Source organism: Patella vulgata, chromosome 7, assembly GCF_932274485.2.
Source record: "Patella vulgata chromosome 7, xgPatVulg1.2, whole genome shotgun sequence".
Lineage (NCBI taxonomy): Eukaryota > Metazoa > Mollusca > Gastropoda > Patellidae > Patella > Patella vulgata.
The window spans coordinates 63,925,729-64,040,816 of NC_065885.2; the positions used below are offsets into that span (position 1 = coordinate 63,925,729).

The window sequence follows — 115,088 nt, forward strand, 5'->3', positions numbered from 1 at the left end:
TACAGATGCAAGGAAATGACGGATAATTTTCTTGCCCCCCCAAACCCCCCTCTCAGCGACGTGCCCCGTCTATGCGGTCAGTGCCCTCATTTTGCGGTGCCCCCCCCCCCTTTTCAAAATTCCTAGATCCGCCCCTGCTTCATGTTTTCAGTGTTGGCAGCTTTGGGTGATATTGAGTTAGAGATTTAGCTACTTTAACTAGACTTTTTGTGTGGATGAGTTAACATGCATTTGCCTATCATTCACTGATTCAGTATTGTACAGTAAATGCCATGTTGCTTAGCCAGCGCCCAGTGTAAAGATGAAAAACATCCTTAGCATTGACCAGAAAATAATGTCAATATTTTACCATATGTTTTAAAGGGACAACAACACTCTTGCTGGCTTGAAAGCTCCAGAAAATAAATAATATCTCTATCTAAGTACTAGATGTTTATAAAGTGTCCTACCTGTTGTGTAAATTATCCATTACATCCTATTTTACTTGTCCAGAGGGTTCGAAAATGTTTTTAAATCGAAGTTTCATTTGAAAGGTTTACGTTAGACGTTTCAAACCATTATGTTGAATTTTTCATAATTTTTAAATAAGGTGTGTTAAGATGAAATTTGTATCATCAATTAATTGAAATATAGTACAATTTGTTGACCAGAATAAAGATTGGGACATATTATTCAGTTACAACAAGAGTGGTATTGAGCCTTTAAGCTTAATTTTACATTTTATAAAGTTAGTGCTGCATTGACAATCAAGTTAAATATCAATTACCCAAGCTAAATTGTATTGTTATAAACAAAAAAGCCGAAGGTTGTCCAAGCATTGACGACAATTTAGCTAAGCTAAAGTTTACTTTTCATAAAGGTAGTCACCCATTGACAATCACCTTACCCGTTCTGCAGTTTTTAAAACTGACAGAATATAAAGCTACTTGTGATGCTTTGTGAATAATGTCCGATCAAACGGGTCTTTCTAGTGTTATGCAAGAAAATTCTTTCGATTTTCCGCCATATTTGTTTACAATAACAGTCCCGCGCCCGCGATCTTCTGTCGCGCAGCGAATATTTCTTAGTCAGTGTATGGCGATTAATGATGAATAAATTGTTAAAATGTTATATAAATATTTATATTGTTATAATTAACAGTTTATATGAAAATAGACTATATCAATTATGCTTTTAAAAGGCGCCTTATTTTGGTCCATTTTTTGGGAAGACGGCAGTTGATTGACATTGACAGCTTGGCTCGGGCTCGGATAGACCACAGATAGGCCAAGCCAATGAAATGTTGTGAAAAAAAATACTGATAATAATTTACGGATATTAATTGTCGTGTGCCTCTTTAATCGCAATTTAGGAAGGATACGTTTTTAATATTTGTTAAAATAGACGCTGAATTGGAGCAAATTATGCGAATATTGTGTTTTGCAACATTTGGACCACTGCATGTCTGCTGAAAATCTCAAGAATGGTGTTGCATGCGAGCACCCGGATGTAGTGCCGTATCACTTGGGTTAGCACAAAAATGGAGGAAATCATGAGATAGAAAATATTTTATAGGGAACGTTGTATATCAGTTTCCCATTCGAAAATGGCTTCGGTCGGAGCGGGTAAGTGCAAAAGAAACTAATATGGAACTGTGGTCACCATTATTGTAGAACCAGGATTGGTTGGAATGCCAGAATTTGGTCTTGAATGAAAAGGAATGATGCAGAACCGAGATATCGGTTCTCGTCAAAACATGGCAGTCTCCAATACGGAATGAATTACGGAATGTCCATATACAATAATGGTTCCAATACAATCGGATTCAATTTCCACCTTTTGTTTTCTGATTTAATTTATTTACCATATGGTTTCATAGATATATTCTATGGCAAGAATGAGATAAAATATTTTTAATTTAGAGGGTTTTTGATAGGAGTAGTTTAGAGTAATCAATTTGATAAATTAATATATTTGCCTGTAGTACATGTATGTGATTGTAATGCATGATCATCCGTATTTTGGCATGTTATAAAAAAAAAGGCATTTTGCCAGAAATGTACCACTCCTGTGGGAACTAAAATAGTAGAAATATGCCAGACTAAAAAAATTGCTTTTGGATTTATGAATGAGCAAGAATGGTTTTTTGAGGCCAGTGAGTGAGTAGGCTAATGTTTTCAAATAACACAAACGGCTAGAGACTCTGTAATAATAGTAAATCTAATGATAATAATACAGTGTAATAATACAATGATAATAAGTTTATTTAAAACAATGTAATATACATTAATAATTATTATATTAGCCTTAGACCTATAATAATTCTGAATTAAAATATGCAACATTTTGTATTTAATCGCAATGTTATTTATACATGAACACATGTACTTGGGCCTACAGTGTCGGGGCTATTGGTAATTTTTCACAGTTAATTAAACAAAAAGTCCAATTTTGCCAAATTTGTTTTGCAAATTTAAAAATTGATTAGCAGTTTTTCAGTTTCAACATACAACAACTAAATAACAAGATAATACTGTAATTCATAACAAATGATTAGATTTCATTCTTAGATTTTTTTAGCACTGCTACAGGTAGCTGTGACAGTTTGTGAATGTGATGTAGACTTTTGGTTAGGTCTTACGTCTGAAGCCAATTCTTGGCAGTGTCTTCCAAAGCCCCACTCATTTTAATTGTCTTTTCTTCGTCAGAAAATAATTTCGTCTGCTTTTTATCGTGTGTTACTATTTTTGTTCAATCGGACACACGCGGAAATTAACGAATAAACTCGATTAACTAGACACATGCGATATAAACAATAATATTTTACGTGAATCCTTACTTTGATTTCTCATTTTACAATACGTTTACATGTATTTATTTTTTTATATGTTATTTACAATACGTGGGTATTACACTGGATTTATTTTTTTTCAAATTGAATACTGATATAATGTCTCGCAACATGAGTGGTACTACTTGATTCCCTATATCCAGTTTAATAGTCCCTATACATAGAGTTATGTCCCTGTATTATATAGTATAAATAGTGTAATGAATTGTGTCTGGGTAGTTCGAAAAGAAAATGTCACATGGAGAATTCAGTTTTGTTTATAAAATTTGATTTGACATTTTATACAAGTTGGAAGTGTTGAGAAAGCCTTCAATTCTTCAAAATGTGGATAAATCTTTGTGTCAATATCTAAAATGACAGGCATATTAATGCTTCACAGTTACAGCGAATCAAAAATGTTAGATTTTAATTTTTGATTAGCAACGGGCAAAATATGTATTGCAAATTGCGCTGCGATACTGGTTGTCGGCAGCCATGTACAGTTTAATAATTTCAAAATATGCAACAACTTCGATATTCACAACTTTGTTTATATATAGGCCCACTCTTCAAATAAAGTAGGGGATATTGAAATGCAAATACCTATGCAGGTTGCGATATGATAAATAGTCATGGACATTTGACATGCTTTGAGAGTATGTTCACAGATGAAGAACTTATCGCCCCGACAGAACCACTGAGCTGCACATGCGACACGCAATAGCGCCATACACGCGAGAGTGTGGGAGGGGTTAAAAATTGTCAAATTTGACACTTTAAGGAAGGGTTGATGAAAATTGCCGGGTACTCGTTTATCTATCCATGTTTGCTTTCCTATCGGTTCTTGCATAAGATTTACTGTTTAGCGTATCTTTACTTTAGTGTGTTACGTTTAATTTGATCAGGAGACGCGTTCCTCGACGTCAACGTCAATCGACAACACTGTAAGAATTGACCGTGGCACTGCAAGAAGAGTGGGTCAGATTGCCCCAAATCGTGATTGGACGGTTGATTATGAGCATGCCACGACGAATTGCTGAATGTCTGAGGATTGGTGGAGCAATTACTCATCATTAAGACAAAATCAAAAACGTCCATTTTCACTTTTAACAGTGTATCTCTTTGCAAGTGAAATGGGGCCGTCAGATAAGCCGCCCATATGAACTGTTTATGTTCATGTGTAGGCAATTGGCCTGTTATTAACATACACTGGTTACCTCTAATAAAAACAGCAGTGCAATTCCGCAGTTTTGTATTGTTTCTGAATATCCCCTACTTTTTTTTGAAGAGTATATATTGATGCCTACTGTACAGTACATGTACATGTATAATAATTCCAAATTAAAATATGCAACAGTTTTGATAATCACTACATTGTTTATAAATAAAGCTGCATGTACATGTAATTACATGTAAGATACAGTATAAAGTACAATTAATTGTGGGATGTGGCCATAATATAATATTTCATCCAATTTTTATGTATTTTTCATCCAATTTTTTTAATGTATTTTCATGCATAATGTATAATTTACATGCATAATGTATAATTTACATGCGACCTGAAAATGTGTTTTATGTAATAAATACCTATCAACATGTATCTAAGGCCATAAACTGTAACGGCCCAAATTCTCTTTGGTCAAAACAACCATAATTTGATCCAAATGTACATAAATTGGTCAAAACGGTCAAAACTTTGGTATCCTCAAAAATGTCTTGTTAATACATGTATTGTACCAGCAAAGCTTTATTATGATTTAGTAACACACTTACACATGTATTGTGACACAATTTATTAAATTTACTAATTTACATGATGATTAGCAAATATTAATTGTCCTACTTCTACGTGTAACATGTGTTTTTTATTTTTTTATTATGATATATACATGTATATTAGTTTGTTTTTGAATCCTTATTAATGACAAAGTATGTACTGAACATGTACATGACAAAAATCTTTTGTTTAAAATCATGTGGTTATTTGAATGTAAGCCGTTGAAAGCCTAGCTGATTGAGATTATTGTCAAAGCTGATTGGGGCCACATTTGTGTCACATTGGCATCACATTTTTGGCTCATTGGGACCACCTTTGATTGGGATCAAGTGATAAATAAAAAAAAACCCATGAGATTTTAGACATTTATTTACGTAATTAAGAATTGGAATTCATCTAGACTGTATCGACTATCTGTATTTTCATCTACACCAAGTTCAGATTCAATAGGTCAAACAAATACATGTGTACATTGTACTTTTCAAGAAAATATCTGACAATGTGATTCTGTGTCAGTTTTTAAATCTAAAGTGAGAACATTTTCTAGCGCCTTGTGCATTCGGCCATTCCGTAGTTGATTGAATAATTACGCGATAAAAATTTCATTATTATTATTATTATGTACAGTTGCCTACATGTATGGATCCAAAGTTCAAACCAATATAAAGTTTACTGTACATATTATTATCAAAATGATTGTAAGCGATATAAAGGTATTTCACACAGTGAGCCACAGTGGCCCAGTCTAAAAGACGATGTCTTGCAAACCAGTAGGTCTTGGGTTCCATCCAGGTGTTGGCCTAGAAACTCTTGATTTTCTGGTGTTGTTTCCACTTGACAGTGGTATAAGGCCTGACTAAGTGTCTAATTGTTTGTATGGTTGATTTGAAATAAGAATAAGAGGCCAGGGCCAAATTACCCTCCCCCTCCCCCCATCTCTCTCTCTCTCTCTCTCTCTCACAAAATGTACCTTGTTTAGAATATTTTCTTGGCCAAAAACTGAAATTTACTTCAATTTCACTGTGATTATTCTTACATGTGCATCTACATGTATTGACAACCAAGGGTTGTTGGGGGGGCGGGCTGCTAAGTGGTCTAAAGCATGTGCTTTAGATCATAAGGTCTGTTATTGAGTCTAGTGTCATGATTTCGATTCGCAGCTTGAACTTGACAATGACTTGACCACTAATAGGTATTGGGTTGTTTTGTCTCGTATTTGATTGTTGATTGAATTACATACACTACTGTAGTCATTAATTAATAAGTAAGATCACACCACACCACACCATGACCAATTACAATTTCTTTTCTTTTCTTCAGGAACATCTACATGTACATGTACAGTGTATTAAAAATTCTACTTCCAGTTTCATCAGGAAAAAAACTTAATTTAGAAACAAAAAATACTTACATGTACAGTTGCTCTTCTCAATAGTTTTGACGGATTAGTGTAGAAAAATGCATTTAGTCACTTGCACGTACTGATGTAGGGATCTTTAGCAATGGAAACCGGAGATAACCCACGAGATTGGGCGGGCAATGAAATACATTTACACTTTATTTCATTTCTGTGTGGGGGTTGGGTAGTCAAATGGTTAACATGTGCGCGTTGCATCATATGGTCTGTCTTTGAGTCAAGTGGCGTGATTTCGATTCTCCGGTTGTACGTGACAAGGAGTTGGGTCGCCTTCCGACCTCGTGGCTTTTCTCTGTGTCCTCCAGTTTCCACCCACTGCTAAAGACCTCTACATGCCAGCGAATTATTGAAATAGAATTGAACTGTACATGTACGTTAAACCTCATTCATCTTTCTCTCTCTGTATGGGTGGTTTGGGATAGAGGTTATTATTTTATAACTACATGCAAATACAAGCAAATATCATTGAATACATCCGTTGAATACAGCCATTGAATAACCTATGGTTGTATTCAGTGGCTTGTATACGTACTACTTTTGTCCATAATGACGTCACTTTCAGAATTACATCAAACTGTAATGACGTCAACACTAGCAAAAGCAACCACAATTTTTGTGAACAAAGAAAAAAGGGTGGAACCTATGACGAATTTTAATGTTATTGGTGATTTTGTTTTTGATAATCTGGATAGTACAGTGTATTTTTTAATGGTTCAAGAGAGTGTATCCCTGCCCAAGTATTCCACGAGCGATTTTGTATATTGAGAAATCCAAATATTGTTTTTTTGCATATTTTCAGGTACGAGTCATGATCGTCCCACCGATCAAAGCCCAACCCGGCCTGCATCAGAAACACAAAAAGACCCGGGACCAGCACAACAACCCTCGTCACAAACCGAGGGAGGAGAACCAACTGAGGAGGGAGCACCAGGTTCAGATAAACCACAGATTAGTAATGCGTGGAGTACAGCTCTAGTAGCTGCAGCAGCCGGTGCAAATATGACGCGAAAACGGGCACAAGTTCGTAAACAACAAAACCTTAATGTTCGGCCTGCTAGGGCCTTGTTCTTTTTGACTCTTAAAAACCCTTTGAGGAAATTGTGTATCAAAGTGGTGGAATGGAGATATCCTTTTTGAAATTGAAAAATTTGTGTGTAACCACCGATTGATTTCCCCTTGTTACATGTACATGTTGTTGAGGGGAGGGGGGGTGGGGGTAGGTTGGGGTAGGTCTCTTTTAATTTGACTATTCATAATAATGACTAAGTTTGTTATTTTCTTTCAAGAAAGAATATGCATACTCTCAATTTCTATTATTTTTAAAAACTTTCATAAGATGATAATGTGTACATTGACTTTGAGTTATTTAACTGGTGGTGCCATGGTCCTATGCTGCTTTGGCTCCGGGGTGTTGGTAGGCCGAATGGTTAGCACGTTCCTGCTGTATCATATGGTTTCGATTCTTCGGTTGTATGTGACAAGGAGTAGGGTCGCCTGTCCAATCTCAGTTTTCTCTGGGTCCTCCGGTTTCCTCCCACTGCTAAAAGCCCTCTACGCTCAAGCAAATTATTGAAATAAAAAATTGAACCATGTGTTAGTCCCGAAATGTCCTAGTTTGTCGAGTGGACATTAAATCCCATTTCCCTCTCTCTCTGCTTTGGTTCCCCTCTACACGCAAGTGATAATTACACCTGAATTTTGATAATTGAAAATATTCGTGAGACAGGTGGATTCCCCAGTAACCCAACCTGCTGTATTCAACAAAACACATGTACCAAGATTTTATTTTTCCTTAATAAGAATTACAGCATTTGAATATCTGATCCTGATTACAATTTTTGCCAACTGCGTGGCCCTTGCTACATATACTCCATATCCTAAATCTGATACCAACGAAGTAAACATGGCTTTGGTAAGTAAAACACATGTTTGATCCGACTCCCTTTTAAATTTCCATCACTTCTACACCGAAAAACTAGCGGTTAGTCGTCCGTACTGTTTCCACATGGAAATTCCTACTTTCTGTTAGGGTTAGGGTCAGGTATTTAAGATTAAAACCTATAACACGAAAATTGTGTTCACTTCAAATATGAATGCTGAGTTTGCTTATTTATTAAAACGGACTTAAGACTTCATAATAGGATGACTCAGTACGGCCCTGTGTTCGATCTTGGCTTTTCGCAAGAAAATTTCTTCAGATTTTCTGGTTTGGTTTCCCCTGGTGTTTAGTCGTACACATAATAGAATGCTTGACAGTTGGAATTTGAAATAAGTGGAGACCGTAAAATTGTTCGGATAAAATTGCCCTCATAGCACACTGTATGGTGTATGCTACATTGTACATGGGTACATGTACTCTTCGTTAGCCCAGTCGGTGTAGGATTAAACCCGAAATTTCACGTTTAATGTCCTACTGTTCTACTCTTGTATCAAACTGCCAAGGGATCTTATAAGTGTATGGCAATGTTTACATGGAACCTAAGTTTTTTGTCCCATCCGAACAACTAGACAGCTGCCCTTGTCAGGCCCTCTGTCCTGCACTACTGACAAGGGTAAACCACGTCGGAAAATCCTGATGAACTTTCTTGGCCAATGCAGTGATCGAACACACGACCTCCAGGCAAACTGATTGTATAAAAAATTTTTTACCAGTCTACCTATTTATGTAAAATACATGTGCTGTATTTGAAAACAGTTTATAAATGATTAATGTATTTTCTTCTTTATTTTTTTAGGAAAATGTAGAATATGTATTTTTAGTTATTTTCAAATTTGAGGCATTAAATGATTAATGTATCTTTTTTTTTTCTTTTATTTAGGAAAACGTAGAATTTTTATTTTTAGTTATATTCACACTTGAAGCATTTCTAAAGGTGATAGCCTATGGTTTTGTAATGCATTCTGGAGCGTATTTGAGGAATGGATGGAATATATTAGATTTTATTATAGTTGTTATAGGGTAAGTGGGATTTTTCAAATAAATTATTTCAGATTAATGGAAATCACGTATGGAATATTAAATTCAATAATTATGGCGATGAATATAGCAATAATTTTACTTGTATTTTTGTTATTTTTCATCTTGAAGAGTTTAATTAATTTTTTTTTTTTTTTTTTCAGTGTAATAAGTATAATTCTAACTGCTGTACATAGCAAGGGTTTTGACGTAAAAGCTCTGAGGGCGTTTAGGGTGTTAAGACCGTTACGATTAGTTTCAAGAGCTCCTAGTAAGTATAATTCATTTATTTCAATAAAATTGGGGGGTTGGATGGCCGAATGGTTAGCACGAGCGCGCTGTATCGTACGGTCTGTCATTTTGTCAACTGGTGGGGTTTTGATTCCCTGGTTGTACGTGACAAAGAGTAGGGTCGCCTGTCCAACCTCGTGGGTTTTCTCCGGGTCCTCCGGTTTCCTCCCACTGCTAAAGACCCCTACGCGCAAGCGTATGATTGAAATGAAATTGAACCATGTGTTAGTCACGAAATGACCTAGTTTGTGTGGAGTGGAGTTAAACCCCATTTCTCTCTCTCTCTCTTTCAATAAAATTAGATATAGCTATAAATCATGGGTAGCCGTACCTGATTTCTCTTACGAAGCTACTACACTGTAACCTGGGTATCAATTAATCTTGTGTATCCAGCACTAACTTCTTTCACATTCGTTTAGTATCAAATCTTTGTTTAATAAATTGTAAAAATCATTTAAAATCACCCCAAATCATCTAATTTGTACTTGTGTCCAGTTTAAAGCTGACTGATTAATTTTCTGACTACTATTAAAAAAATTAATCATTATGCATCAGTAATCAATTGGGTTGTTTATTGTTTAACATTGATTGAGAAATTAAACGCTTGTAAATTGGACACTTATTACCAAAATTAATTGATCAGCTTTAAACGGGACACAAGTACAAATTGGATGAATTATGGTGATTTTAAATGATTTTTACGATTTTTAAACAAGGATTTGATATTGAATGACTGTGAAAGAAATTAGTGCTAAATACATAAGAATAAATGATACCCAGGTTATAGTGTAGTTTCGTTTGTATTTGAAAATAAATAATACATGTTTTGCAGAGTTCATTCTGATCTGTGTAGTTGGATTAAGATTGGGCTTTAGCTTTTCTATTTTTCATTCGGGATATTTCTATCTTAAACATACACTATGCAAGAGCGATATCTGCTTATTGCAGGTCTTTCTTTAGGCCTGAAATGTTATATAAACTATTAATAAGACATTTATTAACAAAACAAGACCATAATCAACTCTCGATGGCATCGGATACTCGAGCTTTTAACTAGATTAAAACGATTCACCACTTAAAAATTTAATTTAAAGATGGGAAAGCGAGGCTAAGTCTCGATTATACCACTGCCCTTGTTACCACTGTGCACACATCTTGTCAAAACTACAAACAATGATAACTTGGCTGAGAATGAAGTAATTTGAATGAAATTTTCAATATTTTCTTTTTTTATCATCTATTTTTGAATTATTATAGCAAGAATGACCAACTCTTTATAAAACTCTTAAATAATGTATCTTTAAGAAAAATAAATTGCTAAGAAAATCAAACAAGCTTTAGGAAGTTACATGATCTGAGTTACTTCATACCACCCTCACAATCAGCGTGCCTACCATGCTACGACGTACTTGTTTCTGGTAGATATATAATTATCAACGCAAATTCCAGAAATATAATTTAATTTAAAATTTTGTCTGTTTTTCTTTCAGGTTTACAAGTTGTGTTGAACTCGATTCTTCGAGCAATGGTGCCTTTGTTACACATAGCTCTATTAGTCATTTTTGTCATTATCATATACGCTATCATAGGATTGGAGTTATTCTCAGGAAAAATGCATGAGACCTGTTTTGATATAAAAACCAGTAAGTAGATTTACATCTTTGTTTACAAATGTGAGAAGTAGGGAATTAATGGATCAGTAACATTACATTGGATTATTATGTTACATGCACATACAATATTAACTTTATGCTATTAACATGCCACACACTATTCTAGCTGGTAACATGCCACACACTATTCTAGCTGGTAACATGCCACACACCATTCTAGCTGGTAACATCCCACACACTATTCCAGCTGGTAACATGCCATGCCACACACTATTCTAGCTGGAAACATGCCATGCCACACACTATTCTAGCTAGTAACATCCCACACACTATTCTAGCTGGTTACATCCCACACATTATTCTAGCTGGTAACATGCCATGCCACACTATTCTAGCTGGTAACATGCCATGCCACACATTATTCTAGCTAGTAACATCCCACACACTATTCTAGCTGGTAACATGCCATGCTACACATTATTTTAGCTGTTAACATCCCACACACTATTCTAGCTGTTAACATCCCACACACTATTCTAGCTGGTAACATGCCACACACTATTCTAGCTGGTAACATGCCATGCCACACACTATTCTAGCTAGTAACATCCCACACACTATTCTAGCTAGTAACATCCCACACACTATTTTAGCTGGTAACATGCCACACACTATTCTAGCTGGTAACATTCCACACACTTTTCTAGCTGGTACATGCCACACACTATTCTAGCTGGTAACATCCCACACACTATTCTAGCTGGTAACATGCCACACACTATTCTAGCTAGTAACACCCCAGACACTATTCTAGCTGGTAACATGCCACACACTATTCTAGCTGGTAACATGCCATGCCACACACTATTCTAGCTAGTAACATCCCACACACTATTCTAGCTAGTAACATGCCACACACTATTCTAGCTGGTAACATGCCACACACTATTTAAGCTGGTAACATCCCACACAAAATTCTAGCTGGTAACATCCCACACACTATTCTAGCTGGTAACATCCCACACACTATTCTAGCTGGTAACATCCCACACACTATTCTAGCTGGTAACATCCCACACATTATTCTAGCTGGTAACATGCCATGCCACACACTATTCTAGCTGGTAACATGCCACACACTATTCTAGCTTGTAACATGCCATGCCACCCACTATTCTAGCTAGTAACATTCCACACACTATTCTAGCTGGTAACATTCCACACACTATTCCAGCTGGTAACATCTCTGAATCACACTATTCTAGCAGTTAACATCCCACACACTATTCTAGCTGGTAACATCACTGAATCACACCATTCTAGCTGGTAACATCACTGAATCACAGCATTCTAGCTGTTAACATCACTGAATAACCATTCTAACTGGTAACAATGCTGACTGACACCATTCTAGCTGGTAACATCGCTGACTGACACCATTCTAGCTGGTAACATTGCTGACTGACACCATTCTAGCTGGTAACATTGCTGATTGACACCATTCTAGCTGGTAGCATTGCTAACTGACACCATTCTAGCTGGTAACATTGCTAACTGACACCATTCTAGCTGGTAACATTGCTGATTGACACCTTTCTAGCTGGTAGCATTGCTAACTGACACCATTCTAGCTGGTAGGATTGCTAACTGACACCATTCTAGCTTGTAGTGTTGCTGACTGACACTATTCTAGCTGGTAGCATTGCTGACTGACACCATTCTAGCTTGTAGCATTGCTGACTGACATCATTCTAGCTTGTAATGTTGCTGAATCACACCATTCTAGATGGTAACATCACTGAATCACATCATTCACAGTTCACTAAAATCTATTTGTAACATGGATAGGAAATCTTCCTTTGTTCTTTTTGTTGAATAAGCAGATTATTTTTCCTCTTGTAGATTGGGTGGAGCTTAACCGTGCAATAACTAGACATGTTCAATGTTATTGCACACTTTTGCTGGTTTACACTAGTTTTAGTAGAAATCATTTAGAGAAGTTGGGGGGGGGGGGGTTCTGTGCAATAACAATATGCATGTTGAGCAGTTGTCAATGTTACAAGTCATTTATAGCAGGCTTCATTCGTTAACAGGTTTATTAATTATAGGGAGAAATGTCAACTCTTTATCTAATCTCCCATAATTCCCCTTTAATGGGGGATCACGTGGCTAAGTGGGTAAGACGCTAGCTCGCTAGCCTGGAGGTCGGGTGTTCGATCCCTGCATTGGCCGAGAAAGTTCATCCAGATTTTCTGGCGTGGTTCTCCCTTGTCAGTGATGCAGGATGGAGGGGCTGACAAGGAAAGCTGTCTAGTCGTTCGGATGGGACGAAAAACCGAGGTCCCGTGTACACATTGGCGTGCACGTAAAAGATCCCTTGGCAGTTGGAATTCGATATAAGAGTAGGCCGTAGTGCCGCTGTCCGGGCAAAATTTCCCTCATAGCACACTGTATGGCGTATGCCCGTCTTCATTAGCCCAGGTTAGGAGCAGAACAGTAGGACGTTAAACTCCATTTCATTTCATTTCATTTCATTTCGATTTGCAGCGCCAGTGGCAATGATGTCAAAAGCAATAAATGAATGATTTAAAATGGCAAAAAAATATAACAAATTTTTAATAACATTTACATGTTTTGGATAATTATTGTTGTTCTTCTTCTGTTTAACATGCGATGGTGATATCGTAGACAAGTTATTTTATTTTATTATGCTCAATGCACGCACAGAGGTCTTTCAGGTGGCAGGAAACAGGCATATCCTGAGTTAACCCACTAGGTTGAGAGGGTGCGCCTATTTCCAAGTCACATACACTCACACCAGGGATCAAAACCATGATCTTAATCCAGAGGTGATTGACCAGCTAGTGCTGGAAGCACGATAATCTAGATCGTTATGTCACCCCAACAGCCATACTATTTATTGGCTGAGATTTATACTAGGGTATGTCGACTGGATGTTTAACCCCATTTCTTTCTGTCTCTCTGTTGATAAATTCATCCCGCCCACTACAACACATACTTATGAAAGAATAATTATTCTATCCAGTTACTAATAATTCTGGTTTCCGCCCACTGCTAAAGACCCCTATGCACAATTGAACCATATGTCCCAAAAAGACCTACATGTATTTTGTGTGTCTCTCAATCTATCTCTCCCTCCCCGACACAGTTACTAAATGCGTCTATATACTCTATCCAGTTCCTCCCACTGCTAAAGACACCAATGTGCAAGCGAATTATTGAAGTAAAATTGAACCATATGTTAGTCCCGAAATATCCTAGTCTACCCCTCCCCCCCCCCCCCCCAATTACTAAATGCTTCTAGAGGATTAAAACATTTATCCTCATTTCTGCACATTTGTGATATTTTGAATGTCATACATGTTGTTGTTAGATACATATACATTGTACTCTCCCATAGTGCCACCAGTCTCATTAAAATACAGATAAAATCCAAATTTTATTAATTTGATTGGATAATATTAGATTGATTTTAGTGCTTGGCCAATCAAAATTGAAGTATGTACTAAAATTTGGATTTTATCTTTAGTTAAGATTTCAAGAAACAGGGCCCTGATCTATAAGGCCAGGGTTAAAAATATTTCAGTTTGCCCAAACCCGACTCATGATGATTAGGTATGGGTAGGTAGGTAGGCAAATTCTTTTTTTTTTTTTGGGAGGACCAGACTTTGAGAACTAAGTGCAAAAACAAAAAAATATTTAAACTCTAACTTTTTTATTAGGCCTAACGAGAACAGTTGAAACAGTCACAACCATTTTGTCCGTTGTCTTCGTGTCTATTTCATCAACATTGACATCATCAAAGACGTCCCTCCATCCATGTCTTACTGTTGTTAAATCGCTGCAACTTGTTCGAAACGATTGGTTACTTTATTTTCGGTGTGTGTAATTGTCTGCCATGACACATACTGTTCCTTAACAACAACTATCGCGATAAATAACGAGATTTTACAAAATCACGTGTCGAGTTTGGTGTTACTATGTATAGACATGACAGTGGCTGTTCAATCTCCCGACCGATTATTTCGCGTTTGGGTGTCATTGTCAAGCTTAAAAATAATGCTGTTAAAAAAAAAAAAAAATCTTCAAAAACGGCAATAAAAGAATTTGACTCGGCAGCTTTTTTTGGGGTCGGTCGTGTTTGGGCAAACAGACAATCTTTTAATTTTGGCCTAATTCTTTCTGTTTTTTTTATACTTTCGATGGTCTACACTACATATCTCTTTATTTCTTCTCAGCTTCATTTTTTCTTTTTAATTATAATTGTAAAATAGGGACAGAATCATTAAGTTCCACCTGCTCCCCCCCCCCGACCCCAGAGTGAATTTATTCCCTGGAGGTATACTGAGAACCCTTGCACTAGACTGTTTAAAACAATGTTTCAAATATCTAGAGCAAGTCCTGATCCCATCACTAATAATATAAACTATATATATCACTGTGTATGTCGTGGCATTTATTTGAAAGGTCAGGAATTTCCATTCAATTCAGTATTATTGGTTTAAAGTGTACATGTATTTTAAAGAAATCTTTTTCAACTTGTAAATATAAGGTTTAACAATGTCCAATTGACACAAACTAGACAATTTTGATTCAGTAATTTGCTTGTATGTAGGAGGGATCTTTGGCAGTCGAAGGAAAAATGAAATGAAATGGGGTTAAACGTCCTACTGTTTTGTTCCAAACTGGGCTAATGAAGACAGGCATACAGTGTGCTATGAGGGAAATTTTGCCAAGACAGCGGCACAACGGCCTTCTCTTATATCAAATTCCAACTGTCAAGGGATCTTTTACGTGCATGCCAATGTGTACACGGGACCTCGGTTTCTCGTCTCACCCGAATGTCTAGACAGCTGTCCTTGTCAGACCCTCCGTCCTGCAACACTGATAAGGGGGACCCACGCTGGAAAATCTGGGTGAACTTTCTCGGCCAATGCAGGGATTGAACACCCGACCTCCAGGCTAGCGAGCCAGCGTCTTACCCACTTAGCCACCATGCCCCCCCCCCCCCGGCCTGTCGAAGGAAATAGGAGAAAACTCATGAGGTTGGACAGGTGACCCTACTCGCATCAAATTCCAAACCTTCTTATGAATGAAAAAGTAGTCCTTTTTTGGAAAAATAGTTGACAACGCTCCCTTTTAAAATCAGTGGTTTAAAAATGCGCACATAAGTCATGTCATTGAGTCATGTGATTATGGTTACCATGACAACAGCCTTATAAATGAGAGGAGTAGGGTTGCCTGCTCGATTAATGAACCATATATGGAAGCGAATGATTAAAAAAAAAAAGAGATCTATACTAGTATTAGTGACTGTCGTTTGTTTGTTTGTCTGTTCAGGGTTGGCGGCTACGCTGGATTTGTCCCGAGGCTGAAATTTAGTGTATAGCAGGAACTCAGACCTGGGAGTAACATAGGCCTGGTGGCGTTGGACTACCGCCTTTGATTTGACAGATTTTACGTATTTTTGAAACAGGTTTCGAAGTGTTTTGGTTCTGTTATGCAAGATCTTTTTCGACATTCCAAAGTAAAGGTTTGGTGCTAATACAATCTGATTAGAATACAGATCTATATTTCGTTTCGTTTTTTTTATACTTTCGATGGCCTACACTACATGAAGATCTGACAAGTTATAGCGATAGGTCACGTCAGGGGTCAAAAGACCGACTTATGACCCTATGACGTCAGACATTTGATTAACCAATCAGCATTGATGTTACTAGTGGATTACCCACAGTTCCGTGAAAAACACGCCTAAAGCTTGCCGTAACAGACCGTTTCATTGGCTTATCCTTGACACCATTCAGAACACGAGTTAAATAACAACTCTTCCAGATCCAAGTGTAGTAAAGACAAGTAAAACGAAATTTTGAACTATAAAAACGAAACGAAATAGGATCTGTGTTTTAACCAAATTGGTGCTAATACCACCTAAAGATAAATTTTAAATGTTCCTATTATTAATTAGAACAGGTTTCGCTTTAAATTTTATATTTACCGCTGACATTTATTGCTTTAAATCTTCCTAGTGCAAAAACAGAAAATTTCACCTTAAGGGTCACAAAGAACAAAGGTGAATTCAGCAAGTTTACATTTTTATTGAAAGGGTTGATTACTTTCGATCAGTTTCAGCATGTTTTTGTCCCCCGCCTTTCGAAGAAAGCAGGGGACTATTAAAATGGGTTCGTCCGTCTGTCTGTCCGTCTGTCTGTCCGTCACACTTTTTGGGACACAATAACTCTCTTCCTAATTGAGCTAGAATGTTCAAACTTGGTGTATGTGTTTATTAGGTCAATGCCTTGATGGAGTTCGAAGATGAGCATTTTCCGCTTAGGGTAAGCAGAGATAAGCAATTTGATTGGTTGATGCTTTGGGACACGATAACTCTCTTCCTAATTGGGCTAGAATGTTCAAACTTGGTGTATGTGTTGATTAGGTCAATGCCTTGATGGAGTTTGTAGATGAGCATTTTCCGCTTAGGGTAAGCAGAGATAAGCAATTTGATTGGTTGATGCTTTGGGACACGATAACTTTTAATTGAGCTAGAATGTTCAAACTTGGTGTATGTGTTTATTAGGTCAATGCCTTGATGGAGTTTGAAGATGAGCATTTTCCGCTTAGGGTAAGCAGAGATAAGCAATTTGATTGGTTGATACTTTGGGGCACGATAACTCTCTTCCTAATTGAGCTAGAATGTTCAAACTTGGTGTATGTGTTGATTAGGTCAATGCCTTGATGGAGTTCGAAGATGAGCATTTTCCGCTTAGGGTAAGCAGAGATAAGCAATTTGATTGGTTGATGCTTTGGGACACGATAACTTTAGTTCTAATTAAGTGAGATTGATGAAACTTGGTGTATAGATTTATTATATGAATACCTTAACTAAGTTCGATAATGAACATTTTTTGCTGAGGGTAAGCAGAGTGATAAGCAATTTGATTGGTAGAAACTTTGGAACACAATAACTCTCCTTCTAATTGAGGTAGAATGTTCAAACTTGGCATAGGTGTCTATTAGGTGAATGTTTAAACTTGATGTATATGTAGATGTTCATTAGGTGAATGTCTTGACTGAGTTCAATAATTAACATTTCGAGCTGAAGCTAAGCAGAGCTAATCGATTTCATTTGTCGATGGTTTGGGACAAGATAATCTTGATTCTATCTGATAGAGAGTGATGAAACTTAGTGAAAAAAATAAATGTGCGATTAATTAATATGTGTCATCTATTTATTTTGCAATTTCGGCGGGGGACATCAGCCTCACTGTTGGCTTGTTATGATACAATAGTGCCGGCACATTAACTTTCAGTGCAAATGACCTCATTTGACCTTTGACCCTGAATATCTCAAAAACGTCCCAATGGCCCACTCGGCATCCTAGCAAAATTTTTCTCTAGAAAAGTTAGGATAGTTTTGTGTCCATTTGATGGACACTCCCGTGCATTGAGCCTCCAGTCTACTCTGTGTCATCCACTTGTATATTCCTTAGTTCTGAAATGACCTAGTTTGTGTCCTGTGGACATCATTCTTGCCCTCTCTCTATCATCCTCTCTCTCTCTCTCTCTCTCTCTCTCCATGCAGAGGTTGACAATAAATGAAATAATTGTCATCCCCTCTCTCTCTTGTCAGTGGTGCAGAACGGAGGGCCTGACAAGGAGAGCTGTCTAGTCCTTCAGATAAAACAAAAAAACGAGGTCCCATGTATATATTGGAATGCACGTAAAAGATCCCCTGGCAGTTGGAATTTGATATAAGAGTAGTCGATAGTGCCGCTGCCCGGGCAAAATTTCCCTCATAGCACACTGTATGGCGTATGCCCCTCTTCATTAGCCCAGTATAGGAGCAGAACAGTAGGACGTTAAACTCCATTTCAATTCATTTCTCTCCATGCAGATGTTGACAATAAGAACACAAGTGAAATAATTCTGTCATCCTCTCTCTCTCTCTCTCTCTTTCTCTCTCTCTCTCCATGCAGAGTTTGACAATAAGAACATAAGTGAAATAAATCTACATGTAATGGGGTAATTTGATGATGATGATTGTATAGTAAATAATAGAGATGGTAGTTTGCCAGCAAGTCTCTTAGTAAATTGATATACTGCCTGTTTAATGTGTGATTTATGCTGTAAATATCTCCTACATGTATAAAATAGGTAATTTGTGTAATAACAAATACACACTCTGTGTTTAGAAGTTGTCACATATCTGTATAAATCAACATTGAATAAATTCATAGGCAAAAAAATAATAGTGACGGGTTGAAAAATAAATCGACATTATGTATGTACTCGTAATAAATTGAATAGAATTTGAAGGTTACGATAATGTCAGCTGTTATTGACATCACATGTCACATTCAGGATGATATTTGAAAACTAGAGTGTAGATTACGTGTAGGATTGTTATTTGAATGAAATGAAATATAGTTTTAAAGTTCTATTTTATTGGATGGCCGAATGGTTAGCGCGTGCACATTGTATCATAAAGTCTGTCATTGAGTCAACTGGCGTGGTTGTACGTGACAAGGAGTAAGGTCGCCTGTCCATACTCGTGGAATTCCTCCAGTTTACTTCCACTGCCAAAGCGTATTATTGCATAAAAAGTTAGAATGATTAGTTCATGTGGGTTATATTTTGGAATCAGTGATTGTTCGTAATACACCATTTTATTAGGCCAATATTTCATACGCCCAACACATTGTATATACAGTGGACTCTGTCACATCCGATCTCTGATCACTCCGGATTGCTGTGACATCCGGTATGATTTTCATGTCCCGATTTATTTCCTTATTACTTCAGCCAAAAAATCGCTGGTAAATCCGAATTCTGTATTTTCAGGATTCCGAAATCAATCAGCAGTCCCGTCACATAATTTCCATTGAATCGACACCGTATAATCCGTACTTCAAACGGTGGGAGGAAATCAGATAAAACCCACGAGGTTGGATATTCAGCAATAAATAATCCCTACTAATGTTCTACAAAAAAAAAGTTGACATGGTCAATCACAACTATCTATCTATGTGGAACCATAGATTATACAGTTCTATGATGGAACGGTAAATCACGTTTTTACGCTTGATACACAAATTCCCTTAAAATTGATAACTTTCTGCTAATCAAAAAAATATTTGATTTGCACTTACCTCGTTTTTGTTTAGCAAACTGCGATGCGATACCGCTTATCATGTTCCCTGGGTCTGAGGGGCCATAATTACATCTACGTTCAGTTTCCGGCATTCTAAGTGCTTAAAAGTTAGTAACAAAGCTTGATGTACATGCAAACAGGGCTGAATTTACCAACGGGCGTAATATATAATAGACAATTGGCCTAGGACCCTCGGTTATCTGGAGACCCACTGGAACTAATTTGCTGCGCAGCGGCTGTGGGTCAGCGTATCACTGGGTATTTCATTATATAATATTAATATATTCAAAACTATAAGATAATATTCAAAACTATAAGATAATATTCAAAACTATAAGATTCAAAACTATAATATGATATTCAAAACTATAAGATAATATTCAAAACAATAAGATAATATTCAAAACTATAAGATAATATTCAAAACTATAAGATAATATTCAAAACTATAAGATAATATTCAAAACTATAAGATAAGATTCAAAACTATAACATGATATTCAAAACTATAACATGATATTCAAAACTATAAGATAATATTCAAAACTATAAGATAATATTCAAAACTATAAGATAATATCCAAAACTATAAGATAATATTCAAAACTATAAGGTAATATTCAAAACTATAAGATAATATTCAAAACTATAAGATATTATTCAAAACTATAAGATAATATTCAAAACTATAAGGTAATATTCAAAACTATTAAGATAATATTCAAAACTATAAGGGCCCCTGTACAATAAGTATAAGGCTCGAAGTATGGGGCCCCTGTATAGGCCTACTGATGGGTTTGGCCTATGGTCCACAAGTAGATGAGTCTGGCCCTTGCATGTAAATGCCAAGAAGAAAAACTGTGGTGCCATATATTTCATACAGATTAAAGGAGCTAAATCGCTAACATTTGGGACCTAGAAATTGACAAAAGTGGGTCGCAACGCATATAATACTGTAATATGAATGTATATAAACTGATTTACATTCAATGGTTTCCGTTTTTACTCCAATTTCAAATCAGTTATCTCGGCGAAATAAGCCAGCAGTCTCAATCGAGTGCAAATTTCTAGCGTCTGGTTATTCCATTCTACATACGCTGTTCGATTTGGTGTAATGTGTCTAGCCTCGTCCCTCGAGTCTCTTTTTACAACTGGGGCTGAAGCGCATTATGGTACACGATTCGTGTACCAATGGTAAAATGGTTATTTTGTCTTAAATATTGGATATCAAAAGCCCATCTTATTCCGGTAAGATCACAACATCAATGTTGATTTAATTTGACAAATAAATCGTGTTTTCAATGTTGAAGATTTTGGATTGTATTGAGTTAGAGACTTAGCTCCTTTAGCAATTATATTGTATTCAATTTTTACGTAATTAAAATATCGAGACAAAACAAAATGTTAACATCGTTTAGGTACCAATGAATCCATTTCACATCATTCGTCACTTACATGCAAGTCAATATTTGTTTTATAAGGTAAATAAATTGATGTATTTTCTGGCCGCGCATAATGAAAACAGTATGTGATAAAGATAATTATTGTTACATAGATTTACTAGTTTAGCTAGATGATCCTACAGGTACTTGTGATTTATATATTTTTTTTTTTGTATTAATATCAGTTACATTATTTATATCAGTCTGTGAGCTCAACATACAAGAGTTTACATGTATGTGATGTTTAGAGTTTTGTTTATCTCACACAGCAACAGCTGAGAATTGAAATTAATCTCACATATTAGAATTCAGCCACTGCATATAGTAAAGACAGACGAAGATGAGAGAGAGAGAGAGGAAGAGAGAGAGAGAGAGAGAGAGAGAGAGAGAGAGTTTAAGGTCTACATGACACAAACTGGGACAAACTGGGACATTTCGAGACTAACATGTGTTTTAATTTTATTTCAATAATTCGCTTGCCCGTAGGGGTCTTTAGCAGTTTGAGGAAACTGGAGGACCCGGAGAAAACCTATGAGGTTGGACAGGCGACCCTACTCCTTGTCACGTACAACCGGGGATTCGAAACCATGCCAGTTGACTCAATGACGGGCCTTATGATACAGCGCGCACTTGCTAACCATTCGGCCATCCACCCCCCCTGTTTCTCGATACAACTTGGGTATGTGATGTTTTAGTGGGAGTTTCTGTGAAAGTAAACGGTTGTAAACCCAACACTCATTATCTAATGGTGGTTTCCCTTTGTCAGTGATGCAGGACGGAGGGCCTGACAAGGACAGCTGTCTAGTCGTTCGGATGGGACGAAAAACCGAGGTCCTGTGTACTAATTGGTGTGCACGTAAAAGATCCCTTGGCAGTTGGAATTCGATAAGAATAGGCCGTAGCCGGGCAAAATTCCCCTCATAGCACACTGTGTGGCGTATGCCCATCTTCATTAGCCCAGTTTAGGAGCAAAACAGTAGGACATTAAACCCCATTTCATTTCATTTCATTATCTAATGTAAACACACCATTTTACAATAGAATTTGTCAACAATGGTTTGAAACTAAACATTAACATTAAATAAAAAACTCCTGCTAAAACTGCACAACTAACCCGAATGGTTTATAATGCATGCACGTTGGATCACAAGGTCGTCATTGAGTCAAGTGGCATGGTTTCTTTTCCCCACTTGTATGTGACAAGGAGTAGGGTCATCTGTCCAACCTCGTGGGATTTCTCCGGATCTTACAGTTTTCTCCTACTGCTAAAGACCGCTACATGTACGCACAAATGACTCATTGAAAAGAAATTGAACCATATGTTAGTCCTGAAATTGCCGAGTTTGTGTAGAGTGGACGTTCAACTCCATTTCTCTCTATATATATATATACATGTATATGTTATTGGAAAGGTTCATTTATTATGGCAAATTGAACGTGTACATGTAATATTCAATTTCTTTCTTTTCTTAACAAAACTGGGAACAGACCCTGGTTGTTTCACAAAGCATTCTCAGACTTGTGAACTTGGGTGGCCAGATGTTACAAATACCAAACTTCCTAATTTATTAATTATATTTATATCTGCGGTATAGCTTATAGATGAATACAATGATATACCTACTTACTATATGTATGTTAATTACACACAGTATCAATTGATTTTATAATCAGGGTATTTACATTGAAATACAGTTTTATTCAAAATTTTACCTCATTTTCTACTTTGAAATGAAATGGGGTTTAACGTCCTACTATTCTGCTCCTATGCTGGGCTAATGAAGACGGGCATACGCCATACAGTGTGCCTAAAGAAAGACCTACAATAGACAGATTTAACTCTTGCATAATGTATGTTTAACATAAGCCCATAATCAACTTTTTAGACCATCAGATGGCAGAGATTTAACAGGATTAGAATGCCTGCTAGATTTAAATTTTTTACATTAAAATGGATACGCGAGACTCAGTACCATTGCTACGATAATAAACAATATACAGAATAGAGTAATTTGAATGAAATTTTCAATATATTCATTTTTCGTTATCAATATACAAACTATTATACATGTACATGTAGCAAGAACGGCCAGCTCTTTATCTAAATCTTACATAATGCATAGTAGATATATGGTACTATTCTGTTTAACATTGTTTTTAATGTTAAGGGGTGGTTGGATGGCCGAATGGTTAGCATGTGCACGCTGTATTATACGGTCTGTCATTGAGTCAATTGGTGTGGTTTCGATTCCCCAGTTGTACGTGACAAGGAGTAGGGTTGCCTTTCCAGCCCCGTGGGTTTCTCTGGGTCCTCCGGTTTCCTCCCACTGCTAAAGACCCTTACGCGCAAGCGAAGTACTGAAATAAAATTGAACCATGTGTTAGTCCCAAAATGACCTAGTTTATGTCGAGTGGAAGTTAAACCCCATGTCTCTCTCTCTCTCTCTCCCTTTAATGTTAAGCTAATGAAATATAAGAGCACACATACAGTGTCAGACCAAACTATCACAATACATGTATGCCTGGCGAAGTAGAAGAATCAAATCTCTCTTAGTTCATTGTATCCATTATATGAATTGATTGTTCGCTAGCTTTCTAGTCATGTTAATCATGTGTACATAGCACATGAATGATACATGCAGAACAAATACTCTTCCCATCACGCTACCAGTGATTTGTATTCACAAAAATGTGACTCGACAAGCATATTAACAGAAAATGAAATAAGAGCTTAACATCTTGGTTGGGGTGGCACATGCATGAATATTAGCAATTGATAAAGATGTATACTGTATATATTTAAATATTAAACTAGGTTATAATAATCAATATGTTGCTGTTAATATGTGAATGTTCTCGTATTGTGTGTAGTTAGTATAGAATATGTCAGGGTTCCCGCGGTCCTTGAAAATCCTTGAATATCCTTAAATTTAAAATTTCATTTTCAAGGTCTTGAATATCCTTGAATTTCGCGGAAATAGGAAAATATCCTTGAATTTCAGTTGAGATCCTTAATTTTGTTTCAAATGTCTTCAATTCCTTTTAAATATGAGATTATAAAGATAGTTGGTAATGTTTTGGTTATTTTAAAGATGAAAAATTGTAACTTTAGGCTAAAAAATGTCCTTGAAAATCCTTGAATTTGACGTATATTTATCCTTGAATATCCTTGAAAAAATGTTTGAGGAAGCTGTGGGAACCCTGTATGTGTACCAGTAGATTTTACTACAGTGTAGTATTGCTATTCAATACATATATACTATCATGGCCTCTTTTATATAGAGAGAGAAATGGGGTTTAACGTCAACTAGACACAAACTAGGCCATTTCGGGACTAACATATAGTTCAATTTTTATACGCCCACATTTTCATGTGGACGTATATTGTCTTCGCCCCTATCTGTCCGTCCGTCCACAATTGTTTGTAAACACTCTACAGGTTACAATTTTTATCCGATTTCAATGAAACTTGAAATATAGGTTTATCACCCTAAGATCTTCGTTCCTTTCGATATTTGCGCATATCAGATTGTAACTTCCTGAATTATGGCCCTTGACTTTACGAAAAATCATGTTTTTAGAGGTCACATTTATTATCCGATTTAAAATATATCACTGTTGAACAGTGTTAGACCGTTATGATGGTTGCGTTCGAATTTCGTGTAAATAGCACAAAATCGCCGCCCCTTTATCATAAAGATCTTGGTTCCTTTTGATAATTAGACATCCGAGTATGGTCACCTTTCAACCTCGTAGGTTTTCTCCGGGTCATCCGGTTTCCTCCCAGTGCTAAGGAGCCCTATGGGCAAGCGAATTATTGAAATAAAATTGAACCATATGCTACATGTAGTCTCGAAATGACCTAGTTTGTGTCGAGCGTTGGTTAAACCCCATTTCATCTTTCTCTCTCTTTATTTCATTCCTCCTATAACAATACTGATAATAAGTCTACAGATAAAAACCTTCGATCATGACTAAATGTTCCCTTTTACATATATTTTATACTTATTATATTGAAAATCTATACAAATGGAACAAAATACAAGTATTTCATGCAGACTCAGATACGAATCCGACTCGCTTTGGAAAAGATAACTTATCTCTGTCTTTATCTATGTAATTATTGAAGTAAGATTGAAGAGGAAAAAAAAGGAAATGAAATTGTGTTATTGATTGTAAAAGTAATTTGTGTGTATAGGTTTATTGAATTAAAGCTGTAACATTGTAACATACACGTAGTTTTAATGTAAAGCGACGAACGAGTATTCACATCTCAATAGAACTAATGATCATACTAATATCTTCACCTATAGTTATTAGATATTTTGAGAGAGACTGGAGTGAGATGTAGAATATTTATGATGAGGAGCAAAGTCAATTGAAAATGATCTGAAGCAATGGATAATTGATAGAAACTGGTATGGAGAGATTGGGTCAAGTCTTCTGTTGTAGCTCAGACACCGTATTATAAGTTCTGTCATTAATCAACATTAATAAGAGATGACTTGGACTCGGAGAACTTGTTACCATTATAATATCCTATGTCAGATGACCTAAGATGACAGGGTTGTCATTCAATATGTGTTTTGCTTGGATCTTGTGCATTAATTATTAACTCGGGTCTGAAGCCAGTTGTCAGTATACTGTGCAAGTACTTTTAGTCTGAAAGCTATCCAATAGCCCGTGCTATTGAAACCTGCCATCATGTACCAATAAGAAGGGTATTACTTATTCTTCACCAAATAGCAATGGAGGAAAGCTGACATATTACTGGCCAAATGCCAGACAGTCTAAATAAGATAGCTCTAAGATGTCCAGCCTAATTCCTTCCTTTAATTATTAGGTAGCACTTGTCAGTTTTGTATTCCCCTATGGTTCTCTACCTATTGTCCTGTCACTTTATAATTTATGACAAATGCTGACTAGAAGAATATCTCTCTTTCTGAAGTTTTCTCTGTCCCTCCCTCTAGATTGCTGCTGTATATTATATAGAAAATTAAAGGATGTAAATGTAGTATTTTCTCTAAATTTATGGGTTTTCTCCACTTCCTCCTGTTTCCGTTTTCTCCCACTGATAAAGACCTCTATGTGCAAGCGAATTATTAAAATAAAATTTTTAGTCACACGAAATGACCTGGTTTGTGTTGAGATGTTAATAATTGAAACCTACTGTGAAGAATATCTCTCACTCCCTGTAGATTACAACTGTAATGATTTTGTAGCATGATTAATTGCTAAAGTATGTCAGTCCTTGAAATTAGGATTTTTCTACTACAGCACTGCAATGAATTTGCGGTGTCAATTAATCTGGTTCTAATTGTGTTTTGTGGTACAGAGTTTTGTTGGAGTATTTTGGCAACTTATCAAACTTTGATTATTTATGATATGTGTACGCATGGTCTAATAGGCTACAACGACACATATTTTTTTTTATTTTGTTGTAGCAGTCTGTGTTTACATTCGCTTTTACCACAGTTTTGTCGTTTTTCGTGGATAATTTCAAGCACTGACTTGATGAACGGTTGATAGCGATTTCTAGCGATTAGCCTCTTATCAGCCAATTACCGATGGTGAATACGATAATTAGAAATCACTACAATAAATACGGCGACAAAATTGTCATATATATTCTGGAAAAAGTAACTTGGTAATCTGAAGTAAACAAAGAGAGAGAGAAATGGGGTTTAACGTCCACTCGACACAATCTAGGTCATTTCAGGACTAACATACGGTTAATAAATTTTCAATAATACGCTTGCGCGTAGGGGTCTTTAGCAGTTGGAGGAAACCGAAGGACCCGGAGAAAACCCATGAGGTTGGACAGGCGACCCTACTCCTTGTCACGTACAACCCGGGATTCGAAACCACACACCGGTTGACTCAACGACAGGCCTTATGATACAGCGGTATAGCATCACAAAAAGGGATTCAAATCGCGGTAAAAGCGGTAGAATTATTTTATTCATTAGCCAAAAATTGCTTTCAAACTTGTGAAGTGCGATTCATTATATTTTGGATGAAAATACTTCATTTGGGTAAAAGTATCACAACTAATTTTATTCATAAATCGGTAAATTGTAGAAAACAATACTGCCGGTAAAAAACCCCATCTTGTTTTGTTTTTCCAGACTTAAACTTTAGTTAATTATTTTGTCTATTCTTCGACGCGATCAAAAGTCAGTTTTGCTTGCAATTTTCCAGGCGGACATGTATAATGCGTTCAATATAGAAAAACTGTCTGGTAAATGCAAGGTAAATCACTGCCGGTTGCTATGACAAAATAGTCCCGCAAGTCCAAATTATCCAGTATGCAATTAAGCGCAGTTACCAAAGTTTTGTCCGTCTGGTTAATTAAGACTACTGTGAGTGTGTGCTAAGATAAAATGGCGTCGTCTGCTAGATCGAAAAGACAAACAAATGGAATAAAATTAGCCACGGTACATTCGTGGATACAAAAATATGATAATGATCATACATGGTTAAACTATGAACTTGAAATGGCCGGTATTGTAAATAAAGTTTCCTGCAAACTTTGTGCTAAGTATGAACATAAAATAAACTGCTTGAGAAAGTAGGGCAATTCATTGAACCACAGAATTGGCACTCAAGGTTAGACAATTTACGCCAACACATGTAAATGAATAATAAAACAAGACTAAAGATTATAATATTGTTTATTTATCAGAATTGCAAATTTTTGTGATGTACGGTTTACTGCTCCTTAAATCTGAGTAAATGCTATTCAAATTAGCCAAAATCATGAAAATGTGAATCTGTCACAAAGATTTGTTACTCATTGGTTTTAGACTAAATTGAACCCTGGCGTGCATGTGTTAACCATTCGACCATCCAACCCCTGAAGTAAACAAGATCGTCTAAGTACCAATCTGGGCTTAGTGAATAAGAGAAATGAAATGAAATGAGGTTTAACTTTCTACTTTTTCTGCTCCAAACGGTCTAGCGGGGGTTGGATGGCTGAGTGGTTAGCGTGCGCGCGCTGTATCATAAAGTCTGTCATTGAGTCGACTGGCGTGGTTTCGAATCCCCGGTTGTACGTTGCAAGGAGTAGGGTCGCCTGTCCAACCTCGTGGGTTTTCTCCGGGACCTCCGGTTTCCTCCCACTGCTAAAGACCCCTACGCGCAAGCGAATTATGTAAATAAAATTAAACCATATGTTAGTCCCGAAATGACCTAGTTTGTGTCGAGTGGACGTTAAACCCCATTTCTCTCTCTCTCTCCAAACGGTCTAATGAAGACAAATTCTTTAAGTGGCATTTAGCGATCAGGGAACAAATTAACAGAACACAGTTTTTATGGGATACAATCACTAGTTTATTCTAAAAGCACGACGTTTCGACAAGTATCCTCTTATCGTTATCAAGCACATTTTGTGCTTGATAACGATAAGAGGATGTGCTTGATAACGATAAGAGGATACTTGTCGAAACGTCGTGCTTTTAGAATAAACTAGTGATTGTATCCCATAAAAACTGTGTTCTGTTAATGAAGACAAGCATATGCCACGAGGGAACTTTTGGCCTGGACAGCAATTGAATTCCAACCTCACGTTTGTTTTGAACCATCCGAACGACTGAACGATGTTCCTTGTCGAGACAGGCTAATGAAGATGGCCATATGCCATGCAGTGTGCAATGCAATTTTGCCCAGGCAGCACCTGTATTCCATCTTTTACATCCACACCAAAGTGTACATGTACATGGTACTTCTATTTTTTCACATCACTCGAACGACAAAATGTTATTCCTTTCGAGTTCTCCATCCTTCAACACTAAAATGTGGAAAATCAAGTAAGTGTATTAGGGAAACAATTGCTTATTAGAACAGTTGAAACAAGGGAGCCACGACGGCCAAGTGGGTAAGTCGCTGGCTCGATAACCTTGAGGAAGCGTGTTCCGCCCCTGCATTGGCTGAGAAAGTTCATTGGGATTTTCCAACATGGTTTTCCCTTGTCAGTGGTGCAGGATGGAGGGCCTGACAATGACGACTGTCTAGTTGTTTGGATGGCACGAAAAACCGAGGTCACGTGTACACATTTGGAATTCAATATAAGAGTAGGCCATAGTGCCGCTGTCCGTGCAAAATTTCCCTCATAGCACACTGTATGGCGTATGCCCGTCTTCATTAGCCCAGTCAGAGCAGAACAGCAGGACGTTAAACTTCATTTCATTTCATTTCATTTCATATAACAATAACAAAGAAATAACATGTTTTTGTGGTAGATAATTATTTATTCATGAGCTTTTGTAGATCATATATAATCATATTAATATATGAACATGTAGATTACTCTCTGACTAATTAGGTTAGAGGTATGGTTAAATAGATTTATATAGCCCACTCATTCCTGGTTCACTAACCCAGGTCTTGGGTTCGATGGTGGTTCAGTGAGCTAGGTGCTGGCTCACTGACCAGGGGGTCTTGGGTTCGATGGTGGTTCACTGAGCTAGGTGTTGGCTCACTAACCCGGGGGTCTTGGGTGCGATGGTGGCTCAGTGCATAAGGTGCTGGCTCACTAACCCGGGGGTCTTGGGTTCGATGGTGGCTCAGTGCATAAGGTGCTGGCTCACTGACCAGAAGGTCTTGGGTTCGATGGTGGTTCAGTGAGCTAGGTGCTGGCTCACTAACCCGGGGGTCTTGGGTTCGATGTTGGTTCTGTGAATAAGGTGCTGGCTCACTAACCAGGGGGTCTTGGGTTCGATGGTGGCTCAGTGCATAAGGTGCTGGCTCACTAACCAGGGGGTCTTGGGTTCGATGGTGGCTCAGTGCATAAGGTGCTGGCTCACTAACCCGGGGGTCTTGGGTACGATGGTGGCTCAGTGCAGAAGGTGCTGGCTCACTAACCCGTTGGTCTTGGGTTCAATGGTGGCTCAGTGAGCTAGGTTCTGGCTCACTAACCCTTTGGTCTTGGGTTCAATGGTGGCTCAGTGAATAAGGTGCTGGCTCACTAACCAGGGGGTCTTGGGTTCGATGGTGGCTCAGTGCATAAGGTGCTGGCTCACTAACCAGGGGGTCTTGGGTTCGATGGTGGCTCAGTGCATAAGGTGCTGGCTCACTAACCCGGGGGTCTTGGGTACGATGGTGGCTCAGTGCAGAAGGTGCTGGCTCACTAACCCGTTGGTCTTGGGTTCAATGGTGGCTCAGTGAGCTAGGTTCTGGCTCACTAACCCTTTGGTCTTGGGTTCAATGGTGGCTCAGTGACCTAGGTGCGTGCTCACTAACCCGGGGGTCTTGGGTTCGATGGTGGTTCAATGAGCTAGGTGCATGCTCACTGACCCAGGAGTTTTGGGTTCGATGGTGGCTCAGTGAGCTAGGTGCTGGCTCACTGACCAGGAGGTCTCGGGTTCGCTCCCGATGTTGGCAGAGAAAGTTCCTGTGGATTTTCTGACACGTTTATCAAACTTATCAGAGGGCCTGACAAGAAATAGTGTTTAGTTTTTCATATCGAACTTAAAGCCGAGGTTCTGTGAACACATTGGCGTGCACGTAAATGAACCCTTGACAGTTATAATTCGATATAAGAGTAGGCTGCAGTGCCGCTGTCCAGGCAAAATTTCCCTCATAGCACACTGTTTGGCGTATGCCCATCTTCATTAGCCCAGTCGGTTCAGAACAGTAGGACAATAAACCCTATTTCATTTCATTTCCATATCAAATGTTAACAGTTTCTTTTATCAACAAGGGTGTTTGGATGGCTGAATGGTTAGCACGTTTGCGTTATATCATAAGGTCTGTCATTGAGTCAACTGGCATGGTTTCGATTCCCAGGTTGTACATGGCAAGGAGTAGGGTCACTTGTCCAACCTCCTTGGGTTTCTTTCCACCGCTAAAGACCCCTATGTGCAAGCGAATTGTTGAAATAAAATTGAACTGTATGTTAGTCCCAAAATGACCTAGTTTGTGTCGAGTGGAGGTTAAACCCCATCTCTCTCTCTCTCTCTATCTCTCTCTCTCTCTCTCTCTCTCTCTATTTTGTCAACATGTTCAGTTTTATCTAGCTTACATTTAGCTAGAGTAGATATTTTTAAAATTTATTATATAATAAAAGAGGCATATGATTAAAACTTTAAATAGAAAGAAAGAGTGAAATGGGATTTTACATCCACTCAACATAAACTAAGTCATTTTGTGAATAACGTTGTACATGTACGTAAAGGTCTTTAGCAATGGAAAGAAACGGGAAGGTCCAGAGAAATCAAGTAGATTACAAACATTTAGGGGCCAGTGGCTGGACAGGTCGGTAGATCAGTGTAGCTGCTGGATCAAACAATGATGCCGGGGAAGAGAGTAGACATTAGTAGATAATTAAAATCCCTGCTCAACAGCAGTACAAAAACAGACTAGAGGTTTAAATGTGAGGTGCTTTATTCATCTTCATAATTTTTTGCTTTAAACCAGATTTTTATACGCCCACATTGAAATGTGGTCATATCTTATCGTTTCTCCCGTCGGTCCGCTAAACTTAATATCTGATTGACTTTAAATTTATGCACAGTGTTTATGGTCGTGAGACGAAGAAGCCCAGTGATAATTACTGCCAGAGTTATGGCCCTTGATCACATTGAAAAATCTTGTGGTCGCTCTAGAGGCTAAAGTTATCATCCGATTGACTTTAGATTGAGACGAACAAGTATATTGACTTTAGATTGAGACGAACAAGTATATTGATTTTCAATGAATTTTGATAACTTGAACAACTAAATCGATGATATTAAATGTTTCGTATACTAAACGTTAGCATAGGGCAGAACTAAAAGCCAAACAACTTCTAATGATTTTCGGATAATTACTTAATGAGTTGTTACTCTTAATCAGATTTTAGTGTATTATAAATGTTTCATTACCGATATTAGAAAAATTATGCGAAATCTCTTGTTGCCTGCTCGGACGACTTGCTGCTGTGGGCGTATGTTTCGTTGCCTGGCAACCTATCTTTAAACATGTATATATTTTTTCTGCTCGTACCATTGGGTGAAAATTGACGTGTGATATTTATGTCTGCGCATTAATACATGTAAATAACGACTTTTTTCTAATTGGGGCACAATATTTATCTTAACATAACATTTTATGTACATGATTGATCGTGTGTGTAGCCATTTATTATATTCATATGGATTTAATAATCTGGTTGACTTTCTAAGTAGGGGATTTTTGGTGATAAAAATAAAATACACTGAGATCTATTTTACTGTTTATTTCACGGAATATACATGTAACCTTTTTAATACAAAAGTTCCCCCGGCTGTGCGGGACAAAGAGTAGGGTCACCTGTCCAACCTCGTGGGTTTTCTCCGGCTCCTTTGGTTTCCTCCCACTGCTAAAAACACCTATGCGCAAGTGAATTATTGAATTAAGATTGAACCATATGTTAGTCCTGAAATGACCCAGTTTATATCAAGTGGATGTTAAACCCCATTTCTGTCTCTGGCAGAACAGTAGGACGTTAAACCCCATTTCATTTCATTTCTGTCTCTCTCTTTAATACAAAAATCCATAAATATAGAATAATTACATGTATATTAGGCTGACCTTAAAAATATCTTTGTTTCACCAAACCCGACCCACAATCGAGGAGAAGGGTCGGTAGGTCGGGTTTTTTTCAGATTTTTTTTTTTAAGAGCTAATTTGACAGCTTGATAATTTTCCGGGTGCAAACATTCGTCTTCTTTTATTGGCAAACAAATCAATGACATCGGGATTTTTCTTGATGCACGACAAACTCACGTTTGAAACTCCCTCAACACATTTTTAACGAGTGTGCGGGTTGTGCTTTCATTTTTCTCGAAAACGGATATTGAAGATATCGTCGTCATGTTTAAAACGATGCCCCACAGACATAGAGGCAGAATCATTTCGTGGGAATGGACGTGCTTTCGTCTGCAACCATTTTGTTGAGAAGCGACACCTAGATAAGATTTTATTGCATCGAAACATCCTTTTAGGACAGCATACAATATAAACGTGTACATAAAAATTATAACGATATGACAATTATTACACAAGACACACAATATTGCATCGGAACCTCCCTTGAGGACAACATACAATATACAAAATACTTTTATATCAAATTCCAACTGTCAAGGGATCTTTTACGGCCAATGCAGGGATCGATAGTTTCTACTGTATTGTTTATTATTTACAAATGCTCACTACAGCTGAGAAAATACTGACTGATTATAAATATAATTTTTTTTAATAGAAAATAACAAAACAACATATATTATATCCTTTGTAAATGTAGCACCACAGGCCTTTCTTCAGACGTGGAGAGCAGGTGATCCTAACCGGTCGCCACATCCTACGTACGACCCATGCATCTTTTCCTACTACATGTCTTAGTAGCCTTGTGTTCGTCTAGAATTTGTCTCTAGCTGTCTTTGCTTCTGCTTCACGTTATGTATTTACTTCTTACTGTTTTCTTAAGAATAACAGGAATAACACTGCAACAGTTCGTTTTTACATTTTATATATCATATAGCTGCTTACATATATTACAATGCATAATAGAATAAAGTCATCCTCTCAAACCTCGGGGGGTTGGATGGCTGAATGGTTAGTGTGCGCGCGCTTTTATCATAAAGTCTGTCATTGAGTCGACTGGCGTGGTTTCGAATCCCCGGTTGTATGTGGCAAGGAGTAGGGTCGCCTGTCCAACCTCGGGGGTTTTCTCCGGGGCCTCCGGTTTCCTCCCACTGCTAAAGACCCCTACGCGCAAGCGAATTATGTAAATAAAATTAAACCATATGTTAGTCCCGAAATGACCTAGTTTGTGTTGAGTGGACGTTAAACCCCATTTCTCTCTCTCTCTCTCTCAAACCTCATCCAGCCAGACTAGCTGCTGATAGAAACTGCTACATGTACATCTTTTCCCTTCCAGAATCTGTCTGTTGTCTGACAAGCGCCCACCAATATGATAGTTTGGTAGCTTTGGGCTTTGGACGTTCAATTATCTAATTGGTCAAATATGATGTAAATAATTACAGAGATTGGTCAAACTAAACCAAATGACGCAATTTCCAGTCACATGTTTTTTGACACAATCTATCCTTGAACTTAGACCCTCTTTCCTGTTATTGTCACACTGTTTCATAAACAATTAATTTGCGTTTTAAATAAACTCATACCATAGCTAATATGCAGACAATAGAGAATAATTTGTAAAGATACAAATATTGTTTAAACATATTATATCTCTTTTTTGTCTATAAATTTAAAAACAATGTCTCAACGACGATATTACTACATAACTGAAGCATTATCTTCCAGAATCAAAGCATTCTACTATACTAAAAATATGAAAATACTAGACACACTCTTTTTAAAATCTACACAAAAGCCAGCTGTTAAAACATACTAGAATATGCATATTAATTTTACTCTGCATACATAACAGTATATTTGTTAATTTATTGATTTGTTAAATTTTTAGATCAGAATTTTATTAAAGTTTGAGTACCTTTCATTGTGTATGGTCTTGAACTCTTCATTTAACTTTTTTTATTCTGGCATGTTGAGGCTTTAAAATTATCCTTGATATTTATGGTTTTGTGTTTTTCAGAAACTATAGCATTTGAAGATCCACATCCGTGTGGAAGAGGGTTTAAGTGTTCGGATTATTTAGAAGGTACAGATTGTAATGAATTCTGGGAAGGGCCAAATTTTGGCATTACAAACTTTGATAATTTTGGCCTAGCTATGTTGACAGTGTTTCAGTGTATCACAATGGAAGGATGGACCGATGTCTTATATGATGTAAGTATGTCTACACCTACACATATACATGTGTCCTAAGAGTAAGTTTGTGTACACGTCTACATGTGTGCTAAGAGTAAGTGTGTCTACACCTCTACATGTGTGTTAAGAGTAAGTGTGTCTACACCTCTACATGTGTGCTAAGAGTAAGTATGTCTACACCTCTAAATGTGTGCTAAGAGTAAGTTTGTCAACACCTCTACATGTGTGCTAAGAGTACGTTTGTCTTCACCTCTACATGTGTGCTAAGAGTAAGTGTGTCTACACCTCTCCATGTGTGCTAAGAGTACATGTAATGTGTGCTAAGAGTAAGTATGTCCACATCTATACATGTGTGCTAAGTATGTCCACACCTCTACATGTGCTAAGAATAAGTATGTCCACCCCTGTACATGTGTACTAAGAATACATGTAAGTACAATGTATGTCTACACTTGTGCTAAGAGTAAATACGTCTACATATACATGTGTACTAAGCACTAGTGTTGGGTAATGCGAGTCCTGTCACATCAATTTAGTTACACAGATCTACTTGTCACAAGTCTATAAAATCTGGTGCCTTGACACTTGAGTTGTCACAAGTCTATAAAATCTGGTGCCTTGACAGATGAGTTGTGATATATGTCATATACTATACATGTAGCCTAGAACAGTTTTACATATCCTACAAACAATTTTTATTGCGTCACTTTTTAAAAACAATTTCACTTTTTAAAAACTCTTTTTAGTTCAGAAACTATTTAAAATTTTCGAAAGCCAGATCACAGAGTGGCAGTTAGTTATTAATTGGATGGCACCCTCTGTGATGCATTCTAGGTCATTTCAAGACTAACACATGATTCAAATTTATTTCAATAATTCGCTTGCGTGTAGGGGTCCTTAGCAGGGGAAGGAAACCGACAAAACCCACAAGGCTGAACAGACGACCCTTATCCTTGTCACATACAAGCTGGCATTCGAAACTACTCTACTTGACTCAATGACAGACCATATGGGGCACGAGTCAAATTATTATGCCGCTAAACCCCCAGTAGCTGTTGAGAGGAACATAATCTAACACATTCCCTGCTGCATTCCCCATGTGGCCTTTAATATTTGCAAATTTATATTAAAAAAAACAAATTCACTGAATCTCCCTAGACCACTCTCAACATTGTCCATTAAGTAATGTAATGTTAATTGTTTTATTTTCAGGTAAATGATGCAGTTGGTAATGAATGGCCATGGATTTATTTTATCAGTCTTATTATTATTGGTTCTTTTTTTGTACTTAATCTTGTTCTTGGTGTGTTGAGTGGGTACGTACAATTATTAGAGATACATTATGGGAGATTCGATAACAAGTTGGCAGTTCTAACTATAATAGTTAAAAACTAGATAATTTCAAGGCAATTTGCTGAAAATTTCATTCAAATTGATCCACTATGATGAACCGAGAACTAAGCGATTGAAAAATCCGCCTAGCCTTGATCATCATTACTAAAGTCAGTACAATAAACAGCATAGTCTCGATTAGCCATTTAATCGTTAAATCGTGAAGGAAAGTTATGCAGCAATCCACTAAAGATCGCAGGCTAGCGATGCCATCTAGAGTTGATTATGGTCTGGATAGGTTAATTAATGTCTAATTAATAATTAAGATAACATTTCAGACCTAAAGAAAGACCTGCAATAGACAGATTTAGCTCTTGCATAATGTATGTTTAATGACATCAATCACGTTCTAAACTTTATTTTATAGAGCGGGAGACAGTAAATATGACATTGGCTAGCTAACCTTGAGGGATTTTACGGGGTGGTTCCTCCTTGTCAGTGATGTAGGATGGGGGTCCTGCCAAGGGACAAATGTATAGTCGTTCAGATGGGACGCAAAACTGAGGTCCTTTATGTTTAAACAATCGCAGTATTGGCTCTTAGCATCGTTGACCAGACTGAAGGAGTGAGAGAGAGAAATAAGGTTTAACGTCCACTCGACACAAACTAGGTCATTTCGGGACCAACATATGATTCAATTCTATTTTCATAATTCACTTGCGCATAGGAGTCTTTAGCAGTGGGAGGAAACCGGACGACCCGAAGAAAACCCACGAGGTTGGACAGGCGACCCTACTCCTTGTCACGTACAACTGGGGATTCGAAACCCCACCAGTTGGCTCAATGACAGATTTTATAGCACAGCGCGCACATGCTAACCATTTAGCCATCCACCCCCACCCCCACCAGAACTTGGATATATATGTACATGTAACTATCTTCAAATAAAAAGTCTTGGCATTAATTTTTATGTCATCCGTATGTAAATATAAATATAATCCATTCTTATTGTTGTCACTGTGTTTTATAGAGAATTTTCGAAAGAAAGGGAAAAAGCAAAAGCTAGAGGAGACTTCCAAAAATTACGGGAAAAACAACAGTTAGAGGAGGATTTACGTGGTTATTTAGATTGGATCACACAAGCTGGTAAGACTTATTTATTTTATAGGGGGGTTATTTCAAAATTCACACAAGCTGGTATGGTTAATTTATTTAAATGTTTGGAACAGTGATCAAAAGAAGACTGCAAGCTAATTGAGGCCATGACCAGTCCCAACAGTTCGTTACTTCTGTCCATCTGAATTACAGCCATATATATTTATGTATCACAGTTTATGTCCGCTGTTTTAGAATAAATTGATTTATGAGAGAAAGAGAGAAATGGGGGTTTAACGTCCACTCGACACAAACTGGGTCATTTTGGGACTAACATATGGTTCTATTTTATTTAAATAATTTGCTTGCACGTAGAGGTCTTTAGCAGTGGGGTGAAACCGGAGGACAGGAAAAAACCCACGAGGTTGGACAGACGACCCTACTCCTTGTCATGTACAACCGGGGAATTGAAACCATGCCAGATGACTCAATGACGGACCTTATGATGCAACGCGCACACGCTTACCATTCGGCCATCCAAGCCCCCCTAAATTAAATTACAAAGAAATGAACCAGTAAAATATAGTCGTTGGGCAATGTTGATTTTTTAAGTTAATGCTTGTGTTGACCATGCTGTCGTTGTTGATAATTTCTGGTCTAAAATTTTTGAACTTGGTCAGAATTACATTAGCCTCTTGCATGACCTTGCTTTATATAATTTTGGAACAAAATGTGATTTTTCAGGTAAATGATCTTTGGCGCTTTCATCTAAGTTGAGAAATGTACTACTGATTTGTAATTGTAAGAAAGTTTATTTTAACTAATTTTTTTGTTTAAATTCTAGATGATATTGATCCTGAATGTGATGCAGAAGGTGAAGAAATAGCCACACCTAGGCATAGTAAGTTTATTTTTTTTCACACATTTATATACAGAGTCGGCACCTTTAAATACCGAATCAGCAGTTTTATAAGTCGATGAATGTTAATCTTGCTTGAGAGATACACTCTAATCTTGCAATTCTGAATGTAACAACATCATGCCAAAAATCACGTTTCATCTACATTAATGCCTCGCCAGCACTTCCAGTTAAATCAGTGGTGTGCGTTTATTGCGTCTGAGTATGTAACTAGACTTTACATAGGCAGATAACAATGGAAGTTCAATACACCAACCCTTTCGGAGAGGTATTAGTATTTTGGTGATCTTTGAGGGTTGTTAAAAAAAAATCTTTTTGATGTTACCTGATTTGACCATGTTCGGTTTAAATCTAGTTTATATATATACTCTTCAAAAAAAGTAGGGGATATTCAGAAACAATACAAAACTGCAGAATTGCACTGCTGTTTTTATTAGAGGTCAGTGTATGTTAATAACGGGCCAATTGCCTACACATGAACATAAACAGTTCGTATGGGCGGCTTATCTAACGGCCCCATTTCACTCGCAAAGAGATATACCGTCAAAAGTGAAAATGGACGTTTTTGTTTTTTGTCTTAAATGTTTAATTGCTCCACCAATCCTCAGACATTCAGCAATTCGTAGTGGCATGCTCCTAATCAACCGTCCAATCACGATTTGGGGCAATCTGACCCACTCCTCTTGCAGTGCCACGGACAATTTTTGCATTGTTGTCGGTTGACATTGATGTCGATGAACACGTCTCCCGATCAAATTAAACGTAACACACTAAAGTAAAGATACGCTAAACAGTAAATCTTATGCAAGAACCGATAGGAAAGCAAACATGGATAGGATAAACCAGCAAGCGGCAGTTTTCATCAACCCTTCCTTGAAGTGTCAAATTTGACAATGAACCCCTCCCACGTGTATGGCGCTATTGCATGTCGCATGTGCAGCTCAGTGGTTCTGTTGGGGCGATAAGTTCTTCATCTGTGAACATACTCTCAAAGCATATCAAGTGTCCATGACTATTTATCATATGACAACCTGCATAAGTATTTGCATTTAAATATGCCCTACTTTTTTTGAAGTGTATATGATGAAACTTCTGATTTCACTTTGTCTCACACAAGTGTGTCACTATTCTGTGTAACCCCTTGAGTTACCTAGCATATGTATTTGTGGTGTGTGCCAGTAGCTTGGTGCTGTAAGGTGCCACAGTCTGACTGGCCTAGATACAAATCGTAATGCCATTTAAATATTTCTATTCTACAACAAGTAATGCAGTGTTTTGATATGTGACGCATCAGTGTGCGTAACCTTTTGCGGCAACTGACGGCCCAAAAACCGCTTGCAGCATGACGCCAGGTTGTATTCTATGGTTGCGTCATCCAACATACATTTTGCGTTGGTGTTGGGCTGCGTCACTGTGGCGTCACCACACAGGATCACCCTACTCCCTACCTATCCCAGGGTAAAGCAGGCCTGTGTGAGACAGGCTTTAGAATACACTTGTTGACCTTAATTGCCTTTAAAAGAACAGACACGCCCTCTTCCCACCACTTATCTGTTCTTGGTATTTAAAAAAAAAAACTGGATCTATTTATAGTTTGTTTTCTTTTCTGCTCATTTTTTCTTTTTCTGAACTTATTTTCCATTAGTTTAATTTTTTTTTTTTTTTTTTTTTAAACTAAGTTTAGCCTTTTCCCGTCTGTAATTCTATGTTAAGTAAATCAATAGTGTTAAAAGGTATTTTGGGTTTTCGTCCGGGAGATATCGGCCTCTCTGTTGGCTTGTTTTCTCTTTTTTTTACTTGGGGGTTGGATGGCTGAATGGTTAGAACATGCGTACTGTATCATAAGGTCTGTCATTGAGTCAACTGGCATGGTTTCGAATCCCCGGTTGTACGTGACAAGGAGTAGGGTCGCCTGTCCAACCTTGTGGGTTTTCTCTGGGTCCTCCTGTTTCCTCCTACTGCTAAAGACCCCTACACGCAAGCGAATTATTAAATTAAAATTAAAAACCATATGTTAGTCCCGAAGTGACCGAGTGGATGTTAAAATCTCTCTCTCTCTCTTTGCTTACTAAGACTAGCCTTTTACCCTCGGTAATTCTTTGTCAAGAAAATCAATAACGTTGTTGGTTGGGAGGCCAATGTAGAGATTTATAAAAAAGATATGATTAATTAAATATTGTTTTTTTTTTACAGGTAAATCTATGGAAGCTGAATTATCAGACAAGTCAGAAGAATTAAGCAGCACTGACTTAACTCCATCTTGGTTTCAACAAAAAAAGTAAGGAAGATTTGAGATATTTTAAGGAAAAAGATCATTAAATTTTAATTGATGATAAAAAGATAAACTTTGAAAGTGTAGTCTTCACGTGTTATTAAAAGATTTGTGACAGTTTCCATTGGGTGTGCAAAATCAAAGTTACCTTTAAAGTTGCTTGATACTTTTGAAAAAAAATAAATGTTCGATTAATTAATATTTATCATCTATTTATTTTGGGCTTTCGGCGGGGGACATCAGCCTCACTGTTGGCTTGTTGTCACTGTAACCTGGGTATCATTTAATCTTGTGTATCTACCACTCATTTCTTTCACATTCGTTTAATATCAAATCTTTGTTTAAAAATTAGTAAAAATTATTTAAAATCCCCCCAAATCATTTAATTTGGTTTTTTGCATTCAATATCAGATCTTCGTTTGAAAATTTGGTAGTTCTCAATAAGAACTTTGAAATAACCCTTGTAAACGAGGTGAACTTCTTAGTGAACATTTTCATTGTAATCTGGGTATCGTTTAATCTTGCATATTTAGCCGTAATTTCTTTCACATTCGTTCAATATCAGATTTTCGTTTAAAAATTTGTGAAGAACATATAAAATCAACTAATTTGTACTTGTGTCCAGTTTAAAGCTGGCCGTTCAATTTTGATAGCAAGTTTTTAATTTACAAGCGCTTAATGTCCTGACCACTATTCAACAAACATCCCAATTAAGTATAATACATAAATACTGAATGGGTTCGTTTATATTGTAATTATTCTATTATTATGGATGTCTGAAAAATTGTATTAACCTCTACAAGTAACTTTGTTGGTGTATAAGGTGAACTTAGATTTTATCGACCAAATCAAATGGATTTAATGATATTTAATTAAAATTATCCAATATCTTTTTTTTTGGACATAATTAACCCAAAAGACAACAATTTTTATACGCCCACATTCAATTGATTTCAGCGATTTCCGATAATTACTGCCAGAGTTATGGCTCTTGATCACTTTGAAAATCTTGAGACAAACAAGTATATTGATTTTCAATGAATTTTGATAACTTGAACAACTAAATCCATGATATTAAATGTTTCGTATACTAAACGTTAGCATGGGGCAGAACTTTATAAAAACCAAACAAATTCTAATGGTTTTCTGATAGTTACTTAATGAGTTGTTACTCTTAATCAGATTTTAATGTATTATAAATGTTGCATTACCGAAAAAAGTAAAAAAATGTGACAACTCTTTTTGACTGCCCAGACGGTTTAGCTGCTGTGGGCATATGTTTCGTTGCCTGGCAACCTATCTTTGGTTTGATATGTAGTCTATTTAAATCATTTCAGTTTCTCAAAATGATATTAGATCTCAAAACTGTTTTGTTGTATTTCAGGTTTATTTTAGAAAAATGGAACCGAAGATGCAGACGATTTAGTCGTAAAATAGTGAAATCACAAGCTTTTTATTGGATAGTTATTGTATTAGTATTTTTAAATACTTGTGTGTTAACATCAGAACATTATAGACAGCCTGAATGGCTCGATAGTTTTCAAAGTGAGTTTTCCTTTCAAGGAGTATGGGGGGGGTTGGATGGCCGAATGGTTAGCATGTGCGCGCTGTATCGTTAGGTCTGTCATTGAGGCAGCTGGTGTGGTTTCGATTCCCCGGTTGTACGTGACAAGGAGTAGGGTCGCCTGTTCAACCTTGTGGTTTTCTCTGGTTTTCTCCCACTGCTAAAGACCCCTACGCACAACCGAATTATTGCGATAAAATTGAACCATGTGTTAGTCCCGAAATGACCTAGTTTGTGTCAAGTGGATGTTAAACCCCATTTCTCTCTCTCTTTCATAAATATTTTCTAAAACGTTCTTTGATACGATATCATGAACAAAGAAGTCATGTGACTACACGGGAGATGTGGTGGATCAGTAGTGAGTTAGGTGTTGGCTCGTTAACCCAGAGTTCTCGGCACGCTATCCTGGAGATCCCTGTGTTGGCCGAGAAAGCACCAGAGTCACAGTGGCTAAGTGCGTAACACACTGGCTTGCTTTCTGGAGGTCGCGGGTTCGATCCCGGTGTTGGCCAATAAAGTTCATTGGGATTTTCTGGTGTGGTTTCCCCATGTCAGTGGTGCAATGTATGGCGTATGCCTGTCTTCATTAGCCCAGTCGGAGTAGAACAGTAGTACGTTAAAACCCATTTTGTTTCATTTCCGAGATAGTACCTCAGGATTTTCTTGTGTGGTATGCACGTAAAAGAACCCTTGACAGTTGGAATTTTAATTAATAATGAATTTTATTTTTTTTTATTTTCAGGTATCGCCAATTTGTTTTTTGTTGTGTTATTTACATTTGAAATGCTGTTAAAAATGTACAGTTTAGGCTTCCAGGGTTATTTTGTGTCTTTGTTTAACCGTTTTGACAGTTTTGTTGTGTTATGTAGTATATTAGAGGTGGTTCTAATCTATACAGAAGTTATGCCACCATTAGGTGTCAGTGTGTTGCGATGTGCCAGATTATTACGTGTCTTTAAAGCAACCAGGTAATTGATTTAATCCTCTCGTTAAACTCTTCTGATACCTTGACCAACATAGGTGAGTCTTTAGTGAGCCATAGTTGCTCATTGGTCCCATGTTTGATCCTTACACTGGACTGTCCAACCTCGTGGGGTTTCTCCGGGTCCTCCAGTTTCCTCCCACTGCTAAAGACCCCTATGTGAAAGTGTATTATTAAAATAAAATTGAACTATATGTTAGTCCCCAAATGACCTAGTGTGTGTAGAGTGGAGGTCAAACCCCATCTCTCTCTCTCTCTCTCTCTCTCTCCCCCCTGCGAGGGTCAGGAAAGTTCCCCAGGATTTTTAAATTTTTCCGCGTAATTTTCTTCGTCAGAGGGGCCGGCAAAGTCCTCCAGCAAAAAGTTTTCGCCCACCCTACCCCCCTGTGAAAAAATTGTCGACCATAAAAACAATAGATATACATTATCCGTCAATTTTACAGCACCCCCTGAGAACACTTCCTGCCCCCCCTCGTTGCTCTGAGCTAGTTACATCCCTGTCTACGTGACAAGGAGTAGGGTCGTCTGTCCAACCTGTGGTTTCCCTCTGGTTCCTCCGGTTTCGTCCAACAGCTAAAAATAGAATTGAACAATATGATAGTGTCGAAATGCTCCAGTTCCTGTCAAATGGATGTTAGACTCTCCTTCTCATGTCATTCTTTGTTCTTTATTAAATTGACCACAGTGGTTGTTGAACATGGACTCTGATGATATCATGATTCGTCTTTGATCCAGGCCATTTGTTCGATCTTAATATAAGCACTAGGGTTGTTTAGCTAATGTCGTGTTTTTCTCTGGATGCCCTCCCACATTGATGTTGAAGCATCTCTTCCCCCCCCCCTCTCTCTCTCTCTCTCTCTCTCTCTCCCTGGTAACCTACACTATATAAATTTTTTTGCTTATTTCAGATACTGGTCTTCTCTAAGAAATCTTGTAGCCTCTTTGTTAAACAGTATGCGTTCTATTGCCAGTTTATTGTTACTACTCTTCCTCTTTATTGTGATATTTGCCTTATTGGGGATGCAGCTGTTTGGTGGACGATTTAACTTTGACCATTCTAAGATGAAACCTCGCAGTAATTTTGATACTTTCTTCCAGTCTCTACTCACCGTCTTTCAGGTAAGTCTCTTGCAGTGTGGTTTAAGTACACTATGTGAATTGCATACATGTACAGGCCTCATGTAGTTATTAAAAGTTTGGGGGGGGGGGAATGGTCAAATGGTTGGCGCGGTTTCAATTCCCTGGTTGTATGTGACAAGGAGTAGGGTCGCCTGTCCAACATCGTGGGTTTTCTCCGAATCCTTCAGTTTCCTCCCACTGTTAAAGACCCCTACGCGCAAGTGAATTATTGAAATAAAATTGAACTATATGTTAGTCACGAAATGACCTAGTTTGTGTCAAGTGGATGTTAAACCCCATTTCTATCTCTTTCTCTCCCCTCATAAAGTGAATGAACAGTTATCCTAATTCTTAAAGGGTCGACAAATGTCAATTTTGACTCAAATTATCGATTTTTTATATTTGCATATTTGTGATGTTCATTCATTTTTATTTCACTTGTAATTAAAGAAAATACATATAAAGTGGTTTATGATAGAAAAAATGCACTTTTGAACACTCTTGCAATTCAAATTTTGCTGTTTTACCTCTTTATGTCTTAATTTCTCAAAAAGTAAAATATCAACAGTCGACAACCTTACAAAAAATCGTTCTTGAAAAGTTTACAACAGATATGTCTGAAACTTACACACATACTTAAGTAATGTTATTTCCATGCAAATAAGGATTTTCAGTACTCTAAATGAATTTTTAGTGTAGTAAATTGGCATTTGAAATCTCTCATTGAAAACAACATTTTTCATAATTTTTGTTTTGTTGACATAGAATGACATGTAAGGACACAATAACAACACTATATTGATAATTGCACAGAGAAATGTCCTAGGAACATTTTAAAAAAAAGTTCCAGGCTTCTACCTTTGATACTTTCAGAGAACGATTTTTTTTAAGCAGTAAAAATGATTTTTTTTGTTTCCATGGTAACCAGTAAAGCAGATTCCCCCAAAACTGCCGATTAGCCTTTTTTGTCGATGTGAACAATTCCTGAAAATTTCAAGTTGATAGCATTATTAGAAGCCAGTTATTTTAAAATTCATATTTGTCGAGCAGTGCCTCCCCTTAAAGTGCTGAATTGTTGAGTCATATATGATGCGTCAACTAAATTGTTTTGCGGAATACATGCATGACATTGGGTGCCCCTATTAATACTTAACTGATATAACAAAAATGACATCACCATTTTCATCACTGTCAATGAAATCCAAGACAAAAGTTGTCATTGAATTTTAGTTAAATTCTCTGTCTTCATCCTTGAATAATGCTCCCAACTGAACCTTGATCATGGATGTAAATGTTACTCCAGGATCTTTGTGGTCAAAGGGGAGATAATCAATTACAGTGTATGTTTCTCAAAGTTTGTTTTAAGTTGCAAACAATGTAAGTTTAATATAGTTGTGTACATACACTCTGTGAACTGGACCCGGACAAGATCTTTGTGGTCAAAGGGGAGATAATCAATTACAGTGTATGTTTCTCAAAGTTTGTTTTAAGTTGCAAACAATGTAAGTTTAATAGAGTTGTGTACATATCCTCTGTCAACTGGACCCAGACAAGAAGTGGAGCATGATGTATTACAACACTCGGCAAACCTCAGCAGACTCCAATACCCTACATCTATCCTCGACTGTATGACAAATTCCGCCATTGGAAGAGTTTTTTTATCATACAAAGCTTTCAATGTCTGAAGCTGTTTTTTTTAAAGTTTATCCGATTTTCTTTAAACAAAGTACAGATTTGCAATGAAAACCCTATGCACTCTTCGAACAACCCAATTTTGAGAACTTCTTTCTAAAAGCTGCAAGTTTTCCTGTTAAGTAAACTGGTAGTCGCATCGCAATTGTATAGGTGTAGGTACATATCACTCATCGTCGTACAGCTGAGGCTAAGTGTAGGGTACCAGAGTTTGCCAAGGTTTGCCAAGTGGTACTACAAGTATCATTATTTATTCATTTTTTATTTGTAGATATTGACTGGTGAAGATTGGAATGTTGTTATGTATGATGGTATACGAGCATATGGTGGTGTTGAAGGAATTGGATGTGTTGTTTGTCTTTATTTTGTTGTTCTTTTTATTTGCGGTAACTGTATCCTTTTAAAAAAACACAGAGCATTTGATCAAAACATTCAAAATGCCTGATATTTTTCTGAAACTTTGTACACACATCAACCTTTTATACTAGTCATGTCACAGATTTGATCATTTGTTTCCATGGAAACAAACACTGTAATCCAGGTATCATTTAATCTTGTGTATCTAGCATTAATTTCTTTCACATTCTTTTAATATCAAATCTTTGTTTAAAAATTTGTAAAAATCTTTTGTAATCACCAAAAAATCATCTACATGTAATTTGTATGTGTCTAGTTTAAAGCTGACTATTTAATTTTTGATAATGAGTGTCTAATTTACGAGCATTTAATTTAATGGTTAGCGCGTTTGGCTGTATCATAAGGCCCGTCATTGAGTTAAATGGCATGGTTCCGAATTCCCATTTGTACATGACAAGGAGTAGGGTTGCCTGTCCAACCTTGTGGGTTTTCTCCAGGTTCTCCAGTTTCCTCCCACTGCTAAAGACCCCTACGTGCAAGCGAATCTGTGTGCAAGCAAATTATTGTAATAAAATTAAACCATATGTTAGTCCCGAAATGACCTAGTCTGTGTCGAGTGGACGTTAAACCCCATCTCTTTCTCTCTCCCAGGTTATATTGAAATTAAACTTAATTTTTGCTATACAAGAGTATGTTAATAATTAAGACTGCTTGATTAGATAACCTACAATCAAATTTGATATGTGCCAGCTTGTAGTAGTTGACATAATTTGATATGTACCTACTTGTAGTAGTTGACATAATTTGATATGTGCCTGCTTGTAGTAGTTGCCATAATTTGATATGTGCGTGGTTGCAGTAGTTTACATAATTTTCTTTGACGGTACAATCAGATATTCTGTTGAACGTCTTCTTGGCTATTGCTGTTGATAATTTAGCCGATGCCCAGAGTTTAACAGAAATAGAAGAACAAAAGAATGAGGAGAAGGAACGCACTCGATCCATCAGAAGATCTAAGAGTAAGAGTCCTGTTAAAGATTCTCAGGTAAGCAAAAATAATGAAAAATTAAACAATAAAGGCAACCCATCCCTGTTGACTATGTGGTTTGCTAGTTGTGAGTGAGAGATTAACAGTCAGAGTTCTGTGAATACACAGGTCATGTGATGAGAGAAGCATGATAACTAGTGAGTGCACTGGAGAGGGAGTTTTATTGAAATAAAATTAAACCATATGTTAGGCCTGAAATGACCTAGTTTGTGTCCGGTGGGGGGTTAAACCATCTCTCTCTCTCTCTCTCCCTCCCTCCCCCCTCTCTCTCTCTTTCTCCCCTCCTCTCTCTCTCTCTCTCTCTCTCTCTATCTCTCTTTCATAGTAGATGAAATAGTGGATGGTTAATGATTTACTAAGTTCGGACTTGCATATCAAATTCCTCTTGTGCTTTGTGTAATAAATTAATATGATGGTAATAAAAGTAAACTTTTTGCATATTGTCCGTAACTTAAAACCAATAAATAAACTATTTACGTATTGTCCGTATATATTTTACTAGGATGCTGAAGTAGATGAAGGGGTAGATGTAAATGGTAATGAGAATAACGAAGCTGAAAGTGGCGAAGAAAAAGTAGAAACATTGAGCCGTCATCCTAGTAACAGAAGTAGAAGGTAAGAAAATTAAACGAAATAGGATCTGTGTTTTAATCAGATTGAAAAATAACTAGTACCATTAAATTTATTGTAAAAAAAAATGACCGTTTACTATGAAGTTATCTTAAACATACATTATGTAACAGGTAAATCTGTCCACTGCAGGTCTTTCTTTAGGCCTGAAATGTTATCTAAATTATTAATTAGACATTTATTAACTTGTCCAGACCATAATCAACTCTAGATGGCATTGCTAGCTTGCAATATTTACTGGATTAGAATCCGACCTGCTGTTCAACAGTCGTAATGATTAACCATAAATATTGATAATGGAGACTTTGTTTATTATCGTAACATTGACAATCTAGGCTACAACGTTATTAAAATGAGTATTTCTCGACTCAGAGTGTAATAATTTAACCAAGCATTTCAGCATATTACTGTTAAATTATCTGTTATAACGAAAACTGTCAGCTCTTTATTTAATTTCCATAATGCCGCTTCAAAAAAGACAACAAGATATTATCCATGAAAATGAGTCAGCTGCAAAATAATCCCGCAGCAACTAAATAATGTTAAATAGGTACACAGCTATGTTTATGGTGATTGAGAAATTTTCTTCACTGGATCCAAAAAGTAGTTCCTTTTTAATTGACCAATCATATTCATGTAAAGCGATATTGCTCAGTAGATTATGAAAGTTATCACACAAGCGATATCTACTGTAGAATGTATTATTGGGTGATAAATCTTGATATCATACATCATTACACAACAAAACCCCACAAAACACCTGCTGAAACGTGTACATGTCATACTCAGGAATCTATTTCTGTACAAGATCCTCAAGATCACATGATATTGTACATTATTAAATAGCAAAACCCCACAAAACCTGCCAAAACGTGTACATGTCATACTCATCGCTCTGTACAAGATCCTTAAGATCACATGATCTGTAAGCTAACCGAACTACAGAAGTTATATCTGACAAAAAATGTATAGACAAATTCTCAATGATTAAAATACATATTTATTTTTTTTTTTTTAAATGCACTCAGTTGAACATACATTATGCAAGAGCTAAATCTGCCTATTGCAGGTCTTTCATTAGGCCTGAAATGTTATCTAAATTAGTAATTATACATTAATTAACTTATCCAGACCATAATCAACTATCGATGGCATTGCTAGCCTGCGATGTTTATTGGATTAGGTTCCGATTTGCTGTACGACTTCCATTCATAATTAAATAAAAAAATGGATAATCAAGACTATGTTTTTTATCGTACCGACTTTAGTAATGATGATCGAAGCTAGCCGCAATATTCAATCGCTAAAATCTCGGTTCATAGTGGATCAATTTGACTGAAATTTTCAGCAAATTGCCTTTACATTATCTAGTTTTTAACTATTATAGTGATAATTGCCAGCTCTTTAACTAATCTGTGATAATGTATCTTTAATAATGCTATGTAATAATTAATATTGAAATTTGTGTTACAGAAGTCGTAGAGAAAGTACCACTGTCGATCATCACGTACGCATTAATCTCTGTGCTGAGGATGCCGATACTGGTGAATATCGTCACAATCAGCAAGTTCCAATTCAAGGTATGATAACTTTGATCATCTGTTTAGTGTATTTCACGCATTAAAGATGCATTATGTAAGACCTACATGTGGCTATTGCTGGTCTTTTTTCTAGCTTCATATGTTACATAGATTATTATTTCGACATTTATTCACATGACAAGTTCATCAGATGGTCGAAATATTAAACATACCTTATGCAAGAACTAAATCTGTCTGTTGCAGGTCTTTATTTGGGCCTGTTCTGCTAATGAAGGTGGGAATATGCCATACAGTTTGCTATGAGGAGAATTTTGCCCGGGCAGTGACACTATGGCCTAGTCTTATATCGAATTCCAACTGCCAAGGGATCTTTTATGTGCACGCATGACCTCAGTTTTTCATCCCATCTGGACGACTAGACAGCTGTCCTTGTCAGGGCCTCCGTCATGCACCACTGACAACCTTGTCGGGGAAACCATGTCAGAAAATCCCGATGAACTTTCTCGGCCAATGCAGGGATCAAACACCCAACCTCCAGACTAGCAAGTCAGCGTCTTACCCACTTAGCCACTGTGTCTCCGAATCATGGATAGAGTTATTGCCCTGGATTTGGGACTAGGTTTTCCAATTAATTTTAATGTACTGGTAAGCTTAGCTTCCGAATTTCAAAAGTATAGAAGAATTCCATAATAAATTAAGACTCTATGCCTTAATTTTTAGAAGATACCGATGATGAAGAGAAAGGGGAAGAAACAGAAGATGAAGAAAGGACAACAGATGATGAAATGGACGAGGAAGAAGAAGATGCACAAACAACTTCAACACAGATGAGACCACGAAGAATGTCTGAGATTCATATTTCGGATAAAGCTAGACCAATACCAAAGGCCAGCTCTTTATTCCTATTTTCTCACACAAACAAGTGAGTTGTGAAGCAGGATTTATAAACTAGAGAGAGAGAGAGAAATGGGGTTTAACGTCCACTCGACACAAACTAGGTCATTTCGGGACTAACACATGGTTCAATTTTATTTCAATAATTCGCTTGCGCGTAGGGGTCTTTAGCAGTGGGAGGAAACCGGAGGACCCGGAGAAAACCCACGAGGTTGGACAGGCGACCCTACTCCTTGTCACGTACAACCAGGGATTGAAAACCACGCCAGTCGACTCAATGACAGACTTTATGATACAGCACGCACGTGCTAACCATTCGGCCATCCAACCCCCCATTTATAAACAAATATCTACCACAGAATCAGGCAGAAAGCATTTACAATTATCAGAGATATTTCAAAATTGATCAAAATATTTTCTTAACGATAAAATATTTTGTGAAGTCAAATATTTTAAACACAGTTTTCCAAGAAATTATAAAGAGAAAAGATTATTTATTGCTAACTAGAAATTTGGTTGCTACCTTGTCAGAATTCAACGATACTAACTGAATACTTTTTGTAATAAGCAAATTATTGTGTTGACGAGATGTTCAAGCTCATTTGATTTTTTTTTTAGCTTTAAAATTGTAAAGTAATGTTTGTTTTGTGAAAGCAAAGCTTGAAATTTTGAAGTTTTACCTTTTTAAAATGTTGATTACTGGTATGTCTTTTAGTTTTAATGATGTTTATTTTTAGATTCCGAGTCCTATGTCACAGGATATGCAATCATTCTTACTTCCGTAATGTGGTTCTGGTGTGTATTTTAATCAGTAGTGCTATGTTGGCTGCAGAAGATCCATTACGGTCGGAATCACCTAGAAATAACGTAAGTTATAAGATTTTAATTCTCTCAATAATACTTGGTGAAATGAAATGAAAATGAAATGAAATGGGGTTTAACGTCCTACTGTTCTCCTCCGACTGGGCTAATGAAGACGGGCATACACCATACAGTGTACTATGAGGGAAATTTTGCCCGGGCAGCGGCACTATCGCCTACTCTTATATCGAATTCCAACTGCCAAGCGATCTTTTACGTGCATTCCAATGTATACACGGGACCTCGGTTTTTCGTTTCATCCGAAGAACTAGACAGCTGTCCTTGTCAGGCCCTCCGTCCTGCATCACTGACAAGGGGGAACCATGCCGGAAAATACTTGGTGGTTGGGTAGCTGTTTATGTATTGCTTGGCCAATTTCACCTATTTACGGTTTGTTGCCTGGCAACCTATTCTATTTTATTAGGGAGCCACAGTGGCTAAGTGGGAAAAATGCTGGCTTTCTAGCCAGGAGGACGGGTGTTCGATCCCTGCATTGGCCGAGAAAGTCCCCTTGTCAGTGGTGCAGGACGAAGGGGTCCTTAGCAGTGGGAGGAAACTGGGGAAAAACCCACCAGGTTGGACAGGCGACCTTACTCCTAGTCACATACAACCGGGGAATCGAAACAATGCCAGTTGACTCAATGACAGACCTTGTGTTACAACGCACGCGTGCTAACTATTCAGCCATCCAACCCCCCTTCTCTGTATGAAATGAAATGAAATGGGGTTTAACGTCCTACTGTTCTGCTCCTAACCTGGGCTAATGAAGACAGGCATACGCCATACAGTGTGCTATGAGGGAAATTTTGCCCGGACAGCGGCGCTACGGCCTACTTTTATATCGAATTCCACCTGCCAAGGGATCTTTTACATGCATGCCAGTCTGTACACAGGACCTCGTTTTTTTGTCCCATCCGAACAACTAGACAGCTGTCCTTGTCAGGCCCTCCATCATGCATCACTGACAAGGGGAAACCACGCCAGAACATCTGGATGAACTTTCTAATCTGTAAATATATTAATGTATTGGTTTTTCAACTTCTATTTAAATATGGTTCTTTGTTTATTTTTCAGATTTTAAACCATTTTGACTATTTTTTCACCAGCGTGTTTACTATTGAAATTATTATTAAAGTAAGTAGATAAGAAAATGTAAATGAACCAAGGTTTAGGGGGGAGGGGGTCGGAAGAGAGAGAGGTAACGGAACTTCTGTATAGAATTCAGTTGGACTGAGAATAGTCTGTCTGTTCGTTAAAATGAAACTTTTTAGAAGAACACTCAAGTACTTTTTTGTTTATAATAAGCAAAATTTTTAATTTGTGTGGCCTAATAAATATTTGCTGACAATGAAAGAGTGTGCCAGTGGGGCAAAAATAAAGGAGATTTCTTATAAAAAAAAAAAATTGTAGGTATTTTGAGATCACATTGCTTTTGGAATTAATAGAAGAGTTGGCATAAACATTGGTGTTCTCTCCCTTGGCGTTACATACTTATCCACAGAAAAGAACACTGTGGTCGTTACGTTAAACTTTTGTGAAGCATTGGGACAATGGGAGGATGAGCCCTATCGATTTTCCCTGTTCTCCATCCATCTCTTAGAAATAGTGAGCGTATCTTGCATGGCAAACGCCTGTTTCTTATTTTCTAAACCAGCAATAATGACTGACATAGAAGATTAACAGGTTGATGTATTTTCTTGTTACAGATTATAACATATGGTTTGGTTCTACATAAAGAATCATTCTGTCGCAGTTCATTCAATATTCTGGATTTAATTGTTGTAGCAGTTTCCTTGATATCGTTCCCACTTGAGTAAGTATCTTTACCTTTACAGTCTTGGTGGGGGGGGAGGGGCAATTGCTGACAAGGACAATAATCATTAGCCATATTGTTTTCTTTTTTTTATTTGTTAGGTTCTTTTTGTTACTATAATAAATTAAAAATAACTAATAATTGCTTAACTAATTCTTATCAATTCATTCACGCCAGCAATTGCCCTAGATCCAATGAATTCGCAGGTAGACATACATAGCTGATAGTCGCTCCTTTTTCTGTAGATGAGGAACCTCCAAAGATTTCAAAAACGTTTGTAATATACAAAGTTCCAGAATTACTTAAACCCATTTCTCTAGGCTATCCATTGCGGGGGGTTGGATAGCCGAATGGTTAGCATGTGCGCGTTGTATCATAAGGCCCGTCATTGAGTCACCTGGTGTGGTTTTGAATCCCCGGTTGTACGTGACAAGGAGTAGGGTTGCCTGTCCAACCTCGTGTGGTTTTTCTCTGGGTCGTCCAGTTTCCTCCCACGGCTAAAGACCCCTACTTGCAAGCAAATTAAACCATATGTTAGTCCCGAAATGACCTAGTTTGTGTCGAGTGGACATTAAACCCCATTTCTCTCTCTCTCGCTAACCATTGCTGTGATTAGTAATGCTCATGGAGTTTAAACTGCAATGCAATTTCTTTTGGTAAACTCTATTTTTATTGTTCTACTATATATGTATGATTTGATATTAGAGGTGATGACAGGAGGTAAGATCTATGTCCATGTATGTCAGGACATTATGATTTGTCTATTGTCATGACATGTGTTTACATGTGTCTTAGTCCTGAGATGTCAACAGCCATGACATTATAATGTGTCTATTGTCATGACATGTGTTTACATATGTCTTAGTCCTGAGATGTTAACAGCCATGACATTATGATTTGTCTATTGTCATGACATGTGTTTACATGTGTCTTAGTCCTGAGAACTTAACAGTCATGACATTATAATGTGTCTATGGCCATGGCATGTGTCTTAAATTGTTATGACATATCTTGGAATTGTTATGTCCAAATCAGTGACCAGTGTGTTATGATAGGTACTATATATATGTCATGTGTCCCTTTAAGTCATGAGATTAAGATGTGTCATGGTAGTATTTGTATACTTGGGGCAGACTATCAATCTGAATAAAATACAGATCTATATTTCACTTCGCGTCCGGGGTCGCACAAGCGACTTTTGACCCTATGACGTCAGACCTTGATTAATCAATCAGCATTGGTGTTGCTAGTGGTTTACCCACAGTTCCGTGCATCGCACGCCAAGAACTCTCCATAACAGATCGTTTCATTGGCTAATCCCTCACTTCAATCAGAACGCCAGTAATTTAACAACTAATCCAGATCCTAGTGTAATGAAGAAAAGTAAAAACAAAATTTTGAACTATAAAAAACGAAACGAAATAGGATCTGTGTTTTAACCAGATTGGAAAGACTATCTGAATCAGTTGAATGTTATATCTATATATCTTAATATAATATATATATACATATTTATACTACACATGATGTTCACACACTAGATATTCTTAGTATTCACAATCACACAGAGGCGTTGGATGGCCGAATGGTTAGCATGTGCGCGCTGTATCATAAGGTCTGTCATTAAGTCAACTGGTGTGATTTCGAATAGAGTCAACTGGTTTCCTCCCACTGCTAAAGACCCCTACACGCAAGCGAATTATTGAAATAAAATTGAACCATGTGTTAGTCCCAAAATGACCTAGTTTGTGTTGTGGAGTTAAACCTCCCCCCCCCCTCTCTCTCTCTCTCTCTCTCTCATTGACAACCCTCAAATTGTCAAAAATTTTAAAAATTGCTTTTGAATATTCCGCTTTTGCCATGCGTTCATACTTTCCTATTGTGCCATATGGCCTAGAAGCTGACTCCCATTCTTTAAAGTAGTTAAAATTGTTACATTATTGATTGTTCCAGAATTTAATTCTGTCAATCCCAAATAGTGACAAGCGAGTGAAAAATTGGATTTCGGACAACAATGCATGCAGCGACTGAGGCAGAAAATATCCCAACCAACCAACCAGGACAGCTGAAACATATTTGTTGTGTTTAATTACATTGTACATCATGAATCTACTCGGTGTGAAACAACAGAACTGAGACCTGACTGACTTCTGCGTCACCTGATTAAGAGAGCTACTGCAATGTTTACTCTTTAAAAAATCCTTTAATCTTGGGGTTTTTTCGGTCGTTTTCTGAGCAAAATATGTTATACATGTGAGCACCCTTGCCATCCTTCCCGGGTCGTCTTATCAGCATTATAGGCCCCTTGGCAAAGCAGTACACTGGGATCCCTACCTAAACAACCACTCACACGATTAAAAATGTAAATCGTCGATAAAATTAAACATATATTTATTATATTGGTGCTTGAAACAAAATCAGTGGTTATAAAAATTAAAACCTTAAAAACATGAGAAGATTAATCAACACAAATATTTGAACAATATAACAACATAGATTATCATTGGGCCCCTATGCTCATTGGGCGCCCGGGCAATTGCCCAGCTTGCCCATGCTTTGAGATGGCCCTGGATTATTCATATATTATACTATATATATATTCAGTGACAATCAAATCAAAGTTTTATAGCTCAGAGAATATCTGATCAAAGAAATCACACGTTTTATGTACAATATATTAAAGATACATTATGTAAGATTTAGATATGAAGAGCTGGCCATTCTTGCTAATATGGTTCCAAAATAGATTATGTAAAGTGAATACACTGAAAATGCCATTCAATTTACTTTATTTTGAGCCAAGGTTTCACTGTTTGTAGTATTGACAAGATGTGCTCATTGATTGTTTATTATTAATCAAAATCACGATACTGGTGTATTCAAGTCTAGCCTCGCTTGCCCTTATTTGAATTAAATAATTAAATAGCCTAAGTGTTTTAATCTAGTTAAATTCTCGAATATCTCTGATGGCATCAAGAATTGATTATGGTCTTGTCATGTTTATAAATGTCCAATTGATAGTTTATATAACATTTAAGGCCTAAAGAAAGACCTGCAATAGGCAGATTTAGCTCTTATATAATGTATGTCTAAACACTGCATACAGTATACACACATGCACAATAAATTAAAACTATTTGTATACACAGCAACTGAAGACATGGTATTTGAACTCACTTCATGTCCTTGTTTCTTTTGTTCCAATCAAATTGGGAGGCGGGGGTGGTGGATGGCCGAATGAATAGTGCATGCGTGCATTTTATCACAAGGTCTGTCATTGAGTCCACTGGCGTAGTTTTGAATCCCTGATTGTACATGACAAGGAATAGGGTCGCCTGTCCAGCCTCTTGGGTTTTCTCTGTGTCCTCTGGTTTCCTCCCACTACTGATAAAAGACCACTATGCACAAGCCATTTAATCAATTATTAAAATAAAATTGAACCATATGTCAGTCTTGAAATGACCCAGTTTGTGTTGAGTGGACGTTAAACCCCATTTCTCTCTCTCCCTCTCACCTAAAAAAATGAAAATTGAAATCATTATTTTTATACACTGACTTACCATGCATTTCACTATGATAAAATATATTTGTGTACACAGCAACTGGACACATATTGAAATGTTATTTTAACAAATAATTTTCATTGTTGAACAAATAAGAACTGTATATCATATTTTACCACAATTTTGAATAAAAATATTGATTACTCCCCTGCTTTTACTGCCTAGTTCTGTCTTGTCTTGACATAAACAATTTATCTTTTCAAATTTTCCATGACAATTACACAATTAAAATGTTGAATTATGTGGTGAAGAGTTTCTGTTTATGCCACAGGGTAAAAAAAAAAGCACTTCATATTAAGCAAATCTTCAGTGTACTTTAAACTGATCGGAAATCAATGTTCTTGGGTCTTTTGTTCATATCCAGATGAAATTATGATTTTTATATTTTGTTAAAATATTTTCAGCCATGAAGCTATATCAGTTGTAAAAATTCTCCGTGTGTTGAGAGTACTGCGTCCTTTACGTGCCATAAACAGAGCTAAAGGTCTAAAGGTAGGATTTTTTAATAATACTGTTTTAAAGGAGCTAAACCTCCTCCCTGTATATAGAAAATAGCAACCGCTTTACAGGTTGTTATTCGAAATAGAAAAACCTTAGAGCCGAGCTCGCAGGTTATATTTCGAATAGAATAGAAGTCACGGTGGGCAAGACGCTCACTAGCCTGGCGTTCGATCTCTGCATTGGTCGAGAAAGTTCATCCAGATTTTCCGGTGTGGTTTACCCTTGTCAGTGATGCAGGACGGAAGGCACATCTGTCTAGTTGTTTGGATGGAACGAAAAACCGAGGATCCGTGTAAACATTGGCCTGCACATAAAAGATCCCTTGACAATTTGAATTCGATATAACAGTAGGCCATAGTGCCGTCGTCCGAGCAAAATTTCCCTCACAGCACACTCTATGGTGTTTGGCCGTCTTCGTGAGCCCAGTTGGAAGCAGAACAGCAGGACGTTAAACGTCATTTCATATCCTTTCATCTCTAGAGCATGTGATATTGAAGGTTAATATTATCTCAATTACAAAAGGTAGATACTGGCAATAGTCAGCTTTAAACATCTATAGTTGCTATGGAGATATAGTATTGTATCATCACTGTAACCCGGGTATCATTTAATCTTGTATATCTAGCACTAATTTCTTTCACATTTGTTTAATATCAAATCTTTGTTTAAAGATTCGTAAAAATCAGTTTAAAGCTAACAACTGATTAATTTTGATAATCAGTGTCCAATTTACAAGTATTTAATTTCCCGCCCACTTTAAGGACTTAGTCATTATACATCAATAATCAATTGTTTATTTTTTAACAGTGATCGAGAAATTAAACACTTGTAAATCAACAATTGTAAATGAGTCAGCTTTAAACTGGACACAAGTACAAATTAGTTGATTTGGGTGTTTTTAAATGATTTTTACGAATTTTTATACAAAGATTTGAAATTAAACGAATGTGAAAGAAATGATATTTTTATATATTTTAATCTGGTATACATTGGAGTGTTTATAATAGGTTTATATATTTTAACCTGGTATACAGTGGAGTGTTTATGATATGGTTATATATTTAAGTGGAGTGTTTATAATATGTTTATATATTTTAATCTGGTTTATAGTGGAGTGTTTATAATATGTTTATATATTTTAACCTGGTTTATAATATGTTTATATATTTTTATTATTACAGCATGTAGTACAGTGTGTTATTGTAGCTGTACAAACTATCTATAATATTATGCTGGTCACATTCCTTCTCAAATTTATGTTTGCTGTAATAGGAGTTCAACTATTTAAGGTAAATTTGTTGTTTTTTATTGACCGTATTTCATGTAGCTGACAAGAACTTTTGATTACCTAATTCTCAGCTGTTAATCCCTACTAAAAATGTCTGACAAGCAAAAATTTTGAAACCGCATTGATCCCTGATGTAACTTTTTATTGTCATCACCGCTGTTTGTCGTTTGTCCACACTTATATTCACATTAAGAGTTTGTTATTTCACCAATTTTCTTCAGATTTTCAGGAATAGTTAGTATTTGGGTCAAAATGTTGAATATAGATTTTCAGAGTTTGTTGATAAATATACATATTTACGATAGTCCTACTTACTTTTTACGGGGTTCAGTTCTTCGTAGATTTTCATTAAAATTTTCCGCTATAATTAGTGTTGTGATATATATAGAGCTACTGATCAAAGTTTTGAGGAATAGTTAGTAACAGTAGAAAGATGGTCTCTGTTTAATTGGCCAACCTCATGGCTTTACTTGGGGTCCTCTGATTTCCTCCCACTGCTAAAGACCCCTACGCGCAAGCAAATTATTGAAATAAAATGGAACCATATGTTAGTCCCGAAATGACATAGTTTGTGTCGATTGAATGTTAAGCTCCATTTATGATGTTAAGGTTTGTGTTGTGATTTATGATTCATTGTAAGGAATAAGTTTTTCCAAAACATGCTAAATATTTTTTGTTTTGTTTTTTTAGGGAAAATTTTACAAATGTACAGATACATCTAAATTGTCTGAAGCAGAATGTCGGTAAGTAATGTTTTTGGAACTTGGTTGAATTCCAATTTCATAACAGTGAATAAGTCATGAGATACAAACACAACCAGGGGTTGGATGGCCGAATAGTTAGCGCTTGCGCACTGTATCATAAGGTCTGCCATTGAGTCAGTTGGCGTGGTTTCAAATCCCCGGTTGTACGAGACAAGGAGTAGGGTCATCTGTCTAACCTAGTGGGTTTTCTCTGTGTTCTCCGGTTCCCTCCCACTGCTAAAGACCCCTACGCACAAGTGAAATATTGAAATAAAATTAAACCATATGTTAGTTCCGAAATGACCTAGTTTGTGTCGAGTGGACGTTAAACCCCATTTCTCTGTCTCACAAACACAACCAAACAAATTTTGACAACTTGTAACCCGTATTAAATATTTTAAGAATGAGATGAATACTGAATATTGCAGTTGTCAAGATAAACACAAGAGTTCTATGGATAAACAATTATTGTATTTTTAATCTGAGCTACGTTTCAAAAATGATTCTATTGTCGCTTTCAAGCACAATACAGTAATTGTTTATCCCTAGAACCCTTGTGTTTACCTTAAAGATACATTATGGGAGATTAGATAAAGGACTGGCAGTTCTCACTATAATAGTTAAAAACTAGATAGTGTAAAGGGAATTAGCTAAAAATTTCAGTCAAATTGGTCCACTCTGAACCGAGAATTTAGCGATTGAATTTTCGACCTAGCCTCGATCATCATTACTAAATTCGATATGATAAAAATCATTTAATCATGAATGAAAGTTGAGCAGCAAATCGGATCGTAATCCAGTAAATATCATAGGCTAGCAATGACATTGGGAGTTGATTATGTCTAATTAATAATTTAGATAACATTTCAGGCCTAAAGAAAGACTTGCAATAGGCAGATTTAGCTCTTGCATAATGTATGTTTAATGTGTTCAATTACTAAATGCCATTCAAACAGTAGTTTTTTTAGATGTTTTTATTTTGCATTTTCCAGGCATGCACTTTAGATCATAAGATCAGTCATTGAGTCAATTGCAGTGGTTTCAATCCCACACTTGTATATGACAAGGAGTAAAGTCGCCTGTCACTCTCCTGGGTTTTCTAGGTCCTCCTGCTCTCCTGGGTTTTCTAGGTCCTCCCGGGTTTTCTAGGTCCTCCTGGGTTTTCTAGGTCCTCCTGCTCTCCTGGGTTTTCTAGGTCCTCCCGGGTTTTCTAGGTCCTCCTGGGTTTTCTAAGTCCTCCTGCTCTCCTGGGTTTTCTAGGTCCTCCTGGGTTTTCTAGGTCCTCCTCCTCTCCTGGGTTTTCTAGGTCCTCCTGCTCTCCTGGGTTTTCTAGGTCCTCCTCCTCTCCTGGGTTTTCTAGGTCCTCCTCCTCTCCTGGGTTTTCTAGGTCCTCCTCCTCTCCTGGGTTTTCTAGGTCCTCCTGATTTCTCAAGTGCTAAAGATCACTACACGCAAACGAATTTTTGAAATAGAATTCTACCATGTTAGTCTTGCAATTATCCAGTTTGTGTTAAGTGGCCATTGAACCCCATCTCTCTCTCAAAGGGCCAATAGTAATTTAACATTTTATATTTTTCAGGGGCCAATATATAGATTTTAAGGAAGGAGATTTTGATCAACCCATTGTATTAGATAGACAATGGGAAGAGAGTGCCTTTAATTTTGATGATGTCAAACAAGCCATGCTCACTTTATTTACAGTAGCAACATTTGAAGGCTGGCCTTCGTAAGTCACTGTCTTTCTTGGCAACACAACATCTTTATTTCTATCAAAAGTTTCTTTTTTTTATTGTCGTTGCTCACATCTGTCTGTCCGTCCGAACACTCAACTAATTACATGGAATTTCAGCAACTTTCATAAACTACTTCCAGAGTATGGCTCTTGTTTCACTTGTAGAACTTTGTAAACGCTGTAATAACAAAAGGTTAAAGTTTTGTAACAATCCAGGATACCAATGCGATATGATTGGAATCGAACACCGCAGACCTGTTTAACCCGTTAAGCGTGACGTTTTTAAAACGTTAACTACCCCCTATTGTGTAATTAATTTGACAAAGTGACAAAGAACTATGTACTATGTTCTAAGAATAGGTTGGGGAAAATACCTCCAAGGCGTTATATTACGCCCTACACACAGTGAGTGGCAGTTGTCCAGGACGTTATATAACGACCTACGCACGGGTTAACCCTTTAGAACCTGTTATATGTAAATGTTGAGTAAGGTATAAAAAAAGACTGCATTCACTGTTGAATCATTAGGATTGTATTCCATTTGGACTTACCAATGCCCCATTATCCTACCAACAACTTGTGCAAGATGTTTGTCGCCTACGTCTGCATATTCCTTTCTGTTGGGGGCTTGACTTACCCATTGTCTGTTCTAGTTGATAATCTGTGATACAGACGATTATTTGACTCCCACAATTTCACGCCGAGACTTGTCGAAATGATGTTTCAAAGTCTGTATAGCACTGGACTTCTTCTGTGTGACATCCACAATCAATTGAACGAGAGACAAAAGGGTGTAGATATATATCAAGTGAATGGATCCAGGGTCCAGTTTTAAGCGTTCACTGTTCTGCACAGTCCCGTGTCTGGAATAATACATGCTTAATTCAAAATAAAAAAACCAAGTCTTGACTTGGCTGTGTTGACTTTACTGTATATTTACTGATTTTGTTTTACTTTTTATTTCAGATTATTATATAAATCTATAGATTCTAATGAGGAGGGGATGGGACCTATCCACAACTTTCGGCCTTTTGTGGCCATATTCTACTTTGTCTTTATTATCGTTATTGCTTTCTTTATGGTGAATATCTTTGTTGGTTTTGTTATCGTCACCTTCCAGAATGAAGGAGAACAGGAATATAAAAATTGTGAACTGGATAAAAATCAGGTAAGACACTGTTTGAATTAAAATTTACAGTGTGACAGTGTGGAAACAAGACAGAACAGGAGGCGTGAGAGAATCCGTATTAGTAGTCACTGGGGTTTAATGTCGATTTCCACAATAATGATTTTGCTGACAAGACGCAATCCCTCACCTCTTAGATAATTTCTGGAAAAATGAACACATAAATTCCTTATGAGAAGGGGGGGGGGTGGATGGTCTAGTGATTTAACACGTGAAATCTCAAGGACTGTCAAATGATTGGCGTGCACGTAAAAGATCCCTTGACAGTTGAAATTCGATATAAGAGTAGGTTGTAGTGCCGCTGTCTGGAAAAAATTTCCCTCATAGCACACTGTATGGCGTATGCCCGTCTTCATTATTCCAGTTGGAGCAGAACAGTAGGACGTTAAACCCCATTTCATTTCATTTCAGTTCTGTGAATGAAACTAACTCGACATGTCTTTCATGCTTGTTTGACAGAAAGTGACAGTTTCCACAAATTGACTCATGTCATTCTTCCAACAATTTAGATTAGCGACTTAGGGTCAATCCTTTATTTGTATATTGTTTCTCATTTTCATCAGGGGGGTTGGATGGCTGAATGGTTAGCGTGCGTGCGCTGTATCATAAAGTCTGTCATTGAGTCGACTGGCGTGGTTTTGAATCCCCGGTTGTACGTGACAAGGAGTAGGGTCGCCTGTCCAACCTCGTGGGTTTTCTCCGGGTCCTCCGGTTTCCTCCCACTGCTAAAGACCCCTATACGCAAGCGAATTATTGAAATAAAATTAAAACCATATGTTAGTCCCGAAATGACCTAGTTTGTGTCAAGTGGACGTTAAACCCCATTTCTCTCTCTCTCTCATTTTTATCAAGGCTTTATTTTATATTTCAGAGAAAGTGTATTGAGTTTGCTTTGAAAGCCAAACCTATGCGTCGTTACATACCTAAAGCTAGATTACAGTATAAAATTTGGTGGTTTGTGACGTCACAGGCTTTTGAGTATGGTATTTTTCTATTAATTATGATAAATACAGTAACCTTAGCCATGAAGGTAAGTCGACAAACATTTAACCTGTCTGGGCAGACAAATGTTCGTTTCTGCCATATTTTATGAAATTCACTTTTTTTTGCTACTTCCGAATCAGAATTTTCTTGAACATCTTTTTTATCGCATTTCTTAGCAAACTGGACAAATGGAAACAAGTTGGAAAACTGCCATGAAATTCTTCCAAGGAGAACTTGTTTGACAAATTTGTATAATACTTGCAAGATAATGAGTGGGCGACGACCGATGTCTGGATAATGCACTTGTAGATAAGAATAAATCTGGGGGTCGAACATTTGACCCAGTTATGCTTTGATTTTTGTGGATTGACTTTTCTATAAATTAACTAAAGTTATATTTTCTAGAATATTTGGTTGTAATTACAGTATTATGGTCAAAGTGGCACATACTCCAAGGCTCTTGACTACCTCAATATGATCTTTACTGGTGTCTTCACAGTCGAGTTCCTGCTCAAACTTGCAGCCTTTAGGTTTAAGGTAAGTCTAGTGTTACTTCTCTCAGAGCACCACAAGATAACCATAGCGACACAATATTCAAGTCTAGTGTTACACAACCATCTATTGACTACCATTTCATTTCCTGAAAATGGGGAGTGAAAAAATGATGATGTTCAAGTTTTTGAAATTCTCAGGACCCGTCTTCATTAGCCCAGTCGAAGTAGGACATTACTTGCCATCTCATTTCATTTGAAGTTCTCGGGGGATCACGTGGCTAAGTGGGTAAGACGCTGGATCGCAAGCCTGGAGGTCGGGTGTTCGATCCCTGCATTGGCTGAGAAAGTTCATCCCGATTTTCTGGCGTGATTTTCCCTTGTCAGTGATGCAGGATGGAGGGCCTGACAAGGACAGCTGTCTAGTCGTTCGGATGGGATGAAAAACTGAGGTCCCGTGTACACATTGGCGTGCACGTAAAAGATCCCTCGGCAGTTGGAATTCGATATAAGAGTAGGCCGTAGCGCCGCTGCCCGGGCAAAATTTCCCTTATAGCACACTGTATGGCGTATGCCCGTCTTCATTAGCCCAGGTTAGGAGCATAACAGTAGGACGTTAAACCCCATTTCATTTCATTTTGAAGTTCTCGTGTTATTGAGAGGAAAGGGCCATCGAGGGTGATTAAAAAAATTTTTTCTCCCTTTATATGATCCTAAGGGCTTCATATTTTGTAGGGGAAGTTGGGGGGTGGGGGGGTTACTGCGTGCACTTAGATCATTATATCTGCCTTTAAGTCATTTGATTCCCGGCTTGTACGTGACAAGGAGCAAGGTCTCCTGTCAAATCTTGTTTATTTTCTCTGTGTCCTCTGATTTCCTGCAACGGATAAAAAACCCTACACGCTAGTGATTATTGATTCAAAATTTATGGATATGTTGATTGGAGGATAAAGCCCATCTCTTTCTCTCATGTGCTTCATAATCCGAGTAATTAGCACATTTAATGGTAATTTTGATAATCCGGTAAAAAACAAAAACAAGCATTCTGAATATTCATAAATGGTCCAGTAAGTAGCCTTTTGTGAAAATTAGCCACTTGGTGAATGGAGATGTTGTCGGCATTGTAAGTCTTCCAGGTAGATATTAAAATGATAATTCGATCAAACATTTAATGGTTTCACTGACCAGTTGTTAGTTAAATTAAATGTTCATTGAATATAATCCACTGATAGAATACCGAACACAACCGGTATATATTTTTAGATTTAGTTTTAAATAGCGTGCACCGTTACAATTATTCATTTTATACACATGCTGACAGAGGTTTAATTTTGAATAGAATCGCGTTTTTCGCTTGTTGCTCCTCTAGAGGTCACAATTTTTATCCAGTTTAAAAAAAAGTTTAAATTTATCACCGTTGCACCATAATGACAGTTGAGTTCGAATTTCACATTTGAGTTCAAGGTCACATTTTTTTATCTGTTTTCAATGAAACTTAAAATATATGTTTATATCCCAAAGATCTGGGTTTCTTTTGATACTTGCCCGTATCGAATCGTAACTTCCTGGATTATGGCCCGCTTGTTCTCTATCCATCTTTTGCAAAATGTGGGCGTATCTTGCCTGGCAACTGCTGGTTCAGATATTTCCTTGAAGATTGGAATAACGACTTAATTATCATATGGTTTGACACTATCTGATTGGCTGAAAACATTCAAAATTCAGACAGTCATGTTGGGTAATATTAGTCAAGTTTAATCAAGCGTTTTGGGAAGTTGAATGCTCTTATGGCAGACTCTGTAGGAGTTGTTCTTTTTCTGTCAGGCAACAATCAAGACAAGTGCTTGTTGACTGTTATGTCCATGGATACTGAAATATAAAAATGTTCATGAAAGTTTTGACTTATTATGCATTAGATCCGTGGTTCCCTGGTTGTATGTGACAAGGAGTAGGGTCACCTGTCCAACCTCATGGGTTTTCTGTGGGTCCTCCGATTTCATCCCACTGCTAAAGACCAGTACGCACAAGCAAATTATTGAAATAAAATTGAACCATATGTTAGTCTCGAAGTGACCTGGTTTGTGTCGAGTGGGCTTTAAACCCCATTTCTCTCTCTCGGTTCTTAACCTTTTCAAAGGAGCCGAAACCCACTGACCACTCACGGAACCCATCAAGTTTGAATTACTTTTTATTAACCTTACATACAGGAAAGGAAATATAACCTTGCATCAAAATTCAGTACAATATTAATTTGAATGTACTGCCTTTTTGACAGACTATTAGAAATTTATATCCATTTCGTCCTGGCAACACAATTGTATTGAATTAATGCGCGTGGCCCGATTTTGCAATATATTTATTAAAATGAAAACAACAAAATTTTCATTTGTTTCAGAATGGCTCACAGGGTTCGATCAAAATTATTTATTAGATAATATTAATTAACTATTGTATTTCTTTCTTTCAGAATTATTTTGGTGATGCGTGGAATGTATTTGATTTTATTATTGTACTGGGCAGTTTTATAGATATTATCTATACAGAATACAACGTAAGTATAAATTTCTCTCTCCCGAAAACATTATATAACCTTTTTTATCTTGCTTTATCTCCATGCTTCTGCTCCGTGCTTTGTGATTGGAGATTCAGTTTTTATTATTAAACTAATTATCATTGACTATATCAATATATACTAACTACTAAACTGTTTTATATTTAAAACAATATGGGTCTTAATCTCGAAAATTAAAATAATCTTGAAATTAAATCACAAGAATGGTTTTGTTTTGGATTTTGAAAAATTGGTTCATGGTAAAGATCGAGAAATGATTTAGTTTGGGTTTTGAAAAATTTGTAGTTGAAATTAAACTTGTGATTTTTTACTGTACACATACTATAATAGATTAAGATCGATTTGGACAGGCCCTTAGTTCACAAAGCATTCTCAGGCTTAAGTTAAGAATTTATTCAAAATTGTTCTTATTGTAACTAAAATATAACCCTTTATAAAACATTTGTTGTTTTAATGTATCAAATACATGAATAAGAAACTGGGTGCAAAGTTTTGTGTTTCTCGATCAACGATATTTCTCATCCACAGTAAGTGAAAGTTGAGTAAATTCTTTAGTCTGAGGGGATCCACGGTGGTTAGTTGGTTAAGACGCTGGCTCGCTAGCCTGGAGGTCGGGTGTTCGATCCCTGCATTGGCCGAGAAAGTTCATCTGGATTTTCCGACGTGGTTTCCCCTTGTCAGTGGTGCAGAACGGAGGGCCTGACAAGGACAGCTGTCTAGTCCTTCGGATGAGACGAAAAACCCAGGTCCCGTGTATACATTGGAATTCACGTAAAAGATCCCTTGGCAGTTGGAATTCGATATAAGAGTAGGCGATTGTGCCGCTGCCCGGGCAAAATTTCCCTCATAGCACACTGTATGGCGTATGCCCGTCTTCATTAGCCCAGTATAGGAGCAGAACAGTAGGACGTTAAACCCCATTTCATTTCATTTCATTTCTTTAGTCTGAGAATGCTTTGTGAACTCGGAAACAAAAGTACAGATTTCTAAGATATATATTATTTATTTAAATCAAAAAGTTCTTGGAAATTTCAAGACTAAGGCCTCTTATTGTTGATTTGTCAGCATTATTTCATTATAAAAATCAAATTATGCTAATATGTGTGCGTTGTTATTACATTGATGTCATTTTGCCATAGTGAAAGATAATACAATATCTATCGGTTTAAAAATCACTAACATTTTATCTACCCAAATAATCTCTCTCTCTCTCTCTCTCTGTTTGTTTTTCTATCTTAACACATACATACCAATCAAATTAGCTGTACCCAAAAAAAAAATTCCCAAATTGTTTACAAATTTATAATCATTGTGCATTTGAAACAGTGTTATTAATTAATCTCCCCTTATTAAACTTGACTTGAATAATCGTTATTATTGCCCCCCCCCCTCCCTTAAGTAAAATGGACTTCATACAAATAGCTATGGTATACTTATTGCTTATATTGTATATAAGATTAGAATGAATTATGAATGTTATATTATGATTGATTTGTAATATACAGGAATTCTCTGATGATCCTCATAAGGTAACTAGTATAGAAATTGTCTATATTATATATTATACTGTATACATGTTTCATTGTCCAATATCCTTCCGAAGATACAAGTAAATTATCTGTGGTTTCTAATAGGAAATACAACCATTTCCTTCCACAACTTTGGCCAGCTTTCTAGAAGAATTAGCCAGGGGGGGTGGGTAACAAAGTTTTTGAACTACTTGTCATTGAATCAATATGGCGTGAAAGTTTGTAAAGCTGTGTGAAATTAATAAACATAATGCCATTCATATATGAAGATTTTATGGTACAACTTGATAACAACAAATCAGTCAATCACAGGGAGGCCAGGATATCATAGTTCTGCTGTTTGAAGCAGAATTTGGGTATTACTCATCTTGTTGGCAGCGGCAACAGTCTTTTCAATAAAACCCAAAGTCTCTGCCAATCCTTGTATGATCAACATGAAACCTTGTTTACCTGTTCTTTGGACAATTGCGCCTCTATCGATGGACTTTTATCTTTGATAACGTCAGAGTTCCAAGATGGTACGATTCCTGGTCCATATAGAGCCATCAGACTTGTTTACAGATCTGATAGAATTTGAAAATTTTATCTTAAACCTTAAAAAATATTACAAACTGTTTATTTGTTCATATTCGGCAATTTGTTATTAATTTCACTGAAGCTGTTTGTGAATATATCGTAAAGTTGAAGGCTGTGAACACAGTAAATACCAAATACGCTATAAAGACGTAATTTTTGTGAAGTTCTCATGGAGAAAGTGAAGCTCATTGTTTGTAGTTAGTTGATATTTGGTTTCTGATTTTACTTTATATTTAGATGTATAACAATTATTGCTATGTGATTAAGTTCTGTACAGCCAAACGTTATGTATGTTTTTTCTATCTAGATTTCAAATTTTAATAGATAGTTGTGTCCAAAGAAGCTTGACTTTAAGGAATTTGATGGAAGACCCTTATATACTATTAATTTCGCCGATTAAAATTATTAGGCCCGGGACATGTCACTGGGAGAGGAGGGCGGGGGGCTGAATTAAAAGAAATCGTAGGGTTGAGTGCGGTGAGGAATGTAGGTGTGTCTTCCCTCAGAAAAATAGATTCTGGGTGAGTAACATCTCTCAGTCATCCCATGGAACCAATTGTCCCCAACCTCCCGATCCATTACTGTAAGTTATATACAAAATGGTTACACAAAAGAAATCTTGATGCTCCAAAATGATTTGTTTGTCGGGTCTATGTATGCCATTGATTGACTAATACAGTGGAAAGAAATAGTTTCTTTTTTAATCTTGCACTTATAGCACTGTTTGTGTAGTACCGGAGTTGGAGGGGGGGGGGGGGAGGGGGGTGTTGGTTGAATGGTTATGTTAGATCATAAACTCTTGTTATTGAATAAAGTGGCATGATTTCGATGCTCCGCTTGTACGTGACAATGAGTCAGATTGCCTGTCAAACCTCCTTGGTTTACTCAGATTTCCTCCCACTGCTAAAGACCCCTACGCTCAAGCGAATTAATGAAATAAAATTGAACCTTATGTTAGTCCCAAAATGACCAAGTTTGTGTCAAGTGGATGTTAAACCCTATTCCCCTTTCTTTCTTTCTCTCTATGAAATACAACTTTAGTCATAATGGGTTTCTGTTTAATAATGTTTGAAGGTTGTTTTTTTTTAATCCCCGGTTGTACGTGACAAGGAGTAGAGTCGCCTGTCCAACCTCGTGGGTTTTCTCCGGGTCCTCCGGTTTCCCCCCACTGCTAAGGACCCCTATGCGCAAGCGAATTATTGAAATAAAATTAAACCATATGTTAGTCCCGAAATGACCTAGTTTGTGTCGAGTGGACGTTAAACCCCATTTCTCTCTCTCTCTCTTTGAAGGTTGTTTTGTTTTTCTAAGCTAGTCAGTATACATTTTATTTCTAGAAAGCTTATTGTGGTGTATTTTTCTCAAAAATACATTTTTTATTCAATGTGAACATAAGAATATCCTGTAGTTCCGAAAGACTCCATTAAAATTATGCTTTGAAGATTGGTATTGGAAGATTTAAAGTCACTCGACTGAATTGAACTGAATATAATTAAAAACACTAGTTCTGTTTTTCAATCACCACATCATTAAGCATGAACGTGTACAAGGCACCTATTTTAGTTTGCATGTAAAACAAACATATAATTGTTATTAATATTAATACATATCATATAGAAATCATTTTAATCATATCAAGAACTAAGATTGTAAATATTTTGTCTATTTCATATCTGTCTTTGTATTTATTTTTTCCTGTAATGAATTAATAAGTATTTGATAATGGATGATGGTTGCCTTTAATTTAGCTAGAGAATTTTAACATACCTACATGTAGTATACTCCACTAATTATAATTAATTAAACACATCATTATTTATACAGAATAACACTCTTATTACTCTCAACTTTGCACGTAAATTAACATGAATGATATATGAATTGCATCGATTTAGTTTATTTTCATATATAATTTTTTTTTCCTTCAATGCTGTTCCTTTTCAAAAGCGTGCCGAGGTTTGTTACCATTTCATAACATATTTTGGTCTGCATGAAACCTAAATTGTTACTCCTCCGCATGAACTACATGTGCATGATCATATGAGTTTTTTGTCATTTTTACGTACCATGTATGTTTAGTTATAACATGTCTTGTTTGCATTAAGTTCTCTTATTTCATGTCAATTCAGTTGCTAATGAATTTAATAAAAACAATATCATGTAGTAGATTTCATTTATAGATAGATTCTGAATATTAAAAAGAGTTGAAGAAAAATAAAATAGTATTAGTACCCTAGTTACTGATATTTATTGTGTTGCTAGGAGACAGCTAAACAATAGAATTTTGTCCATGTAGATTTAGAAATACCAGAATAGAGAAATCTGTAGATAAATTTAGAGTTCGTAGATTAAGAAAAAATTATATAGGTCATACCAAAGGTACGTCCATGATATTAAGACCAGTTTGTAGTTAGAATTAGTGATGAAAAATTTGTGAAATAAAACTAGAAAGTTAGAAACCGTAATCCTTGCTTCAATAATCCCCGCTTAACGGCTTTCTATTCTCGCTTATTGTTCCGCACTAGACTAGAATAGATAAACATACGAAAGATAATAGTTTAGAAACCCTTTCTAATATTGATATTATTGCAGTATGATGACAAAATTTATTACATTTTTACAGATAAAATGTCACGTTTAGATTCTAATTTCAAAGCAATTATGGAATGATCTATTTCAGTGTACAAATGATAAATAAATTGTTTCAATTACATCTAGTAATTTGACCTGGAAATACCCTTGTCACAATTCTATGGAATATGTACAATTACTGGTTATATAAATTATTACCAAGCCATTTTTCGACTAGGCTCCTCTAGTCTTTATCAAACAATTATAAATTGTCGGAAATTGAATAAAATAAATATGAAGTTTAGATAAATAACAGATGTTATGAATAAAGATTATGTTTAACTATTTGTATACTTAACAATAGGATTTACAGGTGATAAAACTGTTGCATGGAGATATACATGTATAGTGTGTGTATAACATATGTCTAGATGACAATGTTCAAATGTCAGTGTTCATGTACGGTATTATTATTATTATAATGGATTTTATGTTTGAGACAACAGTGGTGATAAACAAAAGAGTGTATACTTTATTTATAATAAATTTATTACTTAGATCTGATTGTCGTTAAACATCAATTTATATATTTAGATTAGTTTTTAAAATCTAGAATTATGTATATATTAAAGTAGATAAAGTACAAGTTCTTCTATTAAGTTCTATTTTTACGGTAGATAGATCGATAAAAAAATAAAAATACATCCAGTTAAAAAAAATCAACCACTTATATTTCTTCATTCTGATATTACTGTAGATAAAAACATTAAAAGAAAAAAAAAAATATGTCCAGTTAAAAAAATCAACAACTGGACATATTTTAAAATTTTTTTATGTATATTGTAGGATATTATTAATACATTACTAGGGAATTAGGCGTTGATTTGATTTAATTGTTATTGAACAATGAACTGTACTTGTAAGAAGTGTCAACTATTGTGTGTTTGTATTGGATAAAGATGTATATATTATAGTCTATAGTTTTAATCAAAAGGCATGATTTGTATAGTCTGTCAGTTCCAAATGCTAAACCGTCCAATGTTGTTGTTATAATGATCGGCCATGTTTTATTGTGGCCTTGCCGCCATCTTTGTTTGTTATATTTGTAAATCTGAGTTAATCCATTATTGTACCACATAGTGGATGACACGTATTGTTGAAATCTTTACTAAGGATACAACCGACGATTATCATAAACAGTGTTTATTTCCAGGACCATCTATCTTTAGTTATTGTTTCTGGTCATGCTGATTTACCACTGACTTATTCTCACAGGCTTGTAAAAATTATATTAGGAGGGCCGTGTCCAGGAATATGAGCAGCTGGGGGTCAAAGGTGGAGACAACGTTAAAGTTGACGTTAGGTTGGAGGACACTACCTGCGAATTTGATAAAACCAGAAGCTTGGAGAGAATATTTCTGATCATTTAGGTGCAAACATGTATAGGATTGCAGTGGAGTGAGAGTTATTTCTATGAATATAGGAGAGAAAAAAATACCTCCCCACCCAACCTTTAGACACACGACTAATTAGTTATTGTCCTGGGCTGTAAATAATATTAGATTTACCATATATTATATCATTCACGAATTAACTAATACTTGACATTTTGAACTTAAAAACATTAAACATGCATTATGCAAGAGCTAAAACTGCCTGTTGCAGGTCTTGCTTTAGGCCTGAAATGTTATATAAATTATTAATTAGACATTAATTAACTTACAAAGACCATAATCAACTCTTAATGCCATCGGATGGCTTCGATATTATAACCGTATAAATTGGATAATCTCGACTTTGTTTATAATCATAACAACGGTAGTAATGACAATCAAGGCTAGACTATAATTTGGCTCAAAGGAAATTAATTTGACTCAAATTTTCAGCACATTCTCTGTTCATTATTTATTTTTAAACTATTATAGCGAGAAGATTGTCAGCTCTTTATCTAAATCTTACCTAATGCCTCTTTAACAAAAACATAGAAAAAAAAGACAAATCTGTTGTGATACTCCTTCTAAACATTGGTTTTATAGACCTTTAACCCTCTGTCCTCCACAAATGACGCCGGAAAATCTTGATGATATTTCTCGGCCAACGAACTCCAATCTAGCGAGCCAGCGTCTTACTCACTTAGCCACCGTGGCTCCCATCTAGCAAAGTAAAATTGATCATATGATCTTCTGAATCTGAAAGTGAAAGCAGATCATCCATCGTCACTTATCGTAACATTATAGTAGTAGGATAAGTGAGAATGTGCTCTGGTAATAGCAATCCTTTTAAATTATTAAAAGTCCTCTTTTCTAGTGTAGTTACTTGGAAAAGCAGAGAAATTTCTATTAAATCTGCATGTACTCTTAGCTTTGTCATCTGATTTAGGATTTGACCCCTAAAAAAAAACAAATTCATATTATTACTTGTTTTTTATAGTTCAAAATTTCGTTTTACTTGTCTTCACTACACTAGGATCTGAAAGAGTTGTTATATAACTGGCATTCTGGTTGAAGTGAGGGATTAGCCAATGAAACGGTCTGTTACGCCGAGTTGTTAACGTGCGATGCACAGAACTGTGGGTAAACCACTAGATTAATCAATGTCTGACGTCATAGGACCCCTGACGCGACCTTACAGTACAACCAGTGAGATCTTCATGTAGTGTAGGCCATCGAAAGTATAAAAAAATGAAATGAAATATAGATCTGTATTTTAATTCAAACATCATTCCATCAATTGAACCAAGGAACAGAATAACTATGTCCGATGAGACTCATTTATGAAGAGTTTTTTTCCCGTCTGGTCAAAATTTCCCTCATAACACACTGCATTTCGTGTGCCTGTCTTCATTAGCCTGGATGATGTAGAATAATAGGTGTTGGATCCCTGCATTGGCCGAGAAAGTTCATCCCGATTTTTCAGCGTGGTTTCCTCTTGTCAGTGGTGCAGGACGGAGGGCCTGACAAGGACAGCTGTCTAGTCGTTCGGATGGGACGGAAAACCTAGGTCCCGTGTAAACATTGGAATGCACTTAAAAGATCCCTTGGCAGTTGGAATTCGATATAAGAGTAGGCGATAGTGCCGCTGCCCGGGCAAAATTTCCCTCATAGCACACTTTTAGGCGTATGCCCATCTTCATTAGCCCAGTATAGGAGCAGAACAGTAGGAAGTTAAACCCCATTTCATTTCATTTAAGATTAGATCAAACAGTTGATTTTACACACAGAAATCAGTTGACAATTGGTGATGTAATCGATCTAAATTCTGTCAACAATTTTAATGATTGATGAAATGAAATGAAATGGGGTTTACCGTCCTACTGTTCTGCTCCGACTGGGCTAATGAAGATGGGCATACACCATACAGTGTGCTATGAGGGAAATTTTACCTGGGCAGTGGCACTATAGCCTACTCTTATATCAAATTCCAACTGCTAAGGGATCTTTTTACGTGCATGCCAATGTATACATGGGTCCTTGTTTTTTTGTCCTATCCAAACAACTAGACAGCTATCCTTGTCAGCCCCTTCATCCTGCGCCACTGACAAGGGCAAATGACCCCGGAAAATCTTGATGAACTTTCTGGGCCAATGCAGGGATCGAACATGCGACCTCCAGGCTAGCGAGCCAGCGTCTTACTGACTTCATGATTGATGAAGAAGTTGTTCATCATCAACAATGTTGTTGTTTGATACACATGTCTAGAATTTTTAAAGCTGATCTCTTGATTTTTCGCTCCAAATCCAGAATTTGAAGTGCATTGCGTATGCTATTTACAGTTTTATAACAAGGCTGCAAGATATATGTACTTGTAAATCAGAAGAAATGTAACGTAATTTTGAACGTGTTTGTTGAAGTGTTGCTAGATGTGTTTTAGTATGTGATGAGATGATTATTGAGTGTTGCCAGCCAACCACATGTATACAGATTGTCCAGTGATATATTTAATCTAGATTGTGTTTATCTAGAATTGTATAGAGTTGTTCCCCCTTCCCGTTAATTACCTATTGTGTCGTTTTGTTGAACATGTGATTAGTATCAGGACTGTTTTTTTGTATGTATGGAATTTGAAAACATTTTGTTTAAATCATCTTTTTTTTTCAGTGAAAAATTAATTCTGTTAATGCTGATAAAAATGCTCTGAATTTGTTATCAGGGTTTAAAACTTATCCCGATACTAATTGAGGCTGTCAAATGAGTTGTTGTCTGTGGAGTGTCATCCTTGATATCTGATGTGTACCAGGTCGCGGGTTTAACATCAGTCAAGAAAAACTCCCAACACAAAGCGGTGGATTACCAAAGATTTCATATTTCTGTTAACATCTTTGATACTAACATCAATATGTTTCATTCCAGTCCAATTGTTAAAAAACGAGAAATTAAAAAAAATCAACTTGTCAAAGTTCAATAAATTGAACGCATTGTTAGAAATATTTTTCATCCTGAAATGAATTCAAATACAACTTTTAAAAATAATTTTCACTGCACACAACCCTTGCTTTATGTGGGCTGTACCCTTTTATGCAGCTTTTTTTCATTAATAATATGTGTCTATCGTGATGTTTTGGCCTTTAAAGAAATTTTATTACAGATTATTTTAATTTGCTGCTTTTTTTTTTTTTGAAAGATTTGATTTGTTTTTGCTTTGACTATTAATACTGAGTGTATTTATTCCAATCTCTTAAACAATGATAAAACATTTATTTATTTAACAATGCTAATAATATTAAAATATTGGCATCAATTCATGTTTCTGTTTCTCTTTGACTTTGATTTTAGACCTAATGACTTTGATTTTAGAGCTGTTGACTTTGATTTTCGACCTAATGACTTAGATTTTAGACCTAATGACATTGATTTTAGAACTAATAACTCTAATGACTTTGATTTTAGACCTAATGACTATTGACTTTGATTTTAGACCTAATGACTTTGATTTTAGACCTAATGACTAGACCTAATTACTTTGATTTTAGACCTAATTACTTTGATTTTAGACCTAATTACTTTGATTTTCGACCTAATCACTTTAAGTTTAAACCTAATCACTTTGATATTAGACCTATTGACATTGATTTTAGAAATAACGACTTTGATTTTAGACCTAACGACTTTGATTTTAGACCTAACGACTTTGATTTTAGACCTAACGACTTTGATTTTAGACCTAATGACTTTGATTTTAGCTAGTTTTATAAAGAAATTTGAGCTTCCTATGTGATCATATGGTTGATATTGAAATATTGGCACCAACTTGCGTTTCTGTTCCGTTCCTCTCAGATTTCTTATCTTATATGTTTAAACGACTTTGGGTTTAGATAATTTGTTGATGCAGTCAGATGCTTGATAGCACGTAAGATTCTGTATCAGACTTATTCTTAAAAGAATAACCAACATAGGAATTTGTGAAACTAACAGAGACTAAAATCGCACTCTGAAATTATTATTCCGGGCTCTCAAATTTGAATCTCTTGAGTTTGTAAACTACCTGCAGTATTCTGATCAAGATACCATTGTAATTAAAAAATGTATTGACTTCTGGAAGCCATACTCTTGATATGAGTTATTTTAAAAATGCAGTCTTTTCATTGGATAAAAGCTAAAATTTGAACAAAGATTTTAAACCTCAATCAATGAAAACAGGGCATCCTTGACACATTTTATTTTTCAAGAATAAGTCACCAGGACTATAAAGTGAACAAAGAGGATTGAAAGTTTTTACATTGTTTTGTGTTGAGTAATTAGCATGGAATGCCAATCAACATTGCCTTGATAACTGTTACTGTACATTTATACCAATTAAAGTTACACCAATAAAAATGTCTTGATATCTGGCTTGTATTGATTCATTTGCTTTCTTCTTTTCCAGCCTGGTCAGACGATTATCAGTATCAACTTTTTCCGACTGTTCCGAGTGATGAGGTTGGTGAAGTTATTGAGTCGAGGAGAAGGTATAAGGACGTTACTGTGGACCTTCATCAAATCATTCCAGGTGAGAACACCGTTTATTAGGCCATCATAATTCGTTAACCGTAGCATCCATATACTGCAAAGCAAGAATACTTTTCGAAAAATATGAGTTGTGAAGCTGTAGACTGGAGATTAACTGATAAAAACTAAGCGGTGATATATATATAGGTGGAAGGATTCTATGTAGCAACTGTCAAGGATCTGTAGATGCTAGCAGAATAGAGACTATGTGTAGATTTTGGTGAGATTTAGTGATGACCCAAGAAGAACAGAGACTACGTGTGGGTTCAGGCAAGATTTTATGATAAAGTTATCATTAATTCTCACCAAAATCTACACTAGCCTCTGTTCTTCTTGGGTTAGGAGATCCTTTACTTGCTTATTCTTACATATGAGTTGTGGTAGTTTGAAATATTGCATGTGGCACATATTTCATGCTAAATACCTTACAATGTGAGTTGTGAAGGTTGACAATATTTCGTGGTAAATATAGAAATGTGAGTTGTCATGGTTTGAAATATTTAAGTGTCATCAGGTGATCAAATCCTCCTGTGAGACATTTCCTAATAATGTCCCAGATGGACTTAATAATGTATACGACTTTAGAGATTAATTAACTTTTTATTATTATTTTAGGCTCTTCCATATGTAGCATTATTAATTGTAATGCTTTTCTTCATCTATGCAGTAATTGGAATGCAGGTAATTCATTTATAAACCAAACACATCTAATATTATGAACAAAATTCAATACTGAGATGGATTATCTCCATACTGAAAGTACTGCCGATGGGTGGAAGAATCCCTTTACAGTGCAAGCAATATTGGATCTTAGTGATACAGTTCGGAAAATGAATGAAATGGGGTTTAACGTCCTACTGTTCTGCTCCGAACTGGGCTAAAGAAGACAGGCATACACCATACAGTGTGTCATGAGGGAAATTTTGCCCGAACAGTGACTAATGCAGGTATCGAACACCCGCCCTCCAGGCTAGCGAGCCAGCATATTACCCACTTAGCCAGCGTGACCACCTGATAAGGTTTGGGACCAAATAAAAAATTAAAAATGTATTAGAAGCAGGGTAGTTTTATCCAAGACGTGTTTCAGGTGATTGCCCATTATCAACATTCCCTTTAAAATACAATAAATTTTACTGTTAAAATGTCTTGTACTGGTTCGGTCATCAATGACTAAAAATGTGAAACAAATTCTCTATGGAGAGAATCTGTATAAGAGATATGGTTCACGTGTGACACCCATATTATGCAGTGTGCTATGAGGGAAACTGAGAGTCTACCCATAATTTGATTACAGCTGTCTTTGGGAGGTGGGGGGGGGGCTAATATGCTTCTCCTTGTTGATTTCCGGAGAATGGGTGGCCGTCAAGTGGTTTAACACGTATGCATGAAATCATAAAGTCTGTTATTGAGTCAAGTGTCGTGTCCAACAACCTCGTGGTTTTCTCTGTGTCGTCTGATTTCCTCCCACTGCTAAAGACCCCTACGCACAAGCGAATTATTGAAAATAAAAATGAACCACATGTTAGTCCCAAAATGACCTAGTTTGTGTTAAGTGGGAAGGAAATGAAATGGGTTTTAACGTCCTACTGTTCTGCTCCGAACTGGGCTAATGAAGACAGTGTTAAGTGGACTCTCTCTCTCCCCCTCTCTCTCTCTCTCTCTCTCTGGTTGACATAAAAAACGAGGGCCATTAATTAATAAATTTCAGCATGTCTTTACTCTATCCTATATATCATCTGCAGTGGACGACGAATGGTGATAAATTTTCAATGCATCATAACTTTGTAAATACTGAAGGGAATTGAATTATCAGTCTACTCATGTTTATAGTCATAACTCAATTTGTTATTTCAGATATTTGGTAAAATTCGTCTGGATGATTCTACACAGATTCATCGGAACAATAATTTCCAGACATTTCTGCATGCTTTATTAGTCCTTTTCAGGTAAACTTTTATTACATTTTGTTTTTTTATTCTACTGAAGCTTTATTTGTATACGCCCACATTCAAATGTGGTCGCATATTGTCGTCGCCCCCCCGTCTGGCGGTCGGCATCCACAATTGCTTGTGGAGGCTTTAGAGGCTAAAGTTAAGATCCATTTGACTTCAAATTTATACACATAGTGTTTGAGGTCATTACTGCCAGAGTTATGGCCCTTGATCACTTTGAAAAAATCTTGTGGACTCTCATACAGTTTTTCGATCAAAATTAGATTTCAATAATAATTATTATTTCATCAGCGTAGAATTATTAACACATATAAGCAAATATTTAATGAATTGAAGACATTTAAAATATACGCCTTCTCAAGTTATCAGCACTGGGCGTTTCTTCGTTTCGTTGTGAATTTTCCGGTAGTCCTAATTTTTATAGCAGAATGAAAAATATGCGGGAAATAAAGGAAACCTCAACGACTAGACGCTGTCCTTGTCAGGCCCTTTATAGTGCGACAATTAGCCACTTTTTAATTCTTTTTATTTAAATGAGATTATATTTGATATTTTGTAGATCGGCTACAGGAGAGGCGTGGCAAGATATTATGTTATCGTGTACAGATAAACCTGATGTATTGTGTGATCCGAGAGCTGATTCAGCAAAAAATGATACGTCTAACGCTATTCCAGAATGCGGCTCTAATATCGCTTATATATACTTCATCTCTTTCTACGTGCTTTGTTCTTTTCTGGTAAATATACAAACTTTTATTTTGTGTTGAGATTTATTCCATTTTGTGTCTGCACTGTAAGAAATGGGGGTTGGGTTTAGAGAGAGACAGAAATGACCATTCTCGTTCTCATTAGCAGTGGGAGGAATCCGGAGGACCCGGAGAAAACCCACAAGTTTGGACAGGTGACCCTACTCCTTGTCAAAGCTCATAAATAATCCGAGACTGGTATTTATTTAATCTATTATAAATGTTTAAATGTCTTTTTCAGATTATAAATTTATTTGTGGCTGTTATTATGGATAATTTTGATTATTTAACACGTGATTGGTCGATATTGGGTCCTCACCATCTAGATGAGTTTGTGCGTCTGTGGTCGGAATATGATCCAGAAGCAAAGTAAGACATGTTTGTTTAATTTATAATTAATAATAATCAATTTGTATAGCGCTGAGTGTTCCAGCACTACTCCAGAGCTTTCTTAATCAACAATTAGGACTATTTGCCCTCTCAAATACCAAAGGAAAACAAAAGATTGACTAGTTACCTAATAGTAAGTGCAGGGGTACTGCACCACACATAAGTGAATGGATCCTGAGGCTAGCTGTAAGCGTCCACTGCGCTGTACAGTCCCGGGCCTGTAGTGATACAACGACTTCACTCAAATTTGAAAACAATCAGGAATATAACCAAGAGAAACCATTGTGTAATGCCAGCATGAGCCATGATCTGCTATATGTTACAAGAAATATGAATGTAAGCATATTGAAGTAAAATTTAACGATACAAGTAACCACATCGGTGAAATGTATAAAAAAACAGATAGTCTAAAAACTAAATGCTCTAAGTCAATTAAGAAACGTTTTAGTATTCAAGTGAATCGAGGCATATTGAATACTGTTAGGGCACATATTTAAATTCAGCTATCGGGACATTGTTAAATCTTCATATTGACCTTAAAGTCTCTGAACATGAGTTAAGCACTATTGGAATACCTTGTTAACTAGAATATCGTGGAAGTTGAATCCCCAATAGGAATATCAGTCCAAAAATGGTTCAATTCCATTCATTATTGTCCCCCCCCCCCCTTTCGAACAAAGCAGGGGACTATTGAAATGGGTTCATCTGTCCGTATGTTCGTCCGTCCGTCTGTCACACTTTTTGGGACACAATAACTCTTTCTAATTGAGCTAGAATGTTCAAACTTGGTGTAGGTGTTTATTATGTCAATGCCTTGATGGAGTTCGAAGATGAGCATTTTCTGCTTAGGGTAAGCAGAGATAAGTCCAAAAATGGTTCAATTCCATTCATTATTGTCCCCCCCCTTTTGAACAAAGCAGGGGACTATTGAAATGGGTTCATCTGTCCGTATGTCCGTCCGTCTGTCACACTTTTTGGGACACAATAACTCTTTCTAATTGAGCTAGATTGTTCAAACTTGGTGTAGGTGTTTATTATGTCAATGCCTTGATGGAGTTCGAAGATGAGCATTTTCTGCTTATGGTAAGCAGAGATAAGCAATTTGATTGGTTGATGCTTTGAGATTTCGGCGGGGGGACATCAGCCTCACTGTTGGCTTGTTTTCAAATTTTTCTAAATGTTAAATAATCAATCTAAGAACATATTAGCGTAGCAGATTAAACCGTGAGAACTTTGATATTTTTAGTAAAATGCAAATCATTACTTTAATAGTACTGTTGCCTGCCTTAAGATTGTCTCCAGAATCTGTTATGTTGTTTCTATTTATTGCATGCAAGTGATTTATTGAAATCAATAATTATCATATCTCTGTGCCAATATGTCCTAGTTGAGCAGTGTCGACATACTTTCTTCCGTTCGTTCGTTCCTGGAGTTTTAGTCCACTTCCACCAAAGGTGATATCATAGACAAGACTTTCTTCCCTATCAATAATGCTTTTTATACACCCACATTGAAATCTTGTTCTCACCACTGGCATCCTTGGTACACAATTTCTTTAGATTTACACACAGTGTTTATGTTCATAAGATGATGAAATATATGGATTTTCCGATAATTACTGCCAGAATTCCAGCACTTGATCAGTTTTAAAAATATTGTGGACACTCTAATTATTCTTTGTGGATAAAATAAATTTCAACATAAATTTAAATTTTGTATTATTTGTTGTTTTCAGAGGACGTATCAAACACTTAGATGTTGTGACCTTGCTCCGAAAAATCTCCCCACCACTTGGTTTTGGTAAACTTTGTCCTCACAGAGTAGCATGTAAAGTAAGTTAGATATCCTTCTTTTCATTCAAACATTGAATTGAATGTCCTTTGGCTTTAGTGATCAGTACTCACCTACTTGGCTGGTATGTCTCGGAGTCAAGTGACATGGTTTGGATCCCAGACTTGTGTCACCTGCCTAACTCAATGTTTTTAGTTTTCGCACGGTCTTTCGGGTTCCTCCCCCTGCCAAAATCAAGGTTGGAGTAATAAAAATATAGATTAAATTAAATTTTTATTAATGTAATGATATAGAATGAGGTTTAATGTCCTAATTCTTTTCACCGACGAGGCTAATGTCGCTGGGGCCTATGCCATGCAGTAGGCTAATGTCGCTGGGGCCTATGCCATGCAGTAGGCTAATGTAGACAGGCATATGCCATGCAGTAGGCTATAAGAGAATTTCCAACTTTCAAGGTTTCTTTTCCAAGCATGCCTATGTCTACACTGGACCTTAATTTTTCATACCTCCGTCATGCACCACTGGATCTTTCATTCCTCTGTCATGAACCACTGGACCATTTCATTCCTCTGTCATGAACCACTGGACCATTTCATTCCTCTGTCATGAACCACTGGACCATTTCATTCCTCTGTCATGAACCACTGACAAGGGGAAACTGCGCAGATAAATCCCGAGGACCTTTTTCTACCAACATTTTAACCGAACACCTGGACATCCTGGTTAGTGGGAAGCCATGGTGGCTCAGTGAGTAAGACATTCAGATGGGTCGAAAATATTGGCGTGCATGTAAAAGATCCCTTGGCAGTTGGAATTTCCCTCATAGCACACTGTATGCCGTATGCCCGTCTTGATTAACCCAGTCGGAGCAGAACAGTAGGACGTTAAACCCCCATTTTATTTCCATTTCATTATCCAGGTTAAAGAGCCAGTGTCTTACTCACAGGTCTCCGGGGTTCCTCGACTTACCGAAAGAGGGGTCACAGTGGCTAAGTGGGTTAAAACACTGGCTCGCTAGCCTGGAGTTCGGGTGTTCGATCCCTGCATTGGCCGAGAAAGTTCCTGCAGATTTTCTGGCATGGTTCTCCCTTGTCAGTGATGCAGGACGGAGGGCCTGACAAGGACAGCTGTCTAGTCATTCGGATGGTACGAAAAACCGAGGTCCCGTGTACACATTGGGTGCACGTAAAAGATCCCTTGACAGTTGGAATTCGATATAAGAGTAGGTCGTAGTGCCACTATCCTGGCAAAATTTCCCTCATAGCACACTGTATGGCGTATGTCCGTCTTCATTATCCCAGTTCGGAGCAGAATAGTAGGACGTTAAACCCCATTTCATTTCATTTCATCTTACCAAAAGATGCTAAAAAAAATCATAATGGTTGTCGGAAGTGTTTTACTTTGGCTAAGGCTGTTGACCCAATCCCATTCAAATATCCTGAATACAAATATTGTTTTAAAAAAAAAAACACCTTTTTTTTCAGCGATTGGTCAGTATGAACATGCCGTTAAATAGTGATGGTACTGTTATGTTTAACGCTACGTTATTTGCCTTAGTTCGGACTTCACTGAAAATAAAAACTGAGGGTAATATTGACCAAGCCAATGAGGAGTTACGGGGCGTGATCAAAAAAATCTGGAAGAGAACAAGTCCTAAGTTACTAGATCAAGTTGTGCCACCTGCTGGAGATGATGATGTTACTGTGGGTAAATTCTATGCAACCTTCTTAATTCAAGATTATTTCCGACGTTTCAAGAAACGTAAAGAACAAATTCAAAAAATACAAAAGGGTCAAGAACACGCCAATGCTTTACAGGTAGGTCTTTTATTATTATCATTGATAGGAAAAAGGTATTTCTGTATACTGTATGCTTGATAAAGACGAGAGACCCCTCATCGAAACATCGCCAGAAATAAACTTCTAAAGTAACCTGTATACCATATACCATGATGTAGTTTGTTTCAAATGGACGTTAAACCCCATATCTCTCTCTCCAATCTCATTAAAACACAGATCCTATTTCGTTTCGTTTTTTATAGTTCAAAATTTTGTTTTACTTGCCTTCACAACACTAGGCGTTCTAGTTGATATGAGGAATTAGTCAATGAAACAGTCTGTTACGGCTAGTTCTTGGCATGCTCTGCATGGAACTGTGGGTAAACCCCTAGAAACTACAATGCTGTTTGATTAATCAATGTCTTACGTCATACTCATAGGGTCAAAAGCCACTCGTACGACCTCCCAGTACAACTGGTCAGATCTTCATGTAGTGTAGACCATTGAAAATATAAAAAAACGAAACGAAAAATAGATCTGTATTTTAATCCGTTTACGTTCACCACGATAATCTTAGTTGCAATAAAATGCGAGTTCCTCCCCACTCGATTAGTTGATGAAAATAGCACAAATTTCCAGGGCGTTTAATTTGACTGTGTCTCCTCTATGAATGGACACTTGGGATATGGTGGCGTAGAACAAAATGATATTCCTTCGGATACTGAGAATGTTGTAAAATATACATTCCATTAATGTAGATGAATGTCTTGACTGAGTTCAATGATTAACATTTCGAGCTGAAGCTAAGCAAAGCTAATCGATTTCATTTGTCGATGGTTTGGGACAAGATAATCTCGATTCTATCTGATAGAGAGTGATGAAACTTAGTGAAAAAAATAAATGTGCGATTAATTAATATGTGTCATCTATTTAGTTTGCAATTTGGGCGGGGGACATCAGCCTCACTGTTGGCTTGTTTTAACATATTTTAAACATGTGGCTTAAAAAAAGAAATGCAATTATCGCTTTAATACCGAAAAGATTTAGTTTGTGCTGAGTGGACAATAATCTTCATTATTCTCTCTCTCTCCTATTCCTCTGTAGGCGGGTCTGCGTGCTGTACACGATTTAGGTCCTGAGATTAGACGAGCGATATCTGGTAACCTTGACGAAGAAGAATTTCAAGAGAAAGAAGTGGAAGAACCTATGCATAGGGTTAGTAGGGTAGGATATATCGTCTTCATTTCATTCTCATTTTTTAAGGTCTGTCATTGAGTCAAGTGGTGTGGTTTCAACTCCCCGCTTGTTCTCGTGGGTTTTCTCCGGGTCCTTCCGTTTCGTCCCACTGCTAAAGACCCTTAACATAAGCGAATTATTCAAATAAAATTAAACCATATGTTAATCCCGAAATTTGCTAGTTTTTTTTTAGTAGATGTTAAAACCCCATTCTCATTTTAAAAATTTTATTAAGCAATTAAAGATGCCTCCCCACATACAAACTGTGTGATTTGATGATATACTTGACTCCCTTTTTATCAACCATGGAAATTTTTACTTACAATAACGAATTAAACTTAAAATGAATAACTCATTTGAACCATTTTTATATTAAGATATGTTTTATGTTTTACAGAGAAACCATACTTTGTTCGGCAGCGTTGTTAACGCTATTACCAGTGGCAGTAAAACCATTCTTCCTTTCTTAAATAGAACTCAATCACTTTACGTTAACTCAACGCAAGGTCATCCAAAGGTCACGCCAGTCAATTCTTGGAATGCCAATACACCCGCTAACAAAACCATGACTGTCAATTCCATCAATGGTAAAGTGTCTGCATCTAATTCTGTAAACCATCTTAATATGGATCATATACAACATGCTGTTCCGAACCACACACCATCTCCACAACCTGTTACAGAAACACCAGCATCTACAAATACAACTAGTAGACTAAAACATCAACCAAGGTGGGTGTTACTTATTTTATCTTCATTCATTCATAGCACCCCCACCCCCAACCCCCACCCCCCACAAAAACATCAACCAAAGTGGGTACAAATTTAATACTCACACTATGAGCCTAAATATATATATTTGTAAGTCGCAAAGCAGGACCTAAATCTATAACTTTATTAACTCCCTAACTAGAACCTAAATTACAATTTATTGAATCCCAACCAGCACATAAATCTGTAAATTTATTAAGTCCTGTATCTAAACTAAAAATGTATTAAATCCCCCATCAGAACCTAAACGTATCAATTTATTAAATCTCCTACCAGAATTTATTAAATCCCCATCCAGAACCTATATCTTTCAAATATCAACATAACTTGCTTATTTTATTATCAGCCTGAATCTATGACAAATGTTACTTGTGTTTTCAGTACCCAGATTTCCTCAGAGGAAGAAGAAGAAGAATCAGGAACAGAAGTAGGAGAAGAACCGATCCGTGATTCAGATTTAGAAACAGTAGTTTCCCACTCATCGACAACTCCCACCCAGCCACCATCATCTGATCGTCATATGATACCAAATAATACCATGCATGATAAGAGGCATGGTATATATGTTTATAGAGAGTAAGTGTTATACTTTACTGTGAAACGGGAGCCGTGGTGACTCAGTAGGTCGGACATTGGCTAGCTAACCTGAAGGTCCCGTGTTTCAACCCTTGTGTAGGCCGAAAAATTTTGTATATTGTTTCCCTTTGTCGGTGTAGGGAGTGGGTGGTTGTGGTGGCCGAATTGTTAGCGCGTTCTCGTTGTATCATAAGATCCGTCATTGAGTCAACTGGTGTGGTTTCGATTCCCCGGGTTGTACGTGGCAAGGAGTAGGGGCGCCTGTCCAACCTTGTAACTTTTCTCCAGGTGCACTGGTTTCCTCCCACTGCTAAAGATCCCTATGCACCAGCCAATTATTGAAATAAAATTGAACCATATATTAGACCGAAAATGACCTATTTTGTGCCAAGTGGACGTTAAACCCCATATCTCTCTCTCTTTGTCCGTGGGGCAGGACATAGGCGTAACAAGGAACAGTGTCTAGTCGTTTGAATGTGACAGAAACCATCAGCGTGCATGTATAAGAACCCTTGACAGTTGGAGTTTGAAATAAGAGTCAGCTGTAGCACAGCTGTCCAGGCAAGATTTCCTCCCTCATAGCACACTGTATGCTGTCTTCATTAGCCCAGTCCGAGCAGAAAAGTAGGACATTAAACCCTGTTTTATTTAAAAAATGTGACCTTGTTTCATCAGCACCAAAGGATCATTGTAATATTAAATGGCTGACATGATGGAATGATTTTTCTTTTCAGTCTTCCACAAGAGGACAGTGATTTTGAACGAGAGCAGACTCCACCAACACCTCCACCAAGAAAACTCAGTCGCCGAGGGGCTTCCTTTAAGCTAGCGTGTATAGGAAAACAAGACAGCGATGAGAATCCGTTAATGAGAAAGGTTGCTGAACCATTGAGACTTACACAGTCACAGGTACACACACACGCCATACATGATGACACAATATAAAACTTCTATATTCTGTACTTTCTTCACTACACTACTCTCCCTTTGTTACTGTATGGTTTACTAGGTCTTTTTCGTTATAATTTACTATCCACACAAATCTCACTTCTGTCTGCATTGATTGATAAATGGACACCCGCAATCTGATCTGTTTTTGATAATAATTCGATTTTTGGACCTTTGCGCTATCCACATTTTTTAGGTGTTAATTCTTTGTGAAGCTAACAACTTAGAAGTTATGCCCCGAAAGCTTTTATTACAACTTTGTTAAGGGAAATACTCACAACTTTTGGATTACTTATTTTTTTTTATATAATTTTATTAGTTCATCAGAAATTAACTTGCGTTACATTTTGAAATGAGTTACTCTTAATAAACATTCACATGCTTTGTTATTACCATAAAATGATCTTGATAATAAATTTTACGATGGTTACGTTTTTAAATTCAGTTCTTAATGCTCTAGATTTTTATACCTGTTTCATCTTGATAATTCTTTCACCATTAGAAACCTCATATCCTGATTGATTTCTCCCCCCCCCCCCCCATTATTCCACTTGAAAAGAAGCAAACATATTGGAAGAAATATTTTGATTTTGAAAGAAAATGATGACTGTTTCCTTTATAAAAATTACTCCCTTTTCAAAGTTTTCATTTTGATAAATTAATCCTATTCTCTTAACTGTCAGTCCGTATTTTTGTATTTTTATTGTAAACTCACATTTCCCTGTATCACGGGTATTTTTTATTTCTTGGTTTATATGTAATTTATTGTCTACCCTTTTCTCTCTTAAAGGTCTCCATTCTACAGGCAAGTTGATGTGACCATTTTATTCTAGTTCTAGTAAATCCACATAAATATACATCTATGTAAATTATACACATTTTACTTGTACACTCCAATTATATAATTTTATAATTTACACACATTTAACATGTACACTCCAGTTATATAATTGTATAATTTACACACATTTTACATGTACACTCCAATTATATAATTGTTTAATTTACACACATTTAACATGTACACTCCAATTATATAATTGTATAATTTACACACATTTTACATGTACACTCCAATTTTATAACTGTATAATTTACACACATTTACATGTACACTTCAATTTTATAATTGTATAGTTTACACACATTTTAAATCTACACTCCAATTATATAATTGTGTAATTTACACACATTTAACATGTACACTCCAATTATATAATTGTATATTTTACACCTACACACCAATTGTATAATTTACACACATTTTAAACGTACACTCCAATTATATAATTGTATAATTTACACACATTTTACATGTACACCCCAATTATATAATTGTATAATTTACACACATTTTAAATGTACACATTGTGTAATTTACACACATTTAACATGTACACTTCAATTATATAATTGTATATTTTACACCTAAACGCTAATTGTATAATTTAACACATTTTACATGTACACTCCAATTATATAATTTTATAATTTACACACATTTAACATGTACACTCCAGTGATATAATTGTATAAATTACACACATTTTACATGTACACTCCAATTATATAATTGTTTAATTTACACACATTTAACATGTACACTCCAATTATATAATTGTATTTATTACACCTAAACTCCAATTTTATAATTGTATAATTTAACACATTTTACATGTACACTCCAATTATATAATTGTATAATTTACACACATTTTAATGTACACCCCAATTATATAATTGTATAATTTACACAGATTTTACATGTACACTCCAATTTTATAATTTACACACATTTTACATGTACACTCCAGTTATAAAATTTTATTATTTACATGCATTTTACACGTACACACAATTATATAATTGTATAATATACACACATTTTACACATACACTCAAATTATCTAACAATTTATGCACATTTCACGATCATACACAAAGTGTCTGATTATAATTTACGCACATTTTCAAATACACACAAATTATCTAATGGAATTAACATTTTTTTTGACAAACACACTTAAACTATATGATTATAATCATATGGGTGGCTGCTTAATGCAGATTCTACTGTAATTTGTATACATTTTACACTTTTTTTTACAAACACACTCAAACTATAGGATTATAATTTGTATACATTTTACAATTGCAGTCAAATTTTCATTTCACAAATACACTCAAATTAGCTAATTATAATTTATATACGTTTTATAATTGCGCTCAAATTATCTGATTATAATTTTATACATTTTATAATTACACTCAAATTATCTAATTATAATTTATATACATTTTACAAGTGCAATCAATTTATTTGATTATAATTTATACACATTTTACAAATAATATTCAATAATAAAAAGACACTTTTTCCAATTCACTCAAATTATAATTTACACATTTTACCAATCCACTAAATTTATCTAATTACAATTTAAACACATTTCACAAATACTCTTAAATTATCAAATTATAATTTATACATATTTTACAGTTATACTCAAATTATAATTTATATAAATAAATTGAAATTATACAAAATATAATTTACTACACTTTATAGAGATCTTTAAAAATATGATCAAAAAAATGAACAGCATATTTTGAACTTTTTTCTCTCAGAAAATTTCAGAATAAACACATGAAAACAAGATCCACTCATTACATCATACTTGTGACCGATATTTGCATGTTTGCATGAATTGTTTGATAATATATCCACCCTGAAACTTGTTCCTTTACTCACTCTTTACCTGTTTTATTTCTTTACCTTTTTTCTGTACACCCCATATATTATATGTGGTCATATATTGTTATCTCCCTTGTCTGTTAAGTCTCCCACATCCAGTAGTCTAATGGGAGATTGTGTGTGCTTTAGATCATAAGGTCTGTCTTTGAGTCAAGTTTCTTGTACGTGACAAGGAGTAGGGTTGCCAGCCCAACCTCGTGGGTTTTCAATGGGTCCTTCTGTTAAGTTGGGAGCCATTTTAAATCTTGGATTCACATCGTTTTAACCCGTAAACGGTCATTGTCGACTATAGTCACCACAACGTTATACAGCTAAGTGGTCACGGTCGATAAAGTCGACCACAGCAAGAACCTTTTTTATTAGCTGCATTTGAGTATTTAGTTTCGTATTTATTTGATATGGCCACGCATCGTGTCAGACAGGAACTTGTCTTGTCAAGGGCATTGAGAAAAACATGTCTTTGTTCAACATTTTTTGACGAAAAACGTAATTTAATGATGTCGGGAACGTTAAAGATGCTCGAAGTGGTTGAAATACTAATGAATTATTTCGACTCGGATTATATTGATGACACCGATTCTGAAGACGATATTTCTGATGAAAAGGATTTAGAATGATTTGAAAATTAACCCCTTCAACTTTTTTATTGGTGTCCAGAGTCTATCACTTATAATTATTCGGCAGTAGTCAATTGAAATAGGCATACAAAATATTTCACGTCAGCCTTTATTTAGCCTGACCACTTGACGTCATGACATCAAAATGACGTCGATCGGTTAAGGGTTAATTGATGAATTTTATCAGATAAGTTTAGGCCGTTAGATTTCATGATATTATTAAAAGGTTGAAACCTGGACTTTATCATTACACTAAACAGATCAAATAGTGATTGAAAGATTGCCAACCACGAGTGGGGATGACCCCTAGTCTGTCCCTTTGTGATTGTAAATAATATAATGGAGGAAAAACATGCTGGATTAATAATACTATTTAGGATCTAATGGATAGAACTGTAGTACATCATATAACCTATAAAATGGCATAGATGCTATGTATTACATTATAAGGCAAACTTTCTTGAGTCCGTTTTTAAGAATAGTAAAATTTCTTGTGGTTGTCTTATCATTTGAAATACATGTTGGATCAGGTTAAATTCTGCATTTCACAGTTAACCATAGAAATAATGACAAAAAGTATCGTTTAGGAGATATGTAAAATTGTGTTCAATTTGAAACAGTTCTTTTTGTATATGATGTGTTTTTCCTTTAGTGCATGATAGTGATATACCAGACTATTACCGTTTATCACATATTTATAAATAGAGTTAAAGCCAAACCAATTTAATCTCTAGTTCTAGGGTTCTTGATAAATGAATAGCCACTTGAATCCCATGAGAGATATTTTAATTTAAAATTTCAAAACTTAAAAAGCCTTTGAATAGCACAACCATGTAGTTTTGGTTTTTAGATTAGTCTTTTCCTCCAAGGAAATAAGAAGCAAAATTTTAACATGTTCCCAAAGAACCTTAAATCAAATTGGTGTGACTTAAAGGACAATATTGGTGTCAGTCATTATAAAATATGTGATAGAGCTCGTTAAATACATCCCAAATATAATTTTAACACAGAGATCATTGCTACGATAGCTGAGTAACAAGCACGTGAAGAAACGGGAATTATACTATATATTAGTGCCGAAATGACCAAGATTGTGTAAAAGTGGACATTAAACCCAATTTCTCTCTCTCTCTCTCTCTTGAAATGTGCAAATGTCTTTTGGACAAATTTTATGTGAAAGTGAAATCTGTCGATATTAAGAAATCATGAATTTTATAAATTAGTGTCATATTTTATGGAGTGCACTGTAATTGATTTCTGTATTTTTACAAAATCCTAATCATACGTCTTAAATATTTTTTTTTAGGCCATGGCTGTAGCTAGAATGACACCAGATGGTCACCAGCGACCAGAAATCAACTATCCCAATGCAGTTCGTGTGGTGCCTATGTCCCCAGGTAACATGAGGCGGTGCCTAACAACAGGTGATTATCTGATCAATTCTTACTGATAAAGTATCAAGATTACAAATAGTGATTGGAGCTTGATTTATAATTTATAAACTATCTGCAAGCAGTCCAGTCTACTGTCTTGGTCAGCAAGTTTACAAAATTTAGCTTCTGCTCTTGATATGTAAATTGGATGACATGTATTTATCATAAAATAGTCTCATATACATGCTTTAGATCTAAAGGTCTGTCATTGAGACTAGCAGCTTGTATGTGATACATGGCCTATCCAACCTTGTGGGCTTTCTCTGGTTCCTCTAGTTTCCTCCCACTGTTAAAGACCCCTACTTGCAAGCAAATTGAACCATATTTTAGTCCCAAAATCACCTAGTTTATGTGGAGTGGATGTTAACCCTCTCTCTGTTGTTTCTCACTTTAAACTGTTTATCTATTTTATAACAAAATCTATTCTCATAAATTCTTCAAATTTGATAAATTTATTTATTAAGTTTACTTTTGCTTTTCGTTGTTGAATGGGGGGGTTGGATTGCCGAATGGTTAGCATGTGTGCGCTGTATCATAAAGTCTGTCATTGAGTCAACTTGCGGGGTTTTGATTCCCTGGTTGTACGTGACAAGGAGTAGGGTCGCCTGTCCAACCTCGTGGGTTTTCTCCGGGCCCTCCAGTTTCCTCCCACTGCTAAAGAGACCTACACGCAGGCGAATTATGGAAATAAAATTGAACCACATGTTAGTCCTGAAATGACCTAGTTTGTGTTGAGTGGATGTTAAACCCCATCTCTCTTTCTCTCTCTCTCTCTCTCTCTCTCTCTCTCTGTTGTTGTTGAATGCCAAATTTGAACTTCTCTTCTTATTTAAAACGTTACTTTCTTTACCTAAATATATTCTTGACACTAATGGAATGTTTTATTGTGGGGCAAATATGAAAATCTTTTCCCGATCTGCATATTCTGTTTGAAAGATACATTTTTATTAGCTCTTATAGTAAATCTTTTTATGATTTTAACCTTTGAACTTAACTTATATCTCAAAGTTTTAATCTGTATTAACACTAATCTTACAGGGGAAAAAATCAAGAATTTTTTCAGTCCAAGGAAAAATAAAGGTACTGCTGCTCAGCTGCTGCTGTCGTCGCATGTAACATATGTGAATTGGCGTGAAAGAAATTTAAATTTTAAAGGCACTTTTTTTTAGATTTCTCTTAGGTGTGCTGTGAAACCTCGCTGCTTTTTCTTACTTCAATTTTTAATCTGTGTTTTAAATATTTATATAATTCTATATTAAGCATAGGAGCATGATAAGTAGAGATTTTTATACTAAATATAGATAGCAGTTTTCATATTTCAATGGCTTTGTTTATTATAGGACTCTAAACACAACCTTAAACATACATTGTTCAAGAGCTAAATTTGGCTATTGCAGATCTTTCTTAGACATTTATTAACATGGCGAGACCATTATCAACTCTCGATGGCATCGGATACTCAAGATTTTAATTAGATTAAAACGGTTTGGCCATTTAATGATTTAATTAAAAATGATGGGAAAAGGAGGCTAAGCCTTGAATATACCAGTACCGTGGTTACGATAATAAACAATCAATGCACACATCTTGTCAGTGATAATTTGGCTCAGAATAAAAGTAATTAGATTGAAATTTTCAATATATTCATTTTGCATTATCTATTATTGAACTATTATAGCAAGAACGGCCAGCTCTTTATCTAAATGTTACATAAAGTATCTTTAATTTAGATAAATGTCCTTAAATCTGTCAGGACTTGCAACAATAAGTTAGTGATTAGTATTGCTGAGGGACAATTACATCTATGACAATGAATTGAGTTGTTGGATGTGCACTTAAGATCATAAGGTCTGAAATTTAGTCAAATATTGATCGTGAATTTTTCTGACATCTAATTTTCCATGGCTTAATGTACGCTGAAACGTATACAAATTGATTAACATTTAATTAGAATATCTCTCAGCTTTGATTCAGTCAGATTAAAAACAGACCCATCAAAACATTGTATCAAACTAATATATATAATATCCAACAACTAGTGTATATATAATATCCAACAGATATAGTGTATAGTGGTATTAAATATCCATCAGCTAGAGTGTATAGCGGTATTAAATATCCATCAACTAGAGTATATATGCTATATAATTGAGGTTATTTAATCAGTGGGAGCCACGGTGGCTAGGTGGGTAAGGCGCTGGCTCGCTAGCCTGGAGGTCGGGTGTTCGATCCCTGCATTGGCCGAGAAAGTTCATCCAGATTTTCCGGCGTGGTTTCCCCTTGTCAGGGATGCAGGACGGAGGGCCTGACAAGGACAGCTGTCAAGTCCTACAGATGAGACGAAAAACCGAGGTCCCGTGTAAACATTGGAATGCACGTAAAAGATCCCTTGGCAGTTGGAATTCGATATAAGAGTAGGCGATAATGCCGCTGCCCTCGCAAAATTTTCCTCATAGCACACTGTATGGCGTATGCCCGCCTTCATTAGCCCAGTATAGGAGCAGAACAGTAGGACGTTAAACCCCATTTCATTTAATTTATTTAATCAGTATCTTTTTATTTTAGTTGTATGATTAGAAATGGTAGAATAGTTTATAATAACAAGCTTTATATGCACATAAATAATTCTTGTCAAACTCATTTAAATACTGCAAGGACAGTGTCTTGTCATTTGGATGGGACAAAAAATACAAGGTCTAGTGTACATGTTGGAATTTAAAATAAGAGTAGGCCGTAGTACCGCTGTCCAGGCAAAATTTTCCTAATAGTACGTTAAACAAAGCTATTTCACACACACACCTGACAAAATACCTGTCACTAATGAACTAGTAGCTGACATCCAGAACTATGTATTATTAATATCGCGTAAAAAATAAATCTGGCATATGAAGAGAAAGTGGAAACTCCACTGCATCTCATAAGTCAGTCATCATTAGAGCAGTCGGTTCTGAAAATGGAGGAAGTTAGACCCCATTTCATTGACTACAGAAGACTAGAGCCAGCCAGAGATCCGCTCTCTCTCTCTCACCTGATCACAGCCAAGTTGTGTGCTAAGAAACTTGTTAACATTCATGACATATGAATAATGATAATTTCACAGATGATATCTAATCTATTGTAGTTAGTTTGAATGATCTAAACAACAGTTTATATGGGAGGGTGGGTGTTTATCACAATAGGTTAAATTGATTATGACTTCTAATGTATATCAGGTCTGTCGAGTGTGTAGTAGAAGTAAGATGGCCAGACCTTTTACCCCCCAACTGTATTAATACGTTTGGTATTAAATAACACACATTAGTTTCAAAATAATTGAGTTGCTATGCAACTAGAGTTCTCTCTATTGTTAAATCATGTTGAAATTTTAGAAAAAATTTTTTTTAACAATTTAAGATTACATGAATACTTGTAAAAGCTGATTCTCATAATTGACATTTGTTTACAGAACCAGCAGGACCTAAATTACGTCATCGAGTATCAGATTCAGCAGCGTATGGTATTGATACAGAAGGTCCGCTATACAGAAGTCTAGAACGCGGTCCTCTAACTATTCCTCAACATGTTATGACACAGTATCAGAGAGCTCAACAACGTAGAAGTAGTGCTGAAAGTCTTGTTCAGAAGGTAAGTTGATGGTTCATTAAGAAAGGCACTGGCTGTCTGGCCAGGAGGTTCTGCGTCGTTCAATCTCACCGATTAAGGACTGGCTCATAAGCCAGGAGGTTCTGTATTCATAACAGAGTTAGTCCAAAGCCTTCCTCAAGATTTTTCAGCATGGTTTCTGCTTGTTTTCTCTGGTTCCTTCTTTTTCCACCCACTGCAAAAGACCCATATATGCACAAACGAATTATTGAAATACAATCTACAAAGCGTTAGTCTGATACCCACATTTCGGACCTTATTAAGACTCACTGTAAATGGGATTATGGCTTTATTTTTGTACCCATATTGTTTAATGAGAACGATTGATATTTTACAGGTATTAAGACAGGAAGGTTTAAATAAATACGTAGATCCACGGGTTCTTCAACGAGAAATAGCAGAAGCCACGGACATGACACCGGATGAAATGAATCAAGCTGCCAGAGAACTTTTACGTCACAATCGAGGTAGTGAATCTAAACGTGAACCTTACTTAGATCATTTAGGTGGCTTTAGTGCACAGGAACTTAAAGACTATAACCGCTACTCATCGCATGATAAAATATCACACCATCAAAGACGCCAAATTGCCAAACGGTCGTCACAAGACAGTAGTATGGAGGAGGATTCTTTAACAAACAAACCGATTCATGTGACGGCCTTATAGCAATTTCTAGCTTGTGCCTCCTACTAGTACTATTTCTACATCTAGATCGAGGTGCATGGCTTCATCCATTTATATCGAGATGATGTGTATTTGTTTTTCTATTGCTGGCCGTATGTATGCGTGTTGATTCTGGTCTATTAACCAGCTGGCCTGGGTGTGTTAATAGTTTGACTTGTGTACAAAATAAAACCAATCTAACACCTTTAACCTACTACTATAAATAATCTGTCTGCATGGTTTTCTCATTCTTTTTACATTATTATTAATCTCTTGTATTTTATCTACTATATCACAATATATTTAATCCAATCATCATCTGGTGAAATCTTGTATCATATATTTGTATCACGTGTATAGAACTATTTTACCAAAGGCAAATGGAAGAAGTTTTTCTATCAAAAGACTTTAAACCTATTGTAGATATTTTTGCACTGATGTGGAATTTGATATATAAGTAAATATGTATAATTGTTACTTTTTTTGACATTTTTTTCCACTTGATGATGTTATGGTTGATATTGGGAATGTGTTTGAAGAATTCGACGTACCATATGCATGGAGTTTGAAAAATGGTTTGATGAATTCTATTGTTCTATTATAATGTGTATTAAAGAAATCTATTTGTGATTTAATTCAGCTTCTGATAAAAGATGAGACCTGTAGCAAGAAAGTGATGTTATCGTTGATATTCGGGCCTCCGCCTTAACCACAAATACACAGACTGGACATTTGACCAAATTTACCATATGAATGTACATAATACCATATATGGAAGTTTCAATTTGATTCCGGTGTCCACATATTTTTTAACCATCAAGTTATCATCGTTTTAATCTGTGTCGCATTTTGTGTGTGTGTGTGTGGATTATTTTATTATTCCGGAGACAACAACTAATTTTTTTTGTTGTTTTTTTTTTTGTCTGAGCTCGAGCTTGACATGGAGTCAAAGTATTATTTTTTAAAAAAGAAAATCACTTTTTATAAGTCGATTTTAAACTTTGTTTATCATGTGACATATGTACAGACAATCTGAAAGAGAGTACGACTTTGATAAACAAAAAAAAAGAAGCTGTACTCGTTGACAGTTATGTGTAGATATATTTCTAAATTATGGTGATTATATAATATGCACTTCAAGTCCTATCGTGGCCTTGCTGTTTATGATGATGACTGGTTGACTAATTACCAAATTACAGTGGTATCATTATTATTATTATTATTATTAATATTTTTTCTCATTGTACATATTCCTTACAGAATTCGCTTATTTATTAATTAATGTGCAACGCTGATGTATTTTTTTTTTATATATAAAATCTTTTTTTTTTGTTAAATTATTAATTACATTATCATTAATTATCTATTTTTTTTGTTCTTGTCCATTTCGGTCATTCTATGTTCCTTTTTTTTTTAGCAGGTGGTAGATATTAAATCGCAACAAAATAATATGCAGTATTAAATGGGCGGATTCCCATTGGTTGCCATATAAAACTAGTTGCATACAATATTTGTTCTACTTATAATGATGGTTTCCTATGAACTGATTGTTGACAAACGTTTCCAAGGGCAAAGAAACGCAGCAATCGTTTCCAAGGGCAACACATCTAGAACTAATTCGCTCAAATACAATAAAATGTGTCTTATATAAAGTTAATCTATCAACAGAATATATTTAGAAATTCTTTTTTTTTTTTACAAATGTAAGCTTATGACATCATGTCAACACCAGTATTCCAGTTCTTAAAGGGCTTTTGATTGATTCAGATTCTGTCTCAGTCATCATGACTCCTGAACATTCACTTGATTCCAATTTACAACATGGACCAACCCATAATTTGTACAATGTTTCGTTCAATGAAGTATTATTTAACAGGTCTCCTAAAATCACAGACCAGGCTGAAACAAAGGATATATCTCATGGTACACAGATAATTTAGCTGACCTTTCAGTCTGTTTTAAACAAATGTCGAATTTTGTGTGCATTTCTTTATCCAATATTTTTTGTTATTTGTTAAGTCGCACATAATTATATCTAATTGAATATTAAAAAATTGATAATTTTATAAAGAGTACTAAACGTTATTGATATGTGTATTCCCCATAATAAATATTAAAAAATGTATTATTTTCTAAAGGGAGTACTGAATATTATTGACATGGGTGTTCTCTATATGAAACCTTGTTACCAGTAGTTATAAAACATCATATAAACAGAAACTGTATATTATATATTATATTCCACTGTTTCACTGTAGTCCTATTATCATAATTATTATTATTTTTATTTTTGTGTTTCATACTTTTTTTGTGTATGAAATGTTATACAAATTTATGGTTGATAATTTCATATTCTATAAAATACCCTTGTTAACACATCATTTAGAGGTTTAAAAAAGACATTATCTTCTTTCTATATATCATGCCTGACGGAACGAAATTCATATAGGGGCTGTCGGCATAACAAACCAAAACGAGCTTCCAGGGACTTGTCACCAGGTATTATTAAACTTCAACTAAGGAACACATATTTGCAGATAGCTCCTTCAGTTGAGCTTAAATGTCAAATTCAAGATTACCTGAAAAAGACCCCCTTAAAATTGTTAGATTCTTGTCCATTTGACCTTAATGTCCCAGAAAAAATGAAGTATCATTATGATCCAGCAAACGAAGGTTGTTTATTTTATGTGATAATTGTTAGGACTAAGTCCTGATATGCAAATAGTAAGTAAGCATAGGTTTTAGTTATTATTTAGCTGATATTTTATTTTATTTATCTCTATCTTTTTTACCACAGTTGGTGCAAAATAGTAGGACATTGACTCAATTTCATTTATTTATTTATATCAAAGATTCTCAAGATAATATTGTTTTAAAGATTCAGTTACAACATTCCTAGTCAGTACCTAGTCTTTGTGATCTTAGTCTTTCAAACACAAGAATTAGCGCCATACAATACTTGTATGGAATCAAGTTAGACATTTAGAGTATGTTATGCCCTGTAGCCAAGTACGACCGGCCGGAACTTCCGTTTCCGCCTTCGTCCCGTGCTCCGTGTTTTTCTTGTGCCACTTTGTCATTGTATGCTGGTATGTAATGTCATGCCATATATAAAGTTTGCCTAACCTGGAGTTGTTGTTGGTATTATTGTTGGATGGGCCCTTATCCTATTACTGGCGTAGCCTCTTCAAAATTTGTCTTCAGTTGTCGATAATTTATGTTTTTAATTGCAGATGCATGATTGATTTTTGTGACAAATTCATTAGGGGAAAAATTTGACATTTACTAAGTTTTTGTGTTTAAAAAAACTACAAATCATCTAATGTAAACTAGGCATGTAGAAGATAATGTCTTTTTTATTCAACTGTGATTGGATGATAGTATAACAAAAGCACACAATTTATACACAATGTTAACAGTTACGCATTCTTGGCTACTAAAATAATATACAATGTTTACAGTTGTACAAAAATAATACACTATGTTTAAAGTTGTACAAAAATAATATACAATGTTTACAGTTGTACAAAAATAATACACAATGTTTACAGTTGTACAAAAATAGGAAACAATGTTTACACTTATATTTTTGTTTTAAAATATTACACAATGGTTTCAGTTATACAATAATAATACAAATTATGTACATTTATACTTTCTTGTATACAAAAATTTATAATTTTAAAATGTATTCAGCTGAATCAAAAATAATTAAAGATACACAATATAAGAATTAGATAAAGAGCCTGTCTTGCTATAATAGTTCAAAAATAGATAATGCAAAATGACTAAATTGACAAGTTCAGTGAAATTAATTTATTCTGTGTGAAGTTATGGGTGTTTGATGTTTTGAAAAAAATGTTCAAATGGGACTAAGCCTCGATTATCGGTTTTATGTTAAATTTTTAAATCTTGCAGGCGTTCTAATCCATTTACATCTCTACTATCGGATGATCCAGTTAGAGAATAGATTTGGGCTTGTCATTTTAATAAATGTCTAAATAATAGTTTATATAACATTTGAAGTCAAACTAAAATCCTACAATAGGCACATTTACCTCTTACATAATCCATCTTTAATGAGTCATGCTATAAAAAATTTAATGTAATCATAATGAAAAATAATCATAAACCATTTTTGATGCAAAACTTTAAAATCCCATTTCCTAAATATTTGTTTTGAATTCTGCCAACTGTATGGGTTAGTTTTAAGTATAAATTGTGTGCTTTAAATATTTTGAAGAGTTGTGATAATGGATGAGGAACGAACTTTGATCATTGACGGCAATCTAACTTTAACATTGTTTTGTACAGCATAATATATTATTGTGACAAGTCATAAGAATCTCAATTTTGATTTATAAATTAATTTCATTTAGCATAAATATTGATGTGTTTTTGTGAAATATATATATATTTTTTTTTTACATTTTTTTCAATATCAAATGTTTTATTTATTGCATTATTTATTTGCAGTATTTTTTTTTTGTCTTGTGCAATATTTAAATTCTTGATTGGGTTATGACTGTCTCACGTTTCAAATTTACAGTTTATTTTTATTTACCAACATATTATATAAAAACCTATGAATTCCATTTACAATTATATTTTTGTCAAGGGCAGATCCAGAAAGTTTTGTTATGGGGTAGGCAACCATTCTAAATAACAGTGCACCGTACAAGAGTGCATTCCTTTTTAAGACTATCGGCACTACCCTATCCGAATGGCTATTTAAAATTAATATGATATTTTGGGGGTTTTTTGGAAGGGGAGGGGGCGGCATTATAATTATCTTTCAAATGGCTTAAAGATGCATTGTGATCCATTAAAAGATTTATTTATTCAACTGGTCCAGATCCTAAGTGTATTAACATCTATTGGAAAACATTAGCCTATGTTCCAGAACCTAAATATATTAACATCCATTGGAAAACATTAGCCTATGTATTATACTTGCAACTCAATACATGAACAAATGCTGACACAACCTAGTGCAGGGTTCAGACTCAATGGTTGACACTGTAAAATTAGTACTTAATTAATTTATTGAAGGCTAATTTGACGATTTTAGTGCATAATTTGATTTTTAGTGTTCTATCAAAGATTCAAATAAAAATATATTCGGGAGCCGAACAGATGACCCAGTTTTGTTTGAGAGGACACATCTTTAAACATTTGAAAAATGATTTTTATGAAACAAAAATTAAAATAAAAACTGAACTGGGGTGGGAGCTGGATCTGCCCTTTTTTGTATAATGTCTAATACTATTTTTGTCTCTAGATTTCTGTCTCAAAAAAATCCCATTTGTTGGTGTATTTTTATAAAGATTTGTACATTTTACATAAGAATTCCTTGATTTACAGAATCTTTTTAAAGTTTACATAAATATATATTTATTAGTGAAATTTGAATTAAATATTACTTTTAGAAATCCTGTTGGATATAGTATATTAAATAGCTTATTGACTATTTCAAATTAAATTTATTGATGCATTTGTAAAACAATGCTGATATTTATTTCTCAATTTAATATATTTTAAACTTTATAGATTACCGTACGCATTTCAAAGTTAATTTGATCATTAAGGCAAAAAAATTATACTTGGGTGAAGAAGTCTAAATTAAATTCTCAGATTAAATCGATAATTACTCATATTTCACTAGTCAATCTAGTATCTTATTCATGTATTTTTGTCAATTTTATTTTATGTTTTTCCAATAATTTGTGACTTAATCCCATTTTTACGGTTGTGTTATTCGTCAATGTGGGCGTGAATGACTGAATTATTTATTTATTTATTTATTTATCAATTTATTTGAATTTATGAATTTTGATTAGGAAAGAAAATCCATAATTGTAATATTTTCAATGAGGATACACACGGAGAAACCTAATCTGTATGCTTGTTAACGGTAATTTCATTGCAGTTGTACATTATTTAGTATTTTGCATACTGCCAAAATTTTCTTACCACTTTTTTAAAATTGTCAATAGTCTTGTACGGTACACGTTGATAAATGGAAAGATTGAAATGTCATCCATTATTTCACCAAGGATTGTTACCCATGTGCAATAAAATGAAAACCTACCTGATTACTGATTAGAACTTGTTCTTTTTTCCACACTTTTCTCCCATTTTATTTTATCCCTGGGTAGCCGAATGGTTAATGCATGCGCATTGGATCATAAGTTCTGTCATTGAGTCAGGTGAAATGGTTTCGATTCCCCGTTTGTACGTGACAAAGCGTAGGGTCGCCTGTCCAACCTCGTGGGATTATTCCAGCCGTTTCCTCCCACTGCTAAAGACCCCTGCGCGCTAGCGAATTATTGAAATAAAATTGAACAGTATGTTAGTCCCGAGAGTGGACGTTAAACCACATCTCTCTCTCTCTCTCCCTCTCTCTCTCTCTTTCTCTCTCTTTCTGATCCTAGACCAACAACAAAAATGTTTAGGTTATGTTCTCCAGTTGGACAGATTCTAAAATCCCTCTTTGGTTTGTATGATAAATTACATAAACTAGGGATATTTTTATACGCCAACATGTATGTTGCCTGTACACCAGTCCGTACACTCAATTTGTTTGTTGACACTCTTCGCCTCTGCTTAGGACATAATTGAACGTTCCGGACAAAATGACTAAAATTTCAAACTAGTGGTATTTTTATACCCTACGTGTATGTTGCCTGTGCCCCAGTCCGAAACATTAATTTGTTTGACACTATACGCGACAGCTTAAGACATGATTAATGATTAAATGTTCCGGACAAATGCACCAAAATTTCCCATAATACTACGTTTTATCTTAGCTTTTCATTTTTGATAGGCAGCACTTCCCCCAAAGCTGATTTGGGTGCCTTTTGATGCGGCATGGACGTACACTAAACATAAGAGAAAATCGGGTTAGGGTAGGTTTACCGCGCACACAATAACTTCTACACTAGCTTTGGTGGCTTGGAGATCTTAACTTTCGATGTTGATTATCGTTACGCGAGAGCTTGTTCATTTTATTCTGATTTTTTAAGTAGATCGAGGCATTTGTCATCTAAGCTTCAACTACAGGGATACTTGCGAACTATACTTATTAAAACCTTTAAAAAGTTTTATGGGCGTCATATTGACTTGATTGGTAAATATAACATGTCTCTCTCGGCTATTATTCTAGATATATTTAATTGACGCGTATACAATCTCCCTGATAATGTCTGTCTACTACATCGTTAACACTGTTCATCACGTGCATTTTGCATACTGATAGTCCATTGGCCAATGACGCTATTTTACCGAGATTTCGCCTAATAGTTTGGATGCAGCTATGGCGGGCGTGGCGCCAGTCAGGGTAAGCTTACTCTTCCGGACACCTGTTACCACTGTTTGTCGTGTATTTTGTACACGGTGAACAGTCCATATGCTGATTACACTATTTTGCCTTATTACACTATTTTGCCTATACCATTTTTTTAGGACTTCGAATTTTGTCTAATGGTTTGGATTGTTCGTACTTGGTTTTATTTTATTCCTAAGTATCTAAACCAGTTTTTGTGGTAATTGTTTTTTTTTTAATTTCTCAAAGTCAAGGGATGAATATACAACTAGCCTGCATACTCCTCGCAGTGTTTTGTTTGATTAGAGCTAATCCCACTTAACACTGCTGTAAAGGAAGCAAATTTCTGTTCCAAATTATGACTGGTCAATAGTCCGATTAACAATCAATAGCTAACTGCATAACAATATCATTACGCTTTAAACAGAGCTCCAAATTGGACCAAATATGTTTACAAAACGTTACGTCATGACTCACGATTTAATTACGCCCAATTAACCAGTATATTGAAGAAAAACTAATTGCGTGACAAACGAGGCTATCAACACAGATACAATGTAAACACTACTTTTTGGAGACGAACAGTACTTTCACCGTTTTTAATACCTTAAATTACTGTCCTGTCCAAAGTTTTAGGGAAGACCCCAGATTAAACGAAGGACTGTCGTGTTGGGGTAGATTTGACTGAACCCGAAGAATAGACACACTCCCTCAAAAGCTCAAGTATCAGAAGCCAATCAAGCAATGGCCAGAGAGGGATTTCTCGGGCCATTGCCCCAGAAATATGCTAGCCTGCAACAAAAGCCTCCTATGTTGCATTGCCGATATATGTTACTGTGAATATACCAAAAATAGAGTAAAGGTAGGTTTACTGCGCAAACAATAACTTCTATACTAGCTTTGGTGGCTCATAAAACCAGTGGCAAGCTATTCGTAGCGAGTACTGTTGTAAAGTAAAGGTATGCCAACCCATTGTAACATGGACGGGAAATCTTCCTTTTGTTCTTTTGTTTGAATAAGCAGATTCTTTCCCCTCTAGTAGACTTACTGGAGCTTAACCGTGCAATAACTAGACATTTTCAATGTTATTGCACACCTTTGGTATTTTCCGCCAGTTTTAGTAGAAAACATACAGAGAAGTGGGGTGGGTTATATGTGCAATAACTACGAGCATGTTGAACAAGTGTCTGTGGTTAAATCAGTTAACCCACGAAAACCGTGCTATAAATATATCTTACACAAGGGGTTAATAATTGACTTAGAGTGTACGAACCATCCATGTACATGTATATTTATAGAAACACAGGAGTCGGTTAAATGAAATGTAGTTTTATGGCACGTCAGCTCGAACCGGGCTATATTGCTCCCAGGTCAGTCTACTGGCATTCTAGGATTAATCAAGTTAATTGTCGAAAGTGTGGCAGTTCAATTCCAACACAGTATCCACGAGGCCCGCCTTCATGGGGGAGGGGGTGGAGAGTGGCGACTGGTGGGGGCTTTTACAGTAGACAATTTGTTTGTCATGAGGTATCTTATACACTCAAAGCCATTAAAAACGCTAAGGTGTTCGATCGGGAGACATAGCGGGCCAATCCATAACACGGACATGATGATTGTTCAGAACGTCACTTGTCAACCTGGCAGTGTGGGGTCGGGCATTGTCATGCTGGAAAACCATCCGTTGAGCCAGCAATGGGAGCAACACCGGACGAAGGATGGCGTCAACATAATGTTGAGATTGCCTTGGGTCACCACCAACTGGGACCGGAAGTTGACGTTGATAACGGCCCAAACCATGACGCCACCTCCTCCGAAACGATCCCTTTCCAGCACGCAGTTACGAGCAAAGCGTTCATGTCGACATCGGTAGATACGGTGACGTCCATAAGGAAAACTGATGAAGATGAAGATGACATGGAATGCACGTGCAAAACGTGTGGCATGGGACTGTGTAAAATCGTGAAAAAAGACAAGTGTTGCTTTGCACGAACAAAGTTCATTACCGAGAACTGATATTGGGTTCAAACCCAAAGAGACCCATGACAAGTTTCACCTATGTGCCATGAGATAGGAAAGCCCAAGAAAACGATTACCAGAAATATATCACGAATTAGGGAGAGAGAGAGAGAAATGGGGTTTAACGTCCACTCGACACAAACTAGGTCGTTTCGGGACTAACATATGGTTTTTAATAATTCGCTTGCGCGTAGGGGTCTTTAGCAATGGGAAGAAACCGGAGGACCCGGAGAAAACCCACAAGGATGGACAGGCAACTCTACTCCTTGTCACGTATAACCGGGGATTCGAAACCACGCCAGTCGACTCAATGACAGACTTTATGATACAGCCCGCGCACGCTAACCATTCAGCCATCCAACCCCCCCCCCCCCCACGAATTAGGCATTGCGTTTTTAATGACTTAGTAGAGTGTATATACTTGGTAAATTTAACTTTGTTTCATGTGGTACCTCTAATTCGTGCCCTTGTGGAGAGTCCAGAGGGGGTGGGGCATATATATACACAGGGAAATGTGTCCGGCAGAGCCAATTTTCTACTCAATATGATGTACCTGTTCATTTTACCTTCGGTCCATGTGGAATCATCAATGTTCGATCCAGACCATTTTTAGGCCCCGTCTTTGGTGTTTCAGGGGCCAAACACTGAAACAGGACCCGACAGTCATTCACATCTGAATATGTTACGTTACACAATAAACGTTCCGGTACCTTATTCGTTTGACCAAAGTGCTCTGGGCTGCTGATCTGTAAATGACGTTGAAAATCGTAGTATAAATGAAGTGTCACTGTGAAGTTTCTGATACAAACGGGTGATCTTGCTGTGTGACGAGTAATTTGAAAGCATCGTAACTGACCAGTCGGTTCTTTTTTTTCACAGATAAATCGAAGACTAACAAAACAGCGGCCGTCATTGAATAGCATAGTACCCTTTAGTTCCAGGCAGTGCTCGTAATCATTGGTATTGTTTGGATTACCCAGTATCCATTGGTCAGTTTGTATTTTAGATCCATCGCCCCACCTCCAGTCACCCTCTGTTTTTAAATCATTACCATCAATCCAATATTGATATCCTGAAATACAGATTAACTACCTGTGTAGAAGTTATTATTGATAAAATGAACTGGGGTTTAACGTCCTGCTGTTTTGTACCGACTGTACTAAGAAAGACGGGATCGATGAAATGGAACTGGGGTTTAACGTCCTACTGTGTTAATGACAGACATAAGCCACGCAGTGTGTTACGGTGATGGCATGGTTTAAGATCATGAACTGGACTACCACGACAATGACAGGTATAAGCCGAAATGAAAATGAAATGAAATGGGGTTTAACGTCCTACTGTTTTGCTCCGAACTGGGCTAATGAAGACAGGCATACGCCATGCAGTGTGCTATGAGGGAAATTTTGCCCGGACAGCGGCATTAACGGCTTACTCTTATATTGAATTCCAACTGTCAAGGGATCTTTTACGTGCACGCCAATGTGTACACGGGACCTCGGTTTTTCGTATCATCCGAATGACTAGACAGCTGTCCTTGTCAGGCCCTCCGTCCTGCATCACTGACAAGGGGGAACCACGTCGGAAGGTATAAGCCATACAGTGTGCTATGATGATGTCCACAGGCATGGATTACGGAACGATCTACAGATTTCCTGTACCGGGCGTAGAAAATTATCGGGATGGTAGTTATATAAGATCTAGAAACGTTATATATGCCATGAGGAGATCAGTATCAATAAAGAGTTGTCTCCCATTAAATTATTTTCTCGTTAAACGTTCCGGAATTGAATTCTATCAATCCAAAAAGTAGTGACGAAGTCCACATATGGAATTACTTCAAGTTTCCGGATTACCAACGGCATTGCCCATGACGACGCCTTTGAAGAATGTTTTATCATACAAATATTTCAAAGTCTGAAGCAGTTTTTCTTTCAAGTTTATCCTATTTTCTTGAAACAATGACAACTTAATTTGCACTGAAAATTCTACACACGCTTCGAACGACGCAATTTTGATAACTTCTTTTTAACAGCGGCAAGCTTTCCTAATAAGTAAACCGGTGCCGCATCGCAATTGTATAGGCGTAGGTTCATATCACTTACCATCAAACAGCCGAGGCTAGATGTAGAGTTACGGAATCTGCCGAGGTTTGCCGACTGATATTCGTTGTGTTTAATTACGTCACGATTCTACTCACACCACCTCCGTCGTCGGGACTCACAGAACTGTGACAGGACTGAATTACTAGGAGCCAGGGAGGCTCGGTGAGTAAGATGTTGGCTCGCTAACCCGGAGGTCCCGTGTTCGATCCCCGAGTCTTAATTAGCAGAAGAGTAGGACGTTAAACCCATTACAATTTCATTGTATTGCCATGGTATATATGGTAACAAATAATACTATTACAGGACACCACAACCGGGACCCGACCCACCTTTGTTCAAAGTTACTCTGATCGTGTGATGTTTAAAGTTTATCGGTCAGTATAAAGTGATATTCATCAGTTGCTCGGTCAATATGGCGCTAACCAGAAGATCAACCGTGGCTTCTTCTTGTCAGTGGAGCAGGACAGGGAGCCTGGCTTCCTCTTGTCAGTGGTGCAGGACAGGGAACCTGGCTTCCTCTTGTCAGTGGTGCAGGACAGGGAACCTGGCTTCCTCTTGTCAGTGGTGCAGGACAGGGAACCTGGCTTCCTCTTGTCAGTGGAGCAGGACAGGGAACCTGGCTTCCCAATGTCAGTGGTGCAGGACAGGGAACCTGCAGCTTCCTCTTGTCAGTGGTGCAGGACAGGGAACCTGGCTTCCTCTTGTCAGTGGTGCAGGACAGGGAACGTGGCTTTCAAATGTCAGTGGTGCAGGACGTGACATGGGACGTAACCCCAAGGCCCGATTCAAGATCTTCTGACATGTGGAAATAAGAAAACGCGTTCGCCCTGTCCTAGCAAAAATGAAATGGGGTTTAGCGTCCTACTGTTCTGCTCCTAACTTGGGCTAATGAAGACGGGCATACGCCATACAATGTGCTATGAGGGACATTTTGCCCAGGCAGAGGCACTACGGTCTACTCTTATATCTGTTACGTGCATTCCAGTATATACACGGGACCTCGGTTTTCTTCTCATCCATTCTGCACCACTGAAAAGGGGAAAGCACGTCGGAATATCCCGACGAACTTTCTCGGCCAATGCAGGGGTCGAACATCCGACCTCCAGGCTAGCGAGCCAGCGTCTTAACCACCAAGCCACCGTGGCTCCCTGTCCTAGCAAAGGTTCCCCTTATAACACATTGCTATGTCGTATGCCCGTCTCCATAATCCATGTTGCAGAAATGTAAAATGTATGCGAAATCTGGCAAACCATCGCTGCCATCACGTTCTGGTCTCCCAAGCCGCCCCCCTTGCCAAACGTTGGTTGTCTAATCTGGGGGTCCCTTTTTCGACCCCTGTATCGACCGAGAACGTTCGTATAAGACTAGGCCCTCATAGCACATTGTATGCCAGTCATCATCAGGACGTTAAACCCCATTTCACATTTCATTTTCCAATTTTGTTTACTATTCCAGCCATTTTTATCCTGTCAGTGGTGGTGTGATTAATGTGTTAATGACTCAAACTAACCTCGACCTTTCTTTCTCAACACCTCTTTCTTCAAAAAGCAATCATCTGATTTCATACTGAGAAGTTGACCGCCATCTTGAGAACACGTGGTGTTGGCAGTAGTCCAGTTAACTTTCACATTGAATGTTTTCATACAAAACTTTCCACCTAAAAGAGGATAGTCTGTGATAGTACAGCTTTCTATTGAAAAAATAAAACAAAACATAATTAAAAGAATAGATATGTTTAGACTTGTAGTGAAGTAGATTTCGGACTGGTTATTGACGAATAACAACACCAGTCATTAATTATTTAGTACCAGCGGATAACGAAACAGTTGGTATTATCGTATTCAGTATTTACGAATAACGAATCAATTGGTATTATCGATATTCAATATTGATATTAATTCAATACTTGTTACTGTTACAGATGTCCACTATCTAGTACGAACATCTTCATTAACGCTTTCATTGTTATATGAATCCACAATGCGTATTGCTGATTACCCGTCTCGTTTAGATCTTTTTAGCTCCAAACGTTACACTTTCATAACTGCCAACAGAATATTACCATCATTCAGCTGCTCAACTCCTTTGATGAAATGTGTACACGGGACTTCTGCTTTTAGTAACATCCGAACGGCTTTACGTTGTCCCTTGCCAGGGCACTGATAAACGAGGGCCAGGCCGCAGAAATCCGATGAGCTTTCTCGGATAACACAAAGAGTGGACTCCGGAAACTCAGGTTAGCGAACCAAAGTCTCACTCGCTGAGCCACCGATGGTCTGCGATTAGCACTACGCGACCACTATAGTACGCGATCAGTTGATATCAAATGGTAAAATTTATATGTTGTATTATCTCCAGTAGTACGCGATCAGTTGATATGAAATGGTAAAATTTATATTTTTGATTATTTCCAGTAGAACCATGTACCACTGACAATAAAAAGTTTCTCTGGCAAAAGCATTGTCTCACTCAATTTTGTTCCCTTTGCATACTGTTACACTATTGCGTCTTTATATCAGGTTCAGATAACAAGACTAGTTTAACATCTTATAATACTTTTATTCTTCTTCTAACATATTATGTACAAAACTTAAAGACTCCATAACTAACTTGTATTGAGGGAGCCATATCCTAGCTTGGCTAGGCACGAGTGTGCAAACTCCCAGATGCCCTCCCTCGTTCCGTCTCGTCTCTTGCAAAGGCGCCCATGGCATCCGCACTCACGTCCTTGCCCGGACCTCACTCACTATGTCGTTTCCATTTTGGGTTTATAAACCCTTCAAGACAAAGGATCTTATTAGACACCTGGCTAATGTATCATATCAGGTCTAATATTCAATACATGCTTATCAGACAAAGAAAGTTTAAATAAAACATTCCAACAACAGGTTATGGTTACATAATGATATAAGGAATGCTACTAAGACCTCCAGGGGTGTCGATAGTAGACATGTTTAAAATCACTTTCACGTGTCAAGATGGTAGGAAGCGTCTATAACATCTGTCATTATGTAACAATACTAATCAAAACAAGGAATTGTCATCCAGATTACGCCCACATTTGACACGAGATAGCCGGGGAACATGGAAAAGGGAATGTTCCAATGCTTCACATCGAATCTGAAAAACAAGTTGAGTTTTGATGCGCAGCAAAATCGAACTATTTCGAAATCTTTCGGACAGAAATTGTAGGCCATGGGGGGTCCACAAGCTTTGTATATATTTAACATTTTGCATAAAAGGCAGGGGACAACTGCAGAACGGAATATATCGGATGTGAAACAAAATTGAGCTCATCCAAGAACTTTTGATACATCTAATACCCCCGTCATCGCTCCTGTTGTCACCTTGTTCTTGGATCGAAGGTGTTCCAGAAAGGTGCCGCACTATTAAAACATAAACAATCATTCTTTTCGCTAAAGCCTAACGGTGTTTTCGGGGGGTCCATAGTGATACTACGATTTCCAACTTCATTTATAGATCAGCACTTTGTTTAAACGAACAAGTTGCCAATATCATCTTACCGGAACGACTAAATCAAACATTGGGGATACCACATGGAACGAAGGGTATACCGTTTTAGGTACAAAGAAGCTCTGCCAGACACATTTACCTCTATATAACCCCACCCTCTCCAAGCGTCCCACAAGAGTACCAACTTTTGAACTAGATTGTACACAAGAGGTACTGCATGAAACAAAGTTAAAAATCAACAATTGGACTCTATTATGAAAGACTTAATGTCTGACAAATTGAATATTATCATTCAAACAATTGGTGTTGATTTATTAGACACATTCCTGTATGATAATTCAATAAACTCATCCTTTCATTAAAAAGTCTATTATGTTTCGACATATTGTAGGACGGAAATTCACGCAAAACATTTAATAAAAATTAGTCAATGACAGGCCTTATGATACAGCGCGCACGTGCTAACCATTCGGCCATCCAACCCCTCAGAACGATAAGAGACAACACCTTAAAATCATAGGGGGGGGGGGGGGTCGGGCGGAACAGGATGGTGTTTACATTGTCGCTAATTATCTGGCCTGGAACTGGTACGGGAAACACAAGACGTTTGGCTGTTTTGATTACGGTGTACACCTTCAGAAGGCAACGATTTCAACACTGTAGTTCTTAAATTCGTTTTGAATCGTAGTATGCAATAATTGCTTCTCGTGTCTGAATAAATAAATAAATAACACACACACCCCACATCTCTCTACTTTATTGCGTATGTATTGTCGCCCGCCTTTCGAAGAAAGCAGGGGACTATTAAAATGGGTTCGTCCGTCTGTCTGTCCGTCACACTTTTTGGGAAACAATAACTCTCTTTCTAATTGAGCAAGAATGTTCAAACTTGATGTAGGTGTTTATTAGGTGATGCCTTGATGGAGTTCGAAGATGAGCATTTTCTGCTTAGGGTAAGCAGCGATAAGCAATTTGATTGGTTGATGCTTTGGGACACGATAACTTTAGTTCTAATTAAGTGAGAGTGGTGAAACTTGGTGTATAGTTTCATTACATCATTACCTTGACTAAGTTCGATAATAAGCATTTTCTGCTTGAGGTAAGCAAGAGCGAAAAGCAATTTGATTGTTTAAGACTTTGGAACACAATAACTCTCATTCTAATTGGGCTAGAATGTTCACACTTGGCGTAGGTGTTTATTAGGTGAAGTGAATGCCTTGATGGAGTTAGAAAGTGGAGAATTTTCTGCTTAGGGTAAGCATAGATAAGCAATTTGATTGGTTGATGCTTTGGGACACGATAACTTTAGTTCTGAATGCCTTAATGGAGTTTGGAGTTAGAAGATGTGAATCTTCTGCTGAGGGTAAGCAGAGATGAGCAATTTCATTGGTTGATGCTACGGAACACGAATTGACACTTGGTGTATGGTTTTATCACATCAATACCTTAACTAAGTTGCTGTTCCATAATAAGCATTTTCTGCTTTAGGGTAAGCAGAGTGATAAGCAATTTGATTGATCGAGACTTTGAAACACAATAAATCTCCTTCTAGTTGAGGTAGAATGTTCAAACTTGGTGCAGGTGAATGTCTTGATGGAGTTCGATGATAAACAACGTCTGCTTACGGTAAGCAGGGTTAAGCAATCTGATTGGTTGATGCTTTGGGGTTAATAACTTTGGTTTTAATTAAGTGAAAGTGATGAAGCTCCAAGTATAGATTCATTATATCATTACCTTGACTAAGTTTGATGATGAGAATGTTCTGCTTAGGCTAAGGATCGATAAGCAATTTGATTGGTCAAGACTTTGGAACATAACAACTCGGCTTTTAATTGAGGTAGAATGTTTAAACTTGATGTACATGTAGATGTTCATTAGGTGAATTTCTTGACTGAGTTCAACGATTAACATTTCGAGCTAACGCTAAACAGAGGTAAGCAATTTCATTGGACGATGCTTTAGAACAAGATAACTTTGATTCTATCTGATAGAGAGTGATGAAACTTAGTGTATAGTTGATAATCAGTTTATTTGCTGAATACTTTTGAAAAAAAATAAATGTCCTATTAATTAATATGTGTCATCTATTTATTTTGGGATTTCGGCGGGGGACATCAGCCTTCTCTGTTGGCTTGTTTTTTTCTGAATGATATATTGTACTTGTGTGGACTGAGATTTGTTAATTTGAAAGTTTATTAACAGGTGGAAATGTATAAGATTGTTTGAGGCTACAGCGATAAGAGAAAACACCTTAAAATCATAGGAGGGGAGGGGTGGGCGGAAAGGGATGGTGTTGATATTGTCGCTAATTATCTGGCCTGGAATTGGTTCGGGAAAAACAAGACGTTTGGCTGTTTTAAAGATACATTATGGGAGATTCGATAACGAGTTGGCAGTTCTCACTATAATATGTAAAAGCTAGATAATGTAAAGGCAATTTGCTGAATATTTCATTCAAATTGATCAACTATGAACCGAGAACTAAGCGGTTGATCATCATTACTAAAGTCAGTACGATAAACAGCATAGTCTCGATTATCCATTTAATCGTTAAATCGTGAAGGCAAGTTATGCAGTAAATCGGCCCATAATCCACAAAAGATCGCAGGCTAGCGGTGCCATCTAGAGTTGATTATGGTCTAGATAGGTTAATTAATGTCTTATTAATAATTTAGATAACATTTCAGGCCTAAAGAAAGACCTGCAATAGACAGATTTAGCTCTTGCATAATGTATGTTTAATTACGGTGTACACCTTCAGAAGGTACCGATTTCAACGCTGTAGTTCTTAAATTCGTTTTGGATCGTAGTATGCAATAATTGCTACTTTGAATCTATCTATCTATCTTCTATATATATATATATATATTTGTGACTGTCGTTTGTCTGTCTGTCTGTCTGTCTGTCTGTCTGTTCGGGGTTGGCGGCTACACTAGGTCTGCCCCGAGTCTGAAATTTGGAGTATAGGGGTAGCTCGGACCGGGGAGTAACATAGGCCAGGTGGCGTTAGTCTACCACTTCCGGTTGGTTTCGGAGTTATGACCCCCGAGCGAAGCCGGGTATCCTGCTAGTAAATAAATAAATAACACACACCCCCTACATCTCTCTACTTTATTGAGTATTTATTAAATTCCTTATTTAGTTATTTAGGGAATTTCAGTTTATTTGATTCCTCTCATCCCAGCCTGTTGTGTGCACCCAGAAGAAAGCATGGACATACTAAGATAGGCCTGTCCATCCCACTTGTAATTCAAATTGGTGTTGGTGTTTATTGACTAATGGTGGGTTCGTTTTGTCGAAACCGGCAAATGCCAAAAATGTTTTCATTTGTTGGAGATTGAAGAGAGAGAGAGAGAGAGAGAGAGAGAGAGAGAGAAATGGGGTTTAACGTCCACTCGACACAAACTAGGTCATTTCGGGACTAACATACGGTTTAATTTTATTTACATAATTCGCTTGCGCGTAGGGGTCTTTAGCAGTGGGAGGAAAACGGAGGACCCGGAGAAAACCCACGAGGTTGGACAGGCGACCCTACTCCTTGTCACGTACAACCGGAGATTCGAAACCACGTCAGTCGACTCAATGACAGACTTTATGATACAGCGCGCGCACGCTAACCATTCAGCCATCCAACCCCCCTGGAGATTGAAGGCTTTGTTAAAAATCTGAAATGTACATCCTGATTCACAAGAACGAAATAAAATTTATTTTATCTACGTTTTTGAGGAGATATTCCTGTTCTTACCCCCCCCCCCCCCCGACACACACCCGCCACATCGTAGGTGAGTATAAG

The 115,088-nt window shown here is 36.5% G+C and overlaps 1 protein-coding gene and 1 long non-coding RNA gene across 2 annotated transcripts in view; one reads left to right on the forward strand and one right to left on the reverse strand.

Moving 5' to 3' along the window:
- LOC130013545 (uncharacterized) overlaps positions 1-1,161 on the reverse strand; it is an 8,789-nt gene extending 7,628 nt beyond the window's left edge. The window contains exon 1 of the long non-coding RNA XR_008788733.1: positions 887-1,161. This is a non-coding gene — a long non-coding RNA (uncharacterized LOC130013545). The remainder of the gene's footprint in view (positions 1-886) is intronic.
- Positions 1,162-7,818: 6,657 nt separating this feature from the next.
- Positions 7,819-77,197, forward strand: LOC126827241 (muscle calcium channel subunit alpha-1). The gene is made up of 29 exons (XM_056102174.1): positions 7,819-7,918; positions 8,826-8,965; positions 9,127-9,233; positions 10,744-10,896; positions 35,063-35,256; positions 36,451-36,554; positions 37,601-37,716; positions 38,510-38,566; positions 40,778-40,862; positions 42,241-42,401; positions 43,163-43,388; positions 44,311-44,521; positions 46,485-46,605; positions 47,464-47,615; positions 48,121-48,233; positions 49,722-49,828; positions 50,510-50,711; positions 51,421-51,550; positions 52,619-52,678; positions 53,251-53,357; positions 57,325-57,412; positions 58,603-58,710; positions 59,400-59,452; positions 61,032-61,178; positions 62,151-62,352; positions 63,242-63,400; positions 63,781-63,891; positions 66,313-66,396; positions 76,956-77,197. The coding sequence occupies exons 1-29, from the start codon at positions 7,910-7,912 to the stop codon at positions 77,106-77,108; spliced, it is 3,660 nt and encodes a 1,219-aa protein (XP_055958149.1). The 5' UTR covers positions 7,819-7,909; the 3' UTR covers positions 77,109-77,197.
- The last annotated feature ends 37,891 nt before the right edge of the window (positions 77,198-115,088 follow it).

Coding starts and splice junctions, on each gene's coding strand:
- LOC126827241 (XM_056102174.1), top strand. Junction 44,522..46,484: donor CTCTACTCACCGTCTTTCAG/GTAAGTCTCTTG, acceptor TTTTATTTGTAG/ATATTGACTGGTGAAGATTG. Junction 51,551..52,618: donor CGGAATCACCTAGAAATAAC/GTAAGTTATAAG, acceptor TTTATTTTTCAG/ATTTTAAACCATTTTGACTA.